The sequence below is a fragment of the Leopardus geoffroyi genome, chromosome C2 (genome assembly GCF_018350155.1).
Source record: "Leopardus geoffroyi isolate Oge1 chromosome C2, O.geoffroyi_Oge1_pat1.0, whole genome shotgun sequence".
In the NCBI taxonomy this organism is placed as follows: Eukaryota; Metazoa; Chordata; class Mammalia; order Carnivora; family Felidae; genus Leopardus; species Leopardus geoffroyi.
The window spans coordinates 77,089,941-77,234,119 of record NC_059333.1 but is presented as its reverse complement, the minus strand read 5'-3'; the positions used below and the strand labels follow the sequence as shown (position 1 = coordinate 77,234,119).

Genomic DNA, 144,179 nt, shown 5'->3' with positions numbered 1-144,179 from the left:
GTTCCTTCATCCATGCATACACCTCTGTAATATAAATGTGCCCTTCATTAGGCTCCTTTCAGTTCAACTCTTTGAATATGCTATTGGCTTCTTTCTTGGACTCTTACTGATACAAATGAACATTTGGTATAGGTGTGTGACCTAATCATTATTTTCAAGTGCTTGAACCTGAACACCGTCAGCATTACTCCAATTATTCTCATCCACAGTCATTGTGTTTTCATTACTTAAAGTATACACTTTCCTGAACCACATTATGATTTTCCTGATGCCAGGTATTCTGTCTTATAACTCTTTGTGCTTCTGATTCAGAGCATAATTCACATTAAAAATATATTAAAATTATATTAAAATGATGCTGACAAGAAAAAAAAGGCAGTGGATTTTGAAATTCATTTGAAAATTATATATTTTGAAATGTTCCCCAATATTTCACTAATATTATATAGGTGGATTATGAAAATAGTGACATTGACCTTCAGAGCAGAAAAGGATAGTGACTTTGAACTGACATAGTTCAAAGAAGTTCAACTTTGTATTTAATTAAAAACAAAACATTTTTTCCTTCTTAAAGTCCCATTTGTTTTAAGATAATTTATGCAAATTTAAGTTTGGAAAATTTCAAAGAGTCTTTTAAATAGATTTTACAAAGATGGCTTATTGCTTTCTAAATGTCCAAAGCTATTTTATGAATGTTAAGATTGTATTCAATTTTCTTTGGATCTCTAATTATTGCTTAAGTTTAGACATCCTGCCTACTGCAAAATGCCATTTTACAAGCTCCTCTTTAGCTCACAGTGCTATGCCAAGCATTGGGAATTCAAAAAGTAAATCACAGTTCTGACATCAAGAAGTTCTAAACCTTATTTCCAGGATGAAAGCAGGACCCCCAACATAGCCTAAAATGGTCAAGGATGTCTTCTAGAAGAAGAGACCTCAGTTCATATTTGAAGCATAAATAGAAGTTGGTCTTCAGAAAGGGATAATAAATTGGGTGCACTTTCAAGCTATATCCTTCAAATATCTGACATTTCCAGGCACGTTGCTGAGTGGTTAGGAGCCCAGAGTCTGGGCTCAGCTTCCCAGGTTCATAACATGACTCTGCTCTTACTAGCTGTGTGACATTGGTGAAGTTAAACTCTATGGGCTTCAGTTTCCTCATCTATAAAACAGGGATTATAGTAATAGCTCCAACCTCATAGATATTTTATGAGGATTAAAATAATTAATTAGAGTAATTCCTCCATGTAGTAAATGCTAATCAGAGATGGCCGTTACCATTTATTTTCAGAAGCTGGCTAAGCACTCTCTGTGTGATGCTCACAGAAGTATCCAGCCACTCCTCTGTTGTCCTGAATAGTCCAGCTCTGTCCTAAGTTTTCTTTCACACAGAAAATCAAAATCCTCGCATTTGCCTGGACCTACTGTCTTTAGAAAGCAGTTTAATACTCTTGTTTTTAGACGTTGCCTCTTGGGAGCCTCACCCTCATTCCCATCCCTGGTGTTCGGTGTTCCTTTTGACTATATTTTATTCTTCTTGGTAAATCCAATATTTTCTTCTGCCATGTTCCTGGTTCAGTGATGATGTCTCGTTCCACATAGGTTGGGACCCTAGTGACAGTCTGACAGGCCTGCCACCCAGGAGCTGTGCAAATCCCATAGTATATGTCCATGAGCAAGGAAAGTGAGAAAGAAGAAGAGGGTAGGATGAAGGGGAGGGTCTTAGCATGAAAAACAGAGGGGACTGATTTTTTTTAAGTAAAGTACTTCAAGTTGGACTCAACTATATCTTTAGGTTTGCTCATTAGTCCTAAGACACTCACAAATTTCTGTTTGGTCACAGTGGGCAAAGTGGGCAGCCCCATGTAAATATGGGGTAATTGACCCTTGAGCACATACTTGCTCCATCATAACTCCCTAGTTCGTTTTTACACCACAGTGAAATCTCAGAGTTTTTTTTGTCTGACCGACCCTAGAAGTCATATATTTGTATGCATCTGGCAAGGTACATGCTTGCATTAAAAAAAAAACCTACTTCATCAAAATAAATTATTCAGGAAGAAGGTTTTCATAATTCCTATTCATCTCAACTCCTATACCCAAGAGAGGCCCAGAGCAGACCCTGAAAAACATGCTCATTAAAAGATTGAATGAATGAGTTAATCATTTCCCTCCCCAAAAAAGTGAGTGGGTCTCCCATTTTTTAGTTTATACGGAGAATTAATTCTTTTCCCAAAGCTTCCAACTCAGACTGTGTTTAACACTCCATTAAACAAGGGAAAGCAAGCCTTGTCATTGCAAGAGTAGTTTGCAAAATTTCTCTTCCTACAAAAGGGAAAGCAATCAAAAACAGCAAAAGGTGGGAAATGTAGGTAATTATTTGTCCCATGCAGATTACTATTCTCCACTATGAAGAGAACAGCATGTCCTCTCAACTACAAAATAGTTGAGATCCAGCATCTCAAAACAAATCTTTCCCCATCAACCAACAGCATTTGGTCGAGATTTGCATGCATATTCCAGGCCATACAATGTGAAGCCACAGAGTAGATATTGGTCAAGAAAAGGGAGGCCTGTATTTTTGTATCCTTTAGGTAAATATTTAATAGTGTAATTGCCAGATCATAGGGTAGTTCTAGTTTTAGTTTTTTGAGCATTCCAATGTTTACAGCAGCATTATCAACAATAGCCCAACTATGGAGAGAGCCCAAATGTCCATTGACTGATGAATGGATAAAGATGATATGGGGTGTGTGTTTGTGTGTGTGTGTGTGTGTGTGCGTGTGTACACACACATGCACACACACACTGGAATACTACTCAGCCATTAAGAAGAATGAAATCTTGCCATTTTCAATGGCATGGATGGAGCTAGAATATATTATACTAAGCGAAATAAGTCATTCATAGAAAGACAATACCATATGCTTTTATTCAAATGTGGAATTTAAGAAACAAAACAGAGAATATATGGGAAGCGGGGGAGGGGAACAGCAGGAAACAAACCACAAGAAGCTCTTCACGATGGAGGGAGGTGAGTGAGAGATCAGCCAGATGGGTGATGGGTACAAAGGAGGGGCACTTGTGATGAGCACTGGTTGCTGTATGTAAGTGATGAATCACTGAATTCTCCCGAAACCAATATTGCACTGTATATTAACTAACTAAAATTTAAATTAAAAAAAGGAAAAAAGAAAAAAGGAGGCCTGGGAGTTAGGCTTAGTTTTAGAAAATATACTACAAGTATATAAGCAGCATTATTGCTGGAAAAAATATATCAGTAAAATCTGCACAGGAAGCATCATGTCTTCTCTAAAGATGCCAAAAGAAATCAATAATCATAACAGAAATACATAGTGTTAGCCATATGCCACATGATGTTCTAATAGCTCTACAGATATTAAGTTATTCACCCTTCATAAATATATGAAGAACTTCTATTCTTATAACCACCACCCCTTTACAAATGATAAAACTGACACAAAAATGTGTAGAAACTGTCTCACCATCTCACAACTAGTAAGCAGCAGTCTATATACAAACCCAGGCATTTTGGTTCCATATCTGTGTACTTGCTACTATGCTATAGAGGAAATAAACATATGACACTTAATAAATTATCATAAATGTAATACTCAAGTTTTAGGAAGCATATTTTACCTCTGAAACTTCTGAACTAAACCAATTGATAATGGTTCTCTAAATTGAGCTCATAGGAAATCAATTTAATAAATATATGTGCCAGTTTGCTATGTTTAGCACTGTGGAATTTCACAGCGATGGATAAGGAACCATTTCTAGGCTAAAGAATGCATAATGAAGCACAAAAGGCAGATGCTTATAACCAATGGTAACAAGACTCAGATTAAATAAAATCATAATAAAAATATTTTGTAATGTGGGAGGGAGGTCAGTGTTAGAAGCAATGGTAGTAGGTTCAGAAACATTTTATTTTGAAAACAGAACTATATTTATCTAAGACTAGTTCTTTTACTAACTAGCAATCTGAGTTTGTTACCTAAATGTATAAAATTCAGGTCAGTGTTAGAAACAACAGCAGTAGGTTCAGAAGCATTTTATTGAAAATAAAACTATATTTATCTAAGACTAGTTATTTTAGTAACTAGCAATCTGATCTTATATGTTAGCTGAATATATAAAATTCCTTCTCCCTTATTTATTTGTTGTTGTTGTTGTTGTTTTCGTTATTGTTCATTATTTAAGATGACATGCAGGTAAGACAATGTATGAGAATGGACATAGCAATGTGTAATGCAATGTGGGTATTATCAACAACATCATAGTCCTTTGATATTTTTCATTTTATTTGTTGTCATACAGTATCCTTCACTATAGCCATTTGGTATGGATGCTGTAAAACTTTAGGCTAAGATTTGTGTGGTTAAAAAAAGAAGGCATTATTTTTATTTCATCACCATCCCCAGACATTTTATATTCAGGTCGCTTCCTAAATTGAATTTTATTTTATTTCATCACTTAATTACTTCCTTACAATGATACTCAACTGTCTTGTGTTATTTTGTTACTGTTATTTTATAAGCTTCAAAACACTACTAACATCATCATCACACCTATAGTAGACTGTATTTTCCAAAAATGGCTTCAACAGTATCGCCCATGCCATACACCCTTCTCACAATGTGACTTTGAAGCTTCTCCTCTGAGATGTGGGACTGTCTGCAACTGACAGAAGCAGCAGCACGTGACCCTCAAGGGTTGTAAGAAGCAATGCGGCTTCTTCCTGGTTCTCTTGGGGTGTCATGTCCAAGGAGTTTCAGTGAGCTCACAGAAAGACCCACATGAAATTTAACAGAGCCCACAGACCAGTCTTTGGGGTTGCTAGCCAATGAAAGACCAAGACATGCTAGAAAGGCCTCACTGTCTCTGCCCAATACAGGACTGCTGTCACTCTCGGTGGCTGGCAGAGACTTTGGCAGATCTGTGTCATGCCTAGCTTTGCTTCTTCCCTTTTCCTTTCACAGTATTACTTCCCAGCCAACCTTTCATACCCTTCATTTTAATTATCTAAGTGGCCAGAGAAACTGGCCATAGCAGAGAAGATAAAAATGGAAAAGTCAGGCAGAAACCAAATCAACCAGAGCTTGATAATCCCTAATAATGAGTTTTGGTTTTTCTCCTGTAAGTCAGTGATCTGCAAATTATTTTGATGATAAACATTTATTAATAAATAAGCTTGACATATACCTTCAATATATGTTCATATGTACTTATAAAATATATAGGCAGATATACTAGTAGATTTTATGTTACAAATGTACACAAAATATAAGTTTTTAAAGGCAAAAATACAAAAAATTTATAAAAGTAGATATTCACATTTCTCGTTGGTACCAAATAGTTTTATTCATTCCCTGGAATGTATGTGCCCACTTCGGAGGCTACTGTTTTTGGCAATGGGGATCCCTAGATATTTTATATAAGAATCTAAACCCCTTGTATTTTACAAAGGTCATTCTGGTGAGGCTGGAGAATGCAGAAATTAAAGCTAATTAAGGTGAGGAGGGAGTAGTTAGATAAAAGATTACAACACATGAAAAAAGATGGTAGGACGGGTAAAAAAAAGATGTCATTTTGAGAAATATTTGTGTGATGAAATAAAAAAATATAATATTTGATAGAATGTATGTGGCAAGGGATCCCAAGTTTTAAAAAAACTCCTGGAATTTGGGGAAAAATTAGTCGATAGAAGAACCATGGACCTGAGTTATAAAAAAAGAATATAAAGAAAGAATGTCCTTTTGAAAAAAATATAATATATTCAGTTTGGTTAGTTTGGGTTTAAGTTGCCAAGAGACATCCAGATGGAGAGAGAAAGTCTTGAATATGCAACATATATACTCCTGGAAACATTAATTAGCAGAGTATATGTGTTAGTTGAAACAGTGATGATGAATTACTAATTAGATCAACCACAGTAGGTGAATGAATTGAGAAAAGAAGCACTGTTTAAAATGCTGTTACTGATATGATAATTATAATGCTTTCATAATTGCATTAGTGATATTTATTTTGAAATTTTCTCAGATTGCTTTAAATTATTCTAAGGTAAACACTACTGAGTCCCAAATAAAGCCACCAAGGAAATAAGGGAATAACTGTGTGATTCCATAGTTTCTACTGAGAAATGAAGAAAATAACTTCTGGAGGGGAAATATTTTTTATCGTTGCAGTAGAAAAACTACCTGCAGAATCTTCTCCTATTGACAAGGAAGTAATGTTTTCATAAAGTTTTTGTTTAGACCATGCTAGCATCTTCCAAAGGAAGTAGCGAAACATACCAATTCTAGAAATATACCATTGGTGCTTGAATAGCGTAAGTTTGAATTATATAGGTGCACTTATACAGGGATTTTTTTGATACAATACAGTACTGTAAATGTATTTTCTCTTCCTTATGATTTTTTTAATGTTTATTTACTTTTGAGAGAGAGCACAAGAGGGGGAGGGTCAGAGAGAGAGGGAGACAGAGGATCTGAAGTGTGCTCCTTGCTAAGAGCAGAGAGCCCAACACAGGGCTTGAACTCACAAACTGAGAACATGACCTGGGCTGAAGTCTGACACTTAACTGACTGAGTTACCCAGGTGCCCCATTTCTTATGATTTTCTTAATAACATTTTTTTCTCTTATTCTAAGAATACTGTGTATTATACATATAAACATACAAAATATGTTCTAATTGTGTTGATAAGGTTTCTGGTGACAAGTAGGCTATATAAGTAGTAAAGTTAGGGGGGAATCAAGAGTTATGTACACATTTTCACTGCTTGGGGGTTGGTGCCTCTTACCCATGCATTTTTCAAGGTGTAAATGATATAGTGTCAGAGGATTCATCGAAACTTGATAAGCAGCAAACCTCCCTTGGCAGAAATATAGTTCATCAGGTCTAGATCACCATTTAGAATTTGAAAATTTTACTTTCTTTTGCATTAATCTCATTTCCAAGTTATACACCAATATCTACCAAAAAAAAGCTTGAAATTTTTAAGTCTACACAATATTCAGAATACATAACATTTTCAGAGTCTCCTTTTTCCTTGACAAGATAACTTCTTCCTATTAATTAAAAGTTGTTTCTTGGATAAAAACAAAGCAAAAAAAGCTGCAGTTTCTTAAGAATCATGAATAGTGGCACCTGGGTGGCTTAGTCAGTTAAGCGACCGACTCTTGAGTTGAATTCAGGTCATAATCTCATCGATTTGTGAGTTCAAGCCTCGCATAGGGACCCAAGATGCAGAGCCTGCTTGGGAGTCTCTCTCTGCCCCTCCCCCATTCACACACTCATGTGTGCTCACACTCTCTCTCAAAATAAATAAACTTAAAAACAAAGAATCATCGACATACATCACAATATAATATTTCACTTTTCTAGAAATTTGGCAACTGACATTTCGAGAACTTACCCAGACCCATTTACTGTTGTCATTTAAACATCAATGTAATAGTATTGGAAACTCACAAATGGTCATAACAAACATTTGGAACATTGGAAACAAAGCATATCACAATAGGAAATGCTCCTCAATAAGCAAAGTCATGCCTTTTTTTCCACCTAGAAAAAAGATTATAATAATCACATTTTATTTTTAGATAGAAATTTATCATCTAGAAAATAGTTCCACTTGCCTAGTTTAATATTTTTGGTAAATTAGGCATGGTAGGCATTATTACCCCCATTTTACAAAAGGAGAAACTAAGGCACTGAAAGAGTAAGTGCCCAAGGTTATACAGAGAACATAAGATACCACCTTAGGACCAGAATGAACATCTGATGCATCGTTTTCTTTTCACTATACCATGCAGTCTCTGCAAAACTGAAAATGAGACGAACAAGCATCTACGATTGTTTTGCCTATCCCCCTAGCAATCTGGGATGGAGCCAAACTTTAAATCCACTCTTGTTCAATTTATGGTTTTACTCAAACGAGTCTTGCCAGGAATGCTAGATAAGTGTTCTGTGGAAATAACTAATCAATAAAGCAATATGAATAATCAAGAGAATTGGCAGTTTGTCCAGTTCTCATTGCAGTAAGTGGGAAGTTGGAACAGACTCACTGCCTATACCCAGGAATATAGGTGAAGTCCTGTGATACTAAACTGTAATGGGACAAGCTTTCTGAGAATGATGGCATGACTGGTAGTTTCTCAGGGGAGCATGTCTTGGGATATGAATGAAGGAAAGTTTCAAAGGCAGAGAACAGAATCAGGCGATGAAGGCGAATAACCTTGGCTTTTTTCTTTTGTATCTATAAACTGTGAAAATCTGGTCTTAACTCTGCAATTGTTGCCCCTCCTGCCAACAAAGATTGCGCCATGCCCTTCAAAGTCTCCAAATATTTTGAGAAATCTATCACAGTTGGCTTTAACATTGCTTATATCGCTCAAATATCACAGAGGATCATATAAGAAAATTTGACAGACTTGTACCAGGAAACTAAAATTTTCATTCCCGAGTTTAGGGAAGCTATCTTCTTTGTGATCTTACGTTACTGTCTCCACTCAATCTACCCGCCAACCCCCCCCCCCCGGCCAAGGCCATCCCCCACCACTACTAAGCAGGAGAAAAACCTAGAGGGAGCCAGTATTGGCATGATTATTTAGATACTTACCTTTTGAGTCTTGAAGTCAGTCAGAATTCCTACAGACTCCAAGGAAGAGATTTGCATACAGGAAGTTTATTTGGAAGGAATCTAGGGAATGACAATAAAAGAAAGGAAGCAGAACAAGACATCAGATTTGTGATAAGTTTCAAGACGAACTACATGGAGCTTGGAACTAAAATATCACTTCAGATTTGTCCCAAATTGAGGCAAGGAGGCCAGGCTTTTGTCACTCCCCATCCTGTTGTTGGCTAAATTTTCCCCAAGAAGGGGTCATAACTCTGGGGAAGTATATCACATCTGGAAATAGGTTCCCCATGATGCAGTTGGTATTATTACCTGGGGAAACAGAGAAAAGAGAGGGGAACAGATGACAGCACTCACTTCTATAGTTACTCCTGAGGCTGCAACTAACATTCAGGATCTCTAAATCTCATTTTCAACATTGTTTCCTAGGAGGACTCCTATCAGCTGTCCTAGTCTGGGTGCCCTTGGATCTAGGAACTAAGCCAGAGATTGGCATGTGAAAGTCTTATTGAGAAGTGCTCTTGTGTAAAACACCAAAAGAACCACATGCAATTAACAGAAACACCTAATCCAGTATGGCAATCGAAAGAAAGAAAGATTCAGAAGAGGTGATACATGATCTGAATAGGAATTTCTTAGTGACAGTGAAAAACTGGGAGCAAGTAAGGCATCTTGAAAAGAGTGACCATCATACAAAAAAGCAAAAAACAAAAACAAAGTGTAGACATGAGTATGGGAATCTCAAGCATTGGATATTGCTGGAATGTAAAGTGTGAGGCAAAAAGTAGTAAAAGATGAGGTTGGATGGTGGTACAGGGGTCTGAATGATAAAAGTTTATGGGTAATGGGTCAGGGAGTGAAATGATAAAAATTGCATGTTGGATTGTTCTGGCCACCTTAGAATGAGATTTAAGAGGAACTATATCAGATGCAAGGAAACTGGTTAGGGGACATAAATGCATTCTCATCTCTGCACATGTAATCAATTTTATCACCTTTTAACTTCTGTGATTCTGTTCTATCCAGGTTTATTGGGAATTGTTATTTGTTTGTTTTCCTAAAACTTCTAAGACTCCTTCCTTGATATGCTTTGTTTCATTTCAACTCAAAAGTCTACAAATAATTACTGATCATTTCTTTTATACCGGGTACTGTGCTAGGTGCTGGGGAATTGATGAATAAAAACTTCCTTTTGAGGGGCATTTTAACTCTGACCATACTTGGTTGAACTATCAACTTGAAAGTTACTAATGCCAAATCTAATAATCAAACTCTCTGAAGCATTTTATGCTTCGTGCTTTCTTTTTTAAGATAATTTTGTAGTTGATAAATTAGAGATGTCATTCTATTATTTCTAAATTAACCATCGAAATAATAATAAAATAGTAATAAATAATAATAAAATGTACAATGAAAAAGCTAATATAGGAGATAAATGAAATAAAGAGAAACACTTCATCAGTAAAAAAATGGCAGAAAAGGAAGAAAAATAACACAAAGAGAAAAACAATACGGAGAGAAAGAGGCTAGACACAAATAAAATATAGTGCATGACTCCATTTATATAGTGTTTACGAATAGGCAAAGCTAATCTATGATGCTAGAGGCCAGAATAATGATCACCCCGGGGTAGGGGTGTATTCCCTGAGATGCAGCATGAGGTAATTTTGAGTGCTGTCTTTATCTCTCTGCTGGTTACCTGGGTATATACATATGCAAGGTTCATATTTCTTAACCCCTAAAATGCGTTTGCTTTGCATAGATGAAACTCAAATTGAAAACAACTTATGAGGTCCGGGAGCTGAGTGGAAAGAGGAGTGAGGATGCATGAGTCAAGGAGGAGTCTTTATCAACCTGAGTAACTGAAAGAGTGTGATGTGCACAGCCCCACTACTCCCCTGAGTAGTGGGACAGGTGTAGATACATCTGACTGTTTCCTTGACTTGGTGATTCAAGCTGCAGTGGCTTCCTACTAGGATCCTAAGGTGAAAGGGAGATGGATGTAGATGCATTTTGGAAGTGGCTGCTGTTCCCTTCTTCTAGCCTGCATCAGATGGAAGACTGTTGTTGGGAAATGGGTACCAGGAAGAAGATGGCGGCGTAGGAGGACGCTGGGCTCACCACGTCCTGCTGATCACTTAGATTCCACCTACACCTGCCTAAATAACCCAGAAAACCACCAGAAGACTAGCAGAACAGATTCTCTGGAGCCAAGTGCAGACAGGAAGCCCACGGAAGAGGGTAGGAAGGGCAGAGAGGCAGTGTGCGCTACACGGAATGGCGGGAGGGAGCCGGGACAGAGGGGCAGCCCGCCTGCCAAGCACAGGCCCCGAGTCTGGCTTGCAAAAGCAGAGAGGCAGGACGGAGTGTGTTCCGACAGCAAGCGGGACTTAACATCTGGAAGGTTATAAGTTAACAGCTCTGCTTGGAGACGGAAAGGCTGGAGGACAACAGGAGGGAGAGCTGTTGAGCCCTGGACGACAGAGCGCAGCTTGGCGGGGAACAAAGGCGCTTGCCAACGCCATCTCTCCCAGCCAAAATCCCAAAGGGAACCAGTTCCTGTCAGGGAATTTGCTTGCACCACACAAACACCCAACACTGTGCTTCTGCGGATCCATCCCTCCAGCAGGTCTGACTCCCTCCCGGTGCCGCAGGGCCCCTCCTGAAGCAGACCTCCGAAGGAAAAGCGAGCTAAACCTGCCCGTCCCACCCCTGTACACCTTGCCCATCCACCCCAGCTAATAGGCCAGATCCCAGCACCACAAGCCTGGCAGTGTGCAAGTAGCCTAGACGGGCCACACCACCCCACAGTGAATCCCGCCCCTAGGAGAGGGAAAGAGAAGGCACACACGAGTCTGACTGTGGCCCCAGCAGTGGGCTGGGGGCAGACATCAGGTCTGACTGCGGCCCTGACCACCAACACAAGTTATTCAAGACAGCACAGGGGAAGTGCCCTGCAGTTCCGCACCACTCCAGGGACTATCCAAATGACGAAACTGAAGAATTCCCCTCAAAAAAACGTCCAGGAAATAACGACAGTTAACGAACTGATCAAAAATGATTTAAACAGTATAACAGAAAGTGAATTTAGAATAATAGTCAAAAATTATTCGCTGGGCTTGAAAACAGTATAAAGGACAGCAGAGAATCTATTTCTACAGAGATGAAGGGACTAAGGAACAGTCAGGAGGAGCTAAAAAATGCTATTAATGAGCTGCAAAATAAAATGGAAAAACTTCAGCTCAGATTGAAGAGGCAGAGGAGAGAATAGGTGAACTGGAAATTAAATTATGGAAAAAGAGGAAGCTGAGAAAAAGAGAGATAAAAAAATCCAGGAGTATGAGGGGAAAATTAGAGAACTAAGTGATGCACTAAAGATGCACTAAAGAGAAATAATCTACGCATAGAGGAGGAAGAGAGAGGGAAATGTGCTGAAGGTGTACTTGAAGAAATAATAGCTGAGAACTTCCCTGATCTGGGGAAGGAAAAAGGCATTGAAATCCAAGAGGCACAGAGAACTCCCTTCAGATATAACTTGAATCGATCTTCTGCATGACATATCATAGTGAAACTGGCAAAATACAAGGATAAAGAGAAAATTCTGAAAGCAGCTAGGGATAAACGTGCTCTAACATATAAAGGGAGACCTATAAGACTCGTGACCGATCTCTCTACTGAAACTTGGCAGGCCAGAAAGGAATGGCAGGATATCTTCAATGTGATGAACAGAAAAAATATGCAGCCAAGAATCCTTTATCCAGCAAGTCTGTCATTTAGAATAGAAGGAGAGATAAAGGTCTTCCCAAACAAACAAAAACTGAAGGAATTCATCATCACTAAACCAGCCCTACAAGAGATCCTAAGGGGGATCCTGTGAGACAAAGTACCAGAGACATCGCTACAAGCATGAAACCTATGGACATCACAATGACTCTAAACGCATATCTTTCTATAATAACATTGAAGGTAAATGGACTAAATGCACCAACCAAAAGACATAGGGTATCAGAATGGATAAAAAACCAAGACCTATCTATTTGCTGTCTACAAGAGACTAATTTTAGACCTGAGAACACCTTCAGATTGAGAGTGGGGGGATGGAGAACTATTTATCATGCCACTGGAAGTCAAAAAAAAGCTGGAGTAACCATACTTATATCAGACAAACTAGACTTTAAATTAAAGGCTGTAACAAGAGATGAAGAAGGGCATTATATAATAATCACAGGGTCTATCCATCAGGAAGAGCTAACAATTATAAATGTCTATGTGCCAAATACAGGGGCCCCCAAATATATAAAACAATTACTAAGATAAGCAACCTTATTGATAAGAATGTGGTAATTGCAGGAGACTTTAACACCCCACTTACAGAAATGGATAGATCATCTAGACGACAGTCAATAAATAAGGGCCCTGAATGATACATTGGATCAGATGGACTTGACAGATATATTTAGAAGTCTGCATCCCAAAGCAACAGAATATACTTTCTTCTCGAGTGCACATGGAACATTCTCCAAGATAGATCACATACTGGGTCACAAAACAGCCCTTCATAAGTATACAAGAATTGAAATTATACCATGCATACTTTCAGACCACAATGCTATGAAGCTTGAAATCAACCACAGGAAAAAGTCTGGAAAACCTCCAAAAGCATGGAGGTTAAAGAACACCCTACTCAAGAATGAGTGGGTCAACCAGGCAATTAGAGAAGAAATTACAAAATATATGGAAACAAACAAAAATGAAAACACAACAATCCAAACGCTTTGGGATGCAGCGAAGGCAATCCTGAGAGGAAAATACATTGCAATCCAGGCCTATCTCAAGAAACAAGAAAAATCCCAAATACAAAATCTAACAGCACACCTAAAGGAAATAGAAGCAGAACAGCAAAGACAGCCTAAACCCAGCAGAAGAAGAGAAATAATAAAGATCAGAGCAGAAATAAACAATATAGAATTAAAAAAAACTGTACAGTAGATCAATGAAACCAAGAGTTGGTTTTTTGAAAAAATAAACAAAATTGATAAACCTCTAGCCTCTAGAAGCTTCTAGCTTCTTAAAAAGAAAAGGGAGATGACCCAAATAGATAAGATCATGAATGAAAATGGAATTATTACAACCAATCCCTCAGAGATACAAGCAATTATCAGGGAATACTATGAAAAATTATATGCCAACAAATTGGACAACCTGGAAGAAATGGACAAATTCCTAAACACCCACACGCTTCCAAAACTCAATGAGGAGGAAATAGAAAGCTTGAACAGACCCATAACCAGAGAAGAAATTGAATCGGTTATCAAAAATCTCCCAACAAATAAGAGTCCAAGACCAGATGGCTTCCCAGGGGAGTCCTACCAGACGTTTAAAGCAGATATAGTACCTATCCTTCTCAAGCTACTCCAAGAAATAGAAAGGGAAGGAAAACTTCCAGACTCATTCTATGAAGCCAGTATTACTTTGATTCCTAAACCAGACAGAGACCCAGTAAAAAAAGAGAACTACAGGCCAATATCCCTGATGAATATGGATGCAAAAATTCTCAATAAGATACTAGCAAATCGAATTCAACGGCATATAAAAAGAAATATTCACCATGATCAAGTGGGATTCATTCCTGGGATGCAGGGCTGGTTCAACTTTCGGAAATCAATCAACGTGATACATCATATTAATAAAAGAAAAGATAAGAACCATATGATCCTGTCAATCGATGCAGAAAAGGCATTTGACAAAATTCAGCAACGTTTATTAATAAAAACCCTCAAGAAAGTCGGGATAGAAGGAACATATTTAAAGATCATAAAAGCCATTTATGAAAAGCCCACAGCTAACATCATCATCAATGGGGAAAAACTGAGAGCATTTTCCCTGAGATCAGGAACACGACAGGGATGCCCACTCTCACCGCTATTGTTTAACATAGTGCTGGAAGTTCTAGCATCAGCAATCAGACAACAAAAGGAAGTCACAGGCATCAAAATTGGCAAAGATGAAGTTAAGCTTTCACTTTTTGCAGATGACATGATATTATACATGGAAAATCTGGTAGACTCCACCAAAAGTCTGCTAGAACTGATACATGAATTTTGCAAAGTAGCAGGGTACAAAATCAATGTACAGAAATCAGTTGCATTCTTATACCCTAATAATGAAGCAACAGAAAGACAAATAAAGAAACTGATCCCATTCACAATTGCACCAAGAAGCATAAAATACCTAGGGATAAATCTAACCAAAGATGTAAAAGATGTATGCTGAAAACTATAGAAAGCTTATGAAGGAAATTGAAGAAGATATAAAGAAATGGAAAAACATTCCATGCTCATGGATTGGAAGAATAAATATTGTCAAAATGTCAACACTACCCAAATCTTCTACACATTCAATGCAGTCCCAATCAAAATTGCACCAGCATTCTTCTCGAAACTAGAACAAGCAATCCTAAAATTCATATGGAACCACAAAAGGCCCTGAATAGCCAAAGTAATTTTGAAGAAGAAGACCAAAGCAGGAGGCATCACAATCCCAGACTTTAGCCTCTACTAAAAAGCTGTAATCATCAAGACAGCATGGTATTGGCACAAAAACAGACACATAGACCAATGGAATAGAATAGAAACCCCAGAACTAGACCCACAAACATATGGCCAACTCATCTTTGACAAAGCAGGAAAGAACATCCAATGGAAAAAAGGCAGTCTCTTTAACAAATGGTACTGGGAGAACTGGACAGCAACATGCAAAAGATTGAAACTAGACCACTTTCTCACACCATTCACAAAAATAAACTCAAAATGGATAAAGGACCTGAATGTGAGACAGGAAACCATCAAAATCCTAGAGAAGAATGCAGGAAATGACCTCTCTGACCTCAGTCGTAGCAATTTCTTACTTGACACATCCCCAAAGGCAAGGGAATTAAAAGCAAAAATGAACTACTGGGACCTTACAAAGATAAAAAGCTTCTGCACACCAAAGGAAACAACCAACAAAACTAAAAGGCAACCAACAGAATGGGAAAAGATATTTGCAAATGACATATGGGACAAAGGGCTAGTATCCAAAATCTATAAAGAGCTCACCAAACTCCACACCCAAAAAACAAATAACCCAGTGAAGAAATGGGCAGAAAACATGAATAGACACTTCTCTAAAGAAGACATCCGGATGGCCAACAGGCACATGAAAAGATGCTCAATGTCACTCTTTATCAGGGAAATACAAATCAAAACCACACTCAGATATCACCTCACGCCAGTCAGAGTGGCCAAAATGAACAAATCAGGAGACTACAGATGCTGGAGAGGATGTGGAGAAACGGGAACCCTCTTGCACTGTTGGTGGGAATGCAAATTGGTGCAGCCACTCTGGGAAACAGTGTGGAGGTTCCTCAAAAAATTAAAAATAGACCTACCCTATGACCTAGGAATAGCACTGCTAGGAATTTACCCAAAGGATACAGAAGTACTGATGCATAGGGACACTTGTACCCCAATGTTTATAGCAGCACTCTCAACAATAGCCAAATTATGAAAGAGCCTAAATGTCCATCAACTGATGAATGGATAAAGAAATTGTGGTTTATATACACAATGGAGTACTACAGGGCAATGAGAAAGAATGAAATATGGCCCTTTGTAGCAATGTGGATGGAACTGGAGAGTGTGATGCTAAGTGAAATAAGTCATACAGAGAAAGACAGATACCATATGTTTTCACTCTTCTGTGGATCCTGAGAAACTTAACAGAAACCCATGGGGGAGGGGAAGGGAAAAAAAAAAAGAGGTTAGAGTGGGAGAGAGCCAAACATAAGAGACTCTTAAAAACTGAGAACAAACTGAGGGTTGATGGGGGGTGGGAGGGAGGGGAGGATGGGTGATGGGTATTGAGGGGGGCACCTTTTGGGATGAGCACTGGGTGTTGTATGGAAACCAATTTGACAATAAACTTCATATATTGAAAAAAAAATAAAAAAAAATAAAAACAACTTATGAATGAAATAAAAAGATTTCTCGGTGAGAATAATGTTTTTCCTCCCCTCCATCCAGTACCAGGCTTAGAGTGGGAAGTTTCTATTCTTACCTATGTTAAAACATCATACTTGCATTCACCCTTTGGGATCCTGGTTTTATGTGAAAGGTCACCATGGTTGTTCCATCACCTGCCCCTATACCAAGTATATTCATTCAAATGCCCCCCACCCTCTCCCACCCAATGTTTGGCAGACACCCTCAGTGAGGGCTGACAGGGCATCCATATATTTCCCAGAGTTCTTGGTTGGTTTATTTTTATGTTGTTTCTCCTACCTCTACTTTCATGCCACCTTAAAATGAATCATATGGATGGATGGATGTTTCAAGTACATATTTTATCCAACATTTTAGTAGTTTTAGTCAGGAAGGTTATTCCAGAAATGTAGAATCACTGTCTGATAAAAAATGTAAGTGTCTCTCTTTCTAGCATGTATTTGCCCTCTATGCTGTAGACCTATCGTCTGTAGAATCAAATCACCTCTGTGGGAGGTGTGTCACTTGTTGGTCTTGATCACTGGACCCAGTCTCGTTATTCTGCAGATGCCACCAGCCATTTTCCAGCTCCTCACCCTTCCATCATTCCAATTACCCCATATCCAGGACCAGATAAAATATATTTAATTTGATCTGTTGAAAAAGACAGAGGCAGAGAGAGAGAGGAGGGAGGGAGACAGACAGGCAGAAGAAAGGAGAAAATGAGAGAGATGGGAGTAGAGGGAGGACATGAATTAGCTGATAAGTGACTATTTTTCTAATGATGTTTTTCTATTTTTCCCTTGCATTTTTAAATAAATTTCTTATTTAACATGGGTTTGTGCATAAATGCAAGTTTTTGCTTACTCAAATTTTATTCAAATTTTGACAGATTTCAGCTCTTTTAATCAACTCATTAATAGTTTTTTTTCCCGGAACTCTTCATAATTTTTAATAGCGGCACTATATTTTGCCATTTACAAAACACCTGTCATTTATTTATACTCTGACTTTCTTTAATTGGAAGTCATATTTGTAATTAATTTTTAAAAAATAAGTGTTATATGTGCTAAATTCTGTGGAAGTTTAAAATTTTTTTATTAATAATGAAATCAGATGCTGTTTTACCCTGTTAGCTCAAACTTCACTAGTAGATTCTAATTGACTTTGGTTAATAGCTAAACCAACAGGAATGATCAAAGATTGGAATGTAAAAGGTACTTCACCTAAAAATCTAGAGGTTGTTTGGGACTTTTGACAGTCCAATAGTAAATGACTAAGTATGGTTGAGGGTTCACCAAGAAACCCAAAAGAGTTGTGCCTAAGAGAAATATTTAAACTATTGGGCCGATGTGGCCAGCTATTAAAAATCTAGGCAGGCGTGCCTGGGTGGCTCAGTCAGTTAAGTATCAGCTCAGGTCATGATTTCGCAGCTTGTGAGTTCAAGCCCCGTGTCAGGCTCTGGGCTGACAGCTCAGAGCCCGGAGCCTTCTTTGGATTCTGTGTCTCTCTATCTCTCTGACCATTTCCCACTCACCCTCTGTCTGTTTCTCTAAAAAAATAAATTTTAAAAAGTTGAAAAAAAATTTAATAAAAAAAAATCAAGGCAGAAGATAATCCAAAGGAAAGCCAGTTTTCCAGTAAATGAAACCAGTGAAGTATCATTTGGGAATTGGCCTCCAGCTGACATCAATACTGGAGACAGAATAGTTGTTCCTGTCTGGGAACTTCCTTTGCTGAGGAAAGCAGCTCTCAAACAAATGAGATCCATTGGACACATTGCCAGTACCATCAGGGCCAACACATGCCACTACTAGGGCCAAAAAAGTTGGTGTTTTAATACTCTTCTGCCTGAAGGGAACGTAGTAATTTTCTTCTAGGAAATGCGATAGGGTTGAAAGAATACAAAGTGAGCAACATTTCAAAGGACTTTTAATTATAATTATACTCTTAGACCCAGTGGATGTTTTGCCCTCACAAAATTCACTGGCTTCAAAATGACGCTATATGAAGTTTATTTTGCTTCATGATAATCCTGTGATACAGAATTAATTTGTTTAATGTCTATATGAGGAAACAGTGGGCCACGACTTACCTAAAAAATAAGACCAAGAAATGACAGAACCAGGGTATGAACCAGTTTTTCTAAATCAATTTCCAGTGGTTTATGTGATATAAAGAAGAAGAAAAAAGAAATTGTGAAAATATATCATTAGCTACATGATCTAAGGAAAGTTACTGCACATATTTGGATATGAAAGAAAAGGAGATAGAGGGGAAGAGAGAAAGAGAGAGAAAGAGAGAAAATGAAAAAAGAAGAGGGAGGGAAGGGAAAGGAAGAGAGGGAAGAGGAGGAGAGGGGAGGAGGGGAAAGGGAAGAGAAGAGAAGGGAGGGGAGATAAAGGAACATTGGAAAATATGCATCCTAATTTCCTAGCTAACATCTTGAAAGGTAGTACGGAAAAAACAATTTCAGAATGTGGTCTCTAGAGCATGACTTAATAGAATTTACATATCAAACTGCACAACGTTGGTCAATTTATTTATCTCCCTGTGAATCAATTTCACACATGAAAATGGGGACATAGAGTTACAAAGGTTAAATGAGTTCATTGCATAAAATAAAAGAGCACCTGGCACATTCCTGTACTTTATTATTATTATTATTATTATTATTATTATTACTGATGAAACTGATAATTTTGTAATACACCCATAAAAAGAATGGAACTCTTATTATTTATGTATATAGTAAAAATAATGGCCTATTGAAATGTTATATTGAACTGTCTTCAGATTACAGCATAGCTTACATAATGTGTCCCAAGGAGTATAAGGCAATATTCTCATTTGAAAGAATGAACTGAATGAGAGCAAGTGAAGCTATTTGTCAATTGTCTGTCATAGGATAAGGGTAAATCATCAAGTTTCTCCATAGCCTGAATAGAATAGCCTATGAGTGTATTCAGTTCTATTTGATCTGACTTTGTGCTCACAGAGCAAAATTCCAGTTATTGATCCTATTCCACATGCTGATTGAAAATGAGAAGGTAACTTCTGGGGTAATAGATGAGAGTTTTTCCAGGTACTAGACTAGTTTTGTTTTTCGTTTTTTTCTTCTTCTTATGGCTTGAACAGACATTTCTCCAATGGCCAATAAGCACATAAAAAGATACTCAACATCACTAATCATTAGGGAAATGCAAATCAAAACCACAATGAGATACCACTTCATACCCATTAGGATGGCTAATATAAAAACAAACAAACAGACAAAATCAAAGAATAAGTGTTGACGAGAATGTGGAGAAATTGGAACCCTCAGACATTGCTGGTGAGAATGTAAATATATATAACCTCTGTGGAAAACAGTATGGTAGTTCCTCAGAAAATGAAACATAGTATTTCCCTATCACCCAGCAAATTTACTTCTGAGTGTGTACTCAAAATAATTGAAAACACAGATTCCACAGATGCTGACCAATGAGTCATTGTAGTGTTACTCACAATAGCTAAAACATGGAAGCCACCCAAGTAGATAAACAAAATGTGGCATATACATGCAGTGGAATATTATTCAGCCTTGAAAAGGAAGGAAATTCTGATACATGCTACAATAGGGATAAACCTTGAAGACATCATACTAAGTGAAATAACCAGTCATAAAAAGACAAATACTGTCTGACTCCACTCATGTGAAGTACCTAGAATAGTCAAACTTATACAGGCAGAAAGTAGATGGTGGTTGTCAGGAGCTGAGGGAAAGAGGGAATGGGAAGTTAGTGTTTAATGGGATAGAGTTTCAGGTAGGGAAGATGAAAAAACTCTGGAGGAGGTTGGTAGTGGTGGCTGCACAACAATGTGAATGTACTTAATGCCATAGAACCATATACTTTAATTTTTTTTAAGTTTATTTATTTTTGAGAGAGAGACAGAGTGTGAGTGGGGGAGGGGCAGAGAGAGAGAGAGGGAGACACAGAATCTGAAGCAGGTTCCAGGCTCTGAGCTGTCAGCACAGAGCCCAACGTGGGGCTCGAACTCACAGACCGCCAGATCATGACCTGAGCCGAAGCCAGACACTCAACTGATGGAGCCACCCAGGCTAGAACCATATACTAGAACCATATACTTTAAATGGTTAATGTGTTATATATGTTTTATGACAATTAATAATAGTAAAAAGTTTTAAAAGTCAGGATCAGAGCGCCAACGACAATTCACATGGCCTGCCTCTCCCACCAAAATAATAAAAAGCAGAGAACTAGGTTAATAGTGGTTGATTTGTGCACTGATGACATAAAAAAAGAAAAAAAGAAAAAGAAAAGGAAAAAGGAAAAGAAACACAGAACTACTAACTTAACCAGAAATCTGTGTCTCTTGGTATATTCCTCTTGCCCCTTGTCTCTTGGCAACATTTCTATTGTACTTTATATCCAACAAGGGCTCAGAATGCACTAGTGATTCAATAAAAGTGTAATTAAGAAACATTTCTGTGTACCTGGGTGTGTTCTTTGTGATGTAAAATAACTAAAATCAACTGTCTGTAATATGATGATCCTTCCAGAGGGAATATTATTGTCCTGTACATGGTAGAGTTAACTTGAATTGTTAATTAACCTTTCCTCCTGCCTGCTTTCTCTTGAAATGGTAGATTCTTCAAAAAGCATGTGAAAATCTGCTATTCTGAGAGTTAACATCACATTTTTTAACACATGAGGTTAAATTAAAATTTATTCCAGATCAGTTGCCATTAGTACCTTTATAATGGAAGTTCCTAAGAAAAATCAGGTGAAATTTAGAATTGATTTTGTGGCCAGGGCCCTGAGTCAAATTTTCGGGGCGCCTGGGTGGCTCAGTTGGTTAAGCGTCCGACTTCAGCTCAGGTCATGATCTCGCGGTCCGTGAGTTCAAGCCCCACGTCGGGCTCTGTGCTGACTGCTCAGAGCCTGGCGCCTGTTTTGGATTCTGTGTCTCCCTCTCTCTCTGACCCTCCCCCATTCATGATCTGTCTCTCTGTGTCTCAAAAATAAATAAACGTTAAAAAAAATTAAAAAAAAAAAGAAACAACAAATTTTCAGTTTATGTATTTTCCCGTAGGAAAAGGAAAAAAACCTACCTAGTATACCACAAAAAGTTCCTGAAAAGGTTTTTCTTTCTCATTTGTGTCTAGCCAACTCATCAAGCATATACTTCCTGATTATTCTTTCTAAAGCATAGCTTTGATCATGTCGCTGACCTGCACAGAAGCCATCAAGAGTTCCCTGTTGCCTACCAAGCAAAGGCCAAAACTTGATTCAAATAGTACAGCACTTACATCAGTCTGCATTTTCCTTTTCAAACTGTCCTGTACTATTATTCCTTATTCATCTTCCCTGCTAAATAAAACTACCAACATTCCATTCCTGACTAAACCCTAAAATTTCTAATTCCCTAGACCTATTCATTCTGCCTGACTGTAATATAAGGTATCTAAATTCCACTCTTCTACATTTAATACATTATAATCATCTTGCTTTGTATCATACTCCAGGATAGGAAGAGGATTTATACCTTCTGGTTGTCTTTCTACCATTTGTTTACAAATTGACATTACATGCCTATGGGATTTATTAAAGCAAATAGAGAGTAAGACAGACATTTCAGCTTCCTAGGAATCTGGAAATCTATGCTCTACAGGATTCCACATAAGTATGTCTTTCTGGAAGTAAAAAGAAAGCTTAATGAAAAAAAATTATGACAGTTTGTTCCTCTAGAAATTTCGATCCTGAAAGAGTAAAAAGAAACTGTATATACAAATGTTGTTGTTTCTATATTCCACAAATATTTATTGAATATCATCCATGCACCTAAAATTATAAAAGCAGTGGAAGTGATGAAAAAATATAGAGGTTAGTGAAGAATTCCATTCTTTAGGAGTAAAGAGGTGTAACTATAATACAAGGTAGAAAGTGGTACATTGTAAAAGAGAAAGAGATGTCTATAGAGTTTAATGGAAGAAGAGAGGTTGTGCAGCCTGGGAGGATCCCAGAAAGTTTCACGTTACAACAAGATGTTTCCATTTGTCCTCAGCAAATGTCAACCACAATGGAAACACATTAAGACAGCTAAGTATAAAACCCTTCAAGCAAGAATGTTTCCATGGTATCAATTCTATATGTTTATATAGATTTTTTTCTTGGTCTCATAAAAAATAGTTTAACAAATCTATGTAAACAAAAGCATTGAAAGCCACATTTGCCACAAAACACTGATGTTCTTAAATATTAATGATTTGGAAGATCACTGTGTATATTCCCTCCCTGAACTGGCTCTCTTTTAGAAATGTGGGGAATTATTTTGTACTATTCTTCCTTAGAAACTACTGATGCCGTATGATTGCATCAGCACAAAATCGCTTCATGAGTAGGAAGGTGCTTATTTCAGGAGCTAAGTTTGGTCTTTCACAAATTTGAAGAGCTGGAAGTGACTTTATGAATCAATTACAGTTTACCTCAGGACGTTTCTTGCCTTTAGAGGATCTCTGCCAAGGCATACTCCAGAAGGTGTGCTTTCCTTTTTGAAATGACTATATGGAGTCTTGTGATGAAGAGAGAAGCAACAAAGAAATGTTGTTGAATGGTACCATTAATAAAGGATATGGTCTTGAATGGTACCATTAATAAAGGATAAATAGACCAATATAGTCATTTGAAAAGTGAAGTAAAGGAGTGGATTAAAAAAATAAATAAATAAACATGTTTATTTAGTTTTGATAAGGTTCCACAGTTTTAGGCATGGTGAACACATCATTCAATATGGCAAACAAGGTCCATGTTCTCCATGCATCTCATGTTCTAGATGTGTGAGATATGGGTTATGGGGAGAAGGAATACAATAGGTAGCAGAAGAGATAAAATACATGTGATTAATAAATTTTAATAGTGGTAGGTGCTATAAAGACAGTAATGTAGGGTGACTTGATAAAGAGAGAATTGGAAGGGACTTTAGGTTAGGTGGGCAAGGAAGGGAGGCATATATACAAAAAAGTGATATTTGACCTGATACCTGGGTTTTCGATTTACAAAACAACAAGCCATGTAAAAATCTAAGCAGAAAAGCAACAAGGGCAAAGACCCTAAGGTGGAAAACAGCTTGGAAGATTCTAGAAAAAAAACAAGAAGACTAGAATAACAGAATGGCAACTGAGGCAGAGGATGCTACAAAGTGAACTTGTGGGGTTAAGGAAGGTCATTTATGTTTGTGGAATGTATACAAGCAGTTTGGATTTCAATATTTAGAGACCTGATTTGAAACCATAGTAAGGACTTCTGTATATGTCTGTATACATTAGTGAAATGAAACTTTTATTTTTATATTTATTTTAAAAGCCATTCATTATTGAGGACCTCCACATGTTAGAGTCTGGAGCTGGGGGAGAAGACAGACAAGAGGACAGACTTGCTGTGTAAGAATTTATACAGTGATAGAAGAGAAAGTGCTAAAATCCCTGGGTATTGGGGCACCTGGGTGGCTCAGTCAGTTAAGTGTCCGACTTCACCTCAGGACATGATCTCATGGTTTGTGGGTTGGAGCCCTGCGTTGGGCTCTGTGCTGACAGCTCAGAGCTTGGAGCCTGCTTCAGATTCTGTGTCTCCCTCTCTCTCTGCCCCTCCCCTGATGGCACTCTGTCTCTTTCTCTCTCTCAAAAACAAATAAAAGCATTTAAAACATTTTTTTTTAAATCCCTGGGTATGTTTATAATGCATTATGGATATTCTAAGGACTGATCTATCTTCCAGTTGGTAAGATCTTTGCATATTTAAACTGATATTTGCATATTTAAAATGATCTCTGCTCATGTAAATTGAAATATAGGTATAAACTGAGTGTGTGGAATTAGAAAGTGGATGCTGCTTAAAAAATGGGATTAAGACAGAAAGAAAAATACAAGGCCATTTATGGAATGCAGTGAACAACATTTACAGTCCACATATGTGTTGTTGATACAGCCCACATATGTGAGGTGATGAAGGGAAATTCATTCATTTATTCAGAGAATATTTATTAAACAAATACTACATGGGAGGTACCAAACTAGCTACTGGAGAACAGTAGTGAATGAATAATAGTCTTCATTTTTATGGAGCAGTCCAGTAGGGGGAGACAGACAATAAACAAGTAAGTAAAGACTACAAGGTTGTGGTGAGTGCTTTGGAGGAAAATAAAACAGAGACAAAAGGAAAGGCAGTTCAATAAGTGGTTAAACTTGTACAAAGAGTGATCAAGAGAAACATCTCTAAAAAGTGACAGTATAGCAGAGAACTGAAGGACATGAGATAGTAACTTATGCAAACATCTCGGGAAGAGTCAGTCATCAAAGCAGAGGAAGTGGTAGGTGGAAATGCCCAGGAGTGGGAGCATGCTTGGAATGTTCAAGAAAAAGTATAGAGAGTGGGATAACAGAAATACTGGAGGATAAGCTGGAAAGCAATAGGAGATGAGGTCAGAGAGGTGAGGTGGGAGGGACAGGATATAGATACTTAGCACCTCATAGGTGATAGCCAGCTAGGAAACCACTGGAAGATAATGAATGAAATGGTAGAATGATGTGACTTCATTATCAAGAGACACTGTGACTACTGTGTTGAGAAGAGCCAAAAAGAATAGAACAGAAGCAGTTAGAGCAAATGGGCTATTGCATTATCGAGAAGAGCAATGCTGGCCTGGAGGAAGTGATGAGAAGGGTCAAATTCTGAAAATACTTTCAACTGATAGGATTTGATAATGGATCAAATACTGGATCAAAGAGAAGTCAGACTGATACCAATTTTCTTTTAGCCCAAGCATCTGAAAGAATGGGGTTGAAGACTCCAGGAAGAACAAGTATTTGTTAGGCTGTCTAGATGCCATTTGTAGACATAGTAAGTTTGAGATGCCTATTTGTAACTAAGCAAAAAAAAAATTGTATATGCAGCTGAATCTATGGGGCTAGACTTCACGGGAAATGGACTAGATATAAAAATTTGAGAGTCATCGGGATTTACATGATATTTAATGCCTTGTTACTGGAGTAAAGTAAACATGGGGTAAGCCTACACAGAGAAAAGAAGGTCAAGGATTGAGCCCTGAAGTAGTACAAAATTTAGAGTCCAGGGAGAGGAGGAAGAACCAGCCAAGGAGAAGGGTGCTAATGAGGAAGAACATAATAGAGTCAAAAGGAATTAATGCCCCAGTAACTAAATGAGGCAAAGAAAGAGTAATCAGCTGTGACAAATACTTTCAAGTAATTTGAGAACTGCAAAGTGTCCATTGGATTTAGCAATGGGGAAGTAATTAGTAAGCTTGACAAGAGCAGTTTGAGTGGACTGGTAATAATTAAAACCTCACCAAAGTAGGATCAGGAGAGAAGAGATGGAAAAGAATTAGTGAAGGTTAAATCCTCTGAGAAGTTTTGTTGTAAAAGGTGGCAAAGAAATGGGATAGTAACTGAAGGAGGAGATAGGGCCAAGAAAAGGTTTACTTGAGATGGGAAATAATTTGGTCTAGTTCTGTGCTGCTGGCCACAGTCCAGTGGAGAAGGAGAAATTGATGAGGCAGGACAGGAATGGAAAACTGCAGAAGTGATATATTTGAGTGCTCAAGAGAGTTAGTATCTAATGTCCCAATGGTTTATCCATATTAGTAGGAGGGAAAGCAAAGTATATTGCTACTAATATTTATAGAGGAATAGATGTGGTGTAGTAGAAACCTGTAGAAAGTCTTTTCTAATTGCTTTTTTTCTTCTCAGTGAAATAGAAAGCAATTTCATCAGCTGAAAGTATGGCTGGAAAAGAGGTGGCTATAGAGGTTAAAGGAGAGAGAAGATTTGAAAGAATCCTCTAAAGGAGTAGGAGAAAAGAAAATTTCGTAAATGAATTGTGGGTCAGGAGAAAATGTCTATTTGAGATTAGCAGGTATGTGTTTAAAAGCGATATCATTACATAAAGTATGTGTTTTTCTCCAGTATGATTGCAGGGTCAGTGTATGAGGAGCACTTAATTTAATCAAATTTAATTTTGAATATTAGTATGATGTGAGGGGCAGTATTATGCATGAACAGATTCTAAGCAAGGTAAAGATTTGCAGGGGCGGGGGGGTGGGGGGTGGGTAGAAGTACAGTGAAAAGATGATAGGATCCAAAAAGTGTAGTTCCTAGAGTGCTGTCAGAGGCTGAATACAAGGAAGACTTAAATCTAGAGCTTGTGGGTATAAAGATGTTGTCATTGTTGGTATTTGATAAAGTCTAATTATTTCCCTCAAAGTGGGTGAGTAGTCAAAGTAGAATGGAAAACAAGACCATTTGGTGAGGAGGTAAAAAAAAATTAGGGTAAAATGATTAATTGCCCACATAAGAAGTAAGGACCACAGGCTCAATCTTAGAGTATGTGAAATGCTCTGAAATTTTTAAGAAGCAAAGTGGCATAATCAGTGCTTTGAAACAGGTCATCAGAAAGGAACTTGCAAAGTGAATGAAAGTAGGTGGTGATTGAAGGCAGGAGAAAAAAAAATTAGCAGTCTGCTGGTATAATTCAGAGCAAAAACCCGAACCAAAAATGAAACAAAAGAAGCAAAAACTTAGAAGTTGAGTTGTGCTCTATTCTCAATGTAAAGAAATATATGAACTGGATCATTGTCCCAAGAATTTGGCAACTGGTAGACAGCCATATAAATAAACAAATCTGACCAGCTGTAATAAATGAGATATTTATGCACAAATATGAGGTATGCACAAACCAGAGAAGGATTAAGTAAGTCTGATGATTCAGCTATGCACAAAGATTAGGAACAAAGGAAAACTTTAAAGATGTAAACTATTAGCTGAAAGATGAGTGGTAAATTTCCAGGTAGACACCATAGAACTGGATGCACTAAGTAGAAAGTAGAGTGAGCTTAAAGTCTAAAAGTGTACAGGACATGATATGTGGGGTATGAAATACTGTTTTGGATTAACTTGAGCATGGATGCTAGAAGGGACAGGGTAGGAAATAAGGCTACACTTAGAAGTTAAAGCCAGTTATAAAGTACGTTGAGTGCTAAACTAAGGGACTTGGATTTTTTTCCTGTATATAATAAGAATTCACTGAAAGTTTTATGTGTGTATTTGGAAAGGTTTTGTGTATGTATACAGCATATGCATATATGTCTGTTTAAGAGAGTGCATGATGTTTCTTTTTGTGAGGAAGCCAGCACTTATTTGGTCACATTTTGATCTCCCACGAAATGAATGACAACATAGAGGGGGATTGTGGATACAATATTGGCCCATTAAAGAGAGTAAAACTAGTTTTTGTTTTTAGCAGTCCAATTAGAAACATTGGTCTCACCAGTGTTTCTAATGGGTAGCATGGAACATCACTGCCTGTTCTGGTTAGCATAATTTAGTTTATGTTCAGTTCTTACTGAATTTATTTCATTTACATTCAGAGGAATAAACCAAAACTTTAAAACAAAGCCAGAAAGCTTTCCCTCTGTTTATACGTTTATGTAATTTTTGTGACAAAATGTTGTGACAAACCCATGGCTTGCAGTGGGAGCATGAGGTTTACGTGGTTTCATCTCAAACTGGAAGCAGATGTGAGGACTGGTGAGGTGACCAAATGTTGTGTTACAAAACCAAAACAAAACCACTGTTCAGTGTCTTCGCCTCTGCAGAGCACCAAAATGATGTGTTTCAAGGATCAACAAAGGTCTGAATGAAAGTTTTCTTCGTTGGGAATTAGGATTTAAGCCAAGACTTGCAAAGAATTAAATCGTCAAGGGATTTGAGTGATGCATCTGCACTGTAGATTTCAGAGGAAACTGGTAACTGTTGATCAAACACACACAGCCTGATGACTAGCCACAGTGAGCTTTCTTCACCTTCTACAAATGCCATACTCAGATGCATTTTAATATTCTGCTGCTTTTGTAATCCCTGCAAGACCATTTCCTCTTTTGCCAATTCAGTTTCATTTCTGCCTATCACTAATGAGCCAGCTCATTTTCATTTATGAAATCACATTTGCCAGGAATACCTCACTCTTTCTTTACAGATTATCCAGCGATCATCTAACCCCTTATTTTATAAATATGGAAACTATGTCTCAGAAAGTTGTGATTATATAAAGAGTTGGTTGTCATACCATTTACTAGAGGTTTCTAATTCCTCTAAATTCCTATAACATTTAACACACAAATAACACACAAATAACATTTATCATAACTAGAGAAAGACACCTACCAGTTCATGAACATTCAGTTTGTAAACAACATAATCCCATATTGAACCTTTGGAAAGCTACCTATTAAAAATGCTAGCATGTGAGAAATGGTCCCTGGATGCCACAGTCTGTTCTGTATATTGCTGCTTTCCTCATAGATCCAGAAATATGGGAGGGAACAGCATGACTTTCAATGTCTTTAAATGGCTCCAATACCTGAAACTAGCACTTTAATTTGGTAGGTTCTTTTTTTTTTATTATTTTTTTTTTATTTTTTTTTCAACGTTTATTTATTTTTGGGACAGAGAGAGACAGAGCATGAACGGGGGAGGGGCAGAGAGAGAGGGAGACACAGAATTGGAAACAGGCTCCAGGCTCTGAGCCATCAGCCCAGAGCCTGACGCGGGGCTCGAACTCACGGACCGCGAGATCGTGACCTGGCTGAAGTCGGACGCTTAACCGACTGCGCCACCCAGGTGCCCCTAATTTGGTAGGTTCTTTACTATAGCACCATACATTATTTTTATTCTTGTGTTATTCAAATACCTTGAATTTTTTAACTCCTCCTTATCAATTATTCAATCAGAGTAAAGTAGCAAGATGAATTTTATTGTTTTCTTAACATGAATGAAGATTTCAAAATAGGTAATGTCAAGTCACGTAGAATCAAGTAGTGACCTAGGATAGAAAATAATCTAGTGGCCTACAATTTCCGAGTGTGTGTGTGTGTGTGTGTGTTTGTGTGTGTGTACGCGTTTATCTCATATATCATATAAACCAATTACTAAAATTCAGAAAAGTAAAGTAAAAAAGTCATAGTAGACCACCTGGCATATAGCCAAGGTCAAAAACCCACCTTTTCCAGTCTAAAACCACTGTTGTCCCCTTTTCACCTGCAAGTGTGAATAGCATTGCTAATAGTTGAAGTTTCCTAGGCCAAAACTCTACCATCTCATCAGTACCCTTGCTACAGTGGTGACAAATTTCTTTTAAGTTTGTAATTGGTAAAGAGTTCTGAAAAAAAAGGACAAAATAATGGTTTCCTGTCCTGAAAAATATAAAGGCCTATGGGACATGGTGTGGAATTAAGACATCTAAACAGCACCCAAATATCCCTCAGTGAGTCAGCTTTCTTACTCACATACCGGAAGCCATGTTGTCTTATATTCAGGATGTTGCTGAGTTCTCAAACACTCTCTAACCCAAACTCATAAATAGCTCCCAAGCGATTGTTTAGTCTCCAGACTTCCCCTAAGGGCAACAGTTTCAATGTGTAATCCTTCAATAAATGAGCAGATTTAAGTAAACACCAATGTTGGCTGTAGTTGGGATATTAAGAGTTAAGGTAATAATATCACCAACACTGAGGAAATGTCACATAGGGGGCCTTTGGAAGCAGAGATTATTATTTCAGTAAATTGGCTTCTCATCCTTCTACAGTGATTTTTTTCATTCTCTGAATTTTTTATTTTAATAGAAACCATTATCACCATTTATATTCAGTATTATTCAACAAATATGGAATCAGACCTGGATCAACATCTTATAGTTTAAATAGAAAACTTGTATCAGTCACCTAACATATGCCAGGTACAATGCTAGGTAATAAGAATATAAAAATGAAAAAAAGTTATTTTCTTTGAGGGGATTGCATGATAGCAATTCCAGAATATTTAGCAGACCAGAGCATAGAATTACAACTTGCACTCATTAATCTATAAGCAAAGCAGCAAAAAAAAAAAAAAAAAAAAAAAAGTAAAACCTTACTTCCATAAGGCAAAATTTAGTTGCAGTGATCAGATGCCCCCTGAATAAAGATTTCATATTAGTTTATTTATACAAAATTTTCAAATCATAGGAATAGCAAGTGAAGATACAAATGAAAACATGTAAGTTATCATCCTTTCACATCACTAAAGAAATGAGAGGTATAATTTGTTCTTTAAAATATTGGTTCTATACGAAATTACCAATGGACAAATGAGGCGTTTGTCCTTTAAACTTGATTCTAGTACAGCTTAAAACCTAGAAAAATAGATGTTTAAAAATATACAAACATTTCTCACCTATCTATGTTAAGGTATATATAGGTATTATGAATGTTTATACAAGAAAGTCTATAAACTTAAAATCTAATACTATAGAAGAAACAGGAAGTATATTCAAAGGCATATTCTGACCCAGAGCAACAATTATTTCCTATGTCATGTAAACTCTTCAAAAGCATAAAATGTAGATGGAAAATTCTTCAATTTGTTATAAGAAACGACCCCAAAACCACCTACATGAACACATACAAACAGTAAACAAAGTCCCATTTATATACTTAGATTCAAAATCTCCTAGATAAGTATCTCATACATAATTTTATCTCTAGATAAAAATCAGACAATAAACTAAAAAAGAAAAATATTCTGAAAAAATGAAAAATTTCCCTAAAATGCAATAAGAATATCTTCTTTGTCTCATTTGATGTTTCTTTATTTTGTTAGAGTTTGTTACAAATTTATTAGAATTTGATATATTTCAACTTCATTTTTAACTTTTTAAAAGCTTAACTCTCCCTTCAGTGTAGTGTTAAACGGATTTTTTTGTTAGTTTTTTTTTTTTTTTTTTATAATTTGTTAGTTTGATTTTACCCAATTTGAAACTGTCTATCTTTTAGAGGGGAGAATTGCCTCTTTATATTTATTTTGATCCTTGTCTATTGGTCCTATTTGTTCCATCTTTTTTCCTCTAATTACATGGTAATTTTGGGAAGAGCATTGCGGATTTTGTTTTTTCTTTCCTGTATTTTGTGGAAGTTAGAATTTTATTTTCAACATTTGTACTTCTGGTGATTTAAAATTTATATAACCAGGGGCGCCTTGGATGGCTCAGTCAGTTGAGCATCCGACTTCAGCTCAGGTCATGATCTCACAGCTCATGAGTTCGAGCCCCGTGTCGGGCTCTGTGCCGACAGCTTGGAGCCCGGATCCTGCTTCAGATTCTGTGTCTCCCTCTCTCTCTACCCCTCCCCACTCATATTCTGTCTGTCTCCCTCTCAAAAATAAACAATTTTTTAAATAAAATTTATATATCCTGTTTTAATCTTTCAGTCATTTTAATCAAGTTTAAACTTATGTCCTATGGCCATAAGTTACTTTTGGCCAAAGTTACACATTTACTTATTAAATGTATCTACTTGTTGAACAAAAGAAACCTTAGCCCAATTTTGCTTTCCTTCCCCCTTCACTCCATCTCAGTTATCTCTCATTGTAGAGAATCTGGAAATTTAATTACAGATTTTTATTTATTTCCTGATTTTTACGTTTTTTCATCAACAATTCTATGAACTGTGGTTTTACTGTGTTCTTCACTAGTGTCTTGTATCCTACATCCTCCCTTTCTTGCATTCATTTTTTGTCACTAAATATCATTTCAGTTAAGTCTTTTAAAATGGTCTGAACTCTTGATTATCTTAAAATGTCTTTGTTTTGTGTTTCCTCTAGGATGCTAGTTGACTGTGAATGATTCCAGTTTCAGAAGCATTTCCTCTGTTAAAGAGAATATTGTATGTTCTCTTAGCAAGGATAGTTGCAAGTAGGAAATCCAGTGCCAATCTTCTTCTAATAGGTAACTTGTTGCTACTGTCATCACCATTATCACTATTATGTTTTTGCACACACATTGGGACTCCCTGAGCTTTGATGACAATTCCCCATTCTTGCTCTTGTGTTTTTTTATTAGGCTTAGCACTTGCCATCTGTGACATCAATGACATTGTTGCGTTTCTCTTTTTCTCACTACTAATGATTTTCTCTCCTACATTATCTCTCTTCTCTCCTTTTAAAACTCCATTTGGCCAATGTTGAAATGTCAGAATGTATGCTCCATGTCTCCTAATTTTTCTCTCATGCTTTCTGTGTCTTTGGCTTTTAAAGTTTAGTTTTTTTTTTAAGTTTATTTATTTATTTTGAGAAAGAGCATATGAGTGGAGGAGGGGGGGGGGAGAGAGAGAGAGAGAGAGAGAGAGAGAGAATCCCAAGCAGGCTCCACACTGTCAATGTGGAGCCAGATGTGGCGAACCATGAGATCACTACCTGGGCTGAACTCAAGAGCCAGGTGCTCAGACTCTGCCACCCAGGTGCCCCTGGGTCTTTGGCTTTTAGTATGGATGGCCAATCTTTTGGTCACTGTTTTTTTTTTCTTAATCTGTATGCATTCTGAAAATCAGCTTAGTTTTAAGATACTGATTTTTTTAATGTCAATATACAAAGGTTCAGTGAAAATGAAAACTAACATGAATATTCCCACCAAACACTAAGTATTTTCTCATATTTTCTGGCAGTCATATTTTACAAATAGACTCAAAGTCACTTCTACTCACCCCTTCCTAAGTTCTCTTCCTTCATTTACTGAGGCAACTAATATCGTTAGAGGTATACTCCTCAATCTACTTTTATAAGCAATACATAGTTTGTGTTTGAAATTACACAACTATCACTCCACAATATATATTGTTTGCATCTTGCTTTTTTACTCAATATTGCATTTTATATCTAGCTATTTTATATAGTCCAGTCATTTTAAATGCAATATGATATTCCATGACATAAATATAAATTATTTTATGAATACATTTTTCATGAGTGGAGAACTAGGCTTTTCCAACAGATTTTGCTACTCTACAAAATACTTAAAGTATGCTTACAGAAAGTAGGGATATTTTTTTGTATTGCTTCCTTTTTAGTAAGTGTACTTGGAAGTGATCACTCTATAAAACTATTAAATGTCTAACTTACCAGAATGTACCCAACTTCCTACTGCCTCAAAACTAACCTCTTGTGTGTTTGGGGTTACGATTTTCTCAACTCTTATTTCAATTACATCTGTTTTCCTTCTTTTCATGATTCTTCAACTATTATATTTCTTTTATCATATGTTTCCTATTTCTGGTGTTGTAATGGGATGTTTTAACCATATAGAAACATACTGTGTATTTTTGCATATATCTTCACCTATTTTTCAGTCTAATCACTTCTGCCTTTTGCACATACTGTAATCCCTTTCACTAGGACTTATACAATGACCTCCTAAGGGTTGTTCCCTCTTCTGCTTTTTCATCCTCTTTATCAATTTTCTACAACATTAGAATTACCTTTTAAAATTATAAGTGATCTCATATCACTACCCTGTATCCATAAAGCCCTTGATACTTTTCCATTTTATTTAAGCTAAAATACAAATCCTTACCTTCTTCTACAGGGCCCCTAATGATGCTGGCCCTGTATACTATTCCTCCAATCTTCCTTCCTTCCAACTTGCCCTCACTTTCCCTATCCCAGCCATTGTAGATTCCTTTTTGTTCTCACATTCTCTGAACACTTGTCTTAGAGTCTTCACATATACCATGCCCTGTGCTTGGAAAGCCTTCCCTCTTTGCTATCATTTGCTAATTTCTTCTCATCATTGTATCTCATCCCAGTTTTCTATTTGCAGAAGATCTTAGGAAAGAAATTATTTTCCTCTTCTACACAGAGAAAAGTCATGTTGTGTTTCTGAGGACTGGGGCTCCCTTACTTCAGCAGGAAGGCTAATTGTTTTTATGAGGTATTAAGAGCCTCTCCTGATGACAGACAATAAGCTGAAAGCTCTCTTTTGTCCAGTAGGACATAAGTGAGAAGAGTGGACCTGGAAGAGATTTGGAAGAGGACATGTGTGAATAGTACTAGATCCCAAATTTGGACACCTGAGTCCCATCTAAAGAGCAGTTCAGAGATTAGCCAGTGACCTGCAAGCACCAGGACAATGGGCTGGAAAAGTTAACAAGGCCACATTCAATTGCCCAGGTCTTTCGGGTCTTCGGCAATGACTCCAGTTTGAGGGCCCAGGAATGCCTCATCAAGGCAAGATAAAATTACAGTTACAATTCTGATTATCAAACTTAGTGTTTAATCTTAAGCACATCACTTTATCCTTATGTACATCATCAATCAAAGTGATAATTTTGAAGATTTTATAATTGTCCAGAACCTCTACAAAGCCCAAATTCTCAACAAAACTTTCTTCAGAAGATGCTGCTTTTGTTAATCACTTAGAGCAACAAGAACTGGAAATCCCGTTGGAAAGGGCACCAGTTTGTTCACCGTATTGTCTAGGTTTGTTTTACCTTATAGATGTGTCCCATATTTGAGAAGCCAGACAAGCACCTGGTAGAGCATTCACTCTTTCCTGTTCCCCCAAAATCAGGTGACTTTGAAATGATTATACCATCCACAAATTACAGTTTCTGCATAAGCTTTCAAACAATAAACTGTAATTTTAGAAATAGCAGAGAAGTTATCCTGTTCTTGTCCTTCAATTAGCTAGAATGTTTCGGGCTGGCAATCTTTTTGGAACAATCCCTCATGCCTAGTTAGTCTTGATTGTCAGTTTATATGGTAGGTCTCTAGGTGCCGGAAGAACATGTCAACCCTGGAAAGTGATTTAATGAGGAAGCTCATTTAACTTTTATGTCTTCACCAGGGCAGTCATTATGTCTACTCGTAAAAGATCTCCAAATTGGCCTACAATGTCAAGCATCACATTTAGGGCACAAGTGTTTTGGTGGCCTGAATGATGAATAAAAGGGGTTAATAACAATCATGTGCATGCAGTTGTCCATTGAGTTGACTGGCTTGTGAGCATGGCATATTCTTGAATGCCAGCTCAATTTGTAAAAATAACTTGGACTCTTAAACCGTTAGGTCTGTATAATAATTTATGGACATCAGATTAGAATCCCACAGAATGCTTTGGAAATGTATTTAGGTAGATTTTATTCCAGGAAAATCTCATCATGTAAGTTTGATAGCTAAAACAGGCAATTGCCTGCTAACTTTGAATCTTGTACACTCAATATAAAATTATACCCACTGAATTTTCAGGGCAAAAAAAGTCAAATTGTATTTTTTTTTTCTTGCAATTCCACAGTATATTTATACTCTAAGCTCATAGGTCTAAAGAATGAAGAGCAGGAATGGATTCAGATACCATCTGACCCACTCTTTGTTTTTCGTATGAGAAAACTGAGGACTTAAGAGGAGGTGGCAAATATGGTTATACAGAAATTTACTTCAGAGCTAAGAATAGAGCAAATTTCTATCCCCAGTGTGTTTTCAACTGCACCCTAGAAAGTACCAAATCTAACTACACGTAAGTGTCTATACATAAATGTATGGATGTCCAAGAATGTAGAGTTACAACCTCTAGTTCTGGTATATCAAATCATAAATTGAGACAAATTCTTTTTTTTTTTTTCACTCAAATAAGAGTAAGGTAAATAAATAAAGTTTGAAAGAAAAATGTAAACAATTTCCAACATATATTTAATCATAAATATTCTCACTGGTTAAGAAAAAACAACCAACTCATCATCAACATTGTAATAAAATGAGAGGTTTACAATGATGGATTTCAAGTATAAAAGAAAAATAACTTATAATGGAAGGAATCAAGTAGCCTTCTAGGGATATTTATTCAAATATAAATAGGTGCCTTTTACATGCCCTGTCTATGTAGTTGGAACTAGAAATGATAGAAAAACTTGGAAGAAAATGGCTTCCTCATTGAGTTTCCTAGTTTATTAGATTATACTATTTTGCTTTATGGTTTAAAATGTCATGCTGAATGATGTATGAGGGAAAGGTGATTTTTTTTGATATTTTATAGTTAAATAAATTAAATTATAAATTCACTCAATTATTTGACCACAAATCATCCACCTTGATTTGGATTCAAACTCACTCAAAGTCAACTCAATTTCTTCTATAGCAAGGACTTCGAGTGGGGAGCAAATCATTGTCATAAAAACCGCAAAGGATGATACTTTTTACCTAGTTAGGGTAGAATCCAGTATTTTATTTGCTCTCTTTTGTAATTCACTAAAATAAATTAACAATTTGAAATGGTAAACAATTATTACAGATTTAATCTTTTCCTTTTTTTCGCCTTTACTTTTTGGACTTATGTTCACACCATCTGTGTGGTTACATTTTAAAAGATAATGAGCCTGAAAAGTCTTTTTAAAACTTGAAACACAAGGTTCTGTGAGAATTTTCAGAAAAAAAATGCCTGTTTAAGAAAATATTCCTTCAGAGTAGTGACTCCACAGAGAAAGGGGCTCTGCAAAGTAATCTCTTAAAGACAGTTAATAGGGACATAGCTACCTTTATTGTGATATTTCGTAATGTATATAGTTATCAAATCACTATGTTGTGCACCTAAAACTAACATAATATTGTATGTCAACTGCACTTCAATTTAAAAATGAAGGTCAATTAAAGAGGATACCTTACATTTTTTCCACAGCACAAACAAAAAAGACAATGAGTTTCTTACACGTCACTATGCTAAATTAGAATGAGGTGTAAATTCTGTAGCTCCATTTTCCACAATAGAGGATATTTAAGGAGTAAAATAAAAATATATCCAAAGGTTTTCAAATTCCTTTATTTTATTAACTTTTAATTTTTCTAATTGGAAGCCATCCATATTCAGAATTACATAGCTTTATCTGATATATCAAACTACCTCTTTACAGAGAGAATCATACCTAAATTTTAAAATATTTGGGGGCACCTGGGTAGCTCAGTTGGTTGACCTTCCAACTCTTGATCTTTGCTCAGGTCATGATCCCAGGGCCCACATCCATGCTGGGTGTGGAAACTTCTTAATATTTTCTCTCTTTCTCTCTCTGTCTCTCTCTCTCTCTCTGTCTCTCTTTCTTCTGCCCCTCTACCCTGCTCACATGCTCTCTATCTCTCTCAAATTATAAAAAAATTATATATTATTTACATATTAATTTATGAAGATCAGAAGACAAATTTCCTTTGTTCTTTGAATCTTTCCTCCTGCCCATGTAACTCGTGTAGAACCTGGAACATTACTGTTACTGACATAAGTATTTTCTGTTTTTGTTTTTGTTTTTAATAAATGAATTATTAAACACATACACTCAAGTTTAATCTTGGAGAAAATTTTTGTTGGAATTATCAGTAGTAGTTTCATTATTGTCTTCTCTAAGTTACTCTTTCATTTTTTCCCATACAATTAACTCTTGACCTAGATTTCTACAAAAAAATAGAAAAGTCATGGAAACAGGTAGAGCCAGGAAAAGACTAACATTGTAAAAAAATCTTCACCAGGGTCAGAGTGGATAACAACACAACAACCAGTGCCCTTTATTGCACATTTTCTTCTGCATCAAATTCTTTGTTAAAATCCTTCCATAGGTTATTTAATCATCAGAGCAACCTTAGTAAGTGAGTACTAGTAAGTATATCCAGAAGGAAATTGAGAGAACTTAAATAACTTGGAAAATGTTACAGAGCTGGCCAGAGGCATAGCTGGTAAGTAGCAAACCTGGGATTTAAACTTAAATAGTATGATTTTATTGCCTTAGGCTAGACTGTATCAGACTTTTTTTTTTTTTTTTTTTTTTAGGTCAGAGGAACCAATCTATTTAGGTGTGGTGGCACAGGACATGGAGCTCAGGGTAAATGCCATTTACATAAAATGTTGAGTTCTCTTTTCTTGCATCGAGTTGAAAGTCGCAGAATATACCAAACTATATTCCAATGGGATTTAAAGAGAATTAGAAAGCAATAAGCAGTGTCTAGTTAAAACAGTAATTGTGTTCAACTTGACTTGATCATCAATTTATAACTTATGACTTTATAATCTGTTCTGACATTTTGATTTCCTTTCTGGTTCTCATATCCTCTTCTCCAAACAGCAACAGACTGACCCTTTCACAAAACACAAATCAAATCAGACTATTTCCAGGCTTAAAATCCTCTAGGGCTTTAGTCCCATTTAGACTGTGTCCTCCTCCTTGGTAGGCTCTGCAAAGCCCTCTATGAGCTAGCCCTTGCTCACGCGTATGACAGCATCTTCCCCCATTTCCCTCCTTCTGACTTCACCCTCCACCTACTTGAATCACTGCTTCTCCTCATATATGCCCAGCTCATGCTCTCCCTGAAAAGCTCTTCTCTCATTGTTAAGTGCTTCAATTCATCATTTCATTCCAGTCTCCATATATATACCTCCTTAGAGAGGTCTTTCCTAACTAACTTATCTAAAAACCACCCCCAACCTCCTCACTCCATCCCCTTCTTGGGTTTCCCTGCCTGCTTATATTAAATCATAGTTTGTTTATCTTTTATCTGCAAATTCCATGGGGACAGAGATTTAAGAGCATCTGTGTTCACTGCTGAGGGTCTAGTGCCCTGATGATGCCTGGCACTTAGTAAGCAGTCATTTAGCTATATATGGGAAAATACATCTTATAATCCTGTATTAGTTTAAAAATTCTATTTGTTGGTCTAGGCCGACACATTTATTCACTTTAAATCACACTGAAGCAATTTGGGAGTATAAAATTGTTCAGAGATAGCAAATTAGTTTAAGAAAGCACCTATCAGTGCTTGATTCATCGGGTCAAAATTATCTTCTGATTTTTAGATATAACTTCTAGACTATGTTTTTGTTACAGTGTTTAAAGGAGGAGTAAAGATGGATGGGTGGGTGGGTGGATGGATGGATGGTTGGATGGATGAACAGGTAGATTCTATTTCTCAATACTTATGTATCTCAAGGGTCACAAAATAGCTGAACTTCTGATTATTTCAAAGAGCCACAGATGTAGTAACAAGGATGGATGGCTTAGCAACCAAGACCGGGCTCTCTAGCCTTCCCTAGCCCTTGATTTGGAAAATCAAGGAATTGGATCTGATGGTTTCTGAGACCCATTCTAGTTTATTGTTCTACATATTTGATTATTGTTAGTTGAAAAAAAAAATCCTAACTCCGAAATATCAAAAATGAGAATACAATTTTACTAATTCAAGCTTTATAAATTATAGCTATAAATGCCAATAACATGCAAGAATCCTTTCTGATTAGCAGGTATTACCACCCAGATGCTCCACTTACTAATTGTGTCACATTAAGGAAGTAGCTTCATCTTTCTATGCTTCAATCTCCTCACCTATAAAATGGAATTAATTGCAGAATACACCTTGTAAGGTAGTTGTTAAAATTAAATGAGCTGATATATGATACACCATTAATGTAGTATATAGCATATTATAAATGCTAAATAATTGTCAGCTGGTAAATGTAAACACAGTTAATGAAATTATAAGAATAAGTTCAAGTTATATATGCTACCAAATCTTCCTAAAACTATTAATCAACCTCCACACACCTATTTTGAACAGAAGAAGGGATGGGGGGATAATTCAAAATGTAAATTTGAACATAGACCTGATTTAATTAATATAAATTCTGAATCCATTCAGTTCAGATAGAAGTATTATTATAATTATTTTACCTTCAATCATGTATGCAAATATATTAGCACTTTTTTTTCATACTAGGAGTATGTTATAAGAAATATACAAAAAACTCAGCAACTATAACAAAAAGAAATGCATATGTCTCCTCTTTAATAAAACTAGGAAGTGATGATTATGCCAAACCACATATTAGAAAGAATACTTGCCAAATATTTTCAGTATCTGAACTGAACCAGAAGAGAAAAACAGAAGAGATACTCATTTTTGGAATTAAGCAATGTACAGATTTCACTAAAAGTTTGTGAGAAGCTCTTAAGTAACATGAGATTCTTTCGTTAGAATAATTAAAACAGAACAAAACAAAACAAAAAATAGTTATCAGTGGGTCTCAGAAGAAGAAAAGAAATTTCCTAGGGGTTACTACTCACTATTTCCACTCAGTAGAGAGTTAGGGAAGGTGAAGCCATACAAGACACAACATAAATGTTCCACCTTCAGCTTAACTCCGCTATGTCACTCAGAGCTAACATGACTGAGAAGATGCAAATAACCATTAAATAAACCAGAGAGGGGCACCTGGGTGGCTTAGTTGGTTGGGCTTCTGACTGTGGCTCGGGTCATGATCTCGCGGTTTGTGAGTTCAAGCCCCGTGTGGGGCTCTTTGCTGAATTCTAAGAGCCTAGAGCCTAAGATTCTGTCTCCCTGGCTCTCTGCCCCTACCCACTTGCCTCTGTGTGTGTGCGTCTCTCTCTCAATAATAAATAAACATTTAAAACTTAAAAAAAAATTAAATTAAAATAAACAAGAGAACTCTAGGGGCACTGGGGTGACTCAGTCAGTTAAGTGGCGGACTTCAGCACAGGTCATGATTTCATGGTCTGTGGGCCCGAGCCCCACATCAGGCTCTGTGCTAAGAACTTGGAGGCTGGAGCCTGCATCAGATTCTGTGTCTCCTTCTCTCTCTCTATGCACCTCTCTCTTTAGCACTCTGTCTCTTTCTCTCAAAAATAAACTTTAAAATTTAAAAAAAAATAAATAAGAGAACTCTGATCTATGAAGCTTCACTTCATAATGACATTGATTAGCGTAACCTGTGTACCTAGGGAGGACTCCGATTACGCATACCCAGAGTAAAGTACACCACAAATTATATGAAAACATATTTTGAGATTGTGTACTAGCTGTCACTGCATATTGTGCCCACCTCCACCCCTTTGCTACACCACTGAGCAAATAAGAAGTCTGGAAGTTACTACTAACACTGAGACATCAAAGTTAAGCGGGAAGTATACAACTTACATTACACTTATGTTTTCAACAAAAGATAAAGCAATAATGAAACAAGCGAACAACATGAAATAGAGAACACCCCTGGGAAACGAAATTTTCTAAAATAAATTTCTAAGTTATAATAAAAGAGAATATAAATTATTTGCAAATAAATTTCAAAGAATAATACAAGAAATGGAAAAGAAAGATAGCAGACCATGAAAGGTAAACTGGAAGAGATCAGGAAGACCATTAAAAATCACAACAAAAAGCACTGAAAATCCATTAAGATTTGCAAGGCATATGAGAGACCCCATTGGAACTGAAGCAATGAGGCAGAGGATAGATGTAAACATGTGACACCAAATGGAAGAGACAGTGGCAAAAATACTGAAAGACAACAGCAATGGAAAGCAAATGAAAGAGATCCAATCTAGACACAACTGATATTCCTGAAGAAGAGAAAAATACATACATGGAATGAAAAATATGTATGTTAAGAAAGATGCTACTCAAGTGGGCAATGCAGTAAATGAGCAACTCTGGTTCCATCTACCATATCCACACTGTAGATTAGAGAAAGGGGTGAGAAAATTTGCAAATACCAAATGATAAAATAAAGAATGAAAAAGGGTAGTGAATGCAGATATAACAAAGTTGTATGAAACATAGAAGATTTTGTAAATAAACGTAAATCTCAAATATAAATGTAAATTTGAGCATAAATCTGACAGTTAATGAAAACATTAAAGCAAAATATTCCTCATAATTTTATTATTTTATATAAGATAGTAAAGGAATATCATCAATAACGTAATAAATAGGTTTCAGTGGAAATTTGCAACATTAAAAACCTCCATGGACAAAACAGAAAGCTACAAAATGGAAACATTGACACAAAATATAAAACTTGACATATCCAACAATCATTTCAAAAACCTGAAATGGTGTGACTCCTAGGTGGCTCAGTTGGTTAAGCATCTGACTCTTGATTTTGACTCAGGTCACGATCTCATAGTCTGTGAGTTTGAGCCCCACATTGGGCTCCACATTGTCAGTGTGAAGCCTGCTTTGAATGCTTTCTCTCTCCGTCTCTCACTGCTCCTTCCCCCCTCTCAAAAATAAATAAGCTTTAAAAAATATAAAAACTAAAATGGGAATCAAAGAACTATTCCTCCCTATCCTCCAAGAAACTCCCCAAATGAAAACAGTTATATGATTAATTTTCACAAACTTGCTTTAGCATATTGCTATGAAAAAAAATAAAATAGAGGGAAAGCTCATGAGACCATATGAACCTAAGCCCCAAACTGTAATAAGGATAGCACAAAAATCATATGCATATTTCAAATATCAATATAGTTGCAAAAATCCTAAATAAAATGTCTGCTAATCAAACACAAAAGTGTCTTGAAAATAATATATTTTGTTCACTAGATTTAACTCAGAAATTCAGATGATCCATTACAGTAGTGATGTAAAGGAAAAAAATCAAATGATTGATAGATACAGACAAAACATTTGATAAACATTAACAAGTATTTATATTTAGAAAAAAAAGTTAAAGTTAGGAATAGACTGAAACTTTCTTAATTTGATCAAAAACTTATGGGAAATCTCACAATTCATGAAAAATCTTTAGACATATTTAAGATCAGAAATAAAATGAAAAGTCCCGGGCCTATTATTGAAAAAAAATCAATAGATGATGTAAGGATCAGAGAGACAAAGCTGACATTATGCACAGATGATAGAATTAATTACATCGAAAAGTATAATGAAAAAAATTCGAATTAGAGAGTTCACCTGGGATTCTAAATACAGGAAGAACTTGCAAAATATGAACATTTGTTTATATTGGTAATATCCAACTGGGGTATATATTAGATACCATTTACAATTGGGAGAAAAAAGGTAGGAATTCACTTAACAAAGAATTTACCTCGCATAGGAAATTTATGAAGAAAAACTTTCAGTTATATTAAAGGACATAAAAGACATAAAACCTGAGGCAAATACAGAGATTAATTTCATGTTCATGGGTGGAGTTTTTAACATTACAAAGATATCAGTGCTTCCCCAAATTAATCCATAAATTCAACACAAATTTATATCAAAATCCAAAAGAGTTTTTTTGTTGTTGTTTTGAGGAACTAAGGAAAACTACTTTAAAATTTACCTTGAAGAATAAAGTCCACAGGTGATTATTTCAATTTGGAAAGAGAAGAACAAAGACTCATCCTACCAGATATATTGAAAGACACATTAATAAAAATTATTGTGGCACTAATTCAGGAACAAATTACACCAAAAGAAAAAAAATAGAAAAAGAAACAGAGAACTTAGTGTCATAATACTCATGCGCATAAGGAATAAAGATGAGTGGAATGTAGGGATTACAAGCATGGACACTGGAACCCCACTGCCTGCACCCAAAATATGGTTCTGGTACTTAGATACATGTTCTTGGCCTAATTATTCACTGCTCTATGCCTCAGTTTCTTCTTTTATAAAATAGGAAATAAAAACAGTGCATTTATTTATTTATTCATTCATTTAATGAGAACATTTAAGTTCTACTGTCTTAGCAAACTTCAATTATACAATATAATGTTATCAGCCATAGTCACCATGTTGTACATTAGATCCTCAGACCTTATTCATCTTATAGATGAAACTTTACACCCTTTTACCGAACTCCCTAATTCCCCCCTTCCCTAAGCCTCTGACAGTGACTTTTCTACTCTCTGTTTCTGTGAGTTTGACTTTTTTTTTTTTTTAATTTTAGAGTCCACAGATAAGTGATACTGTGCAGCACTTATTTTTCTTTGCCTGGTTTATTTCACTTAGCACAGCGCCCCTAAGGAAACAATGCAAGGTGGTGGATGTGTGTGGTGAGAGGTGGGAGGAATCCTTTCACAGTGTATATGCATGTCAGTTCACCACAGTGTACATTTTACACATCTTACAATTTTACATGTCCATTATACCTCAATAAAACTGGAATTTTAAAAAAATATATTTTAAACAAAATAAAGTACCTCCTTATAGGGTTGTTGTAAAGATTAGTTGAGAAAGCACTTAGACACTGGTTGGCATTGGGTAAGTGCTCAATAAAGATTAGTTATTAACACAAAGCAGAAAGGAAAACGTGCCCTTAGTAGGTGGGATCATGGAGACTGTTTCACTCTCTGGTTAAAAAAAAAAAAAAAAAAAGGCTCTAAGAACTCCAAGAGAGTTTTTAAAAATTAAATATAAAAGATAAAATTATAAGCCAATTAAAAGGTTTTTTTTTTCATTTTTAAAATATAAATCAGGGGTGCCTGGGGAGCTCAGTAGATTGAGTAACTCTTGATTTCAGCTCAGGTCATGATCCCAAGATTGTGGGGTCCAGCCCTGAGCTGGGCTCCATTGCCGAGCATGGAGCCTGTTTAAGATTCTCTCTCTCTCTCCCTCTGCATGTGTGCATGCTCTCTCTCTCTCTAAATGAAAATAAAATAAAATATAGTATAAATTATAAGATAAGCAGTTGATAATGTTAATTACGTTAAAATTCAGAATTTGTTTTTATGTAGACGTGTGTTTATGATAGACAAAGTTAACGGAAAGGTTAAAGACAGCAAGGAAATATTTGCAGCATCTAATACTAATAAATATCTTTAGACTATAAAAAGAACATGTAAAAGTTATTAATATCAAAACCCACCAAAATAAACAATGACCCAAAATAACTCTAAATGGCAGAAGTTATGCTATAAAAGAGAATTCTATGAACACTAAATCATTTTAAATATAAATAACATTAAACCACTTTGAAATTATGGTTATTGAGGAGAATGTAAAGTTATAAATCTTTATACTGTAAAAATACCACACAATAAAAAACTGAAATGAGGGAAGCCAGCAGAGGAGGTAAGAAGACATATGTACACAAATTTCTCATTCTTTCAAGCAGGGAGACAATAGATAATGTGCAAAGCTTATAAATTGGGAAACATTATTAGGTAAAGAAATGATTGCAATCATAACATAGCTCCTTAAATTATCAGACTATGAAAACAAAAGTGCATAAAACAAACCAAATGTAGGCCAAAAGTAAAGGAATTCAAAAGAAACACGGAAAATAAAATCAAATATAAAATTAGGAATCAGAAATATGGCACAAGTGCTAAATTTCCAAAGCCTGTCATCCACATTTCTAATATGCTCTGTGTTTCTTACCCATGACCAGCATCTTGAGAGCTGGTTTGTGTTTGATTTATCTCTGTGTCCAGTTCCTTGCACATAGTAGGCACCAAAAAATACAATTATAATGAATGTACACGTTTAGAAGCCTAGCTACAGGTTTGCAGTAGACTTCAAAAATATTAAATTAAATCCTATTCTGATGCCAAGATTTTGAGAAGGTTCGAAGAACAATTAATCATGTATTAACCTTTACTTGGGTTCAGTTTAGAGGCTCATTGGGAAAAAAGTGGCAACCTCAAAGTGAGTAACTGGAAGGGGGTCTCAAAAATGGATTCTTGGCAAAGCTATGGGACTGGTATAGGGAAACTATAAAAGTTAGCTCAGTACCCTCGGTGTAGTAACAGGGGAGTACTGCTGCCACCCTGCCTCCTGCAGGAGTCAAGTAAGGGAGCCATTTTGAGTAGAGAGAGGATGGTCACCTGCCAGAAGCTAAGGCAAATAACAACCCCTGAGGAATACTGACCAGGGAAATAAAACCCTGACTTGACTTCCCTCTCACAGAATCTCCTGGAAGTGCCTTCTATTAGTGAAAAACAACTAAACGCTAGAAGACAAGGAGCCAGCTAGTGTAGCTTCCAAGATCATTCCCCTCAGGCAAAGTGCAGGGAGAGACAGGTAAGCAGAGGCTCTGGAGGGGTAAACAGAAGATAATCCAGCACAGAGACTCTATTTCCCAAAACTGTAAGAATACAGTCCATGTCAATTATTTTCCATGGTGAGTAGATACATATTTTTTGTGTTAATATATGCCATGTGGTTGATTCTGAGCTTCTATTCAACCCATAATTACAATCTCTGTCTTCTGTGTATCTAATATCTGTTCAAATAAACTGGAAAATCTACATCTTGTTCACTCAAAGTTCTCAGCCACGGGTTTTACTTTGTTTTCCCTGGGTTAGAAAATTGGGTCTATGATCTGGTTTCTGGTCAATAAAAAACAAGTCATGAGTGACAGATAGTTTTCTCTTCAGCCACAATTTTTTGACTGGGCAATTTTCAGTGCAGCAAAGATGGATTTATTTCTCTGCAAAGCAGATCCAAAGAAGCACCTAAAGAGTGTCTTCTTTGTTGGATTTTAGGATAGCCAAACCTTTGGTGCCAAATCTTACATGATCCTCCTTGCCACATCATTAATAAAGACAGATGTTTTGAATTGAGGATCACACAAAAGCCAAAAGTGCTCTTGACCTTAAAAGACAGGGCCAAACTTCCACTGTACTATAATGTTTTTTTTCATCCATAGACATTTATTTTAAGATGCATTCTTTTTGTTAGAAGATTCCTGTCAAATGAACTGAAATATTTTCATGGTCCTTCTTAGCTGGTTAAATTTGAGCTCTGAAGAAATTTTTTTTTAACTTTTTTTAATCTTTATTTATTTTTGAGAGAGAGAGAGAGAGAGAGAGAGCGTGCGTGCAAGCACAGAAGGGATACAGAGAGAAGGAGACACAGAATCCAAAGCAGGCTCCAGTCTCTGAGCTGTTAACACACAGTCCAACACGGGGCTCGAACTCACAAGCCGCCGGATCATGACCTGAGATGAAGTCCAATGTCCAACTGACTGAGCCACCCAGGCGCCCCCTGAAGAAACATTTTTAACTGCTCTCAAGACAGTCAGAGAATGTAAGAAAGAAAATATTCTCACCAACAAATTGATCTTTAGGTCTCATGTTAAAAAGCATTCCATGAGGGGAGCCTGGGTGGCTCAGTTGGTTAAGCATCCAACTTTGGCTCAGGTCATGATCTCACAGCTTGTGCGTTCAAGCCCCATGTCAGGCTCTGTGCTGACAGCTCAGAGCCTGGAGCCTGCTTCTGCTTCTGTGTCTCCCTCTTTGCCCCTAACCCACTCGCATTCTGTCTCTGTCTCTCTCAAAAATAAATAAACATTAAAAAAAATTAAAAAGCATGCCATGATATTGTTTCTTAGCTCCTTTCATTTTTACAAGAATTCATGTTAAAACATGTGCCAAATTATGGTTCTTCACAAAAGAGTTTAGAGATTATAATGTGTTTTCATATTCTCATCAGTTTATTTTTCCACCTTCTTGGTCATGATTTTAAACATTCTAGTCAATTCTTTAATTCCCTTACCTATCCCTTTTATTCTCAACCTCCATGGTTTTTCTCCTGGGATGCAGATCTGAAGAGACAAGAGATACCTGAATAGCTTCACTTGGCAAATACAACTTCTTACTGCTTAAAATATGCTTTTTTTTCTGGGATTCCCTATTTCATTAAATAACCTATTACCCAGTTTTCAATACAGAAATCTAGTAGTCAATGAAATTATTATTCTTCATTACATACCCCAACTCCTTAGCCAATCACCACAGATTGGGTTCCCTGGGAAGCAAACTCTGAGGCAGAAATCCGTGTTTCACAAGTCTAGTGGGAGGTTCTCTTGGGATCAACAGCTGTGGAAGCGAAGAGATGGAAACAGGATTGGATAGAGGGAAAAGTTGTAATGTAGTCTCAATGGAAGCCTCAACTGATATACTATGGTTATGTTTGAATGAACATTTATATCCCCAGACTTATTAATCATTGGATGAGGGCCACGCTAGGAAGGGGTGCAGCCTTGGACAAGAGAGCTTAATTGTCTGGAGCAGGGGTGTTTTTAGCAGTGGCACTCCCTAAAAAGTGAATTCAAAAGGCACAGTCTTGGCTACACCAATACATCACCTCATCCTATCATTCTATTTCTTAAATAGCTCTCAGGTCAATTCATGACTATGTTTCCCAGTGCCACTACCGTCATCCACCACTAACATGTCTCTCCTGTATAACAGCTTTATAAGGGTTTCACTCTATCCACTATATTTCTCTTCTCATTTATTTTTTCAGCTAGCTGTGCAATTTTTATAAAAAACTTATGGGCCCTTATCTCTGCTCTGCTTAAAAACTTTCAATAGACTTATTGTCTTTATAATAAAACATCAATTTCTTATTAGCCCAATAAGGCAATTGTGATCTTTCCTCTGCATGTCTCTTCGTTAACATCTAGAAGTCACTCATCACCCCTCTGGCAATGCCCATCCTCTGGCAATGCCTGACTATACCAAGCTTCTCAAATGTACCTATCTGATTTTCCATATGTTGCTTCTGCTGCTGAGAATGCACATCACCCACCTCTGCCTTTATGGCTGATCTAGCTTACTCTTATTTTCTAGAGAGGCATTTCTCAAGAAGTTTGATCCTTCTACTTCTCCCTTAACACCTTTCATCTCCCCAGTCATAAAACTTTCCAAATATAAAAATGCTTTACAATTTTCTATCATTATTTTAATGTGTACTCATCACCTGCTAAATAGTCTCATGAGAACAGAACTTGTGCTTATCCTAAAACCAACATGGCCCAGTATCTGGCACTTAGTAAGAGTTAAAAAATATTTGTTGATTGAATATATGTTGCTCATCAAAAATGATTGTTCAGGTTGATCCAGAGGAATACTTCAAAATTTCTGAAACTTTGAGAAGTATAATTTAATAACAATTGCCATTCTAATTTGATAGAATTAGATGGAATTTTCTTTTTAATTTTTCTTTTTTTTCTTCATGAAAACTAAACCAATTTATAGTGATGATTTATAATAGCAATGCGTCCTCAGGCAGACTTCATCTGTTTGGACATCAGTATATTACCTACTAGTTAAGGGTTTGATAAAATCAAATGAACTCATCTATAAAGCATTTAGTGCAGTACTGGACACATAATAGGCATTCAATAAATGCTAACTATTATTTTACACTTAATGTATACAATGAACTCTTTTACCTAGTATTCTGTTATATGTCGTTGCCTATGTATTGACTGGTATGTCACAAAAAACTCACAATCACACAGTCCTTTAAAGTTTACCAAGCACTTTCATATCTATGATCTTATTTAATTTTCACAACCCTGTAAGTCATGTAGAACATGGACTATTAACCTGGCTGTAACTCAGTTCTTACTTCACCAAAATAAAGAAAAATGGGGTGCCTGGGTGGCTCAGTCAGTTAGGCATCCGACTTCGGCTCGGATCATTGTCTCGTGTTTTGTGAGTTCGAGCCCCGCGTTGGGCTCTGTGCTGACAGCTCAGAGCCTGGAGCCTGCTTCGGATTCTGTGTCTCCTTCTCTCTCTGCTCCTCCCCCGCTTGTGCTCTGTCTCTCTCTATCAAAAATAAATACATGTTAAAAACAAAAAAAATTTTAAATAAAATAAAAAAAAATAAGGAAAAATGGAAGCATCTGGGTGGCTCAGTCGGTTAAGTGTCTGACTCTTGATTCAGCTCAGCTCATGATCTCACAGTTCATGAAATCAAGCCCTGCATGGGGCTCTATGCTAACAGTACAAAACCTGCTTGGGATTCTCTCTCTCCCTCTCTGCCCAACCCTCAATCATGTGTGTATGCTCGTTCTCTCTTTCTCTCTCTCTCTCTCTCTCAAAATAAATAAATACACACACACACAAACACGAAAAATGATTGGCCCAGGCAGACAGATAGTAGGTCAGATCATGGTAATTAAAAGTTAAAATAATGGCAAAGTCTCTTTATGTATATATAACATTAAACTGTATACGTAAGATAAATTTTTATTTGTAAGTTTCTTTTTACATAATATAGGTTTGTTTAATTACTGCAGATGCCCTATACCAATGCTTACGTCCACTACTTCAGACCTCTAAATGACAGCTATAATTAGACCTTTATAGTTAATTCCTGAGGTGTCTTCTCAATCTCTTACAGGTTCAGTAATATGGCTTTAGAATTTCTAAGTCTTTAGATTTTTTCCTTGAAAAAGAAGTGAGTTTTCGGTATATTATGTATATGATTGATACAATAACTGGGACATTTGGTTAACCCAAGCACATGAGAATAAACTGTGTTAAGAAGATTTACATTTGTGTTCTCTTAACATTCTTTAGCTACTGAAATAGACTCTCTAAAGAATCTTGGGTGGTTTTTTTTGTTGTTGTTGTTATTAATACATGATACATTAATACATTAATACTTGTTATTAATACATGATAAATTGTGCAGAAATAAATGTTTAATGGAGCTTATATGAACAGCCTTACTCTTATAGAGCATTTGACTTTTATGCAATCAGTCTCAAATGTTAGAACAATAACAATTAAAAAGGAAAAAAAGGGGCGCCTGGGTGGCTCAGTAGGTTAAGCATCCCACTTTGACTCAGGTCGCGATCTGTCAGTTCCTGAGTTCCAGCCCCATGTCCGGCTCTGTGCTGACAGCTCAGAGCCTGGAGCCTGCTTGGGGTTCTGTGTAACCCTCTCTCTCTGCCCCTCCCCTGCTCATACTCTGTCTCTCTCTCTCTCTCTCTCAGATCAATAAACATTAAAAAAAAGTATTTTTAAAAAAGGAAAAAAAAAAACTAAAACCAGACACACCAAAACCAAAACATAACTCTTAAAATATTTTGAAATAAGAGGTTTCTGTTGGATATTTGGGTTGGGGAGAGAAGGGAGCAAAGGAAAAGAATGAAATTGTACACACCTCAATGGAACTTTGAGAGGTTTCTCCCCTGAGGCCTAGCAGCAGTTGTTAAATCATCATCTCCCTCTATCTCCCTTCCCTTCAGGTAACTTGATCCCTGTTTTTTTGTAGGATAATTTAGTCATTTATTCATTGCCTTCCTTAAGCAAGAAAATATATCTGCCTTCCAATACACTCACCTTAAATGGGAATAGTAGATATTCAAAATCCTGTTAAATATGTTTAAAAAGCTTTCTGATAATTTGCAATTTCTGCAATTATTGATTGATATGAATGCAGGTGAAAAATCTGTGCAATTTCCAGAGCACCATCTCTCCTCGAGTACTGTAGAAAGTGCATTGAAATGCTTATGAGTGTGTATGAGATCACTTATTCATTCAAAAAAATATTTATGTGCCCGCTGCCTGCATTATTCTAGTTTGGTAGAATGCAGAAGTAAGCAAGAGAGGGCAATGTTAATACAGAAAAATTCCAGAAGAAAATAAAACTGGATAATAAGTATGACCAAGTGCCACAGAAGCCTCATTGAGCAAGGTCCATTTGAACCAGGAACCTAAAAAACAAGGATTCAGTTCACAAAGATCTGAAGAAAGAGTTTTCCAGACATCTGGAATAATGAATGCAAAAGCCCTGAGGTAGGATTAGTTAGGTTAGGCCATTGTTGCTGAAACAAAGGCATCAAGGGGAGAAACAGGAGATAGGTAGATAACAGACAATTTACCAAAGGTTAAGCAGGTAGAATTCAGTTCTATGTGAGGTGTGAAGTCACTAAAGGATTTTGACCAAGAATTTAAAATGAAGAAAGGTGGTATAGACTAGTTAGGAGCATGGCTTTTTGGAGCCAGACTGCATGATTTTGAATCTCAGCACTGAAAATTGTTAGCTCTGTGACCTTAGACAACTCAACTTTTCTAACCTCAATTTCCCATAAAATAAAGTTAATCTAACATTATCCATTATACTTTATATGATTGCAGAGTATTAGTATCTATCTTATTATTTTTTAAAAGACCACACTGGAGCAGTAGGAAGAAAGAATTGCATGAAAGGAAATCGAAATGTTGAACTCATTTGGAGGTTGTGTTAGTTTCTATTGCTAGCATAATAAACTACCACAAACTTAGTGGCTTGAAACAACACAAATTATCATATTTTGGTTCTATAGGTCAGAAGTCAGACATGGTCTCACTAAGCTAAAAGTAAAGATGATTGGCAAAACTTCATTCCCTTCTAGAGTCTAAAGGGGAAAATTCTCTTCCTTGTCTTTTCTAATTTCTAGAGGCCACCTTCATTCCATGGCTTATAGCCCACTCTGCCTTCAAAGGCAGCAACAAAGTTCATGCCTTCTCACATTGTATCTCTCTAACTACAGCTGGGAAAGATGCTCTACTTTCAAGGACTCATGTACTTAATTTGGACTCTCTAAAGATAATCCAGATCAATCTCATCAAGGTCTATACTCTTAATCATATTTACAAGGTTCCTTTTGCTGTGTGAGGTAACGTATTTAGAGGTTTCACAGAGTTAGGGCATAGGCACCTTTGATTATTATCTGCCTAACACTGTAACACAGGTAGGTTTTAGGAAGATATTTTAGTAATATTTAATATAGTAATAGTTTAGTAATTTAGTAATACTTGGTAATTTTGAATTTAGTGATATTTAAACAATTATTTAAAGTAATATTTCAACAAGCCCTGCTTTGGGTGAGCCCAGCTTCTCTCTCTCTCTCTCTCTCTCTCTCTCTCTCTCTCTATCTCTCCCCCTGCCCCCGCCCATGGGATTATGTCTCTCTCTCCACCCTCACTCACTTGTACCCTCTCAGAAAAAAAAAAAAAAAAAGAATAAAATAATAGGTTATGTTTAAACAAGTCTTTTACTAAACTTATGTCTAAAAACAAACTGTTGGGGACACCTGGGTGGCTCAGTCACTTAAGTATCTGACTCTTGATTTTAGCTCAGGTTATTTCATGGTTTGTGAGATTGAGCTCCACATTGGGCCCTGACAGCATGAAGCCTGCTTGGGATTCTCTCTCTCACTCTCTCTCTGCCCTTCTCCAGCTCATGCTTGCTCACTTGCTCTCAGAATAAATAAAATAAATTTAAAAAGAGTAAAATAAAATAAAAATAAAAATACACTATTGGCTTCAAATTATAGGTGTTCCTCATTATCCAAAGACATTTAAATCATCTCAAAAGGGGAAACATATCTTAGTAAACATCAAATATCAATTTTCAATGAAAATTAATTTGAGTTTACTTTATTTCAGAGTTAACAGTTTAGCTATATTACAATTACATAGTAATTCTTAGAATTAAAAAATTAAGAATCTTTTTTTTAAATAATTTTTCAGCAAAATAGTGTGGTAGCATGATAGGACATTTTTAAATTGACCTTTCAAAGAAAAATAGTAAAGAAAGACATTTTGGCAATTAAGAGCCCATTTCTGATTAAGTAAACTTAGTTAATTTAGACCAACTCTTCTACTAAAGATAGCTAGTGAAGCTGGGATAAATAGGTAATAGAGACTAGATAAAGAGATAGATACATACATACATACATACATACATTTATAGGAGAGTCTTTGAAGAGCTACTAAGTCAGTGAAGAATTGCCTATTCAGTGTGGCTATGAAAAAAAAAAAAACAAAAAAAACAAAAAAACAAAAAAAACAAAACAAAACAGAAAATGAAGCTCTGGAAGGTGAGCCTAGCATTTTAGACACTGCCCCTGCAGGAATTTACTAGTACTGTTAAATGCTTCTAAGAGGAAGATAATTTGAGTCATATTTTTGACAACCTTATAGGAGTGGCTGGCTAAAAATTACACTTGAGTACCAGCTAAGGTGGGAGATCTCTGATAAACTTCTATATATTTTTGGTTTAAATTTAAAAGAGATACATACTGGAGAAAATGTGTATTAAACGTAAACTGGGACTTTCAGAGACTACAGTCCCACTTCAAATCATATCAAAAATTTACAAATATATCTAATCAAAAATAATCAGGAACACATGGTGACAAGAATATATGAATTAAAATCAGCAGAAACAAAATATAATAGAAACCTATTAAATGGGGCTCTAGATTTTGGAGCTGCCAGACCAAGTTTCAAAGTAACTGTGTTCACTATATTCAAATAAATAAGACAAAAAATCTAGAGGGTAGAAATTCTGCAACTGAAAGATTCCAAAACTGAAGTTGATAATTTAATGATAGGATTTAACAGCTGAGATGTAGTTGAAGAGAGAATCAGTGACATTGAAGATGGGTCACAATAAAACATCTTAATGAATCATGGAAGTAAATGAATGAAAAAAGAAAAAAAAAAGAAAAAATGGGTAAGACACATAAAAATTCAGTGAGATATACTAATATGTTTATAATTGGAGCCTCAGAAGAGAAAGAAGCAGCAGCAATATGTAAATAGATACTGGATAAAATTTATCCCTTGATAAAACATATGAAATTTAAGAAGGTTTATGAGATCCAAGCCAATTATGACCAAACTACATTTTACTCCTAACCCTGAAAATTTGAAACAATAATAGTATGTAAAAGAAACTAAGAACACACAAAACATTTTTAAAGAAGTAATAATTAGACTGAGAGCTGAATCTTTAATAGAAATAATAAAAAAATAAACTGTGCAATATTATCTTTATAATGTTAAAACATACTACATACAAAGCTAGAATGCTAGACCCAGAAAAAAAAAATGATAAACATCTTCAAGAATTCATTTGAAATAAAATTACCTTCATACAAATAAAAAATAAAGAGAATTTTTCCCAAAAAGGAGGAATTACAAGGAACATTTCTCAGCAGAAGGAAAGAATCTCAAATGCAAGATTAGAGGTGCAGAAAGGAATGAAGAGCAATAAAGATGGTCAATATCAAGGTAAATTTAAATAAACATTGACTATGTCTATAATGATTACTATATCAAATCACAATGTCTTAGGATATATGTGTATGTAGATGTATATCAAAAGAAAGAGAATTAAAATATACAATTTCATATAGCTGAAATGCAGTAGTAAAAATTTTAAATGTTTTAAATAACTTAGATTTTCTTAAGGTAAAAGCACTAATTAATATTAGACTAAGTCAAAGATATTGTATTCCTAAAGCATTCACAAAAAAAGAACAATAAAAAAAAAGAAAATACATTTCACCAACAAAAGAAAAAGTGGAACCAAATAAATACATTATATATACCCAAAAGAAGCAGAAGGTAGGAATAACAAAAGAAGGAAGAGGGATAAATAGAAAGCAAATAGAAAGAGGACAGATTTTAATACAACTATACCAATAGTTATAGTTCTTATAACTAGACTAAGAGCTCTAACTAAAGGAAAGATAAAAGACAAAAAAATAATACACAGCCTACAAGAAAACATTTCTAAAATATGAGAGTGCAACAAGGTTGAAGTTAAAAATTTGGGGAAAAGATATAGAATGCAAACAAAAGAAATGTTTTAAGTTCTATCAGTATCACACAAAGTAAACTTTGGTACAAAAAAAATCATTATTGGGAATAAAAAACCCATCAACTGGCAAAAGAAACATATCTTATGACAGAGAAATTTCTCTTAGTATTACATATATTTTTAAAAGGCATACCTACATGCACCAAAAGACACATATAAAAATGTTCATAGCAGTGTTTCATAATAGCCAAGGACTTAGAAAAACCCAAGAGCAGAAGAATGGATATTTAACTGACAGCATATTTATATACTGAATATTATGTGGCAATGAAAATGAAAATCTACATTAGCTAAAGCTAATGACATATTTGAATATCATTAATCCTTATTGATCAAAAGGACTGAGTCAAGGATAATATATACCATAATTTTCCATTTATATGAAATTCAAAAACTAAACAGTAATAGAAGCAAAACTAAAGGATAGTAATAGAAATTGATATTATTAAGCTCATTCACAGGGAAGAAATATGAGTAGGAGGAGAATGAGTGGGGCATTATTTCATTTCTTGAACTGAGTGATGATTACAGAAGTGTTCTCTTTGTGGCAATTGAATTCTGCAGATGTTTTCTCTATATTCTTCTCCATATATGTGTCATACATTACATATTTACATTTGCCTATAATAAAGTATATTATATATGTATATACATATATATGCTTATATATGTATATATACACAAATATGTTTATATATTGCATATATAGATACAAATATATGTATATAACATATATTTGTATATGTATATGTATACATATATATACATATATAATGTATATATAATCAGAAATTGGGGTATGAGAAAACATAACTTTATTCTCTCTAAATGAAGTCAACTTTTTATCAAGCCCCTATGACAACTGATAATGGACAGCACTCGACCTTGACAAATAAAGGTATCTCAGTCTCTTCTTTTTTTTAAATAGTCTATTTAGGGTAGTTGGACTTGATATAACACCAGCTGTCCTCTCTTCTTTGCCCAGATCCCTCCTCTGATGCAGTGGTCAGCATCTCCTCTAACACTGAGCAATTATTTAAAGGATATAATATTTAACAAGTGCTAAAATAGTAGACTTCATAATACACTACATGACTTAGTTGGGCCTTTATATCAACTATCCTCATGTACCAGTTTTATCCCCCAAATTACTATTATGTACTTCAAAAGCAGGCTTCATATCTAAGTTTCCTTTTTGTTGTTGTTTTTGCTTCCTCTGCCTAAAAAAATAGACTCCAAGACTAAATATTCATTAAATGTTTGTGTTATACTAACCATTATCACATACTTTTAAGGTAAAGTATTAATATCTCCATGCTCTGCTAGAGGAAAGTAAAGGTAAAAGAGATAAATTAAACTACCCATGGGTTCACAGGTAGAAAATGACAGTGTTCATAATGAACATCTGATTCTATAGCTAAACGTTCTGTTTACCAAGTCTGTACCCTTTCTAAGTTAAAAGTCATTTTAGATTAACTTGAAGCTCCATTCAACTCTTTACATTTTTTTCTATAACACTATGGCTTTAAAATAAGAATAATAGATTTCACAGGTTATATTTTTAGTATGTGATATTTTTACTATGGATCCGTGTGATGAGATTATTTTCTAAAGCAGGAGTTGGCAAAGGACAGTCTGAAGGTCAAATCCAGCCTGATGCCTGTTTTCATAAAGAAGTTTTACTAGAACACAATCACTCCCCTTAATTTTTGTATTATTTGCCTGCTTTAGCACGACAACAGCAGAGCTGAGTATTTGCAACAGACACCATATGACCTACAAAGCTGAAAAACTTTACTCTCTGGCTCTTCATAAAAAAAAAATTGCTAACTCTAGTATGAGGATTCCATTATTTTCCAATCATGTATATTGTGGACTCTGAGTTTCCTGGACACCAAAATAAAAAGGAAAACAACAGATTGTCATTATACCATGAAAGAGAAAAGTAGCAATGATCTTTTTAGAACTTTGCTAAATTTGCTATTCGTATATTTACATTACTTTCAGTAGTAAAATAGAAAATGGTATATATCAGTCAAGGTCCAGGGTCTAATCAGGAGACAAATATAACATCAGTCATTTACACAGGGAAAAATGGATAGGAGCGATTTTCAACTATTGGAAGGGAGTTATGAAAGAACCATATTGCAGACAGAGGATGTGGCAGGACTGAGCTCCTTGAAAGTGGTTTATCCTAGGAAAGTATGATCTGAGGATGCCACTGAAGCTCCCTCACTGAGTAATAATAATGGAGAAGTGGCGGGGACCCAACAGAGAATAGTCCTCCTGACTCCATCACCTTGTATTTCACTCCTGTGCCCTTTGTTGATGAAGGATTACATTCTCCACCTGGCAAGATCCCCAAGATCCAGCAGGGCAAAAAAAAGGTGGATGTGAAGCTGAGAAGTAGGAAGTAGGTAACTGGTGCCTACTGGAATATGAGTTTACAGAATGTATGTAAGTGTCTCAGATGCATCTTTTTAAAACTGATTCAATTAACATTTGTCATAACATTATATTAACCTCACGGGCGCTTGGGCAGCTCCATCATTGAGTGCATCCGATTCTTGACTTTGGTTCAGGTCACAATCACAGGGTCGTGGGAATATTGTTTTAATTATAGATCACTTTTCTCTAGAGAAAAATAGCCTGAAGAAATTAAAAGTGGGGTCTAGTTGGTGTTAAAATAACAATACAAAATGATGCTCTCTATTTTTCCAGTGTTGGGAGTACTTCCAGGTGCCTTCAAACTCTACCAGCTTATCTCTCTGTGTTCCAAAAAGGTAGCATACATTTGTTCACAAATTATTCCTCTCTGTGTTATCTGCCATTTTTCTCCTCTACTTCTCTAGACCACTGGAAAGAAAATGGCTGCTGAATATGCTGAAATTACCATTAAGCCACAGAGACACTACCAAAGTAGCCATTGCTCCAGTGCCCAGGCCAAAATTGCTGGTGCCTATGCAGAAGACAGCATGATGCCTCTGTTGTTGTCAGAGTTGCCAATATATGTGAAAGCATTTCATCTTCCCCCACTTTTCTTCTGGTCCATTGCTGGACGGTATTGCCCACTTAGACTAACATGTGCACCCCCACCATGACTTGCACATACCACGTATCTTTAGCAGAAAGTTAGAGACTCACATTTTTTCTCCTCTCATTAGGACTCAAGGACATACCCACAAGAGAAGGACTAAAGAAAACTCCCTCCTTCCAGTGATATATGAACATTTTTTATAAGAATGTATTTTTTTTATGCATCTTAACTCACACTGCTACAGAGTTCTTTCCCATAAAGCTCTTTGGTCTTTCATGCCAAGGCATTCCAGATAAATCCCTACTGTTGAACTTCCAGACATGTCCCAAACATATCTAAATCCTATAGTTACAGTTTATCCTGAAATCTGTAAGTCTCTAAGGCATAAATATGAAGTTTGTTTTTTCACCCAAAAGAATAGAGATTTAACATTACATCATGTGAATTCTGCAGATATCCTTATAAAAACTAATCTTATGTGTTTCTCTCTCCCTCTAGTTGGTGAATTTCTCAAAAACAGAATTTTTTTTCTGAGTTTCTAAACATTTTCACACTTAACCCAATACTTAGTACAAATAGGCATTCAATTAACATTTGTGGTTCAAGTTTGCATGAAAATAAAGTGAGTTAACAGATCAAGTGAAAATCCAACGTTGTCTCCATACTGTTATAGTTAATTGTTTTGGCTCAGTTTACATGAAATAATCAAGATTAGTTTGCTGATTCTCACTTGCTTTTCATATGTCAACATGTTAAAAAAAAATAGAAAAGATCACCATTATTAATGTATGTGAAAATATTTCCGTAAACAATTATGTTTACAAGTTTTTTCCACTTTTACACCAAGATTTGGTAGTTGATGGAACAAGGAGGGGCAGTAATCGCTGTTGCTAATGGTAACATATCCTGAAGACAAACATGAGGGAAATCCTGGGAAGTAGTGTGGAGAAAACTGTAGAGTTACAGGGAGGATATCAAAGTAAAAATAGAATAATTTAGAAATCACCATCTTTCTTTGAATGGATATCCTGGCAGTCAAAATCCCCAAACAGAAGCTAGTTGAGCCAAGACTTCCTTTGAAACCACTTCTATTTCATGGAAACTAATTTTTAAAATGCTCAGTGGTTTAGGAACATGAAGAGTCAGTTTACAAATCATCATCCACTTCATGAAAAGAAAAAGAAAAAGAAATCATCAAGAACCCAGATTTAAAAACCATATAACAGAGTTAAACATGAAGTCATGTGACAAATTAGAGGGACACCCGAGTAATTTCAACACAGTCAAATCATCAGCCTTCAGTCCTCATAGTGATTATGCTCTCAGCTTACATACATCTCTGCATTGCTGTGGCATCCTAATAACATTCTGTTAAAAATCCTGACATGTTGGTAATGTGAGGAGAGAACATCCTTCAGTGTACCTATGCCAGTAAGCAAATGTCTGTTCTAGTTGCTGAGGTTTTTAGTCTTTCTGACTATATATAGCTCATACTTCTCTAATCTCTGTACTTTGGAGTCAAGTATATTTAAGAGCTCAATGAAAATAAGCAAGTTGTGATTATTAACTAGTTCATACGTTGGTTTAAAAATCCATGTCTATGATAAAATGCTCTGTTAATAGGCATGCACTGAATGTGTGTTAAATCTGGACTTTCTGTATTAAATACATTTTATTTTTTATTTTTTTAATGTTTATGTATTTTTGAGAGAGAGAGACAGAGCATGAGTGGGGGAGGGGCAGAGAGAGGGAGATGCAGAATCCAAACCAGGCTCCAGGCTCCGAGCTGTCAGCACAGAGCCTGACACAGGGCTCGACTCACAAACCGTGAGATCATGACCTGAGCCAAAGCCGGACACTTAACCAACTGAGCCACCCAGGTGCCCCTGAATACATTTTAAATATGAAGCAATGATCTTGTTATTAGTATTAATATTTTTAATTTTCCATTTCCAAGATTAAGATTATACCCCCCCCCCAGTCATTATATATTCTGGCCCCAATTTAATACTTTTCCTAGAACATGCATTTTAATCCACAAATGGTTTTGCATGTAATGTTTCCTCATCATTTAGTATTCTCATCCTTCAAATCTTAAATATCTCCTCATCATTTAGTATTCTCATCCTTCAAATCTTAAATATCTCCTACTTTATGAAACTTTCCTCTGAACCCCCAGGCAGAGGCGATGAGGTTATTTCCTTCCTGTATGTTCTCACTGTACAGGATACAGTGGCCAGTGAACTTATTTTTCAACCTCCTGTCTCAGAATGAGGTTCTCAAGCAGAGGAAAGGCATGTCTCGCCTCTTTATGCCTCTATTTTTTTGCCCAGTTCTGGAGCATAACTGAGAAAAATTGTAATTTGTTAAATGAACCAATCTGCCTTCTGGATCTTCTGTCCTCTAATACCTATCCCAATACATATACATTTTATCATGCTTCAGTCACAGAGAACTATATATATATATATATGTATGTATACCGTTTAAAAATCATATATATATATACACATATATACATATACATATATACATATATACATATATATATATGTGTGTGTGTGTATACAATACACACACACACATATATATATATACACATATATATTACAATGGCTTTGCTCAAAGAGCTGTATCAGTCTGCATGGTCCATCTCTTAGCCGAGACAGAAGACTTTCACAGGTATACAATATAGTGACTTGTTCTTTGTTGTGTTTTAAGGGGCTCCTGAGAACTTCCTCAATTGACAGAACTTCTACCATCAGAGTATCTTCATTTCCATCACTGCCCATTCCTATTTTAACTTGCAAACACTTCTAAAAAAGATCTACCACTAATTTCTCTACATGTTAGCATGCTGCTACTCTCCAACGTGAAAATTATCTGAGAATGAGAGAACAATCTGCTCAAGGTTCAACACAATCTCTACTCTTGGATATGTGATTTGGAACCTGCCACTTCAGTTTGTTTAAGTTCTCAACGGAACAATTGTAATAATGATAGTAACCACCCCAACATATTGCTCTTTTATAAAATTCAACTGAATGTGAAACTATGATGATAGTCAACATTTATTGAATATATGCTAAGCATTTGCTTTACATACATTATTAACTTTAATCATCCCTACAACATTACAGAATAGGTATTAGTATCCCTTTCTGCAGAAAATTTGCCCAAAGGGGTGTGTGTGTGAATGAAGAACATACCTAGTGTAGTAATCTGGTCAGAGTTATTTGAAATGTAAAAAGTGAAAGCTAGAACAAGAAGACTAGAAATAAGACTACTCAGTTAGTATGGATTTTCATCAAATTTAATAAGGTTGTTAATATATAAACCATCAATCAGCTCTCCAAAAGGAACTGGTATTTTTAACAAAAAATGAAAAATCTAAGAATATTTTAGCAAATAACCAAAAAGAGCTCATGAGATGGAACCTCCAAAGAGGCCATATGATTCTGATAAAGATAAAACAAAATGGCAGCTCAGTTAAGGGAAAACTTACCACTATCCAACACATTTAGGAATCAACCTGGACGCTGGACTGGAGACAAAGGTGATTACATGCTGTTGCTACTGTCAAGGACCTTACAATCCAATGTGAGGGTCAGAGATGCAGTGAAGTTTTAAGTTAAAGGAAAGGTACTTGCATTATGAAATGGCACAGAAAGAAAAACTAAGCCAACTGGAGAGAATAGGAAAGGACTTACAGAATAGAGAGCATTTTGTGGTCTTTGGAAACTAAGTAAAGGATATTTAATATTAAGTTATCATGTATTCTTTAGAAATATCACCTTGAGGATATAGTCTATTTGGAAAATACTGAGAAGCTCTATTCTAGGTAATGTGTATCCAAAAGACATGTGTCCCCAAAAATGGAATCTAAATTCTAAGCAAACTTAAGGTATTATCGTGTGACCAATACACATTAATTATCAGAATTTAAACAATAAGATAAAATACTGGTTTATAATTTATCTAAAAAGTATGTCCCGACAGCACTGAAAACTGTAAAGATACAAATTTAGCTCATGTTGTGCATTTGTTCCTGAAATTCAGCCAAAGTGAGGATGCAAAACAAACATACTTAGTTCCCCTTTTAATAAGATCTATGCAATAGGAAATGAGACTAGCGTCTTTTAAAATAAGTTAATTATGGAATTAAATGAAAATCCATAATTCTAAATAATTAAATTCTATAATTCTAATGTAATGTTTAGTGAATAAATTACATTTTTTTCACACCAATTCTATGGATATTTCTCTTTCTAATCACCACCCCCCTACTTTCTCCACATACCTGATTCTGAGTAAAGGGAAATAATATTTTCTATCCCTCATCAGATGGAGTTTGAATGAAAGGCAATTCCAGTCAGGACATGTTCCATAGCACTGAAATAGAACTCAGAAGTAGGGACCTCTTACTTCAATAACCTGAAAATAGAGAACAGACCCCAGAAGCTATGCATTAAAGATTAAAATCCAACAGCAATTACAAAATAAAATAGTCAACTAAGTAATGAGGTGACCATTGGGAGTCAGTAATAAAACCAATTGGTCTGAGAAACCAGAAAAACGAAACATAAAATGTCATGAGTGGCAAAAAGGAAGTGATCTAGAAATGTTCCTAAAATGGAGTAAGGATGACGCCAGTAAGCCAAACACAGGAGTATCTTGTAGGTCAGGAGTATCTGATAGAGCCTGAAACAAAAGGAAAGAGTAGCCATCCCTTTATACAAGAAGGTATGAACAGTACATACCAGAAATGAAGCCACATCATTTTAATTTTAGCTTCCGTATAGTAGCTGCAGGCTGTCTGGTCTGTCCACAGGATCCCTAGATACAAACCTCTTCTAGTAGCAGAGTCAAACCTACCTGAAGAGAAACATTTGGAAAATCAAGTTTTCTCTCTGCCCTGGTAATAGTGTGTTCATAAGAAAGAGAAAATGAGGCTTTCAAGAAAGTGAAAGCTAATTTTTAAAGATGGTCTAAATCAGTGAGGTGATAATAGAATTGTACTGCTTTTCGTCTTTAACTCATTTGTAATGCTCTTGAATTTAAGTACAAAATTTTATACTATGCACCCAGAATCTATATTTTTAAATCAATTTTAAAAAATACTGAGTTAAATGAATCAATCTTTGCTTGTGTTTACAAGTGGATAGAGCTTTAATTTTAAGACATTAGATCTAGAAAAACATTTCCAACAGAAGCTTACTTCAGAGTAGTTTAGTCAATAGCCTTGCATTCTAAATCCTCAGTTCTATAGGGAGCTTTCTCCCTAGGATCTGAAATTCTTTGGACTAAGGTAACAATGCTGGCCCAGAATCTATAGCCCTACATCTGATTTTTCCTTCCTTAATCACCTAGCCCTTGGGGCACCTGTGTGGCTCAGTCAGTTAAGTGTCCGACTTTGGCCTAGGTCATGATCTTACGGTTCATGGGTTCGAGCCCCACGTTGGGCTCTGGGCTAACAGCTCAAAGGAGTCTGCTTCAGATTCTGTGTCTCCCTCTCTCTCTGCCCCTCCCCTGCTCGTGGTCTGTCTGTCTCTCTGTCTCTCAAAATTAATAAACGTTAAAAAAAAGTCACCTAGCCCTGCTTCTAAAAAGAGGTTGTTTAAAATATACATGTGGTTAGCATAACCTCTTTCATATACTTTTTCTGACTTTTCCCAAATACTCTGTTTACCTTAGCAGGTTTCTGGAGAACAAAGAAAAGCAAGAATGAAAAGATAGGTGTATAATTCTAGATAACTAGTTCTAATTAAAATGGTGAATAGCTGGGTATTATATATATATGTGATGAAGCATTCAATTCTACTCCTGAAACCAACATTACACTATATGTTAACTAACTTGAATTTAAATAAAAATTTTAAAAAAGAAAAAGAAGAGGGTGAATGGAAATTGCTTATATTCAGGAAGCATGTAGAATGTATTTAGAAATGTGGACTCTGAACACATCAGGTGTAAATCCCCCCTCTACCACTTCTTGTCTGGGAGACCTCTGATAAGTCATGTAAGCCCTTCCTATCAAAGTTAGTTCTTTTTAAACTTATGGCGAATAATAGTACCTGTGTCTTAGCATTACTGTGCAGATTAAACAAGAGTGCTGGCGCTGAGGAAGCACTGAATAAATAAATGTTGGTGGTTATTGTTGTTAGTATTAGATCCTGCATCTTGGTAATATGGAAGTAAATGGGCTAGTCTTTATTCCGATTTCCTTTACCTTCACTAAAATATCACCCTTGCTCATAGGGATGGAGGCTCATGAAGTTGCTTAGATCAGATCATCATAAATAATAAACTTTTTTTCCTGGATGAGACTAAGTTCAAGAACTCATAATTATTTAATAACATTTTGCCAAAGGAGCCGTGAACAAAACAATTAAGGGAAACACTTTATTGGGAGTTTTGTTGCTTAATGAACTCAGAATCTTTGAAAAGTGTTTTAAAACTTAATACATGAAGAAGTAGCTGCTCTATCCTTTACGATTTTTAATGAAGCAATTAAGTATTCTAATACAGTGCTATTTGAACTTTAATGTTTCTCATTTTCAGTGATTTTTTAGTTCATTCTGTCTCTTTTATACAATAAGGAAATCTTTTTCCAATAATTTAATGCACGTTTTGTTGTTATTTCACGCTAGACTTCACGAATGAGTGAAAAATGAACACAAATGGCAGCGCCCCACTGCTGCTCAGCGATTACCAGGCTGAAAGGAGAGTCTTGTGGGGCACACCAGGGGGAGGTAGCTGTGCTCACATTCACAGACTTTTCATTCGTCAACTCTGCCCAAAGTTAAACCCCACCTTCACATTCAACTTCCTATTACCATACCCACATTCATAATTAGATTCATGGCTGAAGGATACATTCTAATGAGAGGTGTCAAGCATTGCTTCAGTTTGGCAGGTCGGTGAATTCTAGGAAATTGGCAGACAAGGGAGTTAAAGTTTATTTCAGGTAATGAGCAGATCAGTATAAATGCTGACACAAAGAATCAAGGTGAAGTGGAAGGAACAGCATTCTTTTATATTCTAAGAAATATAGAGGAACAAGGCTAAGCGTGTGTGATTCCTGTTCGAGAAAATACTTCATGGTGATCATCCTACGTAAGATAATTTGAAGCCTGGACTTTGATTTGTAGGTTGATACCAGCATGCTTGAAGGCTGAAAGATGTGAATCTTGGATGTAAAAAAAATTACTTTTGTCCATTTATGGTTTCAATTGTGGACCTTAAAGTCCTCTTCTAATCTTGGCCTGTGGATGGTTAAGATACCTCTTTATTCAAAAAACATGTGTTCACATACTTAATGTTAGGGTGAGATCTGTCAGCCACTCTTCAGGCACCCTGGCAACTAAAATAATATGACAGAAGGTAAATCTCTCAAATCGTATTTAAACTATGCTTCCATAAAACTTTTTTTATACCATTTGTATAGTACCAATCACATTGAAATGCCATTATTTCTAAAATTAACCTCTTCTTTGCAAGAACTTAAGTTACTTTAGGACACAGGTTATCTTTTACAAACTCTTTTTCCTGCCCTGTGACTTTGTCAAGACCTGATATACAAAAGATGCTCAGGAAATATTTATGGAAATGAAACCGACAACAATGTAGTTACTGTAGACACATGGTCAAATAAGCAGTTGCCTGACTTAGTAAATCAGAGACTGGAAGACTGGAAAAAGGACTTAAGGATCATGTTAACAAGCTCCTCATTTCACAGATCAAGAACCAGAAACCCAAAAATGTGACAGTTGTTCCAACCAGCTCAGGATGGCAAAGATCCAGTTATCACTTCCAGATCCCAATTACACCAGTTCATGGAGGAACAAATGGTTCCAGGGGGTCGTTGTTCTCTTAAGTATCTTACTTCTAATCTGCAAAGGGAAAAACTGTGGGATACTTCTAAATTAAATCAGGCCTGCCAGCCAAAAGTCCAGTTTTGCAGAAGGCTGTGGGGCATGAAGATTATGCATGAAAAAAAGGAAACTCGCTTTCCTCTGCTAAATATCTATTCATCTCTACCACACAAAGTCATAAAAACATTGAAAATGCTAGTGTACTATGCTTGTGTGTTTAAGAGAAAGAAAGAAAGAAAGAAAGAAAGAAAGAAAGAAAGAAAGAAAGACTTGATCTTAGCCAAAAGGCTGAGAAGCAATTGAGAGAAAGAAAGAAGAGCAAGAAAGAGCAAGCTCTGAATAAAAAAAAATTATCAAAGAAATTATATTAATTATATGAAAATATAAAAATATAATAACATTTAGACAAAATATTGACTTGCTAAAAAAAGTAGAAAGGAAAACATATTTACTAATGACCAACTAATTTTTATGATGAACACATTGATGTACTATGTACATTCTCTCTATCAATAAATACTAATGGCTAAGCATCAGGCCTCTGAACCAAAATAAATCTGTTGACTAATTTCTGTATACCTCCGTTCTCCTATTTTCAAAATGAATATAATAAAAAAATGTACCTCATAGGTTTATTGTGATGATTAAATAAACTGGTATATGTAAAACACCTTAAAGCAGTTACATGGTTCATAGTGTGTGCTCAGTAAATGCTAAATATATATTTATTACATATTTTATACACATATATTGATATCAATATACACATATCACATATACACGTATCAAGATATGTGTATAAATACACATATACACATACCAAGATATGTGTATAAAATATTTTTTTATTTTTAATTCCCAGTCATTGAGTTATAAATCCCTCAATATGCCTCAATATTTCAGGTTAGGAGTAACCTGAAACTTGAAAGGAAATTTAGAGTTTAACAAAAACTACCAAATCACTGGTAAGTCGTTCCATCCTTCCTTCCTTGATTTGACTTCAGAGTAAAATAAGCTTAAACGTTGTTTCTGCTTGAGAAAACAATGAATTAAAAGGTTTATAATTCTAGAATGCTCTGCCTGTAGTTGAGTAAATGACTATTTGTAATATACAGAGCTAATAATCGATGAAATGAGTGAAATCTGACCAGGACTTACATTCATACCTACACCTGTATACCCCCCTTGGAAATGAAAATATTTATAGTTTCATGAGCAAAAATAGTGTAACAAGAACTAATTCTGAAACAAGAAAGTGTAATGATCATATCACATATTGCACATATGTTTTATTCAGCCAGTAGAGTTGTTTAGGCAACAGGATATAAACTATGTGACAGATATGAGTATAATCAGATGAAAATTTACTTTGATTTGCTCAATATATCTGGCAATCACACTAGGGTATGGTTTTATATTTTAAAACTTTCGTATGTATGAACTTTGATCAATGTATAAAAGATAATCTAAACAAGCCTTTCTTTTATCTACTTGAACATATTTTCATTTTTGTTAATAGAATCACAAAGCTTAGAAGGACCTTACAAGTTTCCTAATCTCACCCCGCTCTTGATGTGATAATCCTTTCTTCTTCAGAACACCTGATATTTCCATTTTTTCCCAAGTAGCTTTTGATATGGAAGCTAACTGTTTTTTGGGAGGAATAGTTTTATCATCAAAAAGTATTAAATAAAAATGTTACTGAAAACAATCCTTTTGTTCCTGTTGAATTCAAATCTATCTTTTTTTTTTTTTTTTTGTAATTTATTACCCAGGATAATGATAGGATTCCTTATAGATTTACTTTTCTTCAAATCCAATATATCCTTAGTTCTGATGGTCCTTAGATTAACTCCTATCCAGACCCCACCCTATGCTGGCCCCCCATTTGGGACACTCTAGTCTGTCTGTATCTCTCTTGAAGAATGACGCAATCTTACTAATATAGAAGAGGACTATTACCTCCATCCTTTGGATATCATATCTGTGTTTAAAAGTTTTGTTAGCATGCTTAGACATCTCTATCATTGTGTTTGTACTGGGTATGTTTACTTAAGGTAAAGCTTTGCTTTACTAGATGCTTAGAGAATTGAATCAGCTTGTTAGTGGCATTTCCTACTTATTTGAGAGGTTATGTCCCATGGCATATTAAAAAAAATTATTTATTTTGATATGCCTGAGGATCCTTCCCAGTGTGAGTTCATGGAGGCAAGTTTAAGGGATGCATAATTCATGGAGATATTACTTCTCCACTGTGATGGAAGCTGATTGCCTAAACAGATGCATATCAGGAAAGGCAAGGATACCCAGAGCTGTCAAGTTTACCTCTCAGTGTCTCTGGTGTAGTACAGTGGAAAACAGTCTTGAGTAGGGTTTAGAGAAAAGGTTTTGGAATAGTCTTTTCTGCACACAAATCCCAGCTCTCTCATTTACAACTGTATGACTTTGAACATAGTCCGAACCTAGTTTCCCCATGATTTAATTGTGGATAGTACTTACTGTGTAAGATTGTTTTTAGGATGACATGGAGAGACAGTACAGTGTAGTTGCTAAAAAACATAAACTTTAACATCTGAAAAATTTGACTGAAATGTTGGCTTTACTATTAACCAGTTTATTGACTTTGGCTAAGTTTTTATTTCTTCTTCTGTAAGATGAGGATAATCACAGTCTCCCTTCACTGCATAGAAGTGAGAATTTAGTAACAATGCTGTCACATGGTAAGTTTTCAATCAATTATGTTTATTTTTATAATGACTGCAAAAGCATTATACAATACCTGTATCAAAGAAGGTAATCAATAAATGGTTATTCTTATTATTCAGTGCCCACCCCTGTAATTTCCTATAATTTTGACTTTAGACAAGTAATTCCTGACTCAGCATGGGAGAGAACACACTTGACATGATATTGTTGGAAAACTTCCAAGTATTAGATGATTCTTTAGGGGAAGAAGCGCTTATAAAAATCGTGCAAATAAGCTAAAATAGGTGGGTTGAATTCTTTACAGCATAACATGGAGACCATCTTGGAATTACTTGCATTTCAATTGTGTCTTCCCCATTCAAATATAGGCTCCTTGAGAACAGGGTCAAGACTTCCACAGACCCAGCAAAATCCCTTGCATATTAAAGGAACAGGTAAATATAATTCTTTAAACTTATATACCTAAGTTAATATATCTATATAATTCTTTAAAGTTTTTTCATCTGTATAATGGTGTTAATAATAATTGCCCCATTATCTAAGAGTATTGTTGCATCCACAGGAGAGCAGTTACTATAGCAGTGACATAAATTATATAAAGACTTGTCAGTTTTGAAGTGCTATATGTTGACAGGTCATCAAATCATTCCATGTTCAGACACCATGTTTGCGTGTGCGTGAGAGAGACAAAGAGAATTAAGAATATATAAGGCAGTTAGCCTTCTAGTGTGGCTTCTGGCGTCCCAGCATTTCCATGTCCTTAAATTGGTAAAGTCAATGATTTGAACTGTTGGAATTTAGCAGACAGAATCCTGTAGTTAATGTAACTGGTCGGGTGATCTTAATGGGGAAAGAGTGTAATGGGCAGAGGTATCAAATGGCAAAGGTATTCCATCAGGCTCAGCAAACAGTGTGGCTGTAAAAACAGTTTCTGAAATACAGCCAACAAGACTCTATCCCCATAAAATAAAGGCAGAAGCCAATGGGCTTTGCCTCAAAGGGGGATCTGTAAAGCTCTAGTCTGTTGTAAAATGCTCCATCATGGCAAGTACCTACGTGCAGTGTGCCCTAGACATGGAATATATCAAAAATCTGTGCAATCCAGAGTGACATGAGGAGTTTCCTAGAGTCCAGAGGCAGCATTTAGTCCTCTGACCCGGAAGATTGGATGAAACAGAAATGTAGCTTTCTGGAGTTCACTTCAGGATGAATACAAATGAAAATAGGAGGGGGCTTGTAAATGCAGTTCTCACACCTCTGAATTTCACTCGAGGGATGATTTATATCAATGAAAAATGCAGTAGAAGATAAGAACCTAGCTAAGAGAACATGCTTTGCATCTCTCAAATAAATGTTTTCTTGTTTACAAAGTTGGGATGATAATAAAAACAATCTTGTCAAAAAATAAATAGAAATGGATTATCAAAATATTCTTATACGACATAAAAATGTAAGGAGGAAGACTTGTGTTTCCATTTAGCTTATAGGAAGCTGGATGACAATGTCACTTTTACAAAATCATGCAAAACCATAACTTTTTAGAATGCATCAGGAAACTGAGGTCAGTAGACAATCAGAGGTAGAAATTTCAAATGGTTGCAGCCCCCCTGAGGGGAGAAAGGGCACACAAAAGGTTTGACCTTAGGTAGAGCACCTAAAGAAGGCCATCATTAAAGTGGTTACAAAAGAAAACAGTTGATATTTAAATAATATTTTTAAGCCAATTTGTAAGCTATATTAGAATTTATATTTCCTGGAAGCTCAAGACATAAGTGAAATCCTTATTTGCTAGGCCTATGACATACGAAAATGTAACACACACAAACAATAGCAGACACTGAACTCAGCATGGGAAATAGTAAATGAATTTGAAGCTAGATCAATAGAAAATATTCTTACTGAAATACAGAGAAGGAAAAGAGTTTAGGGACACTTCAGTGGCTCAGTAGGTTAAATGTCCAACTCTTGATTTTGGCTCAGGTCATGATTTCATCGTTCGTGAGACTGAGCGTCACATTGGGCTCTGTGCTGACAGTGTGGAGCCTGCTTGGGATTGTCTCTCTCCCTCTCTCTGCCCCTCCCCCACTTGCATATGTGCATGCGCTCTTGCGCACGCGCTTTCTTGCTTTCAAAATAAATAAATGAACATTAAAAAAAAAGTTAAAATCAGACCTTCTAGGAGATAGGGGATCGTGTCAAATGATCCAATAACCATGTAATTAGAATAACAGGAAAAAAAAACGAGAAGGGTACAAAAGAAATATTTGAAGAGATGATAGCCAATTTCCCTGTAAATTAATAAAAGAAAACAATCAAGAAACTCAGGGACCTTCAGGATAAATATAAATAAAAATATAATTAAACACATCATAGACAAGCAGGTAATAGCAGACTTCGCATCAGACCCTATCTAATCCAAAAAAGATAGAACGTGAGCTTTAAAATACAGAAAGAAAAATTGTCACCTCAGAATTCCATTGTACACAATAATAACATTTAAAAATAAAGGTGAATTAGGGGCACCTGGGTGGCTCAGTCTGTTGGGTGTCTGACTTCAGCTCAGGTCATGATCTCACGGTTGGTGGGTTCATGCCCCACATCAGGCTCTGTGCTGACAGCTCATAGCCTGGAGCCTGCTTCAGATTCTGTGTCTCCCTCTCTCTCTGCCCTGCTTGTGCTCTGTCTCTCTCTGTCTCTCAAAAATAAGTAAATGTTAAAAATTTAAAAAAAAAGATGAATTAAACACTTTCTTGAACAAAACACTATAAGAAATGTTAAAGGAAATTCTTCAAGCAAAAGGAAAATACTACTACATGGAACTGTAACTCTAAATGCACACACAGACAGAGCAGCATCAGCTATGGTAAATGTAGTAAATATGAGGTTTTAAATATTTTTAAAATCATTAAAAATAATAACTGTGTAAAGCAAAAATGGAAAAAAAACTGGGTTTATAACAGGTAAAATTTTTAAATGTGTAACAGTAATGCTATAAAGGAAGAAATGGATAAAGTAGAAGGAACTGTTGAAAGATTATTAGATGATGTATGAAGTAGAAAAATATTTGGAGAAAGACTGTGACAACATAGTGCTGAATATTGTAAACCTGTAGCAACAACACAAAAAATAAAAAGTAGGTAGAAATAATCATCTAAAATAAGGCAGAATGAGAGAAAATGGGGAACAGAGAACAGATGAGACCAAAAAAAAACCAATTTTTAAGACTGTAGTTTTAAATACATCAATTATTGCTTTAAATGCAATGGTCAAAAGAAACCAATTGAAGTTTAGAGATTGTCAGTGTCAGATGGCTTAGATTGACTGAACATAAAAGAATGTGGGGGAAAAGATACACCATGCCATCAACAATCAAAAGAAAGCTATAGTGAATTTTTTAATATCAGACAAAGTAAACTTCAAAACAAAGATTTTTACTAGGAATAAAAAGATAAATTACCTAATGATAAAGAGATATAAAAAGCCCTAACATAAGGCAAAAGCTGATAGAACTGAAAACAGAAATAAAGAAAGTTTGGAAACATCAATAATCCTTCAGTAATTGGGAGAACAAGCAGACAAAAACCATTAAAAATGTAGATTTGAACATTATCAGCCAACTTAGCTGAGATTTATAGAATATTCCACCCACTAATAAAAAAATACACATCCTTTATATGTTTTTAAACTTTAAAAAAAAAGTTTCTTTATTTTGAGAGAGAGAGAGAGAGCAAGTCCCAAGCAAGCTGAACAGTGTCAGTGCAGAGCCTGATATGGGGCTGATCTCATGAACCATGAGATCATGACCTGAGCCGAAATCAAGAGTCAGATGTTTAACGAATGAGGCACCTATGCACCCCCACATTCTTTGTAAAGTACACATAAAACCTCACCAACTATATTATTGGCCATAAGACAAATCTTGACAAATTTATAGGCATTAAAATAATATAAAGTATGTTTCCTTAATACAAAACAAACTAGCAATCAATAACCAAAACAATATGGGAAAAATCACCAAGTATTTGGAAATTAAATGACATATTCTAACTAACCAGTAGTCAAAACTTTGAAAGAAAATTAGAAAATATTCCAAATTAAATAAAACATGAAAACAGAACATATAAAAATGTATAGGATATAACTAAAGCAGTGCTTAGAAGGAAAATATATTACACTATATAACTGTATTAGAAAAAAAAAAGAAGTATCTATAATCAACAATCTAAGCGTCCATATTAAGAACATTGAAACAGATGAGCACATTAAACACAAATCGGGAAAAAGGAAGAAAACAATATGAAGTAGCAATCATTAAAATAAAATGACCAACGCACCTGGGTGGCTCAGTCCCCTGAGCATCCAACTTCTGCTCAGGTCATGATCTCAGCTTAGCTCAAGCCCTGTGTTGAGCTCTGTGCTGACAACTCAGTGCCTGGAGCCTGCTTCAGATTCTGTGTCTCCCTCTCTCTATGTCCTTCCCCTGCTCTCACTCTGTCTCTCTGTCTCTCAAAAATAAGTAAACATTAAAAAAAATTTAAAAACAATGAAAATAAATAAATAATAAAATTACCAAATGCTGATTCTTTCAATGGGTAAATAAAATGTATAGAATTCTAGAATGACTAATTTAAAAAAAAGACTGAAGAAAAAGAGCACCAGAATTAAATAACTTTAATACTTTAATGACATGGACATTTTATATGAAAGATGAAAGCTATGAGAGTGCACTCAGGAAAATTAGCTAGAATGATCACCCCTAGACGTATTAAAGAATTTGAAGTTGTAACTAAAAACCTTCCCACAAAGGCAACTCATGGCACAGATGACCCCACTTGGCGATTTCGATGAAACATTCCAGGAGCAAATAATACAAATTCCGCACAAACTCTTCTAGAAAATAGATGTGGATTGTTATTGACTGAGTATCTGTGTCCCTGCAAAATTCGTGTACTGAATGAAATCCTAACCCCCCAATGTGATGTTATTCAGAGGTGGAGTCTTTGGGAGGTGATTAGGTCATGACAGTGTAGCTTTCGCGAATGGGAATATTGCCCTTATCAAACAGGTTCCAGAAAGATCTCTCACTCTCCCTGCCATATGAGGACACATTAAGAAGACCATAATTTATGACCCAGAAATTAGGTACCCACCAGACAACAAATCTGCAGACTCCTTAATCTTGGACTTCCCAGAACATGAGAACTACGTGTTTGTTGGTGAAGCCAGCTAGTCTATGGTATTTGAATTATAGCAGTCTGAATGGACTAAGACAAGTATATAGTTCTTCTCGATCATTTTATGAGACCAATATAACCATGTTACCGAAATCTGAAATATAAATTTTAAAGAGATAAAAGGCCTATATCCCTCATTAATAAAGATACTTAAAAAGTTACATCACTTCAAATCCAGCAATATAGAAAAGGATATATGTCATGATCAAGTGGAATTTATGTCAGGAGGGCAAGGTTATAAGTCACTAGGGAGTGAGAGGTTGAAGGTGTGTAAATTGGCAAAGAGGGTCAAGAGGTACCGTCTTCTAGCCATAAAATAAATGTTATGGCTATGTAATATATAGTTAATAGTACTATACTGCATATTTATAAGTTGCCAAGAGAATAAAACTTGAAAGTTCTCATCACAAGAAAAAAAATGATGATTTTTATGGAGATTAATGGTAATTACTGTGGTGATCATTTCATAGTGTACATGAATATCGAATCGTTACACTGCATACTTGAAACTAATACGATGTTATATGTCAGTTATACCTCAACAAGAAAATTAGACAGAAATACATTTAACAAAGTATATACAAGATTTATATGCCTTTTACAACAAAAACAATTGTTAAGAAAAATCAATATCTAAATAAAAGGGAAGTATACTATGTTTACAGATCAAAAAATTTCATACTGTTAAGATGTCACATTTCCTCAAATTTACCTTATAAATTCAATGAAATCCTAATAAAATCCCAGCAAGCTCTTTTGTACACATTGACAAGCTGATCCTAAACTTTTTTATGGCAATGTAAAAGATCTAGAATAGCCAAAAGGGTTTTGAAAACCTTCTGAAAGTAAACAAAAGAGAAAAATTTTTTTTCAAACTTGACTGAGAGAATGATTTCTCAGGGCACAAAAAGAATAATCCATTAAAAAAAATGGCTGATTGGACTTAATCAAATTAAAAATACTCTGTGAAAGAACATGTTATGCGAATGAAAAGAGAAGTCACAAAGTGGAAAAAAATTGCAAAACACAAATCTTATAAAATTCTTGTGTCCAGACCTATGAGGACTCTCACAACTACATATTAAGCAAAAAATATGAACAGACACTTTACCAAAAATATATGAATGGGAAATAAATACAAGAAAAGATTTTCTACATCATTAGTCAACAGGAAAATACAAATTAAAATACCATGACAGGGGTGCCAGGGTGGCTCAGTAGGGTAAGTATCTGACTCTTGATTTCAGCTCAGGTCATGATCTCACAATTCATGAGTTCGAGCCCTGCCTTGAGCTCTGTGCTGACAGCATGGAGTCTGCTTGAGATTTGCTGTCTCCCTTTCTCTCTGCCTCTCTCTCAAAACTAAATAAACATTTAAAAAAATTACAGTGAGATACCAGTATACATTTATTAAAATGGCTAAATTTTTGAAAACAGCAATGAATGTCAAAAGCAACTGGAACTCTCATACATATCTGGTAAGAATGCAAAATGGCAGAACCACTTTGGAAGTCAGTTTAGCTATTTCCTAATAAGTTAAACATAAACATACCACATGATTTAGGAATCTCATATATATGTATTTGTCCAAGAAAACTGAAAACATAAATATCAACTCAAGAGTCTTATGTTAATGACAGCTTTATTCATAATTATTCCGGACTGGAAACTACCCAAATTTTCACCAACTGGTGAATGGATAAAAAAAATTGTGGTACATCCATCCAATAGAACCCTCTCGTTAAAAAGAAACAAAGTGCTGATACATTTAGCAACATGGATAAATCACAGAAGCTTTATTCTAAGCAAAAGAAGCCAGACACCAAAGACTACATACTGTATAATTTCCTACAGCCTCTGGAAAAGGCAAAATTATAGGGACAGAAATCAAATCGGTGGTTACTAGGACCTGGGGGTTGGGGAGGGGGTTGACTCTAAAGAGGCATGAGGAAAATTTGGTGTGCAGGGGTACATATAGACAAAGTCTATATCTTGATTTTAGCGGAGGTTACATAACGTTTACATTTGTCAGAACTCCTAAAATTGTACACTTTTAAAGGTCAGATTTTGTGTGTATAAATAACACCCCAATAAACTTGAAAAAAAATGTTAGGAAGTATCAGATTTTAATGCAAGTAAATCATGGCATTTGCTGTCATGATAATCTTTACCAAGCATCTCATTTGTATGTCTTTTAACACAGTTTTGAGGTTAAACAGTGTGCTGGGTCTTTTATCTATGCCCCAATCTCTTTTCCAATTGGGTTTGACCAAAGGTAAACACAACAGGAGATTATATTGAGGAAGCAGACTGAAATCTTGGTGTTTATTTCATAAATTCCTTCCCCTTTAGGTGACTCTTGACTGGCTGTATCCCTTGATGAAAGGTCATACTTCTTCTGCCAGGCAACTTTCTCTACCCAGATCTGTCTGTCCGTACTTACCTTTAACCCTTCAAGATTAGGGTTATCTGCCTATTATTGGTTTAGTCCAATAATAGGACTGCAATGTCCTTTCTGGTTCCTTTGCACTCTGCTCGCATTAAATTCTTCTCAAATTACTCAGTTTCAATGTACTGTCTCTTTACAGTCAGAATCCTGACAGAGCAAGTCTCAACTCCTGATTCCATCACTTTTAAGCTGTGAGCACTTGGGCTATCCATTTCACATATTTGAGCTTTAGTTTTTTTCATCTGTTAAATATGAATAATAATACCTCTTCAGCAAGGTTGTCCTGCAGATTAAGTAATGATATACTAGCTGAAAAGTTTTCATGAATATCTTCTCCCTTTCTCATCTTAATCTCTCCCTTCTATCACTGGATGTATATTCTCTTTCAATTTCTTCATATACTCTGGTTTCTACTCTGTCTTTCAAGGTAACAGAATTTCTCTGTCATGTATAAATGCATAAGTAATTTATATAAGGGTAGATAATATGCATAATCCTGTGTAAATGGCTTAAATGTACCATGGTTATGTTCCTTGAATAAACTGTTGCTATTTCTACTGCTGCAGAACAGTTAAGTCAAACTTTTGAATTAGGTCAACAAAATCCACAAATAGGGTGGAATCTTTGGGCTGTTTAAGCAGGGACAGATCTGGAATAAATCAGCCACAGATATCACTTGTCAGCATGCTGAGGGAGGCATTTCAAATAAGGGTAGAAGGTACATCAAGAATATTGGCTTCTGGTAGCATTAGGATGCATCCATTAAATCTATATTGAGAGTTTTCCATCATGTGGATTCAAGCTAACATAATCGTTTTATGGCCGTAATGTCTAAACAAGGGTCCACAATTAGGCTGTATTTTTATCTTGACTTGTGAACTATCACTGCCAACTACTCAAATTTCAGGCTTGTTGAGACATATGTTATCCCTGGAAACCCTTCATAAAAAATAAAGCATTTTACTGTCCCACGAATTCACTGTGCTCCGGTCCGTTCCCATCTACATCCAAATCAACCATGTTATAGTTCCTACACTAGTGAGTAGTATTTTAAATGCTTTTTAAAGCAAAACCAAAAAGAACAAATTTATTTCTATTTGTGCAAAAACATGATCTGGTTTGGGTTATTTTTTTCTAGCTTTTTAAATAGTGAGACAGGATGAAGTTGTGGGAAAAGAACTGGATAAGGAATTAAGAAGATAGGTATTTGAAATCTGGCCCTGTTACTGCTTCCTAGCTGTGTGACCTCATAACATCACTTAATTTATCTAGCCTCAGTTTCTTTACCTGTCAAATGGGGATCTATCCAGTGCCGAACCAAATGAACTAATAATGACCTAACACATAACTTATTACCTCTAGGAGTTAATAACTTATTTTTTTTTTTTACAATCTGCATGTATAATGTTGTAAATGTGATTAGTAGGAAATGGAAAGGAAGAAAACATTCAGACAGAGGCAGGAATGTCTTGGTGAAAAAGAAATTAAAATCCTGGAGGACGGAGAAAGATAAGAATGATTACAACGTCTGCATTTATAGCCCACATGTCACAGTTAAGTATTTATAGGTTTGTTGGTAACAACCTTCCCAGTATAGCAATGTTAATTATGAAGTAGCTGTCAGTTTCACTGACACAGAACTGTGCACCTGACTGAGCCTGAAACTACTCACCATTTCCATAGATGATCATTTAATGTAAGGGTCCAAAAAATATACCAATAAATCAGTTTGAGTTTCTGATTATAATCTCCCTAAATCTTACATTGAAATACCCTAGTGACCTTCTTTTGAAAAAAATCTTACTGCATTTTATTTCCCAGATTTGATGTGTAATTATCCGAGCTAGACTAAAACCTCAGGAAGAAGTGATGGGTCTAAGGCTGAACACAATACTAAATGTATACTTAAATTTTCCAGAGCCCAAGCTCCTGTTGCTACTTAAATACCATGATCAAAGCAATAGATAAAATAAATGTGGAGAATAGGAGAGAGAAAGAGAAAGACTCAGAGAAAAAGAGTAAGAGAGAGGGTGAGGGGAGGAGAGATTGAAGAGAAGCTTGGGAAAATGTTCAGTGGAAAACCTAGAAATGATGTAAGAGAAAGCAAAGGCAGGGATTGGAGTAAGGGGTGTATAACTGAGACTATAAAAACTCAGAGAGAAAACTCACCATCAGGGCTGAGTTTGGAAGAAACTGCACAGACAGGATTCTAAAGTTAGAATCTCCTGATTTTTCACAAGGTAAGTTATATATAAAAGCTATGAGAAAAATTTAGGTTTTTTTTTTCCTTTAACTACTTTTTTTATTTTCACATACTTTTAAGATGTTTTGATTATATCCTGATCTTGAATGTTTTATGGTAATATTTATCTCTCTAAAATGAGTAGAAACTCTAAGAAGATATTTTTATAATACAAAATTAGGGTGGAGCTAATTGTATGTTCAGACATTTCATATTTATCGATTAATTTTTGCTTTTGTTTTCCACTTTGAAACAAAGAGAAAGACAACTCAAGATAATGATTTTCTGTAAGTGTTAGTAGTCTTAATTTTGCTTTCATCAACGATGTCCAATATTATAAAATTTTTAAATGTACAAAAATGGTTGACTTTTAAAAACCTAAGTAGAAAGAAAAGGTTTTTTCTTATCTTTATTTCTATCAAAATTGGAGTCCAAGAAATATCCCTAAATTAATCAAGTTCCAGAGTCAATATTCTATATTCTTCAAACCTAAATTATCCTCTTTCTCTTCTTATAAAATTCAAACATACAAGTATGATATTAGTACCAGTTTAGAATAGAGTTAAATCATATCTATTCTTTTGTATTTGAAGTGTTCTTGCTATTAAGCGATCAAATTGAGAGTTAATCTGAAACATATATTTGAATTACATGTAAGAAATTTAAAATTTTGCTTCAGGGTGTGGTAATAGTGTATACTCAATAAATTCAGTTCTAATGAGGAATATTGCTCCTTCAAATTACACCTCTAGAGTCTATAGGTTAAGGAATGGGATAATTATTTGTTTCCAAGTTACCTTTTTAGAAATTAAATAATTTTAACAATAATTTATGATTATTTTAATGCCCATAGAAGCTATCAAATTGATATGTCTTCCCAAAAGCATCAGGTACAGTTTGTGTCTTCTCTTTATTTTGATACTGGCCTTCAGCCGTCTTACAGAATTTTTCTAAGGAAACTCTCCAATAGATATGAATATAAGTCTCGTTGTAAGTGAATTGCACTGTGATGTCACTCAATATGGCATTTAAAGTTGACATTTGTTTCTCTCCTTTTTTTCTCAGAGTTTTGAACTGATTCTTATATAATGAATCATGGGCAGTAGAGCAGCAGATCTGTTTATAGACCAGATTTGGGGGCCTCGAGATTATAATTTTAACTTCTTGTTCAAATACTTTCAATGATTTGAACCTTTGCTTAATAATATTAGATTAATTGAACTTGTCCCAAAGAAAAAGAACTCAAAGTAAGCAGTCCCAAAATATTGCCCCAACTCTGTCACTGTATAGTTTGTAACTTCAGACAAGCCTGGAGCACAGAGTAGGACTCAATTATATTCTGTTCTTATGGAAAGAGACAAAAGGGCTGCAAGTGCCAGGGAGACTGAGTGGGAGAATGATGGAGGGAAGCTCCCACATCAGCCAGTTTTTCCTATATTCAGGAATAAAGACGGGGTTAATCTTTACATGTCACCTCATTTAACCTCTTGCCAATATTTCATCTACTGAGATCGCTACCTACAGGACACCTTTTGCTTAGTTACTATGGTGCCATCAGAGGAATAGGAGCTTTGGGGTCAGGAGACCAGACTTCTAATCCCAGTCCTGACTTCAGCATCTTTCACTCAGCCTTCCTGGGGCTTCATTCTTTCCTCAGTAAAACTGGAGTTTGGGAGGTTATAAAGATCGGGAGGTTATAAAAGATCCCAAGTTCCCTCCTAGCCCTGGATACCTCTCTATACAGGTCAACTCCCCTGTGTCTGAGATCTCTCTGATTAGAGCCTCTTGTAACTGAGCCCTCTCTCTTCTTTCTCCACATTGTTCTCAGGGTACCTTTGTGGAGCAGTGGTTAGCATCACCTGCCAGTAATTGCCTGGTGCCTTGGTTGGCTTGAACTGGTTATTGTCCAGCCTTTCCCTTACCAGTGTTCCATGACATCAGGCCTCCGCATGAGGCTGCTTCCACAGGAACAGCTCCTCTGCCATGCCTTACCCTGAGCCCTCCTCTTCTTTGTCCATCTTAAATCTCTCCTTCATCTCCTCTCCCTTGGCCAAGTTCATTGTCTCTGAGCCTCACTCTCTCCATCTCTTGAGAGCATTAAATCCAACAGTTTCCAATGAGCATCCCCTCCCTTTCTAAAATTCTGTGTTCCTAATGATACATAAGGCTGTAACCATGTGAAAAATGCACTTTTAAAATGTCATCCAGGCCACCACTGCCAACTTGGGCACTGACCCACCAAGTCAGAGCTGTGGTTCCCGTGGGACAATTTTGGTGGTTGCATTTCCCTGCAAGCTCTGACTTGTCTGTCCACACCAGGGCTGGTAGAGGCTTCTCCTCTTCCTCTACCTCCTTTGCAGTCCATTTCTTCTCAGTTGTTCCCATGCTTGTGGAAGGTCTAGTTCCAGTAACAAGATCCTTCATTCCCATCATGCCCGCAGTGCTTCTGCTTTTATGACATAGTCTGACTATGCTATACAGTCAGTATCACCAAAACCCTGTGAAAAATCATGATCCTAACAAGATAATTACAGATTTTTAAAAAGTCAATAAAGATCTCTTATGAACTGTAAAACAAAAAGATGTATCATATAAAATTATAAAATTAAATTTAAAATTCACTTTTGTGCATATAATTAGAATTTGAATAATTATTTTTTGAGTATAATTTGGATTAATTCCCTTTCTTTTCTTCCCATTATGATATTCTGTTGTATGCTAATATTTTCATGGAAATATTTCATAGAACTATTGTTGCTGAAACTAATGGTAATGCATAATATGCTGTAACATCAAATGTTAGAGTGCTTGCCACGTCTAACTCTGTTCAGTAAAATTCCTTCCCTCACTCAGTATTACCTTATTATAATTTATCTTCTACCACTTTGCCATAATTCTAGATTTCAGGTAACTTTGTTCCTTCAAATGAAAAAGGGTAAAAAAGTATTTTTCATAACATAAAAAAGTACTAAGGCATATTTTGTGAAGTTGCCAGATTTAGAAGGCAATACAGGATAATGACAGCTATTATTTGCATAATTAACTTGTGCTAGTCACTTTTATTATTTGTAATCCTTATAATAAACCTATAAAGTAAATCTTTGCCCCACATTCCTGATGAAAATACAGAAACAGAGAGGCTAAGAAGCCAGCCCAGTCAGGAGTCACAACCACGTTGGTGTAACTTAGGGGCCAACCTCTTTCTATTGGTCGACTTCATTGTGTTAGAAAGTAGACGCACAGTCCCAGGCGTTAGGGCACCAGGATTCTAAAGTAACTCTGCTTGTCTCAGTACATCTATTTAAGAAAGCAAAATTATAATATTTTTCCTGTATCTAACGTGACTGATGTGATAATGAAAGGAAGTAAATTAATTTCAGAATAATAAAGTACAATGCAAATGTTTAAAAAATGGTTATTTGCAACCATTGCACTTGAAAGAAACGGAAGCATTAAGAGTCTAGTGTTGCAGAAGGAAGTCCCTGGGCAGGGCAAGTGGTTGAGGGGGTCTCCAGGTTGACCAGGCTATGAGCGACTGGAGGACAGGAAGAGTGTCTTACATTTATATCTCCAGTGCTTGACATGTAATGTTTACCTAATAAATGCATCCTGTTGCATATTATAAAATTTATATTTTGGGACTTTCATGTACATTTAGACCGTATTTTTTCATTGATTATATTGGCTAGTTTAATGTAATTAAAATGTAAATTAATATTTTTATTAAATATATGTAAGTATAAAATGGGCTAAAGGTAAAAGTGGTGGTAATAGCCTACAATATCCTGAGGCTTGTATGTGTCATCTATAACTGCATTTATCCAACTTTATCTTTTGAAAGCCTTTTTACACCAGGTAAAAATTCCCCATGTATTAGATGAACAAGCAGCATGTTTATGTGCAACTCTGCCAGCTTTTTCCTATCCATAGTGTTAAAGATTCTTGTTTTTCTCATTATAAAGCATTGGAATTAAACAACAAATCCCCTTAGCAGAATTGTCTACAGTCATACCCTAAAGTTTTTTTCTATTTCTGGGTGACATCATTTTATATCAAGAAACTTGCATTAATTCAGGGATCCAAGCACAAATTAAGATTTGATAAGGAGAAATCTTAAACTCTGCTGGAATAATTATTAGAGAATATTGATTCATGTTACTTTCATTAGAATGAGAATCTGACTTGTGAAACGTTAATGGACTAACTGGGACTCTGGCATAAACTTCTTCATATTTACTGTGGTTGTACAACTTAGGCAAATTTCTACCCTTCTCTAAGCTTCAGTTTCCTGTCAATAAAGCCAGGATGTTAATATCTGCTCTGCATTCCTAATTACCTGCCACATAAGACTGTTTCATTCATTTCATTCAGCACACCATGTTGACTCTACATACTTTGTTACAGATACATACCCCTGCTTTTAAATAATGCAATCTTCCTTTAAAGTATCTTTGTAGGTTTCCATAAATTTTTGCAACAAACTAATAGTATGATTGGCAATTCAAAATAAGCAAAAAGAGAGAGATTTAACAACAAAATTTGATATTTTCTAAAGTAGTAGTGTCTAAAAAAGAATAAAAATGGTGCCAAATAGAATAAAACCAATTAACACATGTATAGTGGGAAGTTATCATTCTTCCTGATTCATAGCATTCAGGAAAAGTCCTTTTAAAATTCAGGTGTCTGCCACATTAAGAACACCTCACCTGTAAGCATTTTACTTTATAAGCAATTTGTTTGGGAGATGGGAAAATGTTTTATACTTTTACAAATAGGTTATACTTGAAGGAGCATGAAACTGAGAGTCTGAAAATGTAAGTTGTTTTTCTGGATCTTCTTCTAACTGGCTCTGTGATTTTAGAAAATGTACTTCTGCCGACTGAAGAGCAATGAGAAATGAGAAAGAACGTGTTTCTGATATTTTAATTAAAACAAAAAAAAGGGGGAAATGTTAAAGCAGCCTCAATTTGCACCTTTCTTGCAGGATAATACTCAAAACATAGACCAAAATACTCATCACACAATTTACCGAAAATTACAACTTTCACAAAGAGAATCTCAAGTAAAGTAACATGACTATGTTTCTTAGATGTATTTTTGTGACGACGATATAGATGATATATGTATTAGCTGACAGAAGCTATGATTTGTAATTCAGTTGCTTTTGGGGTTAAAATCCTCAGTGATTTTTAAGTCTCTTATTTATGAGGATCTGAAAGCAATTCTCTACTTCTAAAGTTCTAAGTGCCCAGTCACACTCAGCATTCTTGTTTGTGGGGCCAAATTCATCAGAGGCAGTGGAATTGAAGCTCCGATAAGGAAGAGACTTGCAACTCACCTGATCTGAGTCTCTGGCTTGCAACAGGCAAGTGTCTCAAGCACATAATTATTTCACCCTTCAAAGAAAACTACTAGCAAACTTCTTTAACACTGTTCAAATATTGTCACTCACTGAAATATCAAGATTGTGTGCGTGATGTCCAAGTGAAATATATCCTCTTGATCATTTAAAATAAGTGTTGCAGGGGCGCCTGGGTGGCTCAGTCAGTTAAGCGGCTGACTTCAGCTCAGGTCATGATCTTGCAGTCTGTGAGTTTGAGCCCTGTGTCAGGCTCTGTGCTGACAGCTCAGACCCTGGAGCCCACTTCAGGTTCTGTGTCTCCCCTCTCTCTCTGCCCCTCCCCCCACTTGTGCTCTGTCTCTCAGAAATAAATAAAGATTAATTTTTTTTCCTTAAATAAAATAAAATAAGTGTTGCAGATTGCCTTTATGAATGGTCCCAAATTTTCAGTTCCTTGTCTGGTTGCTGAGTATAAACTTTATGTCCCCTGGAAGGATTTTGGCTTCAGCAAAATTATAATCCCTTTGATACCATGTAGTTAATCTTTTCACATTATTTTGCAGTTCACGAAATGTTTTCATGTGCAGTTTAGAGTTCCCACTGAAAAGTTTTTAGCTATCATAAAATAAGAATAAAAATGATATGGTGTTTTTTTCATAAATAATTACATATCTTTATACATTTTTAGTAAATAACATTAAATGTAATATTAAATACACTTATTGCTCTTATTTGGAAGCCCTAAACCAAATCCATAATGATTTACACTATTTGTAAATTAATTTAAAAATTTTTAGTTAACTAAAATTAAAATTCTGTGAATTCATACAGTGAATTTCATTAGACAATTTTGACAATTTAGACATGTTATTCAAGGTCACCAGACCAAGAAATAGCACAGTAAGGATGCTTCTCCTATCCTTCAGATCTAATTCTGGGTTGTTTCTTCGCCATCACAGAAATATTTTTCTGATGTTGTTGAATACCTATTTATTGACTGAAAGTTATATTTTTTAAAATATTGAGCATACTGGCTTAAGCATGATGGAAAAAAGAAAAAAAAAACCAAGTAAACACTTGGAAATACATAGATGTACCATATTTCATCCATTCTGATGCACTTTTAACATCTCTGCAATTAGAGTGAGTCTTACACTTGATAGCATGTCATAATTTAATTGGTAGCAATTTTCTTTCAAAATACATGTATAAAATGGGATCTCTTACCATAAATGACATCTTAAAATGAAAGATTTGGAAACCCTGTCTTTTCAGCTAGAAATACTTTAAATTCAATAGGAGTATGTTTATGTCAAAAGCTACATGCAATCTAGTGCATAGACTGGCTGACTTGAGGGACAGCAGAAAGGTTCTTCGAGCTAAACATGCACCACCTATTATCATTACCTACAATGTCTGCACTTGTACCAGAAAAGAGCCAGATTCACCAGCAGACTTTTAAAAAGCGGGAAGCAACATTAGAGGCCATTTAGACCAAACCCGTTTCACTCGGCCTAGAACGGAAAGGGTTTGCGCAAGCTATCTGGTCAAGCCAAGGCAGGGTCTGAGTCTCACAAGTCTCTTCATTACAGTGTGCCACACAGACTGTGTTAAGCATTGTCCCTGTTAGGCCCTCTTTTAAAATAAAAAATGATAGTCACTCTGTTATCTATTATTCCTGAAGCTTTTCTTTGTCATCAAAAGGGCTCAGTAGGTTAAGCATCGCACTCTTAATCTCAGTGCAGGTCTTGTCAGGGTCATGAGTCAGTGCAGGTCTTGATCTCAGGGTCATGAGTTCAAGACCTGTTGTTGGGCTCTGTGCTGGGCATGGAGCTGACTTAAAAAAGAAAAAAAAGGATGTGGGTGACTATAACTTGTGGAGTAGGGTATAGGGTACACTTGATCTTACTCTGTTTAGGTTCACTTAGGGCCAAGCTGACTCACCAATTACCTGGAAGACCACCATTATTTTCCAAGAAGACTGTGGGTGATGCTGTGGGCAGGCACATGTGGCCATTTCATGGTGTCAGAACTAGGGACCCTTTTCAACAAGCCCTATTAAATCTTACTTAAATGCCTGTGTTAGGCCAGAGTGGGAAGACAGGGTAAAAGAGATAATTTGTAAGTCGTTTATCCCTTATCTCTAAGCCCTTTATTTTTAATGTTTGTTGAAGATAGCGGTGGGGTAAAGTCTATTTTTAATATTTCCAATCAAGTAAATTAGGGTAAATAAAAATTTCCAAATTTATCAAGGCTCACCCCCAAACTCAGTACTCTTGAGACTTTCTAATAGATCTACTATCCATAAGTCAGACATTAATGACCAAGTCTCAGGTTGAAGAGAAATGTTCTTAATCACCTGAGTAGTCTGCTTGTTGTTTTCAACACCAGCCCAGTTTAAAAGCTTTACCACAAAGCACATTCCATCAGATATTGGCTCACGTAGTTTCTTCTTTCAGCTTAACCCTCTCATCCTAACACCTCCCCTCACTCTCATTTGTTTTCATTTTTTAGATCTATGCTTCTCAATCTTTCTTTGCCCCAGCCCACTTGAGAGACTTTTTTATCATAAAAATTATTCATTATAGCATCAGTTCTCAGTAATGCAAACATCCGTCTTCATTTTAACAGAATTCTCATTTAATTCTAACTTAAATACAATTACATAATTTCTTTGCTACTGCATTTTCAGAGTTTTTATTATGTCAGTATGCACTCGCAATGTTCCTGTAGGGAATATACAATACGTGTTGCTTCTCAAACTTACATGTGACAGAACTTCACACCTTGCCCTCTCCACTGCCACTCCAGATACTGTTTCGAGGATCCCTTTGGGATATATAAGAAATTCTTATGTGTTGGAAAGTCTTAGAAACATAGATTAAGATGTTACACGATGTAAATGCTTGTTTATTCAGCAGTATTATTTAAAATGTGAGAATGCTGGACCCCTGGGTGGCTCGGTCAGTGAAGCATCTGACTCTTGATTTCAGCTCAGGTCATGATCTCATGGTAGTGAGATTGACCAGCATCAGGCTCTGCCCTAAGCATGAAGTCTACTTAAGATTCTCATTCTCTTGGGGCATCTGGGTGGTTCTGTCGGTTAAGTGTCCAGCTCTTGATTTCGGCTCAGGTCATGATCTCACAGTTTGTGGGCTCTGCACTGACAGCATGGAGCCTGCTAGGGTTTCTCTCTCTCTCTCTCTCTCTCTCTCTGCTCCTCCTCTACTTTCTCTCTCTCTCTCTCTCTCAAAATAAAGAAACTTAAAAAAATTCATGTTAAAAATTCTCTCTCAAAAAAAAATAGTTAAAATGTGAAAATGCACAAACATAGCAGACCAATTGGCTAAAAATGAATGAAGTACACACCTAATTTTATAAGGCAGATTCCATGCTCACTCTTTTGAAGCTCCTCCCTAGCCAGAGGAATATCATTCAAAAATTACTCAATAAAAATTACTGAAAAATTTGCAAACATCTCCACTCTGGTGTATTCATACAATGAACATCCTTGAGTGCTCTTTCTGTGATTTGGAGTGTATATGGGGCCAACTAGATGTTTAAATCATAGGCTATATTTATCCACTATCAACAAAATAGGGAAATGGAACTGAACCTACTCTTTTTCTTCCCTCCCTATAATTTCCTCTATTTCTAATTTTGTGGCAATCAAGTTTCAACTAGTTAATCAAATGTCTTCTGTGTGGCAGGTGCCAGGGTGTTTATTTTCATTAGTGTCCCAACTGCCATATTTAGGAACTTGGCCTTTTGGTTAACTGGCTACAAGCATGGCTTTGAACCATTAAATGTGTGTATTTAAACTCAGCATTTATTTTTACATCTCCCTATCCAAATAATCAGGATGTGGTTATCTGTAAGATGATACAGTATGACTTTTTTCCTATATACACCCAAGCACAAAAATATATGCCTCAGACATAGTCATCAATATTGTAAATGTCCATCATCCTGTGCCATTTATAATATTGCAGAGATGAAGAGAAACCTGGTTAGTAAAACATACATAAAAATAGTTAAAGGAAATCCACATGGAAAGGCTTATAAAATTGGGCAATTTCCCACTTTGTAACCTGTTTTTAACATGATAAAAAATGAGAAAGTAAAACATCACAATTGTAGTTTATCTTTGATTAAGAGAGCTATTTTTAAAAAATAAAGATATGCCAGAAATGTGAGATCATTTTTAGAATACAATTAAGGTTTTGATATGTCTTCCTCTATGTTGAGGAAGGTTAAAGAGACAACAGCATAATTACAAGTAAAAAAATATGATTTGGTGGCAAATTTTCTAAAGAATAGGGGATGCATTTTTTGTTGGTATTTTTACCAGATAACTATTACATTCTTTATTTTTCTACTGTCTCAATTTAGAGACATAGACATGATTTATTGTTTTTTGATACTTATAAAAATACTCCGCTCAGATATCAATTTGTCAGAAAGAGAACACAGAATTTACTGCCCCCTTTCAGAAAGGATGGAATATAGAGAAGTAACTAGAGATTGACATTATAAGAGTCCAAAGTATTTATTGGTAACCTCCAGAAGAACTAGTTTAGACTACATAACATGAAAATTAAAATCATATTTGATAAAAGTTATCAACAACACTAAAATACTTTTATGCCCATATTAAATGTTAATAGACATGGTTGATACACATGCTACTATGTCTATATAAAACATTTATTTGTCTTTATTCTACCAGATAATCTTCATTGCTAAAATCCACACTGAGGTTTCACAGTAACAGTACTATAAGGAAGTACTCTAAAAAATCTCCAGTCACTCTAAAGTGAATGTAGTTACTAAAGAAATACTTAGTATTACCTCATAAGTGTTCTTTCTTACAAATTATAAATACTATATGGGACAAAGAAGTTATACACGAATCAGTTCAATCCTCTCAAAGCTCTTTTGAAATGAGAATTACTCCTTGCTTCACAAATATGAAAACTAAAGTGCAAATAGATTAAATGATGCACATCCAAGGTCACTAATACTAAAGCCACAAGAAGACTCAAATCCAGTTCTTCAGATCCATCTAACCATCCTTTCTTTTTTGCTCCCAACAGCTTTCCAAATGATGTTTTTAGGGAAATAAGAGCTTTCTGAGAGTTCTCATTAAGGGATGAATAGGATGGGGGTAGGGGGAATCTTTCCCGATGCCATGTACTAAGTGGTGAAATCATGCCCATTCTATTGTAGCCCACAGCCTGTGATCTTACCTAAATCAGACAATGCTTTCCCTTTACCAGCGGTCAAATTGGCAGCCAGCAGACCTGATATAGACCACAGATTAGCTTTAATTGCCTGTATAGGGTTTTTAATATAAAAAATTATAAATGCATGAATGACACATCTTTGTGCTTACTATACAGAATTAACAAATGTACTTTTTAGACATACTTGCTTTAAAAAAATATGTAGATTAAAACTAAGTCCCTATGTTTCTTCCATAATCCTATTTACTTCCCTCTCTCCACAGAGGCAATCATAGTTATGAATCAAGTTCCATTGGTTTATACTTTAATTATATATATAGATTCCAAAATACACAAAATTGCTTTGTGCATCCCCAATTTAGGTAAATGGTAGCATGCCATATATATTGTTCTACAACTTCCCATATCCCCCCAAAAGGGCTTCTTTGCAATCCTTGCATATATATATACGCGTAAGATTTAAGTCATTTAACAGTAGACACACATGTATTTAAGTCATTTGTTTTAAGTCCACAGTATGAATATACCTCAACTTATACACCCATTTCCTCTTGAGTAGAGCCCTTGGGTTGATTCTGGTTTTCTACCACTATAAACAGTGAGGCTATGAACTTTCAGATACAGGTCTCCATATAAACATGTAAGAGTTCCTTTGGACTATATACTAAGAAGTGAAATAAATGGGTTGTAGGTAGTACATGATCATTTTTAACTTTTCTAGATATATTTCAATTTTCTCCAAATGATTGGATTAATTTCCAACCGCACTAGCTCACTTATGTTTCTCTGTTTCCAAGCACCATTCTAATATGTGCAATGTTCACTTTGAATTTTTGCCAACTTGCTGTATGCCAAAGGGTATACCATTTCTCTCCCATTTTTTTGCATTAAAGAAGTTGCATGTATTTTTGGATGGTGTACCTTTGGATGTTTATTTTCCATTAGGCTATTTCCTTTTCTACAAAATGTCCATTCATAACTTTGGCCCATTTTTACTTAATTGTTAATTAAGTTTATTGTTATTTTTAAAATTTTATTTATCAGATTTGAATGGATAAAGAAGATGTGGTATATGTATACACTGAAATATTACTTGGCAATCAAAAAGAATCTTGCCATTTGCAACAACGTGGATGGGACTAGAATGTATTATGCCAAGTGAAATAAATTAGAGAAAGATAAATATATGATTTCACTCATATGTGGAATTTAAGATAACAAAACAGATGAACATAAGGGAAGGAAAAAAATAGGAAAGCAAACCATAAGAGAATCTTAAATACAGAGAACACACTGAGGGTTGCTGGAGGTGTGTTGGGTGGGGGGATGGGCTAGATGGGTGATGGACATTAAGGAGGGCACTTGGGATGAGCACTGGGTGTTATATGTAAGTGATGAATCACTAGAGTCTACTGAAACCATTTTCACACTATATGTTAACTAACTTGAATTTTTTTTTAAATAAGATTATAAAAAATCATTTTTTAAATATTTCAAATGCCAGTTTTAATTTTTATATTATGTTGAAAATATACTCCACTTGGTACTTTGTCATTTTTTTTGGTTTATTGTATCTTACAATACAGAGTTTTTCAATTTTAATAGAATGAAATATGACAAGCATTTCTTTCCTATAAGATGTGCACCTTTTGAATATTACTTAAGAAATCCTTACACAGCACAATGACATAAATATATTCGCCTATTAGATATGTGGCGTTTTTGAAATTATGAATTTAAATGCTTTCAGACACAGTACATTCTCTCAGGTGCACCACAGACCTCACTAGATCTTATTTTCTAAAACCTGACCAATTTCACGCATTTCCCCTTAGGTATGCAAGGTTGTAATCCTTGGATTAGATAGTCAAAGAATAAGATTACAAAAAACTAGATTTCTCAGACTTTAGTTAGTCTGAATTATGATTATAGCTATATAATCCCAGTCTAGGTTTCCATGGAAATGATGCCTTGATAAAATTCATTCCAGGAGACCGATAGCTTCTTTTAAGTATGATTCAAGTTTTGCAGAGATGCACTCCAGCACAGAGAAGCTGAATAATTCGGTTTATCACCTGCATCTAACAAGCTTTACAGGAGATTTTGTTTTCTATCGTTATATGTTAAACTAATAAATATTGACCATGATGTATGTGACCCTCAGATGCTGGACGGGAGACTGGCAAATGCACATTTTATTCTGGCTGTGACGTTGATGCTATGGAGTTCGGGAAAAGTACGCTCAGTGGATGTAGCAACAGAGGTAATGGAAACTAGCTTAAGGGACCATATATTTTTTATGATCATAAGCCATTTCTACTAATGTCAGAAGCAGATACTGCTGACAAATAGATGTCTTAATAACACAAAACTGATGAAAAAGATATTTTCTTCTACTGTCTTGACCTCACTGTAAATTCAGAGAAATCCAACTGAATGTCAAAAAAAAAAAAAAAAAAAAAAAAAAAAAAAAAAAACCCTGGAAGTAATAAGTATTAGTATTCTTTGAAGAGAAAAAGCATAAAAGAAAATTCATAATCATTTCAGTCATACTTTTAACTAAATCAATTACATCAAGATGAAGTGCTTTTGTGTGAAATTTGAAGGTGTTACGTGTGAAAATTTGAGTAGCTTTGGCCAAACTTTGTATTACGGTACAAATGTTTTCTTGTTGCCATTACTAAAGCACAAATAAAAAGAAATGTGAGGACATCTCCACACAGAGAAACGTTAATTTAGCTTATTTGATCTTATTAGAAAATAGTCCCTGTACTTCTTAAATAACAAATGAGAGCCTGAAATGCATTTTACCAAAGAACAAGTTTTATATGAGTTCTATGATTTTTTTTCCTGAGGATTAAGAACATCTTAAATTTTTTAATGTTTATTTTCGAGAGAGATAGAGAGACAGAGCATGAGCCAGGGAGGGCAGAGAGAGAGGGAGACACAAAATCTGAAGCAGGCTCCAGGTTTTGAGCTGTCAGCACAGAGCCTGACATGGGGCTCAAACTCATGAACAATGAGATTATGACCTGAGCTGAAGTCAGAGATGCTTGCTTAACTGGCTGAGCCATCCAGGCACCCCATGAATATCTTTAAAAAGGAAGAAAACTCTGTTTTGTATGGGCGTCAGTTGAAAGAATGATAACGTTTTTTTTGGAGGATGCTTTGAGAGATAATAAAAGATTTCCTATCTTTGTCCTTTGAAAGTTTTGTCTCCTGCTCTTTAGAATTTCTTTCTCATAATAGCATCCTTCCCTTCCCCAGTGTCTATGTTGTCAAGCTTTTGTAGGGAAGTGGTAGATGTTGAGATTTTAAGAGGAGTTTAGAACACATTGTGGAGTTTGCAATGCAAATAACAAGAGGTATGAGATATTTCTTATTTTATTTCTACAAGATGGGAGTGTGTTTGGAATAATTAACTTCATGGCAGTATTCAGGATAGAATAGAAAAGGGAGAGTTAGAAGATAGAGAAGCAGGTTATAAGATGATTAACAATGTACACTAAGCAGTGAAGAGGAGCTGATATAAATCACTACTGATGAGAATACGACAGAGCAAGAGAGGGGTGCCTGGGTGGCTCAGTCCGTTAAGTGTCCAACTGTTGATTTAGGCTCACGTCATGACCTCACTGTCACTGCCATGACGTCACTGAGCCATTGTTGGCCCTGCACTGGGCATGGAGGCTGCTTAAGATTCTCTCTCTCTGGGAGGGAGGAGGGAAGGAAGGTAGAAAGGGAAGGAGGGAGGGAGGGAGGGAGAAAGGGAGGGAGAGGTTTTTCAGGAAGAACTGTCCAGACTTAGTATAGATTTGGTTGGTTTAAGAAAGAAGAGGCTCAATAGATTGAGTGTCAGACTATATGTATTTCACAAGAAAGTTGCTGGAGCCAATGATGAAAAGGCTGGAAAATGCTACTCTTTCATTTTACTGGGGAAAATGAAGAACATAGAGAATGGAGGAAACAATCTAAGAAGAAAGGCAGAAAGTGAAGAAAAAGAATCTTGCCAAGAGCAAGAGTCTGGCACAAGGAGGAATGTGATTAACAGGGGGGCAGGGAGGAGGTCCCTGGAGCTGATTTCTTCCCACAGGGGAATATTCTCACTTTCTTAGAAAAGAAGTAATATCCCCTGGACTCCACAATGACTAGAGACTATTAATAGGAACATTTTTTTAAATGCTGTGATTGGGCTTAGGAAAGGAAAAGACAGGCTTCGTAAATGACACCCACACTTCTATGACTTGAATGAAGTGTCAAGTGCCAATATGTGAAACAAACAAATAAGAAATTTCACATGAGAGGATAAAGTCATTGGGATATTTCTGACTCACTGTAGACGCTCATTAACAATGTGGTATTATCGCTTGTGAGAATGCAAAATGGTACAGCCACTTTGGAAGATAATTTAGTGGCTTCTTACAAAACTAAACATACTCTTATCATATGATCCAGCAATTGTGCTCCTTGGTATTTACCTAAGGAGATAAAAACTTACGTCCACACAAAAACTTGCACACAGATATTTATAGCAACTTATTCATAATTGCCAAAAGTTGGAAACAAACAAGATATTCTTCAGGAAGTGAATGGATAAATAAACTAAGATGCATCCAGACGATGGAATACTGTTCAGTGCTAAAAAAATAAAATAAAATGAGCTATTAAAAAAAACCAATGTGGTAATAAATCACATGGAAAGCGATAGTAAGCTTCCTGAGAGCAGAGACTGGATTTTGTTCATTTTTGTGTCCCCCAGGTCTGATGCAGAAGCTGGTACATAGCGGATGCTTAATAGCTTGAATCAATAAGGTATGAATGAAAGGTAAAAAGAGAACAATGTGAGGTTTGTTTTTTTTTTCAAATTTCATTCCATAAACATACAGAAATCTACTGAGTACAAACTATGAGCAAAACACTGACCTAACCATTGAAGAGAGCAAATAAAAAACTAGTTTAGACACAGTTATTGCCCTCAGGTTATTCACAAGTTAATAAGCAATACAAATATATTGTAATCAATCTAACACAGGGAAAATGTCATGTGTACAATGATGAAAGAAGTATAGATAAAGCACTGTGGGAATGATAAGGACGCAGTTGTTATGGGAAAGAGTCTAAAAGAATGCTCAGTTAATATACTAAATTTTAGAGACAGACCTATAAATTTTTATTTATTTCTTGTGTGGGTGTGTGTTGTTGTTGTTGTTTTAATTGCTTTTGGACATACCTCATCTCTATGCATTTTTGTTCCCAAACGTCTTTCTCTCGGGAGCATAAATCCACAAGAAATCAAGTTTCATGGCAGGCATGTCAGCTAAAGGTAGCAAAAGCCAAAGGCAGATGGTTATACATATTTGAGGCTTCTTTTTCTGAATGAGTGGAATCACCCCCTCCTGCCCTACAGGCTTTTCATTCTGGAGTCATAGATGTACAGTCACCGCCCACAGTCAGGGAAGAGAAATCAGCCACTAACCTGGCAGCAAAACTCTCGCTTCTTGATGAACTTGTGTCTCTGGAGAATGATGTAATTGAAACAAAGAAGAAAAGGAGCTTCTCTGGTTTTGGGTCTCCCCTGGACAGACTCTCGGCTGGCTCTGTCGATCATAAAGGTAAACAGAGGTAAGTGAACTCTTGAAGAAGGAACATTTTTATTTATTAATCCTGCCACTCTAACTCCAGAAACAGAATTCCACATAAGAAAAGATGATGAAAACCGTGGAGGTAAACATATTTGTAAACATTAAATGTTTACATTCAGTGTTTTAGCTAAACATTAGCTAAACATTAAATGTTTTAGCTAACTTGTTAGTTTAATAGCATAATTTGGGAAATAACTGTTGAGGAAGTAAAATGACTGCTACAGTATATATGAATGTTTTTGTCATACTTTCCTAAGGAAGATTTCATTGCATGCACATGTAAAATAGTTATTATAAGACATTACAGGTTTAGGAGGTGAGGGAGGATCTCTGCTACCAGGGGCATCATTTAACACAAAAGTGTTTTGGTGAAATGTTCCCATTGCTTAAAAGATTAAAGAAAACTCCTCAGCAAACCCTGAAAAGAATTTCATCATCTGGCACCCCACTTTTTCATGCACTCATTTCCATGTCCTTTGCTCCTGTCTTACGTGCTTACTTGGAGTTTTAGGATTTGTCACATTTGTCCATGATTCCACGACTTTGCTGTGCTCCATGACTCAGCATACAGGATGCTGGGCTTATGTTCTGAGAGTCTCAGAACTACATGAAGAAATAAAATCACCACTTAGGGGCTGTAATTTATCCTACTGTACTTAGAAAATAATCCCTCACGTAGGTTTTGAAATCCAGACCCTATTTTAAATAAACAAATATAAATTAATTCAACTTATGTCCTAAGAATTGTGTTGGGTTCTGGTGGAAAAGAGGAGGGAAGTATAGTCTTTTCCCTCAGAGAAATCATATACTAATAAGAAATATGGGGGCGCCTGGGTGGCGCAGTCGGTTAAGCGTCCGACTTCAGCCAGGTCACGATCTCGCAGTCCGGGAGTTCGAGCCCCGCGTCGGGCTCTGGGCTGATGGCTCAGAGCCTGGAGCCTGTTTCTGATTCTGTGTCTCCCTCTCTCTCTGCCCCTCCCCCGTTCATGCTCTGTCTCTCTCTGTCCCAGAAATAAATAAACGTTGAAAAAAAAATTAAAAAAAAAATAATAAGGAGTATTGAAAAACTTTATATAAAATATTGGCATATATAAATACAACATTTACAATATGATAGATTCAAAAAGTACTGATTATGCCAATAAATGTCAATAGATGTAACTTTTCTATTAAAATGTGAATGTTTTGGGGGTGCCTGAGCGACTCAGTCAGTTAAGTGTCCAACTCTTGATTTTGGCTCAGGTCATGATCTCACAGTTCATGAGATCCAGCCCCACCTGGTAGTCTGTGCTTGCAGTGTGGAGCCTGCTTGAGATTCTCTCTCTCCCTCTCTCTATGCCCCTCCCATACTCCCACTTGCTAGCATGCACACACTCTCTCTCTCAAAATAAATAAATAAGCATTAAAAATAATTAAACGGGGCGCCTGGGTGGCGCAGTCGGTTAAGCGTCCGACTTCAACCAGGTCACGATCTTGCGGTCCGTGGTCCGTGAGTTTGAGCCCGGCGTCGGGCTCTGGGCTGATGGCTCAGAGCCTGGAGCCTGTTTCTGATTCTGTGTCTCCCTCTCTCTCTGCCCCTCCCCCATTCATGCGCTGTCTCTCTCTGTCCCAAAAATAAATAAACGTTGAAAAAAAAATTTTTTTTAAATAATAATAATTAAACAAATAAGTAAAATGCAAGTATTTTCAGATTGGCTGACAAAGGGAAATCCAACCCTTTTCTGTATTTAAGATACACAACTAAAAATAAAGATATTTAGAAAGGTTGGCAATAAAAGAATGGAGAAGTTATACCAGGAAAAATTACATTAAAATAAACTAAAATAAAAGAAATAAAAACATAAATAAAGAAATAGATAAAAATTTAAAAAGAGTGTACCATGTTTATCAAAGATAAACCACAGGGAATGCCAGGAAATAGAAAGAAACATATTAAGAATAGGAGACTTTAATTCATTTCTTAAAATCCAAGGCCGATTATATATTTAAAATTTATAGAAGACATATACAATATAATCCATAAAATGGAATTTGTAGATCTATTTGGAACTCTGAACTTCAATACAAAATATAGCATCTTCTGAAGTGCATATGGAGTATTCAAAAAATTTACTGTATCTGAGGTGACAAACAAACCCTCTAGGAATTCTAAAAAACAGTATATTAAAAAAAATTCACTGACTGAAACACAGTGTGACTAGAACTTAATAACAAAACTAGAAAACAAGAAGTCATTTTTACCTAAAAGTATAAACCATGTCATTAAATAACTATTGGGCCAAAGAATACAAAATAAAATTATACGCTTTGTTCAAGATAATAATAATGAAAATGTAATATTAGGGGCACATAAAGCAAATATCAGATAAAAATCATCATTATACCAATAAAAATTAAAAGTAGAAGTAAAGCAAAATGACACACAAAAACATCTAGAAAGAACAGCAAAGTAAGTCAAGAAAAGCCATGAGAAAAAAAAGCAGAAGGTAAGAATAACGACAAAAGCTGAAATCAATGTTTGTAAAGCAAACCATAGTGTATAAAAAATAAATGTAAAACTGTGTTTCTTGAGAAAAATACAAGCCACTAGTTAACCTAAGCTAATTAAGAAAAAAGTAGAAAGTAAATTCACAAAATTAGAAGTGACAAGATGGAAACATCAAAACAGAGAATCTTTAAAAAGAGAACTACTTTGCTCAACTGAATACAAATAAACTGAAGACCTGGAAAATGGATAAAATTTTGGAAAAATATGATTTACAAACATTGCTCCCAAAAGAGACAAATAATTCAATTACCATGGAGTTTTTTTTTTTAATTTTAAAAGAACTTGCCAAGAGAAAGTAGATCTAGATATTTTCATATGAGAATTTTATCAAATCCTAAGGTATCAGATAATCCCAAGGTTATCTTACCTTTTCAGATCATAATAAAGTAAACTTTCTAAGTTCATTTCCTGATACAAATATAATATTGATCCTCAAATAATAAACATTACATTCTTAAAAGGAAATTTTAGATTCATGTCATCTATAAATATCAGTACAAAAACCAGAGAGATATGAAGTTAATAAGTAGAATCCAAAACTTTAAAAATATAATACATCTAAACCAATTAGGCTTATTCCGGGAAAGTGTCACTCAATATTAGGAATTCTTTTAATGTAATCCATCATATAAATAGAGCAATGGGAAAAAAGCATATGATTATATCCTTAGATGGCAGAAAAGGCATTTGACAAAATCTAGCATTTATTATATTTTTTAAAGTACAACAAAATGAGAACTGACAGATATTTCCTTAACATGGTGTGTGCATATGTGTGTGTGTATATGTGAGTATTTATGTACACCTCAGCCCAAAGCCTCTATCTTACCTAATGGTGACATATATGGGAAGTTTTACTAAAGCGAGGAATAGGAAAACCACACCCATCATTTCTACTATAATTTAGAAATGCCTTTAGACAAGAGAAAACATTTAGAGACATAAGAATTGGAAAGAAAAAAGTAAAATTATTTTTATTTACAAATGAGAAGCTGGAAAACAAAGATAATCAATGGAAAAACTATGACAACAAAACCCTTTTGATTAAAATGCAAAGTGCATAAATACAGAAAGCTAATAGTACTTCTATATTACCGGCAGAGGTCAGATAGAAGATAGACCTCATTTATAATTGCATTAAAATAGGAATGTATCTAGGCATACAGTTAGCAAAGAAAGCTCCTTCCTCAGCCATAAAAAAAGAATGAAATCTTGCCATTCGCAATGATGTGGATGGAGCCAGAGAGTATTATGCTGAGCAAAATAAATCAGTCAGAGAAAGATAAATACCATTTGATATCACCCATATGTGGAATTTAAGAAACAAAACAAATGAATTTAGGGGGAAAAAGAGAGAGGGAGAGAAACCAAGAAACAGACTCTTGACTGTAGAGAACAAATTGGTGGTTACCAGGGAGGGGGAAAGCAGGGGGGGATGGGTGAAATAGGTGATGGGGATGAAGGAGTATACTTGTTTTGATAAGAACCCGGTGTTGTATGGAAGTGCTGAATCACTATATTGTACGCTTGAAACTAATAGTCCCCTATATTTCCACTAACTGGAATTTAAATAAAAATTTTAAAAATGTTCATATACGAGCATATATGAGGAAACCTCTGAGAATAATGCTGAAATGCAAACAGTGGATTGAACAAATGGAGGTTCACACTGTGTTCCTGGCATCAAAAGACTCAAAAGCAGAAAAGATGGCAGCTCTTCTTAAGTTAAATTGCAAACTTAACCTAACTGCAATAAAAAATACCATCAGGGTTCTTTTTAGATCTAAAGAAATTGATTACAAAATTAATTAGAAAAAAATTAGAAACTAGCATAGACAGAAAAATCCCAAAGAAAGAGGAAAGAAGAGCCCTACTAAATATTTTAATATTTTCCTTTCTTTACAGTAGTATAATAATAGCCCATGGATAGACCAAAGATAAAACCACCACCAAAACAACAAAAACAGAACAGAAATTCAAGAAATAGACACTAACTTTATTTAAAAAGCAGCCTCACATATTACTGAGTGAAAGGATAGATTCTGAATAAATGACTTGGAGATATGGAAAAAAGAGATAAAACTGATCCCTTCTCAAACCATACATCATGATAAATTCTAAAGGAATCAGAAATTTAAGTGAGAAAGCAGATGAATCCATATAAGTACTGGAAGCAAACATTGGTGAGTTCTGTTCAGAGATAAAGTGTTCCAAATTCTGATGCAAAATCCAGAAAATCTCAGGAAAAAAATAAGGAAAAACTAGATACATTCGATGTTCACATTTTTTTAAGTTTCCATGGCTACAGGTATCATAAAGCAAAGTAAAAAGAAAAATAATAAATTAGAGAAATGCTTATAAGTTACATCAAAGTGTTAACAACTTTATTATATATAAAGAACTTTTTTTTTTTATTTTTTTTTCCGTTTATTTATTTTTGGGACAGAGAGAGACAGAGCATGAACGGGGGAGGGGCAGAGAGAGAGGGAGACACAGAATCAGAAACAGGCTCCAGGCTCTGAGCCATCAGCCCAGAGCCCGATGCGGGGCTCGAACTCCCGGACCGCGAGATCGTGACCTGGCTGAAGTCGGACGCTTAACCGACTGCGCCACCCAGGCGCCCCTATAAAGAACTTTTAAAAATTGAGAGGAAAAAGAACAATGCTCAAGAATGAGGTAAAAATAGTTCCTGAAAAAACAGATGTAAATGATGCAAATCACCTGAAAAGATGACACCCATTATCATAAGAAAAAGGCATATTAAAACTTTACTGATATACTCTTCCTGTGCGTATTAAATTGGCAAAAATCCACTGAAGAGACAGAATAGTTTTGCTTCTAGATCCTCCTCGTAGGTAGATTTTCAGGAAATATGAAGACAGAGAAATCACTTCAGACACACAACAGGGATGAAAACAGCAAAAGTCAGATTATAGGAAACTGCAAGACAATCCAGTTTCTCTGGTAAATAAATTACATGGTTTTGAAGAAAAAAAAAAAGAGACAGAGGTGAAAGAGGATCCTAAAGATTAAAGCAGAATAAGACATTTATTAACCAGTCTCAATTTGGGGGAGTACTGATTCAAATAAATGATTTGTTTAAAAAATAATTTATGTGAGAAACAATTGTGAATGTGAGCAGGAACTACTTGATGATTTTAAGTAATTATTGCATACTTTTCAATATGAAAATGGTACTGCAGTTACATTAAACGTGAGAGAGTAACTGCAGTTACTTTAGTGTAACTGCAGTTACATTAAAAGTGAGAGAGATTCTCATTTAAAAATTTGATTGAAAGTATTTATCTTAGAATCACTAAATTCTACTCCTGAAACCAATATTACACTATAAAAAAAAGTACTTATTTTGGATTTGCTTCAAAATAGTACAGGAATGAGAACCGAACAGATGAAACGAGATTTGCCTAATTGTTGATTGTTGATTTAGACTGAGAGATACTTGGGAACTTACTTTACTATTCTATTTGGCCAATGTCTAAAATATCCCATGATAAATTGAAGGAAAAAAGACTACACAGTGCAAGAAATAGCAGATTATATCTGGCAAAAGAATAAATAAATTCATCATATGAGAAGACTAAGGAAATGACTTCAGAATGTCAAAAGAGATAGATAACACAATGAGAAATTGTAACCTATAAATTAACCTAATGGGAGTGTAGGGGGACAAAATAGAACAGAAACAATCACTATTTAAGGAGACAGTGGGTGTTTTTCAAGAATTGTCCAGAAGTGCTAAAAAAAAAAAAAAGATTTTTCATATTTAGCAAAAATAACAAACTTTGACTGAAATAACTAGTACTGCTGTTGAAAGATTAAGTGGATTAAGAACAATTATTCTGTTAAGAGAGACTCATGTATGATATGGTTTACAGGCTTGAACATTCAGAGCATGTTCTTGGGAGGGCTCAATAGCATGGTGTGGGCTCAATATCAGACAGAGATAAGGAAGAGGATAAGAAATGAAATTGGGAAAGAGATTTGGGGCTACTCAGGGATGCTGTGTTCAAAATGTAATGCAAAACCCATATAAATTTATAAGGTATCTCTGAAGCCAGATTGTGAAGGTCTTATCCACTGAAAGCCAGAAAGGATTTTAGCAACTGATGATCTTACATGGTCAAAAATCATAATTATCTATTTTCTTTTTTTCTACCTTTCTCTTCACTTCTAACTACTTCCAGATGTTGGAAATGGGTTAAGTAGAACTAATACATTTGCACGAGAGTTTCCCCATGAACTTGAAAAGTTGAGGATCTCCCTTTATCTAGACATTTTACCTTGTTTCATATCTGGAATTAAAATCAGAGACAAGACTTTACTCTATGGCATAGCAACAAAGGTGACCTTCAATGTCAGGAGTGTTTTATGTAGAATTTATTTAGGGGGCGCCTGGGTGGCTCAGTCGGTTAAGTGTCCGTCAGACTTCCGCTCAAGTCATGATCTCCTAGTTCACAAGTTCAAGTTCCACATCGGGCTCTGTACTGACAGCTTGGATCCTGGAGCCTGCTTCAGATTCTGTGTCTCCCTCTCTCTCTACACCACCCCCACTCATGCTTTCTTTCTCTCTCTCAAAAATAAACATTAGAAAATTTTAAAAAATTATTTAGAATGACCTATACACATTAACAATTTTCCTATAGATGTAATTTATTTATGCATTTTATAATTTTTTTCAATAGTTGATGTCTTAGTCTTTCAAATGAAATTCAAAAGGCACATCTTGTGAGGTTTTTTCAGGATTTATTTTTTTAGTAGGAATTCCTGCTCTTAGTCTCAAAGTAAATATTAAATTTGTCTTATATATTAGAACGGTGGAAAATAATGGGAAATAAGTAATAGCTCGCGCATAAAATATTTATCTACACCTTCTTAAATTTTAAAAGAAAAATAATTTTAGATTTTTTCAAAGTGTAATGATAACTGAAGATTAAAGATTAAAATTTTCAATCATCTGGGGTGCCTGGGTGGTTCAGTCAGTTAAGTGTCTAACTTTGGCTCAGGTCGTGATCTCACGCTTGGTTCATGAGTTCAAGCCCCACGTGGGGCTCTCTGCTGTCAGCACAGCACTACTTGAAATGATTGTTTCCCTCTCTTTTGCCCCTCCTCTGCTCATGCTCTCACTTTCGAAAATAAATAAGCATTTAAAAAGTAAAATAAAATAAATTTTTCAATCATCCATTACAAAAATCATTGTTATCATTGAAATATGTATAATAAAGTGACAGGGAAAAATGAATATTTTCACATATTTAGTATAAAAAGACAGTTCAGAGTTTTGCAACTATTTTATAAAAAGAAAATCCATAAAAATTATAGTAATTTTGCTTGGGAGGCCACATATAAGGTTAATTGCTGGTCTTTTGTTGTGTTTGATACAATAGCTTTGGTCCATTAATCCAAGTAGCTTTAACCACTTCCTTATTTATTTTTGAAGCTTTCACAAAATTGTGAATTAGCATATTATTTTAACACACTTTCTTGTTGCTTATAAACCCCTCTGGTTTTCATGTGTATGTATCAGGATTCTTTCCTCTCAAGCATGCATTCTCTACCTTCTCATGTTCACCCAGAGAAGGACATAGGTATGAGATCTATTTTCATACGGTAGCCCCAAGATTTCATTCATTACTTAATCCAGAGATTCATAAACTTTTTTGGGTGATGGGATGGGCCACTTTGGTAGTTTGGTGAAACCTATGGACTCCTCAGAATATTGTTTTTAAGTGGATAGTATTTGTAAGAGTTCAAAGGTTACCATACATAGAAACAGAATTACCAGAAAAATGTAAAAGTAATTAGTAATATAACAACATATAGGCTTATTTGTTAACATATAAAATAAGTTGCTTTAGAGACAAGTCTAAAAAACAACAATCATTTCAAGTAGTGCTGAACATAAAAGCAATTTCAAAGTTTCTACAATGGCTGAAGTATGATCTGAATGTATCTGTGATTTCTATTTGTGACAAAGGTCTAGGTATTGTGATTTGTTCCCTGCATTCTTATTCATATTTTAACAAGAGGGTAATGAAACTGAAGATGTAACATTTTCCAACATCTATGGATCCCTGAATTATATTGGTGTATGACTCCATATTTAAAAACTGACTTTCAGGCATATGACATGTATTACTTTATTCTCAATTATTGTAAAATATTTATAAAAGAACAGTTTTAAATTCTGCTTATGAAAAACTTCATAAGAGATGGAAATGGAAGGATAAATGAATGATTGGGGGGAAACAAAAACAATCAGGAAAAGTCAAACAGAACAATGTCTATGTCAGATCATATTAAAATGAAGCAAAGAAACTATTGGTTCTATTTTGTATGATGCTTAACTTATTTTCCACCTCAACTTGACACCAGCTTCATTTTCAGATGGATGTGCAAATTACTTTAATTCTCAGGGCAAAGTTAATTATGCTTTGAAGACCAAAGTATTTTCCTAATTCAGTTCATTTGTGTAAAGCCTGAAGTTAATGAATGGTTTTCTCATTTATGCAAGTAAAACAAAGCAGCTATGATTATATCCCTGGCAAAATAGCATCTACTGTCTGACCCTTTAATAGAAGATATACTAAAATTGGCCTGGAATTTCTCTAAATTCCTCACTCCTTCACACAATGCTGAGAATACCTTGTGGGAAAAAAAAAAACAATACTAATACTCTGCATTTACTTATTATAAACATTTTTACAACTGTTATTGCTTGCATTCTCTCATTAATATTTTGAGGTCAGCAAAGCAAATAATGTTATTAGGTCAGTCAGGGTTTCTGGAGGAAACATGCAGCATATGTAAAGTAGGAAAATTGAAGAAGGGTTTGCTCACAAGACTTTTTACAAAAGATTGAGTATAGGGGAATCATAATGGATTTATACACTGGTCTGAAGACCATACAGATGGGTTGAAAGAATCAGTGACCTTCAGTCAGAGGGAAGTGACCTTGCAAGGCAGGGGAAATTATCCTGACCTCACTTCCAGTCTCTTTACAACACTACCCATTGCCTACCCCAAACCAAACCCAGAGAGCAAAGGAATTTTTATGTGATCCAAAGAGGTTAACCTCCCAGACTGGATGTCAAACGAGACAAGGCAGAGATTGACTCTGGCAAGCAGACAGAAGATACCCAGCGTAATTATACACATTGTACAGATCCAGGTCAATAAACTTTGCTCCAGTACACTGCTATTATAACCACTTAATTCAAAGAGAAGGACTCCATGGGACAAACTCAGAAAAAACATTTTCATTCCCACCCACATGCACCCACCACCCATTCAGTAGGAGTAGTTTCGTACCACTTGGATAAAAACAAAGGCAGTGCTACAACTCTACTGGTCCCAATGAAATAAAAAAAAACCCTGGTTACTTTTATTAGAAAAACAACCATATTTCAGTCATTAAATAACTATTCTTATGTCTTAGCCTGAATTATAAATATGATTGAAGTTTCTCCTGTCCCCAGCTTAGGCCCCATTCGTGCTGTAAAGCTGCAGTGGGAAGGGGGTAGCTCATCATCAGTTTATCCTCACCCCTTCCCCTACTACAGTGGACTGCCTTCTGCCTCCCCAGTCTTAGGGATGGCAATGCAGAGAGATAAAGAAAAATCTGATGTGACTGATACTATCATGACCTGGCTTTATTACTCTCTGGCCTCGGTAAATGCTCAAAGTTGATTTTTGTTAAGTCATCACTTAATTCCCTCTGGGAACATTGATATAGACACCCTTGCTTCCTGCAATGTCTCTCCCCAGGCAGGTCAGTTTGCCCCTCATCCTCATCATCCTTTTTCAGCCTCTTCATTTAACACCACCACCAGCCTCCTACTGAGGTCACCTGACCCATCACCTCTGGCAGCAAGCCCCTCAGGGAAGATGCCTCTTATAATTAACCTTGGCCAACTCTACCCACTACTTTCTCTGCGTCTCCACCACAGAAAACTCATGCCCTTGATTCCAGTCACTGAAACTGAAGCTGTCCTTATAGAAACATCTCTTCATTTCTGCCTAGAGCAAACTGTCACAGAGTCTTGCTCTTTAGATTTCACTGACATTGTTCTCTCAGGCCTGCCTGCTTCCATGGGCTTATGTCAAGCTGTCTAAGTTGCTTTCTTGAAGCCTTCCCTCTATAAGAGGAGGGGAAAAAAAACACTGTTCTCCAATAACTCACTCCACAGAAATTCTCCTTCCTCACCTGTTCTGTCTCAGTCCTTTTATTGGATTCAAGTTGGGAAAATCAGTTTGTAGGAAACCCCTTTACAAATACTGCATGAGTCTAGCATTTCACTTTGGAATGCAAGAGGAAATACTTGCCACCTACTTCTGTTTTTCCCTCAGCTTTTTGAGGCCACTGCTGAAACTGAGATAGAAAAAAAAAATTAACATTCTGGTATATGTTGGGTTTTTTTCCAACCCCTATAATATCCTAAGAAGATATTATTATCCCCATTTTCTTTGCATATTTTCAGGGAGACAAAATGATTTTCCTGAGATTACCAGCTGGAACACTAGATTGTTTAACTCCAAGTCTAATGAATTTCTAGGTAAGCAGCAGCTTCTGATGAAGAAATTGAATTTCTGCATGAAAAAGGCACATTTCCAAGGCCCAGAACAGCAAGGTTCACTTACAATGTACACATTAAATAGTTTTAGAAAAATTTTGCCAATAATATATGAGTTTCTATCCTGAGCCAGACATAAAATCAGACTATGGTTGAGAATAGCCACTGTGGTTTCATTTTGTCAGATACGGTTGCCCTTCTTGATGATAGTCCCAAAGATTAAAGATAAAAATCCTAACACTTCATTTTCCTTCCTAATTAATTGCAAAACAGTACTACAGACCTAGGCCAACCTAGATCTCATAATTTTTGCTATTTCTTTCCAGCTCTTATTTGGTGATGCCCAAAGAAGGTAATTCAAGATGGGCTCCATTTCAGAGTGAGAAACACAGGAAAATGACGCAGAGTATGGTGCCCTATTTGCATGCTTCCTTCCTCCTAATTGAAAAGCCTGGTTATACAATAGGAAATGCTCTTATCAAAATGATCTGGGGCCATTTTCCTCATAACTGTTATATCACTGCAGCTCAACACCACAGATTGAGACAGTCCCTTTGGCCTTTGCTCCCTAGTCTAACTCATATATTTAAAATATTTTCTCCAAAGTGCCAATAATTGATTCTATGTATAGATTTTGATATGTATATCAACCACTCTCCCCAAGAAAGAGAATCCTAGAACACATTTTTGTGTAAACCTATTTGCTGGGTTGAAGTTCCAAAAGCTTCATTAGACCCTCAAAGAGGTTCGTTAGCCAAGCAAATGAAGGTCCTCTCTGCCTTGGCCTAGTACTTTACAGCAGTTTCCAAATCAAGCATGCCTGTGTTACTTTACAGTGACTTCAGTCTTATTTATTCCAGTGATCATGGTGTGTTTCCGAACACCTCTTCATACACCCATTCCCTGGGATAATACTTTGAAGGTGACATTATGTGTAGTCAGTGCCATCATCATAAATTTAACGGAATCCATTTAAAATTGAATTACCACTTTTGGGGCGCCTGGGTGGCGCAGTCGGTTAAGCGTCCGACTTCAGCCAGGTCACGATCTCGCGGTCCGTGAGTTCGAGCCCCGCATCGGGCTCTGGGCTGATGGCTCAGAGCCTGGAGCCTGTTTCCGATTCTGTGTCTCCCTCTCTCTCTGCCCCTCCCCCGTTCATGCTCTGTCTCTCTCTGTCCCAAAAATAAATAAACGTTGAAAAAAAAAAATTAAAAAAAAAAAATAATAAAATTGAATTACCACTTTGAAATAGAATTCCAAAAGTCATACATCAACTTTCTGCTAAGCAAAGTAGCACCTTCTTCCATCCTCCTAAACATATCCCATTTATTAAGCCTCAGATTTCCATGTAGAGGACTCTAGTTAAGGAAACACTGGCTTCTTGTCCCCCTCCCCACCTTGATCCACTGCTTCCAGAAGAGAAAGTAGCCATTTACCTAATAGGCCAATTTTTGAGGAGGAATTGAGAATGTTCAGTTAATCCCCTTTCTTCCTGTTGTACCTAGATAACCATGACTAGTTATATAAATCTGTTGGATCCAAGGAGGAAATAAATATAAAGAAGCCCTTTCACAAGCAGGTATAAAGGCACAACCTATATTCAGCTTGATCACTGGTACAAATGACATTTTGAAATCCATGCATTGATCATATCTTATTTCTCTATTATTTCTGAATGTGGACTCCGGATGTTATGTATTAGCCCCTAAAAGCTACATCATCATTCACTGGTTGTGGTCCTTCATCCTAATATTCTGGAATCTGAATTTAAAAGACCAATTGCCTGTTTTAAACATGACTCTGTGGACGTTGATGATTTCCCTTTTCATTCTTTACAAGGCTTTGCCGAGTCCTTCATTTCAGTCTGTCCTCCCACATCAGGCCTTCCAAGTTTGTATAGTTATATATGTCCCCCTATAATCATTTCTATTTACGTATGTACATATGTAATTTCTAACCCCAATGTAGGGCTCAGACTCATGACCTTGAGATCCAAGAGTGGCATGCTTTTCTGACTGAGTCAGCCAGGCACCCCCTCCTATAGTAATTTATTAATCCTATACCTTAATTTTAAATTGTGATAGCCAAGATTGCCGAATTCAGGGGCCACCATTTGTTTATTGTTTCCACGTGCTCTGTAAATTGTCCTGGAACCCCTAAATTGGATGTGATCTCTTGTAGAATGCCAGAGCACTTTGAATCTCACTGTAAGATTTCTGTTGCTATGCAGACAAGTTGCCCAAAACATAACAGCTTAAGACATTCATAAACATTTATGTTCTTGCATAGTTTCTGTGCATCAGAAATCTAGAAAAATTTGCCTGAATGCATCTGGTTCAAGGTCTCTCCAAAGGTTACAGTGAAGAAGTTGGCCAGGGCTGCAGTCATCTGGAGGCTATACCACGGCTGGATTATCCATTTCCAAAAGGACCCACTCAACATGGCTGGTGGCAGGAAGTCTTAGTTCCTCACTGGTGGTTGGCAGGAGGCTTTAGTTCATTGCCACATAAACCTTTCTATAGGGCTGTCTGCGTGTCCTTAGGAAATGGCAGATGACTTCCCTAGTGTGAGAGCCAACAAAGCAGGGCAGAAGCTATAATATTTTTATGATGTAGCTTTGGATGTCACACATTAATCACAATATGCTGTTGGTTACAGAAGTCAACCCTTCTCAGTATGGAAGGAGATGGCATTATGGTAGTATTATTGAGGTTCATGTTGGAGCCTGGCTACTATATTCATCTAAACTTTATAATGTAGTTATTTCATTCTATGTTTTACTAATCTAAATTACTGAACTATTTAAAAGAACATCCCCTGTTAGCCATTACTATATCCTTCCTTTTGCATATTACTCAAAGTTGCTGGAGTGGCATGTACTTCTTTATAGGGCCTAGCATTTTGTTTTGCTTTTAAGATGTACCAGTTAATCAGGGGCACCTGGGTGGCTCAGTCAGTTAAGCATCCAACTTCAGGTGAGGTCATGATATTGCAGTTAGTGAGTTTGAGCTCTGCTTTGGGCTCTGTGGTGACAACTCACAACCTGGAGCCTGATTCTGCTTCTTTGCCTCCCTCTCCCTCTCTTTCCCTCTCTCTCTGTCTCTCTTTCTTTCTGCCCTTTCCCCTCTCACATTCTGTCTCTGTCTCTCTCTCTCTCTCTCTCTCACTCTCTCACAAATAAACATATAAAAAATAAAAAAATAAATAAAAAGATATATCAGCAAATCAGACTGTTGTTTTTAGGGATCATTCTCCACACTCTGATTCTTGTTTCTTTTCTTGAGACTCAAAATCATAAGCAGGATCAGTAAATGCTGTCAACAATTGGGGGAAAATGTTTAAGTTCACATGAAACAACTATTAAAGTCAATGAAGTTCCAGTTCACAAAATAAGCCTTAAAATTTTAAGGCCTTGGTTATCAAATGGAACACATTTTCCTACCATGATGTAATTAAATAACAATAGGATAACCAAAAATGAAAGTGCAAACCTGTTGCTATGAGAATAGCCTTATCTGATCACCAGTTTCATGAGAATAGCATTATCTGATCACCAATACAGATATGGAGAGAACAAGAAAAAATTATAGGACAACCTCATTAATGACTGTAGATACAAATTTCTACCAAAAAATTCAGCAAAACAATCCCAGTAATGTATTAAAAAGACAATACAGCATTGTCATGTTGGGTTCATCATAAAAATACAATGTAAGGTTGATTTGCTTTGGAAAGACAATTAACACAGTTAATAGGGGTGCCTTGGTGGCTCAGTTAGTTCAGCGACTGGCTCTTGATTTCAGCTCAGGTCATGATCCTGGAACCATGGGATCAAGCCCCATGTTGGGTTCCACACTGAGCATGGAACCTTCTTAAGATTCATTCTCTCTTTCTCTCTCTCTCTCTCAAAACAAACAAACAAACAAACAAACAAAAAATAGTTAACAGATTGAAGAGGGAAAGCCACATCACCCAATAGATGCATGAAAACGCTTAATGAAAGTAAACATCTATTCATGATCAAAATCACTGGTAAACTGATAATAGAAATAGAAGGAAACTTTTTAACCAAGTAAGGGACACCTGTTGAAAAACCTACAGCACATATTTTTATATGGTGTCACAACAACAATTCCAATAAACTATGAAACGTCTTTATGGAGAAAATTAAAAAATTATTGAGAAGGCATGAAAGATAACCTTAGTAAAAGATTTTAGATAGTAAGATTCAATATCATAAAAATTTTAATTCTCTCCAAACTTATTTATACCTTAGATGCAATAAAATTCTAGGTAAAACTGCAAAAGAAATTTCCATGAAACTTAAGCTGAATCTAACACTTAAAAATAATTGGTCATGAATAAAAAAAATGACCTTTGTCTCCTTCCATAAATAAAAAATAATTTCAAAAGCATTAAAAACATAAATGTGAAAGAACTACAAAAAGATTGTAGGATGAAATAGGAGAATACCTTCATAACATTAGAGTGGAGTCATTAATTAAAAGTAAAAATCTTGATAAATTTAAAAACAACATTAAAGATTTTCATAAAAGACACAATAAAGACTAACCACAATTGAGAAAGGATATTTGCATCTGACAAAATCTAATATTCTGAGTAGTTGTAACCCTCCTACAAATCAGTATTTAAAAGAAAAACTAACCAATAGGAAACAGGCAACAGACTTGAACAGACACTTCCAAGAGAAGAAATCCAAATAGCCAATAAACAAATGAAAAGACAAGAAACTTATTCAAAGGAAGCAAATTAAAACCACAATGAGATATAATTACAAATACATCAGAATGGCAAAACTGAAAGTCTGACAATGCAAGGGTTGGCCTAGATTTGAAACAATAGGAACTGTCATACATGGCTCTTAGGTATGTAAATTGCTATAACAACTTTGGAACAGTCTGGTACTATGTAATATAATTAAGTACAGGCACAGCTGACAATTCTACTTCTAAAAATATACTTAGAGAAATCCTTAAGTGTACATTAAAGTCATCTATAAGAAAATTTTCAGCTGACTAGTACATAATGACAAAAAAGAGCATAACTCAATTTTCTGTCTATGATAGAATATCTAAATAAACTGTTGTATATATTAATTAGTATAATAAAATATTATACAATAGTGAAAATAAACTGCATGTATCAACATGGACAAATATTAAAACACAAAATATTTGCTGAAAGAAGAAGAATTCATGTTATTTCTTTAAATAAAATTTTAGAACCATCCTCACTAAACAAGAGAGTTTTGAATAATACATACAGATTATAAGGAAAAGCAAGAGAATTATTAGACCAAAATTCAGTCTATAGATTACCTCTGGGACTGAACCATGAAAGATATTCCGTGTGGAAGCAGGAACACTGGGGAATTCAAGGCCGGTTATATTGTTTCTTAATTTGGTGCAACAGGAATGTTCATTTTATTTTTCTTTAAACTGAACATAGATAAATTTATAGACTATTTTGTATGTGTGGAGTGATTCGCAATAAAAAGTTTAAATACAAGTTTTCTAACTGCTGTTTTAGAGTGTAAAAAATTTTTCAGAAAGTGAATTATCAAAGAATGTAAATGTTTAAAAAATCCTATTTTACACAGGAAGTATATTTCAATGTGAGGTTTAGGTTGTATTTAAAATGACCAATCCATTCTCTTTGTATTAGTTTGGCAGGTATTTTGTATCCTTAAACTATTTCAGAGTCTTTTAGAATGGAAAAAGGTAGATTAGATAAACCATGTCATACCATTATTTTGTCACAAGAGGGACTAGGTAGTCAGAAAGTACAGTTTCCCCTTTGGTCTTAAGAACACTTATTTCACTATCTTACTATTTATGTTTTACACACTGTTTGTTCCTGTAAGTGTATGTGTCATAGAGTGTAGTACTTGGACATATTTTTCCTATCAGCTAAATGTTAAGATAAATACTAGCTTGCCATTTTACTTCTAAATGGATGGAGACTGTGTAGAAATAACTTACTGAGCTATGATCATGTTGTTGGTTTATCTGCTTTATGGGAATAATTGTTTCCATTTGTATTATTGCTAAAAACTGTAAATACTGCATGGTTTTTCATATATATTTCTTTTATTTATTTTTCTTATTTGATTTCAAGGTACATGTGAGCATTTGAAACGTATCCCAAATTTTAGAAAATGAATCAAAGTAACTACAGATCTATGGCTAGAACAAAAACATTCTTTTACTCTTGGCCAGGGGTTTTCAAACTCTGCTCTAAGCAGCCTTATGTGCTTCTGGAAGCTCTTTCAGGGGCCACCATATATGGAGAAGGGGCACTTCTTTACTGAGAGTGTTCTTCACTTAACATTCTAGGCATTGATCTCTTTTATAAAGCTTTTATTTGTAGAAATGGTAAACTACAAATTGAAAACCAGTGGGCAGGACTTATAGGAAAGAATAGTAGAATCACTTAAAATGTGTAAAATGATTTCAGGTGTGTTACCTCATTAGCTTTTTTCAAGTAAAATGTGAGCTTTAACAGCTAATGCATGTCATATTCACCACTCTATCCCCAGTGCAGAGAACAAATAAATATTACTTAACAAATAAATATGTTAAATAAATAACCAGGCTGGGAAGACAGACAGAGCAAGAAGTATCTAAATTTTATCAAAAAGGAAAGACAAGCTCAGAATGACAACAGTCTTACAAATGCTCACACCATCAATAAGTAGAAGAATCAAATAGAATCTGAGTCTTTCATGTCCTGGTTGCTAATCAAATCTTGGGAAAAGGATGGAAGGAAAGCATATGGAATGAGTAAAGAAGGAAGGAAAAAAAATATTTTGCTTTCCACCATTCTACAGCTGCCTCCTATTTGCTTGAGCAGAAAAAGATCAACTGTGGTAAAGAAAGAAAAAAAATCCTCTTTACATTTATTGGACCTTTATTTTTGAAAAAAAAAATGCATTGGTACTATGAACCAATAAATGTTCTGTTCTAATTTATAATGATGCATAGATTGTCATGTTTTCTTTTAAAAAAGCAGAAGCAGGGGCGCCTGCGTGGCTCAGTCGGTTAAGCTTCCAGACCTTGATTTCCACTCAGGTCATGATCTCACTCTTCGTAAGATAGAGCCCCACAATGGACTCCTCTCCCTGATCATGCGTGACTCTCTTTCTCTCTCTTTCAAACTAAATAAATTTTTAAAAATAAATTAAAAAATTAAAAATCAGAAGTGTTACTTTTCCTGCCACCATCCATCCCACAGGTGCTCTGGGAGGTCAGTTCACATGTGTGGCACTACTCTTTTTCCCAGCTGTCGTTTCCTTCCCCTTCTCAACCAGTCCTTTAAACACCTGGAAGGGGTTGGTTTCTCACTTCCTCTTCTTATTTGTCTGGGACTTCTCCTGAGCACTCTCCTTGACCCTGAGATGACTTCTCTCTTACCCTTTTCCTGGAGTTATGGTGGGGTAGTCAGTAAAAGAACTGAAGGGTTCAAAGAGTAAAAATTGCATCAGTCTAATTGTTTTATATATATATATATATATATATATATATATATATATATATATATATAAACAAATTGCCCTTAGACATAACTCTAAATCAGACAAATATATTCCTATTTTATTGCTATGGTAATGACTTACCTCAAACTTCTGGACTTAAAACAACACAAATTTATCATCTTATAATTCTATAGGTCAGAAGTCCTATACAACAGTCCCCATATGTCATTCTATACCACTTTTCTCTGTCTCCTTTTCAGTTAAGTGTAGCCATATGATTGATTGCTAGCCACTGTGTAGCCTCTCAATCTCTCCCTGATAGATGCTCTGTGCTCTCTTTTGCCCAATCTGCCAGCTGGATAAGAAGTCAAGAGGTCAGCAGTCCACACTCCTTGGAGACGATAGTGGAGAATTCATTTCCTGCTTATTCAGGTTGTTGGCAGAATTCAGTTCATTTTGGTTGTAGGACTGAGGTTCTCACTTTCTTCTGAGAACTTCTAAAGGTCACAGCATTCCTTGATTCTTGATCCTTTCCTTCATCATCAATGCCAGGAGTGGTGGGTTAAGTCCTTCTCAGTTTGCAGCCCTCTGACCCACTCTTCTTCAATCATCTTCCACTTTTAAGGAGGCTAGACCACATTGGGCCTACCCAGAAAATCCAGAATAATTCTCTCATCTCAAGGTCCTTATTAATCATATCTGCAAAGTCTCTGTTGCTATGTAAGGTGACATAGATTCTGTGGGTTATGGTGTGAACATCTTTGAGGAGGTCTTGTTCTTACTACCACAAGGAAAATAATTGCTTAAAATAAAAGTCTATAAATTTACTTATATGAATAAAACAAAATAAAAAAGAGATTTTCTTTTTTCAACAGTAATTATTTATAATTACATCAGAATACCTAAAGTACAACTGATATACATAATTTCCCTATGATGCTTTATCATTAATTTTATGCTAATTTGACAGATAACATGTTTCCTCATTATCAAGTCAAAAAATACGTAGCCAATGTAGTGTCAAGAAATCCAGAAGTACAAATGATAGACACCTCTTAAGAAGGTATGTTTAAAAATATTTTTTTAATGTTTATTATTTTTGAGAGAGAGAATGAGTGGGGAGGAGGCAGAGGGAGGGAGACACAGAATCTGAAGCAGGCTCCAGGCTCTGAGCTGCCAGTACAGATCCTGACGTGGGGTTGGAACTCACTAACTGTGAGATCATAACGTGATCTGAAGTCGAACACTAAACCAACTGAACCACCCAGAAGTCCCTTAAGAAGGTATGTTTTTTAGAAATCTGAAGAATAGAGGCAGAGGTATGTCTAGGTTAAGGATAAGCACTAAATATGTTTTTTTCAGCTTTCTCCCCACTGAGCAAACTGTTGTCTAGCAGACAGCCTTATAAAGATCATACAAACAATGCTACCTGCATTGACTAGCAAAACTAAGGGCCAACTTGGAAATGAAGATGAATGTTAATCAACAGAAAAGGAGGCTGAATTAGGTAAAAACAAAACAAAAAAAACCCATAACATGGCGTCATTCTTACAATATCATTTGAGAATAGATCCATATCAGGTTCAATGTCCATTTTTATCATCTTTGTCTACGCAGTACAAAGCATAGTACCTGGCTTCTACAAAGCATTAGGTAAATATTAATTACCACCAAATTTATTGTTTTAATTATAATCAAGCAGTGTTTATACAATGTTCTATATGTAAGACACAGCAATAAAAATCCCCTGTGTTTCCATTATTCTCTATACTTTTCAGAGTTTTTAAATAAATTATTTACCTAATAGTGATATGAAGAATGCTGATAAGGTAAAAATTTGGCATCAATAAAAATGAGAGATTTTTCTTCTGCTTATTTTTATTAAATCATTACCCATCTGTGAGTACTTAGTTATAGGTTTTCGAAAGCAAAGGCTGTGTCTGATTTATCAATCCCAAGACAGCCACAAAAATAACCTTATATATAGTAGTTACATGATCAATGATAATAGGAAAAAATAATAGATATTGAAATTTTCATTAATATTTGGTGTTTAAATTGTGTAGTATATATTGACAATATAATGCAAATAATTAGAATAGAAGCTGTTCAAAATGTTCTGAACAAATCTTTTTAACTCTAAGCTGTTGAAAATTGGTTAAGTTGTCTCTATCTTCATTAGGAAGACTCAAAACTTCTCACAGCTCCATGGCCAGTGAAAGTCATGTACTGAGCATTCTGAGACCTCCCCATTAGGATTTTGATTTGATAGAACTAAAGCATGGCAATAACAAATCAAATTAAGATGTTTCTTCTTTCTAAAGAGAGAATTGATAGAACGTACAAGCTAGAAGTTCTCTTGTAGGATTTTTAAACTTTAATTTAAATTTTTTATCTATTTATTTATTTATATTAATATGTATTTTTGGAGAGACAGAGTGTGAGTGGGGAAGGGACAGAGAGAGGGAGAGGGAGACACAGAATCTGAAACAGGCTCCAGGCTCTGAGCTGTCAGCACAGAGCCCGATACAGGGCTCAAACTCGGGAACGGCAAGATCATGCCCTAGGCTGAAGTCGGACACTTAAGCAACTGAGCCACCCAGGTGCCCCTAAACTTTATTGTAATAATGAAGCTTTTTTTTTCAAACAGTATTTGGCACAGAGACTATGTAACAGACATAGACCATTGTGTACCAAGTGTGTCTGGGTAAAATCTGAGGGAAGACAAGAGAGATGCACTTCACATTCAATGTTGGCATCAGCACTTTTTCCTCTCCCACTACCATTTTTCCTTTGGAGAACCATTTTGAGGCAGAGATTGGGGAAAACCACTGACAGACTTCAATCTTCTTCTATTATCAAATGAATACACCAAGATTTGAAGAGAGGAAGGGACTTACCCAAGCTAAACACCTAGCAAATTGATATACTAATAAGACCCAACTCTCAACTGCACTGTTTGGTTTGGATAAGTCATTTAATTTCTCTAAGCTTCTGATTCCTCAGATGTGACATGGAGGTAGGTATACCCACTTTAACAGATGTTGAAAGGATAAGAGATAGTGTCTGGCATATAGTGGGCACTGATGAAAGGTAACTATCATATGTATGCCCACTCCCAAAGACAGTGCCCAGATCTGCAAGAAATAAAGGAACAAAAGTCATTAATTAATAACTTGGACTTCAGCTTAGAAATGTTCTACATGGTTTATTACAGGAAAGTAGTAGATCATCCAAAAAGGCGATTTGGTATCCCTGTGGATCGGATTGGTGGAAACCGTCTCTCAAATTCCAGAGGCTAATTGATTCCAACTGTGAGTACCATTTGACAAAGTAACAATATATTCAGGCTTCTGATTAATGTTTTGCCATGGGCTAATTGATTCAGCTGATTTATAAATTGCCCTTTTGATTTCCTAGGTTATAAAATAACTTTTTCAACATTTCTGTACTCAATAATATATTGATGCTAAATAACTTAAATGACATTAAAGAAGCAAAAGAATGTCCGAGATATATTTCACCATAAAAAAGATTCAGTTTTTCTCCCAGATTCTTATATAACTATTGAGTATTAATATGTGAACAATGGTTAAAATTCTAATTGATGTAATAAATCACCTTCACACGTACATAACTGTGTGCTAATCCCTCTATTATGAAGAAGACACATTTCAGTGACACACACCATTTTGTTGCCAATAACTACATTCCCAGAATTATGATAACATGGAACATAGGAGAGCGAATGATGTAGCAGAAAGAGTATAGGCATGGAATCAGAGCACCTAATCAAAATCCTGGTTCTGTCATCATTCATTATCTTGTTTCCATGAAGATACCTTATTTCTCTATGTCTTGTACACTTAGATAATAATACAGTGATTGTATTGTGATACATAGTGTGGTGTTGTGAATATTAAATTAGATGCATATAGTAGTCTAGAATGTATTGGACACGTAGTACATGCAAGTGATAACATCTTAGATTATAGTTCTGAAAATTTACTCTGCACTAGACCCTATACTTAGTGCTGTCCACACATAGCTTCATTTAATCATCATGTTCCATAAGGTAGGTCCTATTACTCTCTCCAGTGCCTTGAGAAACAGTACAGTATAAGGAGTAAAACTGCCAGCTAGAGAGGTCAGTTTTGTAGTCAAATCCTAATTCATCTATCTGTTAGCTGTGGGATCTTGTTGAAATTCTGAATCCCCCTCCATAAAATGAGGATAATAATAAGTTCTATCACATTACATTGTTCAGAGGACTAAATCTGATATACAATATACATTTAGAATAGCGTCTGACATGTAGTAGTCAATAATAATAATAATTATTATTATTATTTTATTATACAAATAAGTAAAAAACTTAGATATATTAATTAATTCACAATGCCGTATAGCTAGTAAGTGATGTAAGTAGAATTCAAATCCAGAAAACTTAAATTCTAAGCTTATATTTCAATAAGTATATTTAGTCATACATATTATATGTTTTAAACAGTAAATGTTAAACATAAAATCTAGGCAATATGTTTTTTCCCAGGAAAGGCTACAGAGAATGCATCCTCTCTCCCAAGCAGGTAAGACAACCTGGAACTGTTTGACAATTTCAAGCTACAGAAGAGAAAACTCTGCTTTTTATTTCTCTCAAGATGATGCTTAAACCAAATCTGCAAAGTCCCCAAGAGCATCATTAGCCCTGAACCTCTCAACTTGAATCATGCCTGTTTTTTCTCTTTGTCAAATGCTCTAAACCACAATGAGAAGTCAATATTTTACTTTAACTTTCTTATTCTCAGAATGACTTAGTTAAAAGAATCTTTTTTTGTCCACAGAGCTCTTGATCAATGAAGTTATGAAGTTACTGAATGTCCACAAATACTGGGGGGGGGGGGGGGGGGGCTTAATGAATACTGTGACGAACAGTGCGTTTTGAGCAGTAGCATCTTCAAAACATAGATCAGACTTTCTTTACATCTAGAGATATACCAAGTATGGTCACTCTTTAAGATTGTTAAAAATCACCACCTTATATCTGAGAAAGATCTAACTAATTGCTATTACAAACCAAGTAACTCCTTGAAATCAGGATCACAATCCTCCAGTTTCTTGATGTATTGATAACATTATGACACTGAGATTAAAACTTTGATCAGTTTCCACCTGTTCTCTATCACCTTGGACATCCCATTTGGTATCTCTGAATTAAGCCAAAACAGGTTATGATAAGAAAAAAATCATTCAGGAAACTCATTTCCATATAATTTCATATGAAGTCTTAGACCATATAAACTCCAGAGAGCTACTAAACTATCAAAAGGTAGTTGAATTAATATAATGTCTCCCGAATCACTATGGGTGAAATCCAAATTAATATATTATGTCCTTCATTTAATAGGCTTTGTTGAGTATCATGAAAATCACTGTCCTTGTTATTAAAGTTTCATGATGGTATATCACAGAAGAATAGGTTTAGAATAAAACTTATCATATATTTTCTTTTTCTCTTTTGTCAATCATTGCAAGTGCACCTGCTCAACCATTAGGTTTCTATTTATTATTTCCTGCCACGATCACCAGGATTTCTCAGATGCTTTTTTACTTCCTCATGTGAAGTTTTATGTTTTATGGTTTATGAATAATAAAAAACATAAAAATAGATTTCTAATTTCCATTTAACTTTTCAAAACAATTTTTGGTATATTATTTCTCATTGGTACAATATTTTTTGGATTAAGTACTAAGAGATTCAAGAATATAAGGTCTATTTTAATCCAATCCCTTTGTTTTGTTTTGTTTTTAACAAATGAGGACATTGGGTCTGTGAGAGGAAATTGATTTGCTCAAAATTGTACAGGCTCTCAGACAGAGCAAGGTCCAGGACTCAGGTCTCTAGACTTCTAGACTAAAGTTCTCTTCATCACCTATAAGGTCCTCAGGGTATAATTGTCATTGTTGGATGCCAATTTCTCTGGTTATACATTTCTAAAACAAACAGAAACAGTATGTCTGACTGTGAAAATCTTTGTTCCGCTTCTGTAGGAGTTAATGTAGGCTCTTTTAGACCAGGTTTATTTGTGGGTTTTCACCTTCTGGGTTTCACTGTAAGTGTTCACACTAAAAGTGAAACTGGTTCTAATTGTGGAAGTTTTGCTTATTATTTTGAGTTTAGGTCTAGATACAGCTGCTTTATGTTACCTAGTTTGCAGAACAAATGCTAACCTCTTCTCTGCTATATTTTGGAAAGGAAGATAATCTGGTATTTGCACAATGTCTTCCTCAAGTCATTAACATATTGGACCAAAATTTTGAGTTTTGAGTTTTTTATAGCCTTCTGCTCTAAACAACTTAAATTCAGAGAGGTGTTTTCTCTAAATGCAGTTAGCAAGTTCTAGGCCATTGAAATCAGGATGCCTTCCTGATCAAATTTGGTAGAAATAGGACTATTGATTATGCTATCCCTTGCTGCCATATGCACTAAGACTTTTAAGAATGTAAGGCACATGTTGCTTTATTATACTGACAATTTTTTTATTTTAAAACAATTTTGACACACTATCATTCAAATATACTGACAGAACTCTCAAAGAGCAGAAATGCCATGTTTAAATTCCAGTATTATGATTGTTCCCCTTTGAGCAAAATATACAACAATTATCAATATGTTATCATAGCAATAAACAGGAAGTAGTAGTCAGATTTTCTTTATCTTTCTTATATGTGTCATGGCAACATCCTTGAACCAAGATTGAAAATGGAAAAGAAATAGAATAGAGCAGGTACCCAAAGAAAGGAACTGTGGCTTGAGAATAAACACCTAGTTTATACGTTGAAGATATTCTTCTTAATGCATTTTGATCTGTAATTATAATGTTGTGTTATTGTCTTTGCAATAAAAATATGTCCTAGAAATAAAAGGTATAATGAAACATCATGTAGTTTTAGTTCTTCTCAAGCGAAGTTGATGGTATTCCCCTTATCTATGGAGTTCTCGTAGCTTTAACAATTTCAACTTTTGTTTTTGCAGACACAACTTCCCTGGGTGAAATCATAGAAACATGGAAGATGCTTCAGTGAAGTTCTTTACACTCCTTAATGATTAACCTTTTAAGGAACTGATCTTCTGCAAATCCTTTCCACAGTTTGAACTTCAGTCCATCACATCACAGTATTGTTACAGCTTTAATTAAATTATGCAGACCACTTCAATGTATGGATATTTTTTAAATATACATTTTAGCTAACGGGAATGGTTACCTAGCCCCAAACTTTACTTTTCTAAGAAACAATGAAAAAACACAATACAGTGAAATACTTTCTATATTCCCACTTACATTTATCCAGTTGAAGAATAATAACTGAAGGCTGATTTGTTTCTGTAAAACTTAGGTAGGATCTATTTGTTCATTATTGAGGAACATGGAAAGACAATATTGTATATGTTCTGTTAAATATTTTTTCTTCTCTTTTATCCTTTTCCTGGGAGCCTCTTTGGAAATGATAATGAGATTAGGCTTCTCTTAATGTATTCAAATTACAGTCAGGTTCAACCAAATAAAGCACAGCCTCAGTTCCAGAAATAAAAGAAGATGTGTAAGCAAGGAAAAAAAAAAAAAAAAAACAGTAATTAAGCCCATCAATTTTATTATTCCAAAGAACTGAAAAAAAAAATGCCTGCAGGTCAGGGCATATTGACAGAATTAGGAAGTGAAGGATATTAATCATTTATCAGGTTTGGACATCTCATGGTGCCTAACCACTTTCTCTAAATTACAACTCGGTTAAGTGTCAGACTTTGGCTCAGGTCATGATCTCGCGGTCTGGGAGGTCATGATCTCGTGGTCTGTGAGTTCCAGCCCCACACTGGGCTCTGTGCTGATAGCTCAGAGCCTGGAGCCTGCTGTGGATTCTGTCTCCCTCTCTCTCTTCCCAACCCCACTCATGCTCTCTCTATTTCTCAAAAATAAATAAACATTAAAAAACTGTTTAATTACAACTGGTAGTTAATTAAAAGTAGCAGTGGCTGATTATGAGGAGAACAACCACACAGGAGTAACAGAGGAAAGTATGGAAGAAGACTAGGAATCATCAAAAAGTAAACCACTGGACCAGTCTGGGGCTTATTAAGTACACATAATTTTAACACAGTACAATAAACAATTTTTTGATGCTACTGACTTGCCTAAGAAACTGTTTGACTGGTTTCATATACTGTGTTTAAAAAGGCATTGAAAAGTATAATGTGTTTAAGAATGATTTCTTTAAATGATTCAAATTATTTTTAATTGATCTATCGAAGTATAAAGTTTGATACTCTGGAACGCTCAGTTCTCAACAATAACTACAATATTATTACAACTTAGGTACATAAGCCAATGGTACATTGGGTATGCTTTTAAAACACAAAGACAACTTATTTCTTGAACCAGAGAGTAGCAGAAGTTTGTAAAACCTCTGGAAAACTTCTTTAAACCCTAGCAATCACTGTCAGATGGACCTGACAGGAGGAGAAAAGTTTGATGAATAGGGCAGAGTTTTATTTTAGAATATAAAGGAAGAATATTATGAGAAGGTATATTCATATTACAAGAGGTGAGAAATGGATAGCTGTTAATTTTAACTAAAATTGAATAAACGTCTGATCCAAAGAATACAATCAAAGACACACAGAAATGAACGTATGCACTTAGAACATGGATGGCTTTGTATTCTTAGTTTAGGGAAAATTTCTTCAACTGCTGAAAGTCTTCAAATTTTAGAAAAATACAGTAAATGAATGATTTTGTTAATTGTGTTAGATGGGCTATAGCAAGGAGAAATGAATTTTGAGAGAGCTAACCGATTCTGTTTTCAGAAGCTTGCATTAGAAAGTTAGCAGTGGTACATGGAAAATACCCTGTAGGACTTTCTATTTGAAATAATTATTGAAGAAGAAGTTAAAATGTTTCTTGCCAGCTTTCTTCAACCTTCTGTTCAATTTTAGGAATGTGTTCTATTCCTTGGAGGTTCTTTCTTCCCTTTTTCTCCCATTTGGTTATCTGTAAGCTTCTAATCCACTTGGATGCTGCTGCTTCATGCATTGACAAAAGGTATTAAAGCCTACTTTAGCCTAAAATTTTCTTGTGGTGAAGGTTTAAAGTCGAAATAAACAAATTGATTTCCTATCACCTATATTTTTTAATGCAAAGTTATGCTTATGGCATTCCATTTAATTAAAGTCAGAGGTCACAATGTATGGATTTATACTCTATTCTGATGTGTAATAATGCATTTATCTCATAATATAATATATATACAAGACTTTAATGAACAAAAAGAGAAAAATGTTTTCTCCACTTATAACTATTTTATTTCATGTTATTTCCACCACTACTTTATACAAAGTAGAAAATAAATCAACAGTACACCAGTTCGAAATAGGGCATTCTTTTAACATAGCAGGAAATTAAAACATGATTTCTGTTCAGAATATGATGAGTCATCTCATTCATTTGTGAAGCTTCATAGAGCAAACTGTGAATATGGATTTCTGTGTTCTGTCACCAATTACATAAACAATTCTTTATGAGGGATGTTTTATGATGCCGCATCATTTTATTTTTTTTTTCAATGTTTATTTATTTTTGGGACAGAGAGAGACAGAGCATGAACGGGGGAGGGGCAGAGAGAGAGGGAGACACAGAATCGGAAACAGGCTCCAGGCTCTGAGCCATCAGCCCAGAGCCTGACACGGGGCTCGAACTCACGGACCGCGAGATGGTGACCTGGCTGAAGTCGGACGCTCAACCGACTGCGCCACCCAGGCGCCCCGATGCCGCATCATTTTAAAATTTACTCACACTACAGAAAGTCTAACAAATTCTACCTTTAATCTACAGATAGCTTTAGGGATTAAATTTCTTAAAGCAAACTATTAAAATATAACTTAATGGATTCTCCTAAAAGGAAGAAGTAGCAAAAAGCCTTTCTGTGTGACCTTACTCCTAAAGATTCAAACTGCCTGCATATTGTTTAACTGTTCCAAAGATAATAAACATGAGATGATGAAAGCGGGAATTTTTGTCTTTCTTCATAACAATATTATGTTTCTGTTTACTACTGGTGTAAATATGTAGGAATAATCAGGCATGATTGAGCAACTAATATTTATGTACATTTGAGTGGTTCCTAACAAGTACATATATGGCACTTTAGATATGTCACTCAACCTTGTTTGTTTTATGGTTTTTTCAACTTAAGCAATATTGTTCATACTCTGCAATAATTTTCTCTTTAAGCATCACAAAATTGATATCATGTAGGTAAACTGCATTTCCCCCATATTGTGAAGTAAGGGAATGTGAGCAGGCTGGCCTTGCCATCTAGTCTAGTCCTTAATGTTATTTTAAGTTATGTTGACAATGTTTTGGGGCTAGAACAGGTGGCACACAATATTGAAGTTGAATTCCCAGCCTTGAATTGACTAAGTAAATAAGCTTGTTCATATGTAAGCAAGAGCAAGTTTGATATATGGATGTGAAAAGGAAAAAAAAAAAAAGAATCAAGTGAAATCCAATGAGTTCTTTTGTTCTGTTTATTTTTTTGGCACAACGAAGCTAATCTCTTATAGACATTCTGAGTCTCAAATAGTTCGTGATGCTGTGGAGGAGGCATAGATGAGAATTAAGAAACCAACAGGCAAATTGTTTTATAAGAAAGTTTTCTATCTCTGAGACATCTAATATTACTTTCTTCCAGAGTCTAATAAACCATATATTTCTGCTCCCAGTAATGTATTCATTTGGTTGTAGTAGTTTCAGTGACAATTGTCCAAATGAACAAAAAAGAGATAGTAGTTAGCACAATCATAAGAAAGAGAAAGGACAATGATGCATATTTTTTCCATAAGTTGATACAATTAAATTTATTTTAATTTCCAAGATGATTTTTAAAATACTTTTTTAAAAAATGTTTTAATGTTTATTTAATTTTGAGAGAGAGACACAGAGCGTGAGAGGGGAGAGGCAGAGAGAGAGGAAGGCAAAAAACCTGAAGCAGGTTCCAGGCTCTGAGTTATCAGCACAGAGCCCAATGTGGGGCTTGAACTCAGGAACCCTGAAATCGTAACCTCAACTGAAGCTGGATGTTTAACTGACTAAGCCACCCAGGCACCCTTAAAATATTTTATTTTTTTATCTTAATGTTTATTTATTTTTGAGATAGCACGAGCGGGGTAGGGGTAGAGAGAGAGGGAGACGGAGGATCTGAAGCAGGCTCCATGCTGACAGTCCTGACAGCAGTGAGCCCCATACAGAGCTAGAACTCACGAACCGTGAGTGAGATCATGACCTGAGCCGAAGTCGGAGGCTCAACCGAGCCACCTGGGTGCCCCGCTTTTTAAAATATTTTATTTTTTTTTATTTTTTTTTTCAACGTTTATTTATTTTGGGGACAGAGAGAGACAGAGCATGAACGGGGGAGGGGCAGAGAGAGAGGGAGACACAGAATCGGAAACAGGCTCCAGGCTCTGAGCCATCAGCCCAGAGCCCGACGCGGGGCTCGAACTCACGGACCGCGAGATCGTGACCTGGCTGAAGTCGGACGCCTAACCGACTGCGCCACCCAGGCGCCCCTTTAAAATATTTTAATTGATAGCTCAAAATCAGAGTCATCACCAGACAAAATTATATGTAGAAAATGAATCTACGGAAAGCATACAATAGATACAGCACTGTAAATTTTAGCACTACAAGGCCATTTGATAACCCATGCCATGCAAAAGTGCAACTGATTTGTCATCATTCACAACTTAAACCTTAAGCATACAGTATGCAGAATAAACGCCATCCTTTCTTTATGCTCAAATAGCTAGAATCTTTAAGTAGTGATGAGTAGATGTGTATCTTTTTCTAATGTTCTTATCTTTTTGTATCCAGAGAAAAACCTTCAGACACAGTATTTCCAAAAGCAGGCTAAAAAAGAAAGCAAAACAAATTCTTTATTAGGAGGATATTTGATGAAATATTACATTTGAATAAAATAGTTTATGTGTGCCAGTATGAGAGAGTTTTGTGAAAGGAATGTTCAATATGGAGTTCTTAGCCTCATGTGCATCTATAAATTAATTAAAATTAATGGGTGATGGGCCTTAAGGAGGGCATTTGTTGAGATGAGCACTGGCTGTTATATGTTAGTGATAAATCACTAAATTCTACTCCTGAAACCATTATTACACTATGTTAACTAACTTGGACTTAAATAAAATTAGAAAACCAAAACAAAAAACAAAACAAAAGAAAAGAAAATTCAGCTTCTTCATCCCACTAGCCACATTTCTAGTGCTCAGTAATGAGTTGTATCTAGTGACTACCATAATGGGCAAAGCATTAGAGAGCGCTCACATCATCACAGAAAGTTCTATTGGACAGCACTGTTCTACATTATAATGTATATAATACTATAAAGAGAATAGAGTAGGTCATCCTATTAGATATACCCCTTTGTTTTATATTTGGGGTAACTGAAATCCCAAAGAGGAAGTAGCATAAGCAAAAAGTATGATAAATATGTTTCTATTTGCTAGGGGGGAAATGAAGGAAGAGAGTTTAAGGCTCACTTTGAAAACCATCAAATGTTATTTAAGTAATTTAATTATCACATCGAGTCTTCACATTCTGATCATTAAAATCATGCTTCAGAAAAATCAAACCAATTCTATCAGTATTTTAATCTTCAAATGCACAAATGAGTCCTTTTAAATGTTCTGTAGGCTGTTCCCAATCAATCATCAGGCTTGTAGTAGCTTCATAGAACACATTATAAATTTCTCTAATTTCTTTCCATCTAAGTGGTTTCTAAAATTATGACCCCAAGAAGATGGATCTTTGATTCTCTATTGATTAATGGGGAGCACAATGAAAAATGTTTTTAAAAAACTTAGTACTGTTAAGATACTCTTTGAAATAAATGCTAAGTATATCTACTCTCCAAGTTTCCCTCCCTCTCTTCTCACTGTGTAAACTGTAATCCTCAAGCTCATTACCACCTACACACACAGTGTTATGATAGCACTGAGTCTAGTTTTCATTTCTACAAGAGTCGCATCCTCCTTTAAATGAAACTACATTCAAATCATATGAAAGAAGTTTATTTTCCATTCCCATCTTCTTTTTATAGTGTGCTTCAGAAAGTTATCATCACTGCCCTTTCCGACTCTTCAGATATCACTGAATATCTCAGTCTTCCAGGAAATAAATCTACATATATCCAAAAATTACATCACATGAGTGGCTCGATGAAGTATGCAATGGAGCATAGTTGGAAAATTTCTGGACCCGAATTAAAGGAAGTGTCATAAAAGATATTCCCTGTAGAGCAGCCAAACTCCTTAGTGTTTATCCATCATTTACCATCTAGGTGAAGAAAAACTCTAGCTGGTATTCTGGTGTTTCTTGATCTCTGTCCGGTTCACTCTTGTAATCCCTGTTTTTAGGAAGATATTATGTGCTAGGCAGCTATATATTTATTTTTCATCTCCCAACCCCAGGTTTCTTCAAATGTGCTGCTTCTATCCTACTTCAGTTTATGCACCCACAAAGCTCAAGTTATTAGGAGTGCAACTAAGTGAATAGATTGGAGTGAAAGCTAAGGAGAGTTTTTTTCTTCTCTTTTTTTTATTTGATAAATTTCACAGTACAGTTTTTAAATTTAAGGTGTATAATGTGTTACTTTGATAAATTTATATATTGTAAATATGATTGCCATTGAAGTAGTATTTGTCATATTACATCATTATAGTGCAATATTATCGTCCACACTCATTACACTGTGTATTAGATTTCTGTGGTTTATTTCTACACGGTAGAAGTTTATATACTTAAACACCATCAACCTTAACCCATCCCCTTCCCTCTATAATCTCCTGGTTGCCACTATTTTACTTGCTACTTTCTTCCACAGGTTTGACTTTAGATTCTACATATGAGTGATATCATACAACACCTGTCTTTCTTTGACTTATTTGCTTAGCAAAATGTGCTCAATGTTCACCCATGTCATTATAAATGGCAGGATATCTTCCTTTCTCATGGCTGAATAATATTCCATTGTGTATATGTACCCCACTTTCTTTTTTACTTTTTTATCCACTCATCTGTTGTAATACACCCAGAAGTTGAATTGCTGGATCATGCGGTAAATCTGTTTTTAAGTTTTTGAGGAATTTCCATATTGTTTGCCATAGTAGTTGCACTAATTTACATTCCTACCAACAGTGTATGAGTTCCCTTTCACCACATCCTTGCTGTCTCTTGTCATCTTAATGATAGCCATTCTAACAAGTGTAAGGTGATATTTCATTGTGGTTTTGATTTGCATTTTCCTGCTAATTAGTGAAGCTGAGCATCTTTTGTGTGCCCATTGGCTATTTTGATGTTCTCTTTGAGAAAAAAAAATATATTTAGTTCTTCTGCCCATGTTTTAAGTCAGATACTCTTGGGGATTTTGTTGTTATTAAGTGCTATCTTTTATGGTTTTTTTGATATTAACCTCTTGTCCAACATATGCTTTGCAAAAATTTTATTCCATTTTGTTAGTTGTTTCTTTTGCTGTGAAGAATTTTTTAAATTTGATGTGGTCCCACTTGTTAATTTTTGCTTTTGTTGCTTGTGCTTTTGGTGTCATGTCCGAAGAGTCATTACCAAGACCAGTATTGATAAGCTACTACCCTATATTTCCTTGTAGGTGTTTTATGTTATCTGGTCTAATGTGTAAGTCTTTCATCCATTTCAAGTGAATTTCTGTTTGTGGTGTGACATAAAGGTCCAATTTCATGTATTCAATTCTGCATGTATTCCTCCAGTTTTCCCAGCATCATTTGTTGAAGAGACTATCCTTTCCCTGCCGGGTGTTCTTGGCCCTGTGTTGAATATTAGTTGACTCTATATGCCAGCATTAATCCTGGGTTTTCTGTTTTATTGGTCTATATGTCTATTTTTGTGCCAGTACTATACTGTTTTTATTACTATGGTTTTGAAATCTAGTTTAAAATAAGGTGTTGTTCTTTTATCCTCAAGATATCTTTGGCTATTTGGGGTCTTTTTTGGTACCATATAAATTTTAAGATTATTTCTTTTATTTATGTGAAACATAAATTTGTGTGGTTTCTTTGAAATAGTGTTTTCTGTGTTTTGACATTGCACTGAATCTGTAGATAGCTATGCAGAATACAGCCGTTTAACAATACTTATTGTTCCAATCCATAAACACACATTTCTTTCCATCTGTTTGTGTCTTCTTTTTGATTTCTTTCAGAAAAGACTTATAGTTTTCATTGTGCAGATTTTTCACTTCCTTGGTTAAATTTATTCCTAAGTAAATGAGCAAAAGACCTGAGTAAACATTTCTCCAAAGACATACAAGTGGCCAACAGACACATGAAAGGATGCTAAATATCACAAATTATCAGATAAATGCAAATCAAACCACAATGAGCTATCACGCCATACCTGTAAGAATGGCTATTAAATAAATAAATAAATAAATAAATAAATAAATAAATAAAGCAAGCAAGCAAGCAAGAATGGGCAAAGATGTGAAGAAAAGGGAACCCGCATGCATTTTGGGTGGGAAGGCAAAATGGTGCAGCCACTATGGAAAACAGTACAGAGGTTCCTCAAAAATTAAATACAAAACTACCAAATAATACAGCAGTTCTACTTCTGGATATTTAGCTGCAGAAAATGAAAGCTGTAATTTGAAAAGATACATGTGTCCCTATGTTCATTGCAGCATTATCTACAATAGCCAAGATATAGAAACAACCTAAGTGTCCATCATTAGATGAATGGATAAAGAAGATTGATTATACACACACACACACACACACACACACACACACACATGCACACACACAATGGAATATCCATTTAAAAATTAAATTTTGCCATTTGTGACAACATGGATGGACCCAGAGGGTATTATGCTAAATAAAATAAGACAAAGACTATATGTAGTCTTTCACTTATATGTAGAATCTAAAAAATAAATGAACAAACAAAACAGAAACAGGCTCTTAGATACAGAGAATAGTCTGGCAGTTGCCAGAGGAGAGGGTGTAAAATAGGAGAAGGGGATTAAAAGGTACAGGCTTCCAGTTATAAAATAAATCAGACATGGGAATTCAGTGTACAGCATAGGGAATATAGTTAATAATATTGAAAAACTTTATATGGTAACAGATGGTGGCTAGATTTATCCTGGTGATCACTTTCTATTGTGTCACTATGCTGTATACCTGAAACTAACATAATATTTTACATCAAATACAATTCAATAAAAAAATTATTCCTAAGTATTTTATTATTTTTTATGCTATTGTGATGGGATAGTTTTTTCTTCTTATGCTTCATCATTAGTATAAAGGAATGCCACTGATTTCTGTAAGCTGATTTTTTAATCTGCCACCTACTGAAATCACCAACTAATTTCAACAGTTTTTTACTAACTCTTTGAGATTCTGTATATATAAGATTATATCATAAGCAAAAAGTGAGTTTTACATCTTCCTTCCTTATTTGGATGCCTTTTATTTCTTTGTCTTTCCTAATTGCATAGCCAGGAATTCTAGCACTATATTTAATAGAAGTGATGTTCCCAATCTCAGAGAAATCTCTTTCAATTTTTCTCCATTGAATATGATATTACCTGTGGGCTTGTTACATATGGCCTTTATTGGGTTGAAGTATGTTCCTTCTATACCCAATCTGTTAAGGATTTTTATAAATGGAAAGATGTTGTATTTTATCATATTTTATCACAAATTCTGAATGAAGTTAGCAGGTGTCTATCAACTATAAAATAAATTATTAAAGCAAACTATAATATTTCCCAGTAAGCATAAGTTACTATTGCATTAGCTGGATCTCTAGGTCCATTTTACTTTCATGTAATGTTATTCATACTTTTGCAATAGAACCACACTTTAAGTATAACGTGGGTTGTTTTTGTCACCTAACCTGGGCATCTAATTCATATGTTTTACTTTGTTCCTACTACATACAAATATGTTTTAATATCTACTTGCATAAATACAAATAAAAAGTTTCTTTGACACTCCCCCAAAATGTTCTAGCTAATACCCCAATTTTTCTACCCTTTAAAACAAAATTTTTCAAAAGTGATGTGTATTGTCAGTGTTTCCTGACAAATGATAAAAATATTGTTTTATCATTTTCTCCTTCAACAGAAGTCCACCAAACAATTCTTGGCCAAGCCATTAATAATCTTTCTATTGCTGCTCAGAAGGAAAGTGGGAGTTATCCAACTTCAAATATAGTTTCACTACTTCTTCCTGGAAGGAGTGGGACATTCTTTGTCACTTCCTTCCTTGGTAGCTGCTCCTACCCAGCCTCCTTTGCTGATTCTCTCATCTGCCCCATCTCTAACCTTGGAATCACTTAGGCTTCAGGCCTGCTAGAGTCATTCCTAGCAATATCTAGAGTAATATCCTCAATATCTAGAGTCATTCCTAGATATCGCTAGCAATATTGATAGTCAATATTCCTAGCAATATCCTCAATATCTAGAGTCATTCCTTAGATGATTTCATCACAATGCCAAGCAATATTGATATGTTGATAACTGTCAAATGAATAACTCCAATACGAGCTGTTTCCCTAAACCTCAAATTTATATATTCAATGGTCTACTCAGATCACTACAGGAAATCCCCCCTTATCTGTGTGGGATGTGTTCCAAGACCATCAGTGGATGCCTGAAACTGCAGATAGTTCTGAATGCTATAAATACATGTTTTTCCTATACATACATACTGATGATAAAGTTTAGTTTATAAATGAGGCACAGAAAGAAATTAACAACAATAAATAATAAACTAGAACAATTATAACCATATACTACAATACAAGTTATGTGAATGTGGCTTCTTCACAATGTCTTATTATACTATAATCACCCTTCTTATGATGATGATGTAAGATGATAAAATGCCTATATGAGGACATGAAATGAGGTGAATGACGTAGGCCCTGTGATGTAGCATGAAGGTACTATTGACTTTCTGATGGTATGTCAGAAGGAAGATCATTTGCTTCTGGACTATGGTTGACCACAAGTAACTGAAATGCAAAAATGTACATAAGAAGGCTTGCTATACTGGGATGATATTGCTATGCATAGCATAAGCCCAAAACATCTGTGGTAGGGATGTGACTATCCAAATATTCCTTGTGCTTTTTTTACATTTCCAAGGTGCTTCCCCGACCCCAGTAAGTTAGGTTAAGATCATGAGTCTAATTTTGGCAGATAAGAATGTGTTTACCTCCATTTCTTTCCTGTCCCACTACAGGGACACATAGTGTGGATACAGAGTAAAGGAAAGTGACCAACATACACAAGGCTTCGTGCAAATAAAAAATAAATATTAAAGCAAGTTACATCACTGAGATAGTAAGGTTACTTTGCTAGTGTAGTTTGCCTAATTCATCCCCAAATGCAATGTGACAGCAAATACAAAGGGAATAAAGAGTTCAGAAATACAAGCTCTCAAAATGTTGAAAGGGTTAACTTCCTCTAGATCCAAAACACTATAAAATGAGATTTAAAATTACTCCAAGTGACAGAGGCTCCATAAATAACAATTTGAATAAAGAAGTCAGAGTGAGTGCTTAATCTTTAAGGCATGTTCCAGATACTTGCTTTTTTTTTATTTTAATGTTTATTTATTTTTGAGAGAGAGAAAGACAGACCAGGAGTGGGCGAAGGCAGAGAGAAAGGGAGACACAGAATCCGAAGCAGCCTCTAGGCTCTGAGCTGTCAGCACAGAGCCTGCATGAGGCTTGAACCCACGAACCATGAGATCATGACCTGAGCCAAAGTTGGATGCTTAACTGACTGAGCCACCCAGATGCCCATGTTCCACATACTTTCAAGACAACTGCTACTAAATTGGGGGTGAGAAGGCAGAATAATTAAAATTGTTTCTTCAAAAGCATTTGCATGTAGCAAGCAGATGAGAAGCTTTCTAAATTTTTGAAAGGACATCATAAACCCTAAAATAAAAATATCTTTGATATTTTAAGACAAAATAAACCTCAGACCTCAAACTTTGCAAGAGTGGGATGAGACCCAAGAAAACTGTACCATCCCAGAGAAGAGAATATTCCCCAAGGAACACATAAGATGTATCCAAGGATGAAAATGAAAAAGCAAAAATCTCAGACAGTGTAGCCACCAGAAATGTTACAATAGGCAAATGACTCCTCCTAGATACTAAGGGCTCCAATCAAGACACCTTTTTCCATCCCCAGGGTAAGAGACCTTTATAATATTTGCCCAGTGGGGTTTCAGAATTCCTGGAGGGTAGCATTCTGTGTATCTCTTGTTTGTTTCCTTTATGGATTTCTGATTGTGGTTATCCTGTCCCTGTTCCTCTGCCAATTATTGGAATTGTCCTTTTAGCCAACAGGTCTGTGAATGAAGAGGAAGAAGCCACACTGTATCTAATGAGGACTAGTAAGTATCTCCTGGAAAGCCTGTTCTTTGTTCTGGGTTCAGTCAGTGAAAGAGATCTGGGATTGTCTCTAATGGGAATGGGATAAGTATAGTCTATGTGGTTAAGGAGAGATGAAAGGACTGACTGTAGTAGAGGCAGTGGTCCCCAGGTATTATATGTACTTCCTAAAATTTATCAGCCTATCTTGCCAGTATTTTGGTGGCAGCCCACATGACTAATTCTAGCCAGTGGACTTCAGAAGTGACACTTCTCACTGAACCAAGTTCTGAACTGAGGAAGTTTAGACCTGGGATGTGTCCTCTATTCCTTTCCTATGTCTTGGCAATATTAGAGGCAGTCAAGCTATAACAACCTTTCAAATGAAATAGTCAGAAAATCAAAGAGGGTTATACTACATATATTGGACTTTATTATATGGTAGTCCTCTGAGATTTGGATTAAAACTGGTAATACATCATAGCCTAAACTACGCTAATTATGAGAAGGCCCAACAAATCTCTATTTCAACCCTCTACACTACCAAACTTTCTCCTCTTCCAGCTATCTCCGGTTCAATAAGTAGAATTTGCCCTCTTTTTCCTAGTTGCTTGGAACAAAATCTTTGGAGTCACTCTTGACACCTTCCGTCATTTGTTAACACAACCTACGTGTAATCCTACAAGAAATTTTGTTGGCTTCTTTGTTGAAAATATAGCCAAAGAATAAGACCCCTCCATATCAATTCACTATTGCCAAACCAAATCCAAGCTGCTACCACTAAATTATTTTTATTGACGTTTTCTCTGCTTCTACCTTTGCCCATCTTTTGCAGTGTGTTCTCCACAAAGCATCAAGAGTGGTTGTACTAAAAATTATCTCATATCACTCTTGAGCTCAAACTTTCCAGTGATGTCCCACATGATACCTAGTAAAAGCCAAAGTCCTTAAAACTCCGGAAGGTTCTACTATCATCTCCTTCAGGTTCACCGGCTGAGTCACTTAGCAGTGGGGTTATTTTCAGCATATAATTTAATCCTTCTGAGATGTAATCTCCTCATCTATAAAATAGGCATAGTAATAGCTACCTGATGTTTATGAAGAGAATAAAATAATAATTATAGCATTGATCAAAACCATAAAAAATAAGTTAAGTTTACATAGTACTTACTATTTGCTAGGCATTATTCTAAATTCCTTTCATATATTACTCATCAAGTCCTCCCAACAATCTCATAAAGATACTTAGGATTATAATTTGCATTTGGGGGCAAAGAAAATAAGGCACAGGAAGTTAGATCATTGCACAAGTTCAAGCAGGTAGAAAATGTCAATATTAACTTGAACCCAGGCAGTGTAGCTCTAGTGCTTATGTATTAACCACAATATTTTGAGATATGAAAATATAAAATATAAAATATAAAATATAAAATATAATATGCTAAGTGTTTAAATAATACCAGTGTCTCCTTTTCCCCCTTAGTAGCAATTGTGACATAGGTTTATGTACAAGTTAAAGACACATCTGGGAAGAGAGACAAGTGTAAATAAAACAAGTTTTAGGAAGGCTCACATCACTCTATGAATGGAAAAACATACATACAAGTTTTTCAAATATAAGAACTAATACAGCAAGAAACAAGAATTTCCCAAGAAATATTATAAATAGTAAGAGGGATCCAAAAGACAAATCCTCCTAAAATTGAATGTTATGAATCAAGCCTTGAACCAAACATTAGAGCAATGACTTTAATAAAGATGTTCTAAAATTCTGGATTAACTTGAAACTTAATTGTTCCCTTTTGTGATTCTCCTATCTCCAGTATTTAAGCAAAACAGCAAAGGTAAGTCACAATTTTAAACAAGAGGGGCCTATTTTACTTAAACCTAGAACCTATGACCTTGCGACACACTGCTATAAACACCACAGAACTCAGATACATTCATATGGGAACGTTTTCACTGGAATCTTTTTTAAAAATATGAGCCTCGGAGGTGCCTGGGTGGCTCAGTAGGAGACGTGTCTGACTTCGGCTTAGGTCATGATCTTATCGTCTGTGAGTTTGAGCCCCATATCAGGCTCTGCACTGCTAGTGCTGAGAATCCAGATTTTATCTCAAGATCATTTCAGCTTTAGTTTTGGTTTGGTTTTCTTTTCTTTCTTGTTTTTTTTTTTTTTTCCCAAGTGGAATTTGACTATTTGGGATTCTCACTCTCTCCTCTCTCTCTTCCCCTCCCCCACTCTTGCTTTCCCTCTCTCAAAATAAATAAACTTTAAAAATAAAATAAAATAAAATAAAATAAAATAAAATAGGGGCGCCTGGGTGTCTCAGTTAGTTGAGAACCCAACTTCAGCTCAGGTCATGATCTACAGTTCATGGGTTCAAGTTCTGTGTAGGACTCTGTCCTGACAGCTCAGAACCTGGAGCCTGCTTTAGAGTCTGTGTCTCCCTCTCTCTCGGCCCCTTCCCCCACTCCTGTTCTGTCTCTCTCTCTCTCTCTCTCTCTCTCTCTCTCTCTCTCAAAAATAAATAAACATTAAATTTGTTTAAAAATAAATAAAATAAAAAATAAAGATATGAGCCTTGATCTTGAGCACCACCATAGGATTAAGAAATATCAAGTTACTCTCTTTCTTCTTAGTAATAATTGCAAAACTAATCTTTCAGATGTCAATTTTAAAAATTTGAAATGAAAATTTACCTCGCTTATTGGGATGGGAAGAAGATAGACCACCTGTAGCATAGGATATCTCTGAATCTTTTGCCTCTGCGAGCTGCTCTTTTAGATTTTCCAGCTGTTAAAAATCAAACATAAAAATTATTCATCTTTAATTAGAATGATGCTATTTTCTGTTGAAGAAGAGAAAGTATTTGAATAAAACAGGGAAAAGAGTAGGAAAAACAGAAGAAAGGGAGAAAGGAGAAACAAGGAATTGAAAAGAAGAAAAAGAAATGAAGAAAGTAAACAAAAAGAAACAGGAAAAGTACAAGGAAACTAGTATTTAGAGACTGACTGAGAAAGGTACATGACTCAACAGGACATGAGGAAAAAACAGGTTTATGGTTAAGGAAGTCCACTCTGGGTGTTAATTAATGGGGAGCCTGGAAACACAGCCTGTGTTCCTGGACTCAATTTCATGTCACCTATAATGAGCAGTGCTTTTCAAGGAGCTCCACAGAGTTATGTAAATGCTTGGATTTCCTGAAATATTTCTCCTTTCCAGCAGGAAGGGAGAAGTATTTTGAGGCCTTAGGGTTTTTACCCAGAATTCAACCCATGTTCATTTTTAGCAAGCTTTCTGATTGTCTACACCCTGAAGATCTAACTCTACCAAAGTAGAGTTCAGCCTGGCTACTGAGGGTGTCCATGTCTGACCCACCTAGAATGATGGGACACAATTCTTTCTCCCAAAGAGCCACATGGTTTGCATAATAATGGATTTGCATGCATGTTTGTGAAAAAGTTTTGAAATCATCGAATCTGGTGATTTTCACATTTTTTTTACAGCATGTCAAGGAGTTGGGGAAAAGGCTGCTAAGGGTCTCTCTCCCTCTTGGGAGGCTGAGAGCTGGTTCAAAGAGGTGACCTTTCAGGCGCCCAACCAGGTGCTTTAAACAGAACAGCTCCACCTTCATATGCAACCGAATGAATTGGATATGAGACTGTATCCAATTTATTTGGGAAAAAATATTTCCACTTTTAAAAATAATAATACATTTTGAAAATCACCAATCTAGGTATAGCCTCCTATTTTATAGATGAGGAGATTTAGATCCAGAGAATTTTAATTTGTTTCTGGTCTCATAACAATTGGAGAGTTGGGACGAGAATCCAGATTTTATCTCAAGATCATTTCAGCTTTAGTTTTGTTTTGGTTTTCTTTTCTTTCTTGTTTTTTCTTCCCAAGTGGAATTTGACTGTTTTTTTTTCTAATGAATTACTTTACTTTTTCCCTAGCAGGAATAAAAAAAATTTACGGTATCATACCAATAATTTTTCAAACTGTGCCCAAAGATAAATGCCTTCTAATTATTATTAAAATTGAAATGTAAGTATTTCACACTCTCACCTGGTTAAGTTCTTCCAATTTGCCAGTCAGTTCTGTATCTGCAAGACACATTCGTTACATGAAAACTTTCATGGCAAATAATAGATTCATCCCGATTCACACATTCGGGATCTTATGTGGAAGGCAAAGGTCTTTTCCATAAGATTTGAGACCAACCACCATCCCTAATATAATATAATATAATATAATATAATATAATATAATATTTTCTCAATGCCTGACATATTGAATTGCAACCAGTTATGTCATGAGAAAATACCTGATTTCTTGTAATAAGCACAAAGCTTTCTAAAACAGACCATAGTTCTAACAAGGACTATTATTTAGAAGTAAATTATTCTACTAACATGAGGAAATTTTATGAAACAATAGTAAGTGAAAAAAAGTGGGACACAAACATCTATACAATTCATTCATGAAAGAAATTCCCAGAATATTGATATTAACTCTCTCTGGGTTTTACAGTTTGAGTATGAATTTTTCTTTTTTATAATTCCATACATTTTCTTCAATGAGAATACCTTCTAATTTTAAAACCCTGTATTTTTAAAGTATTCATTAAGATGTTGTTATAGTCAGCACATTGTCCCATGACTAGATTTTTTTTTTTTTAGAGGATCAGATGTTTTTGGAGAGTGTAACACATTGACATATTCTCACATTTTCTCTTAGGCTAGACTTGCTAAGTTTCTGACAGTATTTGTTTTTTCTTGGAGAAAACTCTAATGCATAATTGTAAATTAGATTCTGCTGATCTTCAAAGAAAAAAATGTCAGTCGGTGTGCCTAAATTTCCCAGTGGTCTCTACTCCAATTGTTTCCCACATGGAGAGAAATTCATTGCAAATGTGCTAACTTAACTGCCATTAAAATGCAGTTAATTTGTGAAATTTCTAATGGAAACCTGGGAACAGATTTGAAGCATTTAGTAAAAGAAAATATTAACTGTATGAGTGAGGAGTTGCAGAGATGAGAATATGACTAAAGATAACTATTTTGTAAATAGATGGTTACTGATCCCATTAGGACCCTCTAATTGAAGAAAATAGGATTTTAATATTTTTTAATAATGCCATTGCTTTATCATGAATATGAAATAATAAGACACACTTAAGCTGTCAGTGCAGCATGAAAAGGAGTAGTTATTACTTTACTACAAATTAACATTGAGAAAGAGCAGGTCAGAAGACAGAATAAATTCCTAACTTACCAATGCTAGAAGGTCTTTGGAAATCAAAATTTTTATTCAGTAGAGCCAGCAATAGTTCTTCATGGTTTGCATCTTCTTTATCTGGAAACAATTCATTTCCTGTAATAATCATCCCAATGTAATGAAGCCTCCATTTTCGATCTGTGTCACCGAAAGCACTTTTAATTAAATACATTTTATAGCTATCAATGCATATACTCACCAAAAAAAGTGCTGTGGACAAAGGTGTATAACCCAAAAAGAGGGGCTGTTTCAAAAATCATTGAATGTAGGGGCGCCTGGGTGGCGCAGTCGGTTAGGCGTCCGACTTCAGCCAGGTCACGATCTCGCGGTCCGTGAGTTCGAGCCCCGCGTCGGGCTCTGTGCTGATGGCTCAGAGCCTGGAGCCTGTTTCCGATTCTGTGTCTCCCTCTCTCTCTGCCCCTCCCCCGTTCATACTCTGTCTCTCTCTGTCCCAAAAATAAATAAAACGTTGAAAAAAAAAAATTAAAAAAAAAAAATCATTGAATGTAGAGGAGCAAAGAGAGATTATGAGAGAGGGAGAGAGAAGAGAGACAGTATGTCTGAAAGGTGACACCCTAAAATTTACCTGCTAAATTTGGGTAGTAGGTAAATTTGGGTAGTAGAATCGCAGGTAAATTTCTTATTTTTTATCTGTGTTGTTGAAGTTTTCTACTCTTGTGTTTAATATGAAAAATATAAAAGTTATTTTTTAAGTTTATTTATTTTGAGAGAAAGAGGAAGAAAGAGAGGGCAGGGGAGGGGCAGAGAGAGACAGAAAGAGAATACCAAGCAGGCTCCATGCTGTCAGTGCAGAGTCTGATGGGGGCTTGAACTCACAAACTGTGAGATCATGACCTGAGCCGAGATCACGAGTTGGATCCTTAACCAACTGAGCCACCCAGGTGCCCCAAAAATTTTTTAAAGAAAAAAATAAACAATATTTGATTTTAAGATTCTATGTGCTATGCACATTTAAATATGAGCCATTTTGTGTTCTGGAGATTGCCTTTAAACCATTCAAGGAAATCTTATGGAAAAGGTGATATGAAGTCTCCTTTCTCCATATTGACATCTTTCCATCTTTGCCAATTTACCTCCCAGCCCATTCATTGATCAGATGTTCAACTCTTTCAACACCTTAAAAGCAAAATATCATCCAATTTTTTGTAAATATTTTTATTCTGGTGTAGAAATCAGGATAATAACCTTTACTCAAGCTATAAGACATCAAGACTCAACAAGATATCTATCAACAAGTAATGCAATTGAAGTAACAACTAGTATATTACGAACAAAATGAACTTTTGTGATGTGGCTTGAAAAGCCAAACTTTTGCCCAGAACTTCTGTGGGATCATGCTCCCCACTCGCTAGCTCCTCATTCTAGCTGACAGCTTGAACAGAAGCTAGATTCATTGAGTCTGAAGTTTAGAAGTGAGAATATTGTGGTTTTAGCTACAGAAATGGCCCATAATTTAACTATATTATTCTGTTTAATCACCTGTCTTTCTTGTGTCTACAAAATGTTAATTGGTTAACTCAAACAATTAAGAGGTTAATAAAACGAATGAGAGAGACTTGATGAGGAAGCAAATGGATGACGAGGGACAGGTGACAGCATCATTTCTACATTGACCAAACATAGTTTATGGATGCTTAACTCTTCAATTTCCTTTACTTCATAAACATAGAAATTATCTGTAACATTTTTTCTACTGATTAATTAAAACATTAATACAGTATCAATGGAAATTTGCTTAACATCAATTATATGAAGACCCTCAGAGATAGTTTAGTTTAAGATGTGACCATGCAATTGTTATTACAGTTGTTCATCAAAATGTTAAATTACAATCTACAATCTTTAAAATATTTTCTTAGAAAAAGAAATAGGGTACATATTATAGCCAGATGACAATGACTACTTATTTTAGAACTGTGATAAGAGAAACCAATTCATTGCCTTAAACTTAGAGAATGTATAAGACCAGGAGGAGGTAACAAGGAAAGTGTAGAGCTGAAGCTTTTAGGAACTTAATTACTAATCCACTTCTGCATATTTAAGTGGGACATTTTTCACAAAAGAAATTGAATCAATTTGCCTCTCTTTACTACTTTTGTTTCCAGTGGTTACACTTGCATAACTCTCCTCAGAAATTCTTGTCAGTACCTTTAAAGACAACCATGGTGTTTACAGGAATCCCTGAAGAAAAAGTTTTTTCAAGAAATTTTTTAAAAATATTTTTTATATTTCTAAAGTTAAGATATTGTCTTAGAAATATAATTGAAAATAAGTCTTTTTTCTTTTTTTCATTTTTAGTTTTAAAACAGATACAGCTTTAAAAGAAAACAATTACACATACTTTTAATATGCTTTTGTCTTTGAACTAAAAGTTAGTATGACAAGGGAAATGCTTGAATAAAAAATAACTGAGTGTAGGTGAACCCTTAGCACAAAGGATGACAAAGTTATCCAGACATGACAGAGTGAAGGCTTTTGCAAATACACAGATAATACTGGTTCATTGCTACTTAAGATACTGAATTTTTTTTAATTTTTTTAATATTTATTCATTTTTGAGAGACAGAGAACATGAGCGGGGGAACGGCAAAGAGAGAGGGAGACACAGAATCCAAAAATGGCTCCAGGCTCAGAGCTGTCAGCACAGAGCCCAATGCGGGTCTGGAACTCATGAACCATGAGATCAAGACCTGACCCAAAGTTGGGTGCTTCAACGACTGAGCCACCCAGGCACCCTTTAAAGATACTGAATCTTAAAGGTTTCATTGTCTCCTCACTTTTCACTCAAATTTGAAGCTTCTCACTACATATAGACAAGAAATTTTACCAGAAAGAAATCTGGAAATCCCCAAAATGATAAAATACAAAACAATTAATAAATTTTCCAGTATTCTTGGTCTTGATATTCACTCTTCATCATTTTGTGGTAGGCATTTTGCCCTGTGTCAGGTTTATCCATTGAACCATGCATTTCTATAGCTCCAACCAAATGACAGCTGGCAGATTGTGTCATTTGTCTTGGACATTGTCTAACACAGAAAAAGCAGGATGGTAACCCCCAAAAATGCTTATTTGAACAATGTGTTCAAGGACATAAGTCAAACCTTTGGCTGCTTTGAAATATGTGTATATGGAGAGAGACTCACTCTAATCATAGACAATTTAGATCAGAAAATAACCCTACTAGTAACGTAATCTTCTCTGTTTATATACAATAAAATAAATCCAAGGGAGTACCAGAGAGAAAAACCTTTCCAATATGCTGCCAGTGATATATGCATATCACTGTGTGGTATTCTGGGGTCAGAGGTGTTATTTAACTTTAACCTAGCAAAATACTTTAGAGTTTGATTTTTCTGTATTCCACATCCACATGAAATCAGAAGTTACATTTACCACCAACATCCTAATTTTGCAAAGTCCTCAGTGAATGGTCTCATTTTTCCTCATTTACATTGTGTTAAGAACATTGAAAATACCATCATTTCACAGGAAGAACAAAGGAGGCCTATCATGTGCAATGATTTTGATTGGCCAAAGACTAAATGTGACCTATGGATAAAATCCAGACTCTTTTGATTCCCAACCTTATATCTAGGTCTGTAAGACAACTTATTTTTCATGGGAAAATCCCAATAAATAAATAAGGATTTATGCAATTTTATTTTCACTGCCAAAAGAACTGCTCTCTCGTTGACTTTTAAAACCACATTGGAAGCAACATGGTCTAGTAAAATTGAATTTGATCCCAAAGGGAGAAACTTGATCCCTCTTCTCAACCAAGTATCATGTAAATAAAATGTATTCTATCCTGTTTTGGTTCCCCTATGTAAGACAAAGTTAAAGGCTCTTTCCTTCCCAGCAAGGAGTTCAGTTAGATGATAAATAACCTCAAAATTTCAAGCTGGAAGGAAAATTAGAGAGCACTATTTTAAATTACTATTTTCCAAACATAAAGAAATATATAAAAGTTTCAATGAGGTTGTTTGCCTAATAAATCAACATTAAATTTAGCCCTACTGATTCTCAGATGAAGAGCTATTTCCAGTGCAAAATGCATTGAAAATTTTAAAGAAAGATCAATACAAGTTATAATATTACAAGAGCAAAAATTTATTTTCTCCAACTTTCTCATGGTACAAATTTTAGATGTCATAGATTAAATTATTTCATTTAATGTAAGTACTCTATGTTAGAAATCTGATAAATACAGTCAACGCATAATGTGGATTTAGCATCGTCTTCCTGAAAATACTATGTAGATTTCCCCATGCATTATTTCCAAATCTCTGCAAACACAAATTTCCATCCTAATGTGTTTTTATCTAAGTCATTCTCCTTTCATTAGTAACTTACTTATAATCTCATAGGTTAAAAATATTATTTTGCTTTCCCCAGATACACTTTAAAATATGCACATATTAAAAAATAAAATAAAATATGCACATATTAGGTAATTGATTGTATTACTACTTACACATTCACTATCTTTGGTCATAGAACAGAAGTGAGAAAAAAAGGTGCCCTGTGATTAGATAAAAAATTAGGTGTAGTCAAAATAAATTTAGTACAATGTTGGTTAAAATTAATTTACTTGAGAAGAACAGCATCACGGATTACATGTAATTTAAAACAGCAACTTCTGAAAAGATGTTTGATGATTAATAATACTAATGCCTTAACATATTATTTTGATAATGGCAGAGAAATCAAGGCAATGCAAACAGAAAGATAAGGATTATTTACCCATCTGTAGGATTTTAGATTCATGTGTACATACCTTGGGTAAGATATGGCCGTCCATGTACCAATTCAAAAAATATCATTACAGATAACAAAGTTAGGAGTCCAAAGCAAAGAGTGGTTGAAAGGATCTTGTTCATGTTAAAAAATCTTCTTTGTGCTAGCAGAGAAACTGACTATCCAGGTCAAGATGAATACTTCAGTGGCTCTGGAATGCTGCAGAGATCACTTTTAAAAGGTGGCAAGTGTGCTTCAACTACAGATGATCTGGACAAAGAAAAAAACTTATAAAATGTAATGCATTCTGTCAACATGATTCACTACTTGGAGAAGTGACAGGTTTGCTACTCAGTCAATGACAGGAAGAACCCAATCGATATATCTCATACCTGCCCATTTCACTAAAAGCGGGCATTCCTATGCATGCCCACGCACTTCAGACACAAGCACAAGCATAGAGCGAAAATTGGCAATTGAACCTGTTGGTTCAATTT

At 35.5% G+C, this 144,179-nt stretch overlaps 2 protein-coding genes across 4 annotated transcripts; one reads left to right on the top strand and one right to left on the bottom strand.

Annotated features, from left to right (window-relative positions):
• The first annotated feature begins 69,720 nt into the window (after window positions 1-69,720).
• OSTN (osteocrin) lies at window positions 69,721-121,267 on the top strand. Of its 3 annotated transcripts, none has more exons than XM_045437106.1 (6): window positions 69,721-69,788; window positions 79,538-79,566; window positions 92,031-92,129; window positions 95,271-95,485; window positions 117,357-117,453; window positions 121,176-121,267. In XM_045437106.1, exons 3-5 carry the CDS (start codon window positions 92,031-92,033, stop codon window positions 117,439-117,441), a joined length of 399 nt encoding a protein of 132 aa, XP_045293062.1. In that variant the 5' UTR covers window positions 69,721-69,788; window positions 79,538-79,566; the 3' UTR covers window positions 117,442-117,453; window positions 121,176-121,267. The 3 variants fall into 3 exon arrangements, with proteins under 3 accessions (XP_045293062.1, XP_045293063.1, XP_045293061.1); XM_045437107.1 differs by lacking the exons at window positions 69,721-69,788; window positions 79,538-79,566 and adding exons at window positions 79,095-79,277; window positions 118,692-118,728; XM_045437105.1 differs by lacking the exons at window positions 69,721-69,788; window positions 79,538-79,566 and adding an exon at window positions 79,098-79,277.
• Window positions 121,268-125,766: 4,499 nt separating this feature from the next.
• UTS2B (urotensin 2B) lies at window positions 125,767-143,941 on the bottom strand. Its single transcript, XM_045437103.1, has 5 exons — window positions 143,723-143,941; window positions 138,919-139,017; window positions 137,710-137,747; window positions 136,341-136,434; window positions 125,767-126,099 (listed from the first exon to the last, which is right to left on the bottom strand). The coding sequence occupies exons 1-5, from the start codon at window positions 143,823-143,825 to the stop codon at window positions 126,074-126,076; spliced, it is 360 nt and encodes a 119-aa protein (XP_045293059.1). The 5' UTR covers window positions 143,826-143,941; the 3' UTR covers window positions 125,767-126,073.
• Between the last annotated feature and the right edge of the window lie 238 nt (window positions 143,942-144,179).

Coding starts and splice junctions, on each gene's coding strand:
- OSTN (XM_045437106.1), top strand. CDS start 92,031: ATGCTGGACGGGAGACTGGCAAATGCACATTTTATTCTGGCTGTGACG. Junction 92,130..95,270: donor CAGTGGATGTAGCAACAGAG/GTAATGGAAACT, acceptor CCTGCCCTACAG/GCTTTTCATTCTGGAGTCAT. Junction 95,486..117,356: donor GATCATAAAGGTAAACAGAG/GTAAGTGAACTC, acceptor GGTTTATTACAG/GAAAGTAGTAGATCATCCAA.
- UTS2B (XM_045437103.1), bottom strand. CDS start 143,825: ATGAACAAGATCCTTTCAACCACTCTTTGCTTTGGACTCCTAACTTTG. Junction 136,435..137,709: donor AATTGGAAGAACTTAACCAG/GTGAGAGTGTGA, acceptor GATTTTTAACAG/CTGGAAAATCTAAAAGAGCA. Junction 126,100..136,340: donor TTCCCATCCCAATAAGCGAG/GTAAATTTTCAT, acceptor TTTCTTTTTTAG/CCTGCTTTTGGAAATACTGT.